Below are 139034 nucleotides of genomic sequence, written 5' to 3'. Positions count from 1 at the left end.
TAGTATATTTTATTTTAATCCTCTATTTTTCCTAGTTTGAATCCATTGTGTGTACACTATGAGTGTACATTATGAATTTTCTTAATTCCTTTTCTGTCTAAATGTAAAGTTTCCTTGTTTTTGAAATGTGCTATAGAAATACATGAACTACAGAAAGTAGGTTTAGTCTTTAAATGGACACCAGCCAACCATGAGATACACAATACATGAATCAATTTACATGAATCTGCTCTTGTGCCCCCCCCCCCCCCACTAGGCGGTCTGTTTGGGTCCAGTACGTTCAGCCAGCCGGCCACCTCCTCCACCAGCACCGGCTTCGGCTTCGGCGCGGCGAGCGGCACAACCACCAGCCTGTTTGGAAACACAGGGACGGGCACCAGCGGCGGACTCTTCTCCCAGCAGAACAATGCCTTCGGCGCCAACAAACCCACGTCCTTTGGAAGTGAGAACCTTTTCCTACTTCACTGTTTTTCCTCCTTTATGGGTTGTGTTTATTCCATCTGATCCTGGAATGCGTCCGGGAGGAGAAGTCTGTGAAAAAGTGATTCTGATTCGGGTGTTGTTGTTTTTTTTGCCCCTTCTAGGCTTCGGGACGAGCACCAGCACTGGCGGGTTGTTCGGGGCGACCAACACCACCGCCAACCCGTTCGGCGGAACAAACTCCCTGTTCGGAGGCGCGGGGTTCTCGGCCACACAGCAGCCAGGAACAACCGTCAAATTCAACGTGGGTACAGCAGCCAACTTCACCCCAACATTTTACACACTGTTCACTCTGAAAATATAGACTAAAGTTTAGAGCTGCAGCAGTGAATCAAAACCGGTTCATCATGTTGGACTGTGGGAACATTTCCTGACATTTTATAAACAAAACTACAAAACAACAGCAGCGTTATTGTCAAACCTCAACACTGCATGTTTTTACACTTATATTCTCCTCTTTCCCCCCTGCAGCCGCCAACAGGAAGTGACACGATGGTGAAAGCCGGCGTGACTACGAGCATCAACACCAAGCACCAGTGCATCACAGCCATGAAGGAGTACGAGAACAAGTCTCTGGAGGTGAGTTTGTAGCTTCACACACAGGCCACATGTTCTGTTGTCAGGGTTCCAGACAGAACCAGCAGCACAGAACCCGCTGCTCACCTCCATTAATCACCATAACTCTATTAAAGGGATAGTTCACCCTAGAATGATATTTCGCTCATTATCTACTCACCCTCATGTTGACTAAGGGCTGGAAGAATTTTCAGAGTCCACCGTCCCTTCTCTGAGTTACAGGGGGTCTTGGCGTAGCAGTGCATTTTCATTTGCATCTTCGTAAAAAAACACACACAAAAAAACATCCAAATACCTCCATGATGCTCGTATGTAATGTCCGTCTTGTGCTGAAGCCCCAAATTGCGTAATTGTCCCGAAAAAAAATTAAATAAGTCTATATTTTAAGCTTGTTTGTAGCGGAAGCTTCTCGAAGCTCCTCTTCCTGGTCCGTCCAAATCTCGCGTGATTCGCAGTAACCGCACTGACGCCGGCGCAAATCACGAGAGAGGAGCTTCGAGAAGCTTCCGCTACAAACAAGCTTAAAATATAGACTTATTTAATTTTTTTCGGGACAATTACGCAATTTGGGGCTTCAGCACAAGACGGACATTACATACGAGCATCATGGAGGTATTTGGATGTTTTTTGGTGTGTGTTTTTTTACGAAGAGCTCTGGTGTCCCTTTGCAACCGTTATATGGACATGCACTGCTACTCCAAGACCCCCTGTAACTCAGAGAAGGGACGGTGGACTCTGAAACTTCTTCCAGCCCTTAGTCAACATGAGGGTGAGTAGATAATGAGCGAAATATCATTCTAGGGTGAACTATCCCTTTAAAGAGTTTTTCCTCAGACTCTGAGCTAGAAATCTCCACTTCAGCAGCGCCTACAGACACCAAACCTTCCAGTCTGATCCCTGTCTATATTCTGAAGGTTTTTACAGAGGGGGCTGTTGATATATCATTCACAGCCTGATTTATACAATATTTTATTCCTAAAAACATGAAGAAATCTGTTTTTTTTTTAAAGGGCTGGTGACAGTATTTTCTCATTTACAGAGTGATAAAAAGAGATATGCAAATTCCCTCTGTAAAAACTTCTGACTCTAATATGACAACAAAATAAAACAAGAATTTTGAAAGCAGCTTTATCCATTGTTCAGATTTCTGTTCTGGAAATGTATGCAAATTAGTCCATATTTCATTAGATATTGCCTCATTTACATAATTGAGAAAACTTGTAATACAAAAAAACATTTGTCTGAATGTAAGTGATAAACTTGGGAAGTTTCATGCTTATATGTGTTAGTTTAAACACTATTGACCTGTAGTGTCTGGTCTGGATCAAATATTGATAGAAATGATGATGTCACAGTGTCAGTCAGTCATGTCTGGTTGCCAGGACTGAAGTAGATATTCAGTTACATCATCTTCTCAAGATTGTGTTTTGTGTTTTCCTTCCTCCTCTGTGCAGGAGCTGAGACTGGAGGACTACCAGGCGGGCAGGAAGGGTCCGACCAATCAGATGGCTGCAGGGACCGGCGGCCTGTTTGGTCCGGCCACCGCCACATCCAGCGCCGCCACGGGTCTGTTTGGCTCCACGGCCCCCAACACCAGCTTCTCCTTCGGACAGAACAAGAGCACGTTCGGAGCAGGTAACGGAGACTGAGCTCGCCGTCTTAGCGCAGATCCTGAGTCAGTTTAAACGCTTGAGACCGAACTTCCCCCAGATGTGGAAGAAATGATTTCTGAAGCCGCGTGTCGGTCTTTTCACAGCAGCGCCGACCACTGGTTTCGGTGCGGCCACCGGCGGGCTGTTCGGCGCGCAGACCCAGCCGCAGGCCGGCAGCCTCTTCAAGCCGTTCGGCCAGACCACCACCACACAGAACACGGGCTTCTCCTTCGGCAACACCAACACCATGGGCCAGGCCAACACCAGCAGCATGGTGAGTGTGTGGCTAACCTGGAGCGTTCAGGTCTCATTGTTCAGCTTCAGTGTCTGGTAGTGGAGAGATGAAATGTTTCCTCCATGGGGTTAACTCTGACCTTTTTTTTTTAAAATGATGATGATTGACTGGGTTCCTCCGTCTTTCAGGGTTTGTTTGGGAACACAGCGGCGCCCCAGACGGTCGGGTTGTTCGGTGCCGCTCAGACCAGCACGGCCACCGGCTTCGGGACGACCACAGGACTGTTCGGCCAAACTAACACCGGATTTGGAAACGTTGGAACACAGGTAGTAACTTTATTAGTCTCAGTCACAGTTACACCACAATAACTCCACTGCTGGCTCATCCAGGTTGAATATGTTGTCACAGCATCAACATTCACCACCTGTTTCTGCTGATTATGATAATCAATAAGAACAACAGAAATAAGAGGAAGTGAGTCTGTCAGACGCTGATAAAAAGCAAAAAGCAAAGTGAAATAGGAGCAGGAGTTGTAGTAATAATGAAGAGTAAAAGCAGACATAAAAGTTTTCATATTAAGAATGGAGTCAAACTGAGACATAACAGTAAAGATTAAATAATAAAATACTAAAGAAGAATGTTTGATGGTGAGTTAAACCAGAAGTAAAAGGAGTAATGTAGACAAAAATAAAAGTGGTGTAAATAAAGCAAGTCAAATGTGAGTGGAGGTGTGAGGGCTGGACGAAGCTGTAGTGAGCGTTGGTGTTGTGTCTCACAGCAGAGTTTGTTTGGCAACAAGACGGCCGGGTTCGGCACCACCACCACCAGCGCCCCCTCCTTCGGCACCGGCACCGGCCTCTTCGGCAACAAGCCCGCCCTCACGCTGGGAACCGGAACCAACACCTCCACCTTCGGTAAGTCAAAGGTTTTTAAAGGAACTCTCAAGGTCACAGTGACGACGGCACCGACACTTCAAGTGTTGGCGCGGTTTTAGTTCATCACTAATCTGTGTTGTGGTCTGGTTGGAAAGGTTTCGGAGCCAATCCGGCGGCAGGGAGCCTGTTTGGGAACAAGCCGGCCACCGGCGGACTGGGGACGGGACTGGGAACCAGCTTTGGAGCAGGTAACACGGGAACAGTAACATGTCATCTCTCCTGAGTGGAGCACACACAATTCGTTAACCGTGGAAAAATTCAGTTAGTAATTAATGACTGCTGGTTGGACAGAACTAGTCTTGTGTTGGCGGCCTGTTTTAAAGGGATAGTTGACCCAAAATTCAAATTTCACTCATTATCTACTCACTCTCATGTCGACTAAGGGCTGGGAGAAGTTTCAGAGTCCTCCGTGCCTTCTCTGAGTTACAGCGGGGCTCCGTGCAGCACTGCATGTCCATATGACGGTTGCGAACGGGGCTCACTTTTCTTCGTCCAAAAAGACACACCAAAAAACCATCCAAATAGCTCCATACTGCTCGTCTGTAATGTCCCTCTTGTATTGAAGCCCCGACATGAGAAATTCAGCTTGTTTGTAGTGGAAGCTCCCAGTGACATTACAGATGTTGATTGTTTAGCATCAGAAAAGAAGCTGAATAAAGCTTCAGTTATTTAGGGGGGAAAAAAAACAACTGAAAAGCTACAAGGGTCGGGATCAACAAGCAAACGTCTGTAAAATATTGATTGATAGGTTTTGAGTTGAAATGTTGGGACAGTAGTGGTTGCTCCCTGACTTCCTGTGTGGCCAGAATATGAACTCTTGAGCTGTGTGTGTTCAGCAGTGGGCACAGGACAACCGTCTCTGTTCGGCAACAACCAGAACAAACTGGGCACCACGCTGGGAACCATGGGAACGTTTGGAGCCACCGGGTTCAGCAGCGGAGCCAGCACCCTGGGCTTCGGAGCACCGCAGCAGCCTGTCGGTGAGACTGACCGCGACCTAGAGGAGGGAGGGTTACTGCCGATCTGTCGCCGCTGTAGCATCTATGGGATGTTTGACATGCTCTGGTCTTTCCCTGTCCCCCACAGCCCTCGCTGATCCCAGCGCGGCGGCCGCCCAGCAGGCCATGCTCCAGCAGCAGCTCAGCGTCCTGGCGTACTCGCCGTACGGAGACTCGCCACTGTTCAGGAACCCGCTGTCCGACCCCAAGAAGAAGGAGGAGGTGAAGCCACGTCGCCAAAACTCACCACTCAACTCTTTATTTACATAAAACTCTGGAAAAAAATAAGAGACCACTTTCATAAATGTTTCTTAAAAGCATCTCTACATGTATGACAGTCATTCTTTTCTTTTCTTTTTTAAATACCAACACAAACACAATTCATTCTACTTAATGAGACACTGATGAGGTCATCACCTGAACCACATCTGGTTTTATAGGAAAATTATAAAAACCACTGCTGGGATTAAACATTGACATTATCCCACAAAAACTGATTTATAAACTCTTCCTGAGTTAAAATATTCTTGCTGTGTTGTTTAGGAATAAATATGAACATGTTTTCTTTGCATTATTATTATTCAAGGTCTGAAAAGACAAGTCATTTTCAGCCAATAAAAGCTCTAAATGACAATATTATCATCTCAATTTTGGGAGTAATGTTGTCGGTAGGTGATAGAATAAAAGTACATTTTTTAAATTTAATTTTACTCAAACACATACCTATAAATAGTAAAACCAGAGAAACGGATCATTTTGGGAGTGGTCTCCTTAATTTTTTCCAAAACTGGATGGATGGATAGATGGTATGATTATGCAATGACAATACTTATTTTATCTATCCAAGTATAACAATACAACGAAATTGGACCACAGTCCCCCTTCGATGCAGAACAATGCCAACAATAAATTACACACAATTTTCGAATATTTTAAAGAATTCATAACAGCAATATGTCAATCAATAAATAGATGAAATAAGATTAAAAACAATATAAAAAAAGATATAGATAGATGGATAGATAGAGGCATATGTCAGCAGTCAGACACTGACAACTTCTCTTATTCCGACAGCGTCTGAAACCGACCAATCCGACGGCCCAGAAGGCTCTGACCACGCCCACCCACTACAAGCTGACCCCTCGCCCCGCCACCAGGGTCCGCCCCAAAGCGCTGACGTCATCCGGCTCCTCCAAGTCGCAGCTGTTCGACGGCCTGGACGACGACGAGCCCTCGCTGACCAGCGGAGCCTTCATACCCAGGTAACCCTCAGCCTCTACTGTTGCCGTGGTAACAGGGAAGAATCATAGGTCCAGGATGTACAGGCTCAGGTATCAGCAGTGGTGTTTCTCCATCACGCTTTTGAAAGTTCTGATGTTAAGGTCTGTGTGTGTGTTGTGTGTGTTGCATCCACAGGAAGAGCATAAAGAAACTGGTGCTGAAGAACCTGAACAACAGTCAGTACAGCAGCCAGACGGAGCCGGACGACCTGGCCTCACCCTCAGAGTACCCACAGAACGGACACAGGTGAGTTTGGTTCCAGTTGAGTTACACAGAAGTAGTCAGTATGAAAACAGACACAGCCTCTGGTCTTCTGTCACTGTCCAGGACAGATTTTCCTGAATCGTCCCAGAGATTGAGATCAGATCGATTTATTCACCCACTCACCTTTAGGCTGCAGCTTGTGTTTATATCAACACTACAATGAAACTACAGGGCTGCGTCTCAATTCAAATACTTCCATACTTACACTTACTGTCTTGAGTGTGTAAGTGCCTTCACACTGAAACAGGCAGATCAACAGATCAGCACCAAGTTGTTTTCCTACTGCTCCTCCGGATTAAATGAAGTGTTGTTGGTTTTGTGGTTCTACATCCGTCTATAATGCGTGATTATGCGTGAATTCACAAGATTCTGTCAGTCCCTGTGATTTCCTGTGACACGCAGCGCAGCCGTTCCGCAACAAAAAGACGTTCATTATCGCTAATTGGAATTACAAACAAAACAAGCCAGTAGATGTGTTGATGGGCGACAATAGTGGTTGAAGGAAAAAAAAAGAAAACATTGGCAACCGTTGCGATTGTTAAATGTTCTAGTAGCTCAGCAGTCAGAAGGCGGTGCAGCTGTTGGATAGGGGTGGGAATCTTCTACCATCTCACGATTCGATTCGATTCCGATTTTTGGGGCTACGATTCGATTTAAAATCGATTTTCGATTCAAATCGATTTTCGATTCAAAACTATTTGATTCATAATGATTTCTGCTTCAATCTATAGGTGTGCAAAGGATCCTCATGATCTACTCCAGTCTGCTTTGCGAGAGAATGACAAATGGAGACATTAAACTGTCTGTTTCACATTTATTATGTTTTAAACATGTATCTCTGCTCAGATGGATTTATTACAACTGTTAAAGGTTGACTATGTAGAAATACAAGAAAAACAACAGAAAAAGAATTCCAGCAGTCGATTGCCAGACCGTTGCTAGGTAAAACGGGCCGTTGCTAGGGACTCCGCTCTGATCAGAGGACAGCAGAGGAGGAGAGCTAAGCAGGATATTTACCTTATGTTTCATTTTTACCGTCATTAACAGCATAATAAATGACTTGTAGCTTGTTACAGGGACAGTGGAGGCTCTCTGCCTTCATACCGCTGCTGCTCAGAGCCTCAGAGCCTCAGAGCCTCCGCTGTCACTGCTCTCGTCAAGTTGGAAAAAAAAAAAAAAAGGAGCTCCGTGGCACCGAAAGTCCGCGACGATAAACGTGTTTATGACAGATAAGACTACACAAATACACCCATCCTAACAAGTATATGATAATCCATTGATCCACCGATTGATTATTAAAAAGGCTTGGTTGAAAACATGACCGGGAGGAGGCAGGAAAACAGCGGAGAACTGAGCCACGTGTCGGCTACAGGCAGGTACGAATGTAAACAGAACGTTGAGAGAAAGTCATTGTCGAGCCCGTCAAAAAAATTAAAAATAATAATTCAGACTAAAAAAAATGTTTTTATGGAAAAGCAATACTTTCATTCTGTACCCCTCTAAAGGCCCCATGGATGTATTATTTTTGAAAAAATATAGCTTTTAATAAATATTCTACATATTCAACCTTTAAGTAACAAAAATAAGAAATGCCTCTTTATAAAAAAAAAAGAAACAGTGCAGTTAAAGATGCTGCCTTTTTAAATTCGAAGGAAAGTGCCTTTTCCAAAAACAGTGTGTGGACCTGCACAACTGCTACTCTAAGTAGCTAGTTATAAAATAAGTTGGGACAAAAATAAAGTGCCGCTGTATAATATATATAATAATTTCTTTTTACATGGAACACAACTGTTGTACAAATGAAAAACATAAATATTTCTCAGTAGCTTTAAGAAAAACAAGTTATGAAAATAAAAGTGCTTTTTTTGTGAAAAATAGTAGCCATAAGTTAGCTGCCTCTGCATTTTTCATTAAAGTGCCTCTTGCAACAATAGAACTGTCCACAACAGTGCAACTAATTGTATGATTGTCAACAAATCATGAAAGACAGGACATAAGACAGAACTTGACATGACCTGTGTCCAAGATTACTGTCCATTTGCAGGTGCAACATCCAGGTTCTTTTGTAGGAAAAGAAGCTGGTCCACATGTGCTGGTGTAAGACTACTTCGCTGAGCTGTCACTATATCCCCAGCAGTGGAGAATACTCGTTCAGCTGCAACGCTAGTGCCAGGCACACACAAGTAGCGTTTAGCTTGTCTAGCCAAGAGAGGGAAACCTGTCTCATGGGTGCTCCACCAGCTGAGGGGGTCCTCTGACAGAGACAGTGGAGGGGCTTCCAGGTATTTCTTCAGCTCCTCTTCAGCTCTGGTGCTGGCAGATTTACGGACAGCACTGGCCGCAACAAATGTCTTGCCCAATAGAGTAACTAGTGCAGAAGGCCTTCTTTTTGGAGCAGGGCCTTCTTCTGGGTCTGGCTGTGGTGTCCCAGGCATGACCTCAGCCTCCTCCAAGTTCACATGCCGCTACAGAGGAAAAATCAACAATCATATTAGTCATTATGTACAATATATTATTAACTATAACATATTATATCACACCACCAGTCCCTCATTTTATGGTAAAATAAAATAAGAATACAATACAACCATGCAAGATGGGTGTATGAGATGGCATCATTTAACTTTGACCTACATTTAATACATATGTGTTATGCAGTTTACAAAAATATATATTGTTTAAGAACAGTTATTACCTCAAATGCTGCAGCATCTCCAACTATATTTGCATGGACTTCCAGCTGGTCCTCCTGGGTGAGGAAAGGCAAGGCTTTGAATCTCGGGTCCAAAAGCGAAGCAGCGTAAAGCATGCGTTTATCCCGCGCACTACTGTATCTTTTTGCCATATCTTCATGGATTGCATGTTTGATTTCACGAATAACTGGAGCGTCAGCAACAGTGCCAGCTGGCCCTGTGTCATGCAGCAACTGAGCATGCAGAGGAGCAATAACAGAGAGCGTAGGTGTAGAATCCTCCGACATGATGTGCGTTGCTTCTTTCATTGGTTTCAGCGCGGATGCTATTTCCTCGGCAGTGGAGACGTCCGTCTCGCTGAGTGTGCAGATGTCGCTTCCACATCTTCTCACATTTGGGGATAGGAGCGCGGCACAAATAGCAGGCTGCTGTTCGAGGAATCGCTCGATCATGTCCAGTGCGCTGTTCCATCGTGTAGGGACATCGGTTTTCAGTTTATGCACCGGCAACTGTAGAAGTTTCTGTTTCTCTTGCAGTTCATGATTTGCGATGGTGCTGCGGTGAAAGAAACCAGTTATTCGTCTGATCCTCCCAAGCAGTCTTGACACAGCAGTTAGCTTCAGTGCTCTTTGAGCAGCCAGGTTGAGAGTATGGGCAAAACATGTTATGTGTGCCAAGTTATCAATCTGTGTAGCGGCGAGCATATTGGCTGCATTATCAGTCACTATGACGAGATCCGAGACAGTCGGTCCCCATTCTTCAGCAACGGAGTGAAACATGGCATTAACATTTACAGCAGTGTGGCTTTCGTGCATTACGCGAGTTTGCAAAACTCGGGACTCGAGCAGCCACGTATCAGTTATATAGTGAGCGGTGAAAGTCACAAAAGACTGAGTTGCTCTCGATGTCCATGCATCACATGTTAGTGCCACTCTGGCGGTTTTGGTCAAGGCACTGGCGACCTTTCTTTTAGTCTCTTGGTAAAGCTGCGGCACAGCTGTCTCAGTGAAAAACTTGCGTGATGGTATAGCGTACCTGGGCTCCGCTGCCTGCAACATGCAAATAAACCCCTCGTTCTCCACCACACTGTAAGGTCGTAAGTCTTTGGCGATGAAGCAGGCGATAGACCTGGTTATTTTTTTTGCCCGCTCGGAGTTGGCAGAGAGTTTGGTGAAGCAATGCAGTGTGCGTTGGTCTGCCGCTGGTGGCTGACTCTGTGCCGTGTCCATTAACTCTGGGTGATGCCTGGTGATGTGAGCCCGCGCATTTGTGGTGTTCCCGAAGTGTTTAATCTTACTTTTGCAAGTCCTGCAAACTATGAAGCTCATGTCAAGCTCGGTCTTTCCAGGCATTCGGTAAAAACCAAAATGAGTCCAAATCTTTGCCTTCAACGAGGACGGGGCCGGTTGAATCTCTCTTTCCTCCTCCATTAGTGTAGTTTTCTCCTTGTTTTGGTGGTTTCCGCGCATGCATGTGTTCAGAACAGGCTGCGTGGTGATGTCATGACGCCCCGACTCCCGCGTCGTTTCAAAATAAAAGTCGACAGCCAGCGGATTTTTATTATTATATTTTTTTTTTTTTTAAATCGATTTTGGGACATTTTAAATCGATTCTGAATCGGAGTAAATGAGAATCGCGATTCTTATGAGAATCGATTTTTTTGCACACCCCTACTGTTGGATGATGTGTGACTTTGTGATGTGTGCAGCCTGGGGGGGGAGGAGGAGGAGCTGAGGGAGCTGGCCGGTCCCAGCGGCCGGACGGACGACGACCCCGAGGTCACCCAGTTCTACGTCAACCCCATCGCCAAGCCCATCCCACAGGGACGCAACCACAGCAGCCTGCAGGACACCATCAGTGACCTCAACATGCACAAAGCGTCCAGGAACGGCCTGGAGGTCAGCCCCCCCCCCATGTCTCACCCACACCTTCACAGTCCCTTCACCGCTTGTCTTCGTTCTTAAGTTTTGTCTCTCTGTCCTCAGCTGAGCAGCGACGACGTGTCCACCTCTCTGGGGGAGGAGTCTCTGCAGGAGGAGAGAGAGGACGAGCCGCAGGAAGTCCAACAGTCTCCTCACCCGGCAGGTGATGCAGCCGTCCGTCCATGGGACTGAAGTCCAGCTGTGATTAACGTCTGGACTTTTGTTGTTAAGGTGAACCGATCACTCAGATTGTGCTTTGTGTCTTCCAGGCATCGTCCTGAACCGCGTCGGGTACTACACCATCCCCTCCATGGACGATCTGGCCGAGATGGTGGATGAGAACGGAGACTGTGTGGTGGAGAACTTCACCGTCGGCAGGAAAGGTGACGTCAGACACTGGACTCCCAGCAGCCACCTCTTCCATCAGTTCCTGCCTCTTTATTACACATCCATGTTAAAAACCAACAGCCAGGGTTATTATAGAGAACTAGAACTAAAACTAGCAGTGTAAAAACAACTTGGTAAGCTGAAATAAAAATAAAAATGACTACGGCATTTTTCCAAAAAGGAGAACTAACTCCAACCTCCAGTGAACAATGTAAAACTAACTCAAACTAGAGTCAGATAACATCGGCTTAGTTGTAGTTTTCTTAGAGATGTCTGAAGCTGCAGGAAGAAAAGGCCACAGCTCAGTATATAGGACGACTTGGAGTACGACCCACAGGGAGATAAGAGTGAATGGAACCTGATGAGGACTGATGGGAACATTATGGGATGCAACTAAAGGGGAATAAGTTGATCTTCAGAGGTCTGACAGAGGCTTTCTCCTAAAACCTGAACAACTGAAAAACTAGTCAATTCCTCCAAATCAAAACTGAACTCAAACTGCTTCATCACTTGTTGAACAAACTAAAATTAAACTGAAATAGAAAAACTTAATAAAAATAAAAACAAATGAACATTTTAAATTGGATTGGACTAAGTGTCAGTGCTCTGCTGTGATTGGTCCTTGCAGGCTACGGCTCCATCTTCTTCCCCGGCGAGGTGAACGTGGCGGGGCTGAACCTGGACGACACCGTCCACTTCAGACGCAAGGAGGTCATCGTGTACCCGGACGACAAGAACAAGCCGCCGGAGGGGGAGGGGCTTAACAGGCAGGTGGAGGCGGGGGCAGAGAAGTCTTCAGTGTTGTTGGTCTGATGCTGACTGCGTGTGTGTGTGCGTGTGTAGACGGGCCGAGGTGACCTTGGACGGAGTTTGGCCCAACGACAAAACGACGTGCACTCAGATCAGGAGCCCCGAGCGCCTGACGGACATGAACTACGAGGGTCGCCTGGAGAAGGCCTCGCGGAAACAAGGAGCACGTTTCCTGGAGTACAGACCTGAGACTGGATCCTGGGTGTTCGAGGTCAGTCCCTCTCACAGTTCAGTCTGGACCTGGTCTTCAGGACCCGCTTTACCTGTTATTAACCATGAGCTTCATGTGTTAAGCATGTTACTTTTATGAAGTAATTCGTTGGGGTGCCAAGTGGACAGAGGCTACGGTCCTCGCTGCAGGCAGCCCCAGTTCAAATCCTGCATCGGGCGTCTTCCTGCATGCCTCTCTCTGCCTCCCCATTTCCTGTCTCTCTAAACTGTTCTATCTAATAAAGGTGTGAAAAGCCAAAAAATACACTACAATTAGTTATAGTTACTAGTTACTTTCCCTCACAAGTAACTGAATAATCCGTGTATCATTCGTTCATTCGTTTTTCAAAATAAAACCAAAAATAAGAAAACGAAAAAACAACTCTTTTTCTCAGTATTCGTTTCCAAAACTAAAATGAAAAACGGATAACGACTCGTTTTTTCAGTTTTCGATTTTATGCTCAAATGAATAATGGAAAAAAACGGATAACGAGCGTTTCTCGTTTCATGTTTCATGCAATTTTGATCTGAAGTGCAATGAGCCGGAAATGACCGTGATCCGGAAGTGACAGTCTCTGCCTTTACTGCTAGAGCCCGCAAAGTAAAGGATAATGTATAGTTCGGAACCTGAAGGGGTTTATTTCTCCATAACAACCGACCAACTTTATCCTACACGGTTTACGAGTGAAATTAATTTGAAACATATGTTGATCAAAATACATGTCAGCCCGAGTCAAAACGTAACCTGTACTGACGTAATTGACTATATTCATGGAGACCACTGACACCTGTGTGATTGAGTGGCTCACAGAGGTAGACAGGTTGTTTCTGATACATGGACTTTTGCTGAAGCAGGATCGAGTCCGGCTCCACGCGAATATGTGAAGATTATTTTTTCTTCACTTTATTTTTTTTCATGTGGCTGGTACGTAGTGCTCACTCACAGCAGCATATTCGCTGCAGTAGATGTGAACTGTGGCTTGAAACTCGCTGTTACTGTAATATGTTGTGTTGTGACGGAAGCGCAAAACAGCTGCAGCTGTTCCGTACGGTAACCAGTTAAATCAGAAACCAGTTGGGCCATAACACCGGCCAGATGCTGCTCTCTGATTGGTCCATCGCTGCGACCGTCGTCAAGTATAACAGACCGCTGCTAGGGACGCTGCTCTGATCAGCGCAGCTAGGAAAAGAGAAACTATGCAGGATATTTACCTTTTACCGTCATTAAACAGCTTCGGACTAATTGTGATTTTAGATGTGTGATGAAATGACTTGTAACTTGTTACAAGCAGAGTGGAGGCTGCTTCCACGTCGTGGCTGGAAACCAAACCTGCTGATCAGAGCCTCTGATCCATAGACTGTATAAAAAGCTCTGACCCGGTGTCAGCTCTCCTCTTGTCCCGGTGGCACCGCGAGTCCGCGACACAAACGCACCCCGTAAACAATAAATCTCTTGTTTATGACAGATACCACTACACACATTGTAACACTGTATCAATCAATCGATCCACTGATTGATTATCAAAATTCCATACAACCTGTCGGGGTTTATTTATCGCGAATATGCTGCTGTGAGTGAGCACTACGTACCAGCCACATGAAAAAAAATAAAGTGAAGAAAAAATAATCTTCACATATTTGCGTGGAGCCGGACTCGATCCCGCTTCAGCAAAAGTCCATGCATCAGAAACTACTTGTCAACCTCTGTGAGCCACTCAATCACACAGGTGTCAGTGGTCTCCAAAGTCAATTACGTCAGTACAGGTTACGTTTTGACTCGGGCTGACATGTATTTTGATCAACATATGTTTCAAATTAATTTCACTCGTAAACCGTGTAATAAGCAGGGTAATGTATAGTTGGTCGGTTGTTATGGAGAAATAAACCCCTTCAGGTTCCGAACTATACATTATCCTTTACTTTGCGGGCTCTAGCAGTAAAGGCAGAGACTGTCACTTCCGGATCACGGTCATTTCCGGCTCATTGCACTTCAGATCAAAATTGCATGAAACATGAAACGAGAAACGCTCGTTATCCGTTTTTTTCCATTATTCATTTGAGCATAAAATCGAAAACTGAAAAAACGAGTCGTTATCCGTTTTTCATTTTAGTTTTGGAAACGAATACTGAGAAAAAGAGTTGTTTTTTCGTTTTCTTATTTTTGGTTTTATTTTGAAAAACGAATGAACGAATGATACACGGATTCTGAATTACTACATTATAAAAGTAACTAATTAACAAGAAAAGTAGCTATTGGGTTTCTGTTTTTTAATATGCTCAAATACCATAAGATTCAGAATATAAGTCGTTAAGTCTATTTTTGAGGGTCTCAAACTGGGAAAACAAGGTTTTCTATTGCTATTTGTTCATAAAAACGTTATACAAGTTATTCCACAATGTGAAGTCTCTGTGCTGCAGTTTAGCTCATTCTTGTTATTTTAAATGAAAAAAGAAAAAAAGAGATCACAGGATCATTTGAACACTATTTATTAGTGTTCGAGCGCGACCTGTCCATGTGTGAGAGAGACGGAGTCTGAGAAACATTATATTATTTTGTGTGGCTGCAACCAATCAGCAGCACACCAGACCTGACTCATTTAATCAACTGATCTCAGTCTTCAGAAAGCTGATTGGTCAAACTGTGAGCTCTTGGTTGGTTGGAACAAAAACTTGCGAGGAACATGGACATGCCTGCCTTAACGGGTGTGTTTTACTTGGTGACAGGACTTCTTGGGTCAAGTAACGTTACATGTTATTGTCAGGAACAGTGACGGTGTTATAATGGGGGAAACAGGAACCTTTTGGATTACTAGCGTTGCTAGTAACGCTGTTACTGCCATCACTGATGATGCTGCGTCAGAATCAGTGGTTCTCAGATGTGTCCCCCTCCCTCCCTCATGCTGTCCCTCTCTGTCTCTCTCAGGTGGCCCATTTCTCCAAGTACGGCCTCCAGGACTCTGACGAGGAAGACGAGCTCCCGCCCAAAGCCGACGCCAAGAAGCTGAAGACGGCGGCGCTGCCCGCGCTGAGGCAGCAGCAGCTTCCTCCCTCCCAGCAGCAGGTGGCGCCACAGGCTCAGGTAGAGCAGCCTGCGCCCATCCACACCCCTCATCATCATCATCACCACCACCACACATTGATACATGTGGACGCAGCGGGCCGGTTATTCTGAGTTAGAAACAGAACCAGAGGCACAAGACCAGACTAACTCAGACCACTGTTACCGTGGTAACGGCCAGTCACAGCTGACCAGTAGCACCACCAATAAAAACATAGCTGACGTTGTGGAGAAGGTTGTTGTTTCACTCTTTGAGTTAAACGTCCAGTAAACAAACCTGATGTTCTTCTGCTCGTTTTGAGGCTTCACTGACCACAGTGGAGAGCTGAGCTGCTCTGTGCGGCAGATGCACTCACACTTGGTCACACAGTGTCTCCGTAGTAACAGAGCCCCGTGCCCACCGCCCACAAAGGGCTTCAACATGTCAAACAACCCAATCACAACAGCAGCCGGAGCGACGATGAGCAGGTTGAGCTGCTCTGTGTGAATGTGAGGGATTCAGTCACAGTGTGTGTTTTGATTTCCACATCCCATCATCACAAGGAAACTTAAACCTGAGGTGTTCTGTTGTTTTATTTGCCTTTTTTTTTTTTAAATCGAGGGTGAAGTTTTATTAACCCTCTCTAAAAGACTTTTAGTTAGTCTTCACTTTGATCTGTCTGGTTTGTTTCCCTTTTGTAGTGATTTTGTTAGTGTTTTGGGGAAAGATCTGAAATATTTAACAATACAACTTGTTTTATTTGTATAGTATATTATACTTCTAGTCCACGGTCGTAGTGGAGTAGCAGATCAAAGTCAAAAGTCAAAGGTTAGGTCTATCTCTATCTCTCTGTCTCAAATATCTAACAATACAAGTTGTTTTAATGTGTAGAGTATAATTATATTCCAGTGCTGTTTGTGTGGGTTTGAAGCTTTGGTGTTTATCAGAAGGATCAACAGCTGCTGAAGTGGGATTTTAGCCTCAAACTCATGTGGCTCATGTGGTTGTATGGATTTATTTTTCTTAAATCAAAGAAATAAACTTAATGAAGATGAAACAGTTTGTTTGTTGTCATGACAATTATGACCAGCTGAGTGATGTCACTGACTGTTCTAGTGTTTCAATGTTTTCTGTTCCAGTTAAAAAAAAAAAAAAAAATCAATAAAAAGTTTTACTGTAATTTTGGAAGAACCACGATTTCTAAAGGAGCTGCTGACCACAGATCAGTGGTTCATCATGGCAAACAGACTTTTATTTTGGCAGGTGACAGTTGGTTCCATAGTTGAGCGGTTTTCCCTCTGTGTGTTTTCAGTCCACGGTGGTGGTGGATCCTCCCAGCAGCGTGGCCGAGCTGGACAGCGACATGGCCGACATCACTCAGAGCGTCCTGACAGAGAGCATGCTGGGAGGAGAGGAGGACGGGGACCAGCTGGGGATGGACATGGACACCACGGGCGGGAAGCTGGGAGGTTTGATCTCGGCGGAGCACGACGGCTTCTTGGCGTCCAACCACATGGCCTCCACGTTTGGGCTCAACCCGCACACCCTGCAGGTAAGAGTCTCACCACCCCCCCCACCCCACCCCACCGTGCCACACAGACAGGAAGTGACCTCATCAGACCGCCGCCAGAATAATAACCAAGTCTTCTCTGGTTGTGTGACAGATAATGAAGGCGTCTCTGTTTGCTGAGGATGAAGAGGAGGGCGACATGTTTCAGGATCAGGCGCTGATGAAGGTCTCAGCCGACGTCTCGTCTCCTCGCCTCGTCCTGCCTGGAGCACAGAAGACATCAGGTACTCACATGACCTGCTCCATGTTCCACAAAGAATGAAGCTCTGGCAGGAAGGAGAAACCGAGGCTGAGATAGCTCATTAGCTGATTGTTGATGAGGAGATAGTAGATCTACGTATATACAGTGATGGGAATAACAGCATTAGAAAATAATGATACGCTGATGATGATAATGATACTGAGTGAGTTGGTTAGTTCCAGATAAACGGGAGGTTAGAGGGGGGAGTCGCAGTAATTTGACATATTGGAGTATTTTATAAAAATAAAATGGTTACTTTTTTGGTAATCAGTTAAATTTATAATGTAATTCAGTTACTAAACAAGTTACTTTTTGGGGAAATTAACTGGTAACTATAACTAATCACTTTTTAAAAGTAACATTGCCTACAGTATATGTCAACACTGTCTATATATCAGCTGCAAAGCTAATTGGTCAATTTGTATCTCTCTTTCTGTCTATTTTTATCACCATCTCTATATATCTCTATCTCTACATCTATATATATCTCTATATCTCTATCTTCATCTCTATAACTATATCTTCATCTCTATCTCTCCATATCTCCATCTCTCTCCCTCTAGGTGGTCTCCTTCAGGCTCGTTTCACCTCCGGCCTCCTCTCTCAGCTGTCAGACTCCCCCCGCCCGTCCTTCCCTCCCCCTCTGTCTCGAGCTTCACCGTCGTTGGCCGACTCCCCCCGCTCTCTGCACTGGGCAGCTCCGGTTCCAGGCCCCTCCTCTTTCCTGCTGCCCCCCCGCACCCAGGAGCCTGCCATCAGGACGGTGGGCGTCCGGCGGCTGGGCGGCCCCGTCCCCCTCAAAGAGTCGGTCACTCAGGGGAAGGTCAGTCCAAAGTGGCAGTAAACATACCAAGAGTCAGCTCAGATGGACGATTAAAACGCATATTAAACGTGTGTGTGTGTGTGGTTCCACAGGGGGGTTTGCTGATGGATGCCGGGCTGTTTGTGGGCCGGTCCTTCCGGGTGGGGTGGGGTCCCCGCTGGACGTTGGCGCACTGCGGCCACCAGCTGAGCTCACCGCCGTCCAAACAGCTCGACCACCAAGAACTGACCAAGACCGACTTCAGCTTCCTGCCCAAACCTGCCAGGAACAAGCCGTAAGACACACACACACACACCGCTAGGGCTGTCAGAACCAACTTCACTATTAACAGAATTCAAATTATTTTAAAAATTAAAATATTCGAAGGTGAAAACTGACGTTCCAATGTGTGCCTTCCACAACGACACAAATTAGCGTCATGCATAGTGACGTTCGAGGTAGTAAACATGTTGATAAAACAAAACAATTGAGTTGTTGTTGTGTGCGTTGTAGAGCTGCAGCTTCAAATTTAAAATTTAAAATTTGTTTTTTTAATTACACCTGTGCCGCAGACCACTTGGTTCAACTGTGATCCGTTGCACCACTACTTGTAATATTTAGATTTCCCTTCTTGAAGTTTTATATTGAGTTGGTAAAACTTAAGTGTGTTGCAAATGTTACATAACAGATTTGGTTGGAATGCCCTTTAGTGGACGTGCAATGTAATAATAAACTGGTTTATGAGCTAAAAAAAAACCATTAAAAATTTGAATATTTAACATAAGAAGTGTTAGTAATTGGAATCTGATTTGGGGAGAAAAAAATTGACAGTCCTACTACACACACAGAGCAGTGGTGTGTAACGGAGCTGTGTTCCTGCAGACTTGCTGAGTCCCCCTACAAGGTGGTGCTGGAGCAGCTGGTGGGTCTGGAACCTCCAGAGGTGAAGTGGAGGGAGGAGGAGGAGGAGGATGAAGAGAGCCAGGCGGCGCTGCACCGCCCCCTGGAGATCTGTCTGGAGCACAGCACGGTCAGCACCGAGGCCTCGTCCTGCCCCCTGGTGCAGCCGCAGCTCGGCGTGGAGGCGCTACACGAATACGCCAAGTGGATCACCGAGCTGAACAAGAGCCGCGGAGACACGGACTGTGAGTAACGCGGAGCTGGAGGGGGCGGGGCTTAACAGCACCTGCCCCCCCCCCCCCCCCAGAACCAGCAGTTTAAAGTAGAGTCCTGTTTGTTATCTGATGGTTCTAACAGCTCATGACACAGTATGAATACCGAACCTGTTGCTAGGACGATGAATGTGTCTCACAGTCTTCCTCCCCCTCCCTCCCCCCCAGCCCTCCTGGGCCACTGGGCCGAGGTCTGGACCCTGTGTGAGGCCCTGTGGGGCCGTCTGGGCCCCGTCGACCAGGAGCCCGACGCCGAGGCTCCCAGCGACTACGAGCAGCAGCTGGAGCGCCGCCGCACCTTCTCGGCCTGGCTGTCCAGCGGCGCCACCTCCAGGGTGGAGGAGGAGGTGGCGCTGGCGGGGAAGGGTCGCCACACGGACGCCATCTTCAGCTACCTGACAGGAAACCGCATCAGCGAGGCGTGTCGGCTCGCACAGAAGGAAGGTGAGGAGGAGAGAGAGCAGGAGCAGCTGATTGGATCAGAGGAGTGTTCACTGGAACCAGTGATGGGAGGAATGACATTATGAAATAACGGCACTACTGTTTTCAGTAACGAGTAGACAAAAAAGTTACTGTTTCCCCCGTTATTAATGTGTATTGTCCCTTTCAAATAAATAAGTAAATGAAAATAAGTTATAACACCATTACGACGGGGCGTCGTGGAGCCTGCCTGTGTGGAAGGATACTGAGTGAGTTGGTTAGTTGCAGATAAACAGGAGGTTAGGGGGGCGAGTCCAAGTAATTTGACATTTTGACATTTATTTTTTTTAAAGTAACGCAATAATTACGTTTCCTAGTGACTGGTTACTTTTATAATGTAGTAGCTCAGTTACTAACTAAGTTACTTAAGTAACTTACCTCGGTGCGTTAATCGACACGAGGCTGAAGTGTTCCATGTGTCCGTGGTAACCAATGTAGCAGCGCTGACGACCAGCCGTCTGTCCCCCAGGAGACCACCGTCTGTCCCTGCTGCTGTCCCAGGCCATGGGCTCCCAGTACAGCCGGGACCTGCTGAGTCTGCAGCTGGCCGACTGGAACCGGCTGCAGACGGACTGCTACCTGCCTGAGGAGAGGCTGCGCATCTTCACACTGCTGGCAGGGAAACCGGTACGACCCCGTCTGAAGAACTCACTGAGGCCTTCAACAACTCTTTAAAGGGATAGTTCAACATTTTGGCAAATTGGCCTATTGCCATAATTCCTATATTTTTATGAGTAGTCTCATTACCTTTAATCGTCGGTGCAAGCTATTTTTAGATCGGTGGAGCAGAGACGTGAGCTGCTCAGAGCTACGCTACGGAGGCTCATGGTGGAGGCTCATGGTACTTTCGCTTTTCCCTCATCAAACTAAATACACAATCCAACAACTCCAAAACACTCTGGTGGACAAGTTGTGACCTGCACATTCACCACATTAGGAAATAAAAATGTAACATTACGAGACAGTTGTTTTCGAGGCAAATGCGTAGCTGGAACTACATCCCAGACACGGCTGCTGGGTAGAGTATTTGCTTCATGTGTCGTAATGTTACATAATTCTACGTTATTATCTCATAGCGTGGTGAATGTGCAGGTCACAACTTGTCCATGAGAGCGTTTTGGAGTTGTTGGATTGTGTATTTGATGAGTTTGATGAGGGAAAAAGTACCATTAGCCTCCGTTGCGTTAGCTGGGCAGCTCACATCTCTGCCCCACCGATCTAAAAAGCTTGCACCGACAATTAAAGTTAATTAACCTACTCCTAAAACTATAGGGATTTTGACAATGGGCCTATTTGCCAAAATGTTGAACTATCCCTTTAAACTCAGTCAACCACTGGGGAGTGTGTGTGGGTCACAGGTTGCTCAGGTGTGTCCTGTCTGTGCAGGTGTGGCAGTCGTCGGACTCGGTGGTGAACGTGTGCTCTCAGCTGGACTGGAAACGCTGCGTGGCGGTCCACCTGTGGTTCATGCTGCCGCCCACCGCCTCGGTGGCCGACGCCCTCCACAAGTACCAGGCTGCCTTCCAGGTCAGACGTATAGATATGTATCTACGGCGCTAACACCTGCTCAGTGTTTTTCTAAGTTGACTCCGGTGACTGGTCCTGTCCGTCCTGCAGGGTTCGTGTGAGGGGGGGAAGTACGCCTGTCCCCCCACGCCTCCGTACCTGGAGATGGAGCAGCCGGACCTGGAGGAGGAGGAGGAGGAGGGGGAGGAGTCTAAACGGCCGCTGTACGACCTGTGTTTCCACCTGCTCAAACTCTACAGTGACAGGTGAGGCAGCCTCGCCAGCTTCACTCTGTTTACAAATCAAACTGCTTAATTAACCAGTGGAGCAGCTCATCAATGCAGAGAGCCAGGAACTCATGGAAACCTGCATGGAGCCCTGGGTCAGATGTCCAAACCCAGTACTAATCCTCCTTAAACGCCTCAATTGTTTATTGTTTCTTTTGGATCCCCATATTCTTCCTGGGGTCCACATTAAATCAAACAGAGACAATTACAACATTACAGCATTTTCATAAAAGAATTACATTAAGTCATTCAATATAAATGTTTTAACATGATTATAAAAGAGTAACATGATGCATTCAAAGAAGTTATTCAACATATTAACATGATAATAGAGAGTTCAACGTAATGAATCACACCTTCCTTCAGTTTCATTTTAAAACTGAACATCCCAGCAGTTGTGATCAAGTGTGTGTGGGGGGGGCGCTGTTCCATTGCTACAGCTCTATACATGACTGACTTGTTAAAGCAGAACAATGCAAGTCGGCCGGAAATAGCTCGCTCCTTCGTTGGTTTCTCTTTTTTTCCCTCTCCGGAGCTCCCCCACAGTTCTGGGAGGCACATGTCACTGTCGTAAAAAAAAAAAAACTCTCCGCCGCCACCTCCTCCACCCCCCCTACACGTGCTTGTGTTTACTGCTGTTTGCTAAGCCCTGCTAACACCGAGCTAACGCTAACGCTATGCTAACACGGAGCTAACGCTAACACGGAGCTAACGCTAATACAGCCACACACAGGCACAAAGACACAAAGACACAGACATACACACACAGGAATAAAGGTTCCAAAACGCGAAGGTGTGTGTGTGTGTGTGTCATGATGTATTACATTATCTTATAAAGACCCATGGTGTGTGTATCTGTGTTAGCATTAGCTCCCCGTTAGCCACAAGCTGAACTTCATCAGTAAACATTTCATGTTTCCATGGTTTCCTCCGACTTTCCGAACTCAAACCAATCACGATTCGTGACATGCATGACGTCATGTGCGTTCTTATCTCGTACTGCCGTAAGGCAGTTTCTCGCGATACTTCTATCCATTGACGAGATTTGTAACACCGAGACGGACGACTGATCTTGCAAGTGCGGTTTTCAGCCAGTGGGGGGGGTGAGCGCATTGGCCTAGACCCCATTCACTTCATAACAGGTCACTCAACCATCACAGTGACTCTGAGCCACAATAATTACAGCCCAAATCCTGCATAGTTCCGCTTTAAGTGCATTGGTTGTGGGTAAAGGCAGAGTGGCCTGTCCTAGTGCTAGAACTGTTTGACATGACCTCAGTCAGAATCACAGAGGTAGAACCAAACTCATCAGCAGTAAAACCACATCATGTCAACGCTGCTACTGAATGTTGACTGGTTGACAACTCAGTGTGTGTGTCACACAGCTGTACAATGTTGAGAATAAATGCAGTGGTAAGCACCAGGTGACCTTGCATATGACCAGTTGAGTCTGCATGTGAATCAGGCTCCGTTCACACTGACCTGTCCCTCTGTCCCCGTCCTGCAGACACTACAGCCTGCAGCAGCTGCTGGACCCTCTGACCGTCACCTGGCAGCGTCTGGACTACCGTCTGAGCTGGCACCTGTGGGGCGTCCTGCAGGCGCTGCACTACAGCCACCTGAGCAGCTCGCGCCAGGGCCTGCTGCACAGCAGCTACGCCGCTCAGCTGGAGAGCGCCGGCCTGTGGCACATGGCCGTCTTCATCCTGCTGCACATCCCAGACCACACGTACGTCTCCTCATGGCCTGCTTCCTCTGCACTGCAAAAATATCTTTCCAAGAATATTTGTCCTTTTTCTTGTCAAAATGTCTCATTTCTAGTCAGAACTAATCTCTTTCCACTTAAAATAAGACTCATCACCTAAAAAAGAACTTGTGTTCACTTGTTTCAAACAAATTTCCACTTGAAATAAGTAGAAAAATCTGCCAGTGAAAGCAAGTTTTTTGTGCTTGTAATAAGGAAGAAAAACTTGCTCCACTATCAGATTTTTATTAATTAGTTTGAAACAAGTGAAAATGATCTAAAAACAAGTTCATTTTTAGGTGATGAGTCTTATTCTAAGTGGAAAGAGATTAGTTTTGACTAGAAATGAGACAAATATTCTTGGTAAGATATTTGAGTTTCTTCTGCCCAGTCTCCGATCCATGGTTAACCCCCTGTCCCTCTCTGTCCCTCTCTGTCCCTCTCTGTCCCTCTCTGTCCCTCTCTGTCCTCAGTCAGCGGGAGCGCGCCGTGCGGGACATGTTGACCCTCCACTGTCCCCTGCAGGAGACGGACGAGTCGGTCCGGAGGGAGCGCTTCCTGACCCAGAGGCTTCAGATCCCGGAGCGCTGGATCCACGAGGCCAAGGCCACGCGGGCCCGTCGGGACGCCGACAGACACCAGGAGGCCCTGCACCTGTACCGGGCCGGCTACTGGAGCCAGTGCCACCGGCTGCTGATCCAGCATCTGGCCTCGGGTCAGTCCCCCTCGCCGGTTCGGTCTGCGACGGTCCGAGTCGGCGCCGTGGTTCTAACGGCGTTCTGTCCTCTGCTCCTCCCCCAGACTGCATCATCAACGACAACCACGACTACCTGCTGGAGTTCCTGGAGGGCCTGGCCGTTCCCGAGCGCAGCACCACCATCCAGGACTGGGACACGGCGGGGCGGGTCTACCTGGACTACATCAGAGTCATCAAGACCTTGCAGGACATCCAGCAGGTACCGTCTCTCCCACGGCCCTTAAACGCAGCAGCTGGGTGTGTGTAGCTAGTGGGTGTGTAGTGTGTGACGCGTCTCCTCCTCGTCCTCAGATGGAGAACGCCGGCTACGAGCTGGAGTGTCTCTACACCGACGTCACGTCTCTCTGCAGCAGGATCGAGCTGCTGCCCTGCAGCACGGCCAGAGACCGGCTCGCCCAATCAGGTGAGAGCGTTAGGTCGGGTAGTCAGGTAACGCTGACGACAGAGGCAGAGTTTAATAACTTAATATTATCCAATGACTGATGGAAACAGGTTGGAGGTCAGAGTGAGAGGATCAGCTCCACTGATCGAGGACTGCAACTAACAAATAATTTCATTATCTACTAATCTGTCCATTATTTAAACAATTAATGGATTAGTTGTTTGTAGAGCTGCAACAATAGACAAAACAAGACATTTGAGGACGACATGTTGTGGTTTGAGAAACACTGATTGACATTTTTCAACATTTTTTAATAGGGATGCATCCCTATTTTTTAACATTATTTTAAGTTGCAGCTTTAGTTGTTTGGTCAGTAAAATGTTGAAAAATGTCAATCAGTGTTTCCCAAACGTCCTCAAATATCTTGTTTTGTCCACAAACCAAGAGAGAGAGAGACTCAGTCATAAAGGAAAGAAACCAGAAATATTCACATTGAAGAAGCTGAAATCAGAGAATTTTGACTTTTTTTGTTAAAAATCTACTCAAACCGATTATTTAATTATCAGAATAGTTGATGATTGATATAATAATTGATTATTGTTCAATTAATCGATTAATTGTTGCATCTTGGGGCGGTGTTTAGAGCACCAGCCCCATGTGTTGAGGCTGTAGTCCTCACTTCAGGTGACCCCGGTTTGAATCCCACGTCGAGCGGCCTTGTCCTGCGTGTCATTCCCCCTCCCTACCTCCCATTTCCTGTCTCTCTCAACTCTCCTGTCCAAGGCAAAAAAGCCCCCAAAAATATACTAGTAATTATGAATAGTTGCAGCTCTACACTGATCTGATCAGGTGGAACTGACCTGAGATCAGCTCCCTTCTTCAGTTGCAGCTGCAAACAGGAATTAGGACACAACAGGACACTTGCATGAGACTGAAGGTGTGGAGTGTAACGGACAGTCATCTGACCACCACACAGTGTGTTGAGTGAAGCTTTAACCCCCTTTCTCCTCCTCCTCCTCCCCCTCCCCATCCTCTCAGAGATGGCGAAGCGCGTGGCCAACATCCTGCGTGCGGTGCTGAGCCTGCAGCAGGGCGACTCCCTCAGCATCCCTCTGGCCCAGCTGGCCCCCCACATCACCCGCCTGCCCATGCCCGAGGACTACACCCTGGAGGAGCTGAGGGGCCTCACGCAGTCCTACCTGCGCCAGCTCATCGTCAGCCAATGAGACGCCTCGCCTGCCGTTTCCGTCAGCCAATGAGTGTGTGTGTGTGTGGTGACGTCGCGACATCATGACGCCGTGATTGAAGAAAGGATCAGAAAAGTCTGGGAGTCTCAGACCGGTCAGAACCTGCAGCTGCTTCACGTCCTGCACGTCGCCTGCTAGAGTCTGCGCTCGCTCATTCCGTGTGTGTGTGTGTCAGTGTGTGTGTCAGTCACAGTTACTCAGAGCGGTCAGCTGCTTCACTTCATCTGTTATTTTAGAGCAGCGATTGTCAGACTGAGGCCCCCAGGGGTCCAAGTGTGTATGTACGTGTGTGTGTGTGTGTGTGTGTGTGTGGGGTCTCAAAATGATGGACAGGAAAACAGAAAAGTTTAGTTTCATCTTAGTTTTTTCTGTTTGAAACCCTGGTTTATTTTACCTAAAATATATATATGTATGTATATTTAAATGAAAGGAGGAGGAGCTCACTGTGTAGAACTGGTTCAAACCGGTTTGAAGGCTTCACCAGCCGAGAAGAGTCGGTCAGTGTTTGACTCATTTTGAATCCACCGATTGTGTTTTGGATAAAACGTTCAGTGGAGCTCCAACCAATGATCAATATGTCGATAGATGAATCCTCCCTGATCAGCTGATGGCAGGACGAGGCTGAGGTCATCTGAACGCAGAAACACTCGACCGACTCCTTTTTAAATGATGCGCTGATCGTCGACGTCCCGTCAGACTCACACTCCCAACGCCCACACATCAAGTCAGTTAGCCGTTAGCTTAGCATCTGTCAATATGTGTATAAAGACGATCTATGTGAATACGAACGAGGGGGTTTGGACGCGCACAACGACGACTCAGAGGAAAACTCAACATGCAAAGTGTAAAATGCCGAATGGTCTATTTTTGTAGATTTGTTGTTTTTCTGTTTGGTTTGAATGTAAATCGAACGTGTGTCTAAACTGAGATCAACAACAACAAACAAGTGTTTTGTTTTTGTTTTTTGTTGCACTTCATCAGTGTGTCAGGTTTTCTAAAGCAAAGTGTTTCCTTCCACATGAACACGTGGTTACAGAAATCTATTTTTGAAAGTTGGACATGGGGTCACTTTTATCCTCCACCTTTAATTATTAAATTGGATGCAACGTCCCTGAAATGAAACACTTCACTTATTGATCAGTCATTGATTTTGATTAGTTACTTCTGCTCTTTGTCATCAGCTGCCACATTTTTTTTCCTTTTTCTTTTTTTTTTGGTTTGTTTTTTTCAAAGTAAATTCAGTTTCACTGTTCCTCGCTCCACATGACGTCTGTTAAACACAAACTTTGTGTGTGTGTGTGCGTGCGCGTGTTTACTGATGATTTTGTTGATAATATTTTTTAATAAAATCTAGTAGAAATAAAAATTAAATCTTGTTTTTGCTCTTTGTTCCCATTTAAAACTGAGCTTACTCACTTAGTACATACTATTTCTAACCCATAATGCATTGTGTTGACGATTATTATTATCAACTCCTCTGGTCTTTAATAGAGGAAATAAAATGTTTCTTTAACTTAGTTTGACCTCACTCTGATAGAACTTCACACGCTCTCACTTCTGACCGCTGTTTCTTCTAAATGTGTGACTAATTATTCTAAGACTTTGTGCAGTACCTTCTTATCCCCCCAGGGGGCGACAGCTCACTGGTCCATCCTGTTTAATCTTTACTAACAGTCACTGCAGCCTCCATGTGCTGAGTGTTAGTGTAGCACATCCAGTTTAAATACATCAGTGTGTTTTCCAAGTGAGACTGTACTAAGGTGAAATTAGCATGAGCAAGAGTCTTTTCTTTATGTGGAATAAAATATGACACTGATTTTACACTAAATACAACATTTACAACACCTATAACATACCTTGATATATTTTTAATTAAAATGTGAAATCACAGTTTCAGAGAATCTGGAGCACACCATGTGTCGACTGTTTAGAAAATCAGTTTGTTGTCGGGGATGAAGCACCTGGCGATGATGTCTCTACAAAAAGACTGAAAGACGTCTCTACACAGTGTTGGAGCTGGAGGCATCATGATACAACTGTGATCACTAGTATTTGTATTTTTCATGATTCTGTCTCTAAACTGAGACATTAAACTGTCGATTTGGTCACGAGTTGAACTGAAGCTGTTGATCTGTAGCACCTTGTTTACTCGACAACATACAGTACTGTGTAAAGGTTTTAGGCGCTATAAGAGAAGGCAAGGCAAGGCATCTTTATTTATATAGCGCATTTTATACCAAGGCAACTCAATGTGCTTTACATAAAGACAAAACATTTTTAAAAAAAAGAAGAAGCATAAAACAGAGAAAAAGCATAAAACAGAATAAAAACAAACTAACACTAAAAACAGAGTTAAAAGCAAGAGCAAATAAAAGAAAATAGATAAAGTTTAAAGTTCTTAAAACTTTTTAGAGAAGATGTTTTCAGAAATATTACCATGAATAGTCTTTACTTATGGACTAATGTCATCAACAATTAAGTCAACAGAAGAAACCTAAATCAGATCATCTGGTGTGACCACAGCTCCAGTTCTCCACACACACACACACACACACAGTTCTTCCAGGTTCTGGACTGGCAGCATGTTGAAAGTGCCATAGTTCTTACGTGGATTGAGTCTCTTCACGTAGTCCCAGACTGAGGACTCTGTTGGGGGGCTGGACCATCTGTTGCAGGACTCAGTCTTATGTAGTTATGTTTGGGTCATTATGGTGCTGCAGAATAAAAGTGGGATGGATCAGAGGCGTCGTGGATGGTGTTGCAAAATGGAGAATGTAAACGCCTGATGTGCCTAAAACAAAAAGGGGCGGAGCTCCTCTGGGATTTTGGGGCATCAGCTACTTCAGAACCAGAACCATCAGACCCACAGTTGTTGGCGCTTCTGTTTTTATGTTTGTTGTTGTTGTTGTTCTTCTCCTTCTTCCCTTTCTTCTTTGCTTGGATACATATTCTATTATCTAATTTGTGAAAGGATTTCTTAAAAAAAAGGGCTAGACAACATAAGTTCACTTCTTTCTGCCCCCTTTCATTCAGGAGTTGCATAATGGGTTTTTTTTTGGTGAATGAAACAAATAAATAAACTAAATGTTTTATCTTATGTTTGTATCTGTGTTGCTATGGGAGCAGGAAATTAGATCTTTACAGATTTCCCCATCATATTGTATCTTTGTACTCAATTATTATTTTCGGCCTTCAGACTTTTGGGCATTTTTTTCCCAACACCAGCAGCTTCCTGAGCTGTGGAGGGTTGTGCTCCTCCAGGATGGAGGTCAGTGAGACCAATGTCAATGTCAATGTCAATGTCAATTTATTTATATAGCACATTTCATATGGCAAGCATAAACTCAATGTGCAGACTGATAATAATGTAATGATTAATGATCAGTTATCTCATCAGGATCAATCAACACTCCTCTGAATGATTCAACTGAGACCAAATACAGACGCGTTCAAGTTCAGTTTTCACACTCGCACTTTATTGCAAAGGAAAAAATCCACCAATACAAACAACGATACGTGTTCCCATGGTAACACTGTGTTTCCAGTAAACAGCGGTTTCCTCTGAATCAACAAAACGACACTCTGTTTCATCTCACGTTTCAATTACTCAGTAAACCAGATCAAAGGAATGATGCAACATTTCATCAACAATAAACATCACACACAACAAACAACAACAACAACAAACACATCAAGGTTAGAAAATAAATAAGTCAGGAGAACCGGCCAATCAGCTCCAGTGACCTAGACTGTGTGGAAGGTGACCTGCTCAGGTCAGAGGTCAAAGGTCAGAGGTCGGGCCCGGGTCGCCATGGCAGCGCTCTATGTGACCATGTACTCCTGCCGCTTGTTGAGTCGGACCTGGCAGAGAGAGACGGCGCCGACCGCCACGTAGATGGCCGCCGCGATGAAACAGTTGATGCCGACCTGGTTGTAGAGACTGTAGATGTTCTGAGGAGGGTTTTTACTGTGGAGACAAGACCAGACGTTCAGGAGACACTCAGGAGAGGAGAGACGTTCAGGGGCGTGTCTTCCATGGTAGCACACGGGGCGGCCCTGTGCCCCCCCCCACGGGGATTTTTAGGTTGCTTGGAGTCCAAAACACTCACAAAGCAGCGGCTGATGTGTTTTTTTACATAGTCAAATATTAAAGCAGAAGTAAGTGGTCCGGTCGTTTTCGCTCATGCTGCGTTCCAGGCAGGCTTTTGAAATCGTAAATTACAGCTTCAAGTCACAACTTACGACTTTGTAGCGTTCCAGGCAACCCACTCGTGTTTTTCCGACCTGTTTTACCGGTGAAAGTCACTATAACGGCCACTCGTAACTTCCGACCGGTGAACTCGTACCAGATCGAACTGGTACGACTTCACGGTCGGAAAAATACGAGTTTCCTTGAACGCACCATAACAGTCCTCGTCCCTACGTCGCCACATTCACGGCGTCCCTTGGCTGCACACACAGCCCTGCATGCCGTTCTCTCTCCTCATTGGATAAAAACTGTAGGATACGATAAATGTTTTCTCTTCGGCTCAGAGCAGAGCAGAGGGACTGACAGACCCGTGTTTCAGTCCAAACACTCTATGTAAGTGATTGCTGTCGGAAGATATAACTATTTAAGACTTATATTAACACAAATATATCACTTACTTCTGCTTTAATTTTCACAATCGAATCTCAATTTAAAAAAAATTTTTTAATATATATTTGAATTTAGAATATTTGTTGACAGCCCTATTCTGTATACTGACAAAATGTTTGTACAGAGCTGAGCCATAGACTGTATAAAAGATGGACGTAGCACCCGTGACGTCACCCACTGGTTTGGGGGAGTCTGTTCTGTGCCTCTGCTACGGGCATTTGACCTGCGCCATCTTGGATTTTAGTGGGAGTCTACTTTACGGCAGTTAACGGCCAGTAGCTGTGAACCTGTCACTCAACGTAACCATGCCCCCATTTATGTACGAATTTGAAGCCTAAACAACACTAAAACGGCTGGTACAAAAAAATTCCCTTGTAGAACCCACAACTCCTCCCTTGAGCTGAGCTCTAACTACTGGGTAAGAGTATAAGATATTGATGTTCACTGTTAGAATTTATTGTGTTGCTTATTCTAAGACTTCTTATTTACAAGACAGAGTTGATTATTTTTTGACTATAATTTTAATATTGACAAGTGGAAAATGAAAAGGTCACAGGCATCTTCCTTACAATGTGGCCAATAAAAGCAAGATGAAGACATGTGAAACTGTACAATATAAACATTCAAGAGAGTGATCAGTGGCAGGCTTCATTTTTGTTACTTTTGGGCTGCCCCCCCCAGATTCACTGTTGCTACCCCCTGTGCCCCCCGCCAGAGAATACTCTGGACCCGCCCCTGGAGACACTGCATGTTATCTGCTGGGGACTCACTCGTTGCGGATGTCCTCCTCGGTGAACGGGACGTCTTCAATCAGCACGGCAGACTTAGCGCTGAAGAAAATCCCGAGCATCGCCTGAAACACACACAACACAGAGGGTCACTGTGAGGTCAAGAGCCACGACGTCACCGTCACAACTCTGGAGATTCCCAATAAAAAATCAAAGTGTCTGTGATTAGGCTGATTATTGATTGATCATTGATATGATGGCTCCTATTTAGTTCTTGCTATTTGTTTATACAGTATTGAAGCCGTTGGGTTCATTTTCCTCCTTTTTGTTTCACTCACTTCCCTCTTGTTTAACATTATTTGAACATTATTTCATATTTTCTGTTTTGTCTCAGTTTCGCTTGATTTTTATTTCCAACCATTTATTTCAGGGTTTTTTTTTCCTCATTTCACCTCAATGCATGTAATTCAGCATTTTATTATTCTGAAACCATGATCATCCTCAGTTAAAGTTACATTTCATGTGTAAGTTAGTCATGTGCTGCTCACTGGAGTTTTTCTGGAGTTTTATTGTGGAAGTGGAAAAACTGACTTCCTGCTCTGAAACATCACATGAGGGTGAAAATAAAGAGTCACATGACTGAGGGGCGGGGCTTAGTTCCTGTTTTAAAAACCTTCATCAAATCTGTTCTCACACAGGATAATTTTTTTTTTTATCTTGTCACCTGTCAGAGGCTGAAGGATCTCAGAGTCCATCACTGTCCATCATGTCACAGAGCTGTGACACCTGGACAGGGACAACACCATTCCTTTGACTGGAGCCCCAGGCATTAGCTGGGTCCATGGTGTTAATTACACAGACACAGATGTTAACTACCAGCATCATCCATTAATCTGAGGTTCGATCATTAGTTTATCAATAATTTAATATAGGCTATAGTAAATTACAGAGTGTTCTAACAGTCTGAAACCAAACACATTCACCTTTCTTCTTAAATGACAAATAATCGATTATTCGACTGATGGCTTCGGCTCTTCACTAGTGCATTGCTGAGCCGTAGGCAGCCTATACCCTGTTTGGCCTACTTGGGCCCCGTCTATTATCTGGAGCCAGCTTCAAAATCTACGTGCAGTTGTGTGACAGCTGGTTTGTGTTTCTTTATCTTCTGAATCTCACGAGTTTTAAACCCTCGATGTAAAAGCTTAAAGATGGCAACGTGCTCTAGAATATTATGCTCACTAAACAGTGCCCCTCCAGGAAATAGTCGGCCCCAGAGATCCATATGTCTTACCAGCATGATGACCCCCCAGATGCTGATCACTATCCCGCAGGCGGCCATCTTCGGCCCACAGAACAGTAGTGACGGCATGTCGGTGTCCGCGGCTCCGACTTCTGATCCTTTAACACAGAAACGTTGTTTTATTCAAACCGGAGGACGACAGCCCGACAGATCCTCCCGGTCAGCTGATCCGCATCACTCGGGTCTACTCGGGAGAATTCGTCGATCTCCGTCGTGACCGTGACGCCGCAGCAAAGCGGACCAATGAAAACGACGTACACGTCACGCCTTTTCCGCCGGCGCCGACCAATCGTGTTCGACTTTCAAACTCGCGCAACATTCTCTTCGCTCCGGCGGCTTCCTTTGTTGTTGGATACTTTCTATATTAATCATGTTTCACTGTGCATGTGATTTATTAAACATTTAAAATACAACAAGGGACAGAGTCGCAGGTGCATCTAACAGCTCTTGGTGTTTTAATAGATTTTCTCGGAGCTCTAATGGAAGCCCGCTGAGGATAGCACGCTAGCTAACGTTACAGGAGCTAACTGTAGCTAGCAGCTAGCCGTGGACGTCCGTTGTTATTGTTTTGACCCAAGAACCAGTTCACAGAGAAAAGGTCTCAGTTCCTCCACCGACATGACGTCAGCATCTGCTAAGGTGAGTGTCCAGATGAGGCTGGAGCCTCTGAACCCGGCGGCCTTTACTTTTTGTTACTCTCGTGTAACATTGAAAAACTTACTATGGAATTAGCAAATTTCCATAAACAGATGCTTCTTTTCCAGTCTTTGGTTCATCTGGAACAACAGGGACTATACAAGCACATAAAAATTTGAATTTCCCTCCTAGGGATGAATAAAGTATTCTCTACTCTACTCTACTCTACTCTACTCTAACACCATGGAATCCTTCTAGTCAGTCAGTTTTCCAAATCCATTGGCATGTTATTGTCTCATTCAGAATTTTCCAATAAGTAAAGACTTTCTATTCCACTAAAATAATGTGCAGTAGTTTTCCTTCAGGTGTGATTATGCTGTGTAATGTTCCATTTCCTGACTCTGAGCCTGTACAGACTGAGGTTGGTACAGTCTGCTGTGCTGTTTTCAAAATGAAAACATGTGTATTCCTAATGCAGTATCATACTGGAACAATATATTTCCAAACTGAAAAGGAACTGTCCCCCGTGATGCTAATTAGGCAAAACTTCAACTAACTATTTGAAGTTTTGCCTATAAACTAAAGATAAACTGTTTATTTTTAGTTCATAAAGAATTCCATCTTCTCTGCACATCAGAGTGCAAACTGTGAGTGAGTGGAGAAGCTGCTGACCGTTGGGCCTGTAGACCAGTACACAGACCAGACCAAACTCCCATCACACCACTCAGGATGACATCATCATGTGTCCTCCCGTCCAATCAGCAGCAGACATTCATTACTCTGATCTGTGACAGAGAAGTTGAGCTCATTAACATAAAACATTTATTAACGAATGAGTTCTGCAAACAAGTCTGCAGCCCCAGGACTGATGATGTCACTAATGTCCTCTTCATCATCATCCTCTTCTCTTTTCCTCCTCCTCCTCTCCATCCTCCTCCTCCTCCTCCTCCCTGCAGGTTGGGGAGATCTTCTCAGCAGCTGGAGCTGCCTTCACCAAACTGGGAGAGTTGACCATGCAGCTGCACCCGGTGTCTGACTCCAGCCCTGCAGGGTGAGACATACACACACACACACACACACACACACACACACACACACCTACACACACACACACAGCCAGCCGTGTGTGTGTGCTCGGTATCAGCTGACTGTGTTTCCGTCCTCAGAGCCAAATGGACGGAGACGGAGATCGAGATGCTTCGACTGGCCGTCCGTCGCTTCGGAGACGACCTCAACAACATCAGCACCGTGATCAAAGAGCGGACTGTGTGAGTGTGAGATCAGCTGATCGGTAGGTCGGTAGTGACGTGGTTCGGGTGGCGCGGGTGTGTGAGGTGAACAGGTGTTTCCTCCCTGCAGGGCTCAGATAAAGAGCACGGTGAAGAGGAAGCTGTACGAGGACAGCAGAGTCCCCATTTCCTCCGAGTCCCCGAAGAAGACCGTCAAGAAGTCCGCCGTCGCCATGGCGCCCGCTCCGGCTCCCCCCGCACCCGCCATGATCGCCGTGTCGACCTCGCAGGTCGTCGTGGCGACCGGCATGCAGAACAGCCCCTCCCTGGCCCCGCCCATTAAGAAGCAGAAGACGGCAGGTGAGAAATGACAGGAAGTGACACACACACACACACACACACACACACCCTCCCTCCTCCTCACCCTCCTCCCCCCTCCCCCCTACAGACGTGACCCTCAGCGCTCTCAACGACTCGGACGTGAACAGTGACCTGGTGGACATCGAGGGACTCGGCGACGGCTCGTCCAGCAAGAAGCTCAACTTTGACCAAGGTCGGTGTCTCGCAGCTCGTTACCAGGCACTGGCTTCTTACTTGCTTCCAAGGTTGTCGCTAGGTAACAGTCACATGATGATTTCATCTCTGGCTGTTTTCGAAACCACATACACTGCTAGTACGTATTGATTTGGCCATAATACACTATGTAGTATACAGTATGCAAACAAAAGCAAAATTTGCAGTTTGAGAAAACAAATTCCCGGATGTCGTACTGAATCAGAAAATATCTCCAGTATGCATCTGACCAGTCTACAATAGTACTGTATCCCACAATGCAATGCGCCCCCGACCTCTAACCTTAACCAAAGACGGTTTAGAGTAGTGAAATATCTTTGCGGTGTACTGTAACCATGTTATAATATAACTTAACTAAATAAAATATAATAAATAATAAAAATTTCATGTAGACTGATCGGTTTGTCGTAAAACATTTATTTATTGATGTAAATGTGGTGATTTCTGTACAGAGCCCCGAGGTAGTGCTGCTCTGTTCAATACACACAAGAAGCTTCACTTTACATTCAAACAAACTAATGCTACTGCCACAATTGTTAGATTTCATCAATGAGACCAACATTTATCTCCTAAAAAGAATTTGTGACCTGATCCAGCAAAATGAGTCACAGTGACCCAAATTTCAAAATTGAGATTTTGGTATCAATGTAAAGAGGAGAAAATAAGCTTTAAAACGATACCCTGGTCAAAGTCATACATTGGATATGGCCATTTGAATTATGGTCTTCCACTCTCGCCAGACCCGCGTCAACCCGCTAATTTACGTGATGACACTGAACGTTACGTGACGCTACGTCATCGCGCCGGTCGCGTCTCATATCACGTACCAAAACAAAGCTCTGCTCTCATCCGAGACTGGGATCAAAACATCAGAGAACACTGACCAAAAACGATAGAAAAAAAGAAAAGAAGCGACAGTCTGTTTAACTGACGTGTTGTGCCGCGGACGTCCGTCATCCGGCCGCAGCAGACTCTCTGTCCTCCGCGGTCCTGGTGCTCCAGGTCAGCCAGCCAGAGAGTCTGCCTCGGCGGATGGACACTCCGCGGCGAGCGGCTGTGGCATGACTGTGTGTGTCTCTTGCACCGCGGATGAGAGCGGGGCGACTGGTTTATGCTCTGTCTGATCCCTCAGCGGGGGGTCAGACTCGGCTCATTTTGGTCAATGGGGAAGGGGCCAAATGCCGATTGTTAGCGGGTCGACCCGCGTTTAAAAAACCCGCGTCGACCCGCTAATTTTAGTGGGAAAATGGCTTATGATAAACGGCTCAGAAGTTGTTTCAGGTTGTGCTCGTCTTCAGAGGGTTAAAAGTTGCAAGTCAACTTTAATCTAAATTTCTCAATGATCTGGACTGTGAAACTTTGGGAGATTGTTTTTGAATGTCATTTCTTTGGAATGAGCTGAAACATTGTTTCTTGGTTTCCCTGCTCACTGTGACCTGTGTTTTCCTCAGAGAGCCTCAACCTGGACTCCAGCCTCATCATGAACTCCAGTGACCTCCCGCTCCTCTCCCGCTGACCTTTGACCTCCCCCGGAGAAAAGAGAGGGAGCTGTAGGGGTCGTCACGACGACCGCATCTTTTATCCTTTTCTACATTCGCCGCTGCAACGTTTTCCTTTTAGAGCCCTAGGTTGAAAAACATGTCGAGTGTCTGGATCCAGAGAAGTTAATTTATTTTATTTTAGGTTTTTTTTTTTTTTTATCAACCACAAGCTCCAGGTGTTTTTGTTTCCATCAGTTTTAAGTTTTAGTTTCTGTTGAGATTTTTTTTTAAACTCAAAAGAGAAGGAGGGTTTTTACATCATGAAGAATGAAGTGAAGCGACAGATGGATCAGTGACAAAGGAGGGTGATGAATTGTTTCATTCCCTCAAAATGACTCCGCCTCAGTTTGTTGTGTCGTTAAAGTTGAGTCTTCAAAACAAAAACAAACTTCTGAAGGTTTTTCCCAGAACCTTAAAGATTCTTCAAAGCATCAGGATCAAAGGTGGAACATGTTTTTTTTTGTTTTGAACTCTATAATAAAGTTCTGGACGAAGCCGTCACATCACTGGCCCTGGTTTTATTCTGAAACTACGGTGGGGCCCGAGGGTCAGTTTAAAAACACACACAGACATAAACATGCCACACGTTTAGAAAACAATTAGCAGAAACCCACAATGAAGTGTTTTTGGGGCACAAACAAGTGACAGCCCAGCTAAAGACTGATGCTAAGCTAACAATGAAGCTAAATCATGAGACATCGACTGTGAAGTTTTCTTAAACTGCACACTCCAAGGGCCAGTCAACAACTGTTGAAAGATCTGTTTTGTTTTGTTTTTCTAATGAGAAAAGTCTTTGAGGTTCATGAAAACACCGTTACCGGGGCGACAACATCAAACCTGCCTCTGAAACCACTCTGCAACGTCTCCACAGCCTGAAGTCAATCTGTGTAAATCCAACCCATCTTCTGCAGTCGCATGTTTTTTAAGAAAAACAAAAAAAAAAGCCAAACAAACAACAACAACCTGACTTTAACCTCTGGGTTCATTCATCTGGAAACTTCAAGTGTTACTAAAACTCAGGCTCTGGATTCACTCACAGTTGTTTCTGTGCAGGTTTGTTACAGGATTTGTTAACTGTTGTTGATCATGATGTGAGTTAGAAAAAAACAGCTGTTTGACCTTTTATCAATCAGTGATTTAAAAATGTTTTATTAATGGAGATTAAAAAAATGTCTAGAATGTGCTATTGCCTCCTCTTTTTCTGATCCTGGTCTTTGACATGTTTTAGTTCATTCACACCTTCATCTGCTGTTATTTTTATCTAACATACGTAAGGATTTATACTGATATTTGGTTCATTGTTCATGAACAGTCATTCCTCACATCAGGCCCTGAAAACAAAAACAGTTTTCATCATTAATTCTCACTTTAACGTGTGTTGATTAACTGAACAGTGGGGTTTTAAATAGATGCATATGTTGATTTTTTTGCAAATGAATTCATCAACACTGATTTAGCAGGAAACAATAAATGTAGTTGGTTTCCAACAAAACACATCGGACAAACGTATTCAACTCTGACAACACATTTTCTGGTTTGGTACAGATTTTCTTTTATTGATGGTTTTCATATACAATATAATATATATTTATATATATTTATAGTGTGTACATGAATTGCTTCCACTAAAAACTAAAGAGTCTTTTCTGCGTGGTTTTTACAGCCATAAGCTCGTCAGGACGGAATGAACACTGAATATAGACTTATTTTTCAGTTCATAAAAATACATTGTCTCATTTGTCTCATGAAGAGAATTTGTCCAAAAGAAAAAGAAAAAAAAACTATTTACACTTTGAAAACACTCAAATGAATGTGCTTTAATTTCCCTTTTGTCACCGTGAATAAACATCTAGCAGCCCTTAGTCAAGTCCCGTCTCGCTGCGGCGGCTCGCCGTCACTGCTCAGCACTTGTCATTTGGCTTAACACCGGAAGAGACGGAAGCAGGAAGAAACATCTGGAACCCATCCTATTGGTTGACTTTGGTTTTCACAATTTGGGAAACTAAGAAGTGCTGCTGACGACTGTTTTCATTATTGATCAATCTTGACCTGTGTTTTGGATTAAACGTCATTAAAAGCGAAAGAAGCCGAGTCAACGTGACGTCATTGAACGCCTCATTTTCTCTCTGAACACAGCGTCCAAAACCAAATATGTTCACAGAGGCAGGAGACTCAATCAGTCAGAAACCTCTGATTTGACTCCACGTCGTCACCGTCGAGGTTATTGATCAGTGATTAGTGATTATCGGTGCTGAGGAGCGACTGCTCTGCCGGAGCGACATGTTGCTTTAATACTGAACCAACGTGGACGACAGGAACACGAACAGGAAGGACGACCACGCACAAGCTTCCACCTTCACTGACTCACATCAACTGACACATCACTATGGAAACGCAACAACCTTCTTGATTCAGAAAAACAGTAGGCTATTTTTTTTTGTTGAGAAAATATATATTTTTAAATAAAAATTAAAATTCCTGCTGTTTGTCTGAATTAATTCAGCGATATGATGATAAGCTTGTTTTTTCTGACATGAAACTCTCTAAAATCATTTGCTCTTCACCACAGTTAAGTCTCATGTTATTTTCTTGTTATTTCATCTGCTCACCAGGTTTGTCCTGGTCATAAATAAAACTTTGTCTGATCGCTGCTGGTAAAGCTGAAGTTCGTTCAGATGTTTCGCTCGTCAGAAAACTGAAGGTTTGTTTAACGTGATGTTGAAAACCAGTGTTCAGGTGTGTGTGTGGGAGGGGAGGGGGGGGATGTCATCATCTGATTGGATCTCATTTAGATCTGCAGCTTCAATAAAACAAACTGGTGTTTAATAGCAAACAGGAAGAAGATGGGGGATGTGTGTTGTTGGCAGGTCAGGACAACACACACACAGACACACACACAGACAGACACATTGATCTTCATCATCACACTTCTATAGAATCTTTGCGTTGTGCTGATTTTTGGCTTTGAAACATTCTTTTGAGCACGAGAGTGAAAACTGGTCCATCCACCTGGAGCAGCTTCTGTCTCAGCCTCTGTGCAAACTCAACATGCACACAGACTGACTGACTGACAGCTGCAGTCTGTGATTTGGTGGCTCCTTGTTACGTCCCACTGACTCACTGACCCTCAGCTCACTGACAGATCAGTCTGTCTCTGCTGCTTTAAAGTGGAACTATGCAAGTCTGGTTGCTTTTCCGCTGTTTTGCTAAGGCCGGGTTCAGACTACACGATTTTTTTTTATCTTTCACAATGGTCACCATGTCAGAATAAAGGGATATTTTGCCGTAATCCCTATAGTCATAGGAGTAGATTTATTACCTTTAATTGTTGGTGCAAGCTGTTTTGAGATCGGTGGGGCAGAGACGTGAGCTCTGCACGGCGCGCTGTATTTTCGCCTTTCCCTCATCAAACGCATCAAATACACAATCCAACAACTCCAAAACACTCTTGAGGACAAGTTGTGACCTGCACATTCACCACGCTATGAGATGATAACAGAACGTTACCAGACAGAGTTGTTTTAGAGGGAAATGCGTAGCCGGAACTACATTCCAGACACGGCTGCTGGGCGGAGTGACTGTGCGTTCACACTGAAAGCGTCAGTAGCATCAGCAGAAGCTCTCAACGCTCTGCTCACTGACTTCTCACCACCTGCCAGCTCCAGCGGCCGGCGGCTAAAGGGGCGGGACTTTCAAGCAGCGTGGAAGATGGTGCTCTCAATTTCTCCCACTGTGAGACTCCCGGTCTGTAACTGGCTGCCGCCGCGGCGACGCTCCTCATTTACATAAAGTTGAACTTCTCTCAACTTCTGTTTGACACTCTCGACGCGACGGACGCCCGTCGACACCAGTCCCCATTGAAAATGAATGACTTCCGGCCGCTGCAACGCTCCTGACGATCTCGTTGTGACTTCAAAAGCGCAAGTAGTTCTGAGTATTTGCTTAATGTGTCATAATGTCATAACTATACCTTATCTCATAGCGTGGTGAATGTGCAGGTCACAACTTGTCCATGAGAGCGTTTTGGAGTTGTTGGATTGTGTTTCGATTTATGAGGGAAACATGGAAATACTGTGTGCCTCCGTTGCGTTAGCTGAGCAGCTCACATCTCTACCCCGCCGATCTAAAAACAGCACCGACAATTAAAGGTAATGAACCTACTGCTAAAACTACAGGGGTTATGGCAATAGGCTAATTTGCCAAAATGTTGAACTATCCCTTTAAATGATCCCAGTGGTATAATTCTTGCTGTGTCTTGGTCGGGAGACTGGCAACACTACGAGTACCACCCCGACCAATCATCGATCACGACCCTGCGTGAGGTCATCAGGGAGGCGTCACAACAAAGTGTCCATCGTGGCTACTGACTGTAGCGCTGTGTGATGCTCGTGGTGTTTTGATCAGACACGAAAAACAAAAGGAAAAGAAATAAAAAAGGATGGTGGAGCTGTTCCTGGGTCTGGTGAAGAGGACAGTGACCGACACTGAGACGTAACAAGTCAGAAGTGAAGCAGCAGAACGTGTTTCCACTCACGTGACGGAGTGACGAGTCCATACCATAAAAACATGACGTCACGTCACTGGGAACGACCTTGCCCCCCCCCGCCCCCGGCCTCGTCACTGGGAGGGGTCACGATCATAAAAACAGCTTATTACAGATTCTATGTACAAACATGTCACAGGTGACGGGTCAGGTGATTGAAGTCGTTTAGTCTAGCCTACTGTGGCTCCGCCCCCCCCCCCCCCGCGTGACAACATCTGTAGGCACGGCGACAAAGATCGATAGGACGCGACTGTACAAACACTGAGAGCTGAGGAGCGGCTGGACTCGACGGAGCTGATCCCATCTGCCCCGGGGTCACCACCGCCTCAGTTTGGAATGAAACCATTAAAACGTTGACCTACCATGACAACATCCGGGAGATACGTGCAAAAGTCACATCAACGGAACTGATTTCCGAAGCGTGTGTTCGTCACCGTTGTGCAATTTTAACTTGAACTCGCTTCACGACTGTCCAGAGAGAGTCCCGTTGCGATTAAAGCAGAAGTTAATCGATGGTGTTGAGGCCACGCCCCTTCAAGTGACCGCTGACACCGAGCGTGTGCAGTAAACAGGAAGTAGACCGTGACGACAAGGTCAGGAAACACTGAGATCATCAAGTCAGTCACAGCTGAGGAGAGCCAATCAGGAGCCACCTTGTAAGCTGTGACATCATTGTTTCCAAAGGTCTCAGTGTGTGTCCGTCCACACTGCTACACAACCCTAGTCTCAGGTTGTTGTTTTTTTAAAACATCTCCAGCTGTATTTCTGAGAGTCTCCATTTCTGTGGCGCAAAAACGCAAAAAGTAAATTGGTTTCAAAGCAAAAGCAAATGTCATGGGGGCGGAGCCTCAGATTACCACTGACTGTAACGGGCAAATTCTTACATAAAAAGGGAAGTGGAGCTGCTAACATCCGTTTTGAGAGCAGGTGGGAGCTGTTTTTAACCAATCAGAAGACATTCAAGAAGAGTAGAAAGGAAGGAAGGAAGGAAGGAAGGAAGGTAGCAGGAGAGCGATAGAGCGATAGAGCCGAGAGAGCGTGGCTGCTTCAGGTTCAATCTGTACAATCAAAATGCTGCAGGCCGTGGAGGAGCGAGCGCCAACCAGCCGCTCCCACCGTCATTATTCACATTCTTCGTTCTGCTGCCGACCAGGAGTCAGGACGTCACAGTCTCGTCGGAACCGGAACAAGCCGACACCTGAGTCTGTCAGGTTTCCTCGAGAGAATCCAACGACGATTCCTTAAAATACAAAAAACTCCAGCCTCGGTATCTGAAGCCGACGTCCACGTGTGAACATCTGGTTTGGACTCAAACGATCGGTGACTTTGGGTTCGGACAAAGACTTTTTGCAGTTTCACTGGATTCTCACGTTTCTTTGTTTTGTTTTCATTTTTACACCGAGAGTCCAAGATGGTGTCTGAAGGTGGAAGTGATATGATGTGGAGAAGTCCAGATGTTCCTCCTGACTCCGGCTTCAGGACCTCGACTGATGGTCCTGGAGAAGGAGCAGAGTCCAGGCTCCGCCCACAGGACTACGTCTTCATTTTTAAAACAAAAGTGATCTGGATCCACATGAACACACACACGGACAACCACGAAGTGTGTGTAAACAGGAAGAAGTTTAGGAGCCATCTTGGATGTCTAAGTCTTCCTTTATGAAAAGGTGTCGGTTTTTCGACAACACACCCCCAGCGTTTTTAAAAACAAGGTCGAAATGAAGTGTTTTTGAAGCTTGGGGGTGGACAGAGAAAAACGCAGCAGGTAGCAAGTTTAAAGGGATACACCAACATTTTTTTTTCCGTCTCTTGCCTCACTCCCGAGTCCATGACAAGCAGATAGACACCATCCTTTCGACTGTGCGTGCAGTAACAAGGGAGATACAGGCAGAGCTGGCGCACTGCTAATTAGCTTAGCACAAACGCTGGAACGCTAGCTTCCTATTTCAAAGTAAAAGCACAAATTCTATCGTCATGGTTTTCTGTATGTAAAGGGCAACAGGTGTTTTACTTTGTGAAAGTAACCGGAAGTGCGTTGGTGACAACGGCTAGCTTGAGTAGCGCTGAATTCGTCCGAACAAAATTGTAAACAGCTGGTATTTAGACAAATTAACGACACACTGCTGATCTCAACGGCTACTTTCTCGCCTATAAATGTTTGAAATGTTGATAAAGTGATATATTTACAGAGTTTAGAGCTAAAATGAAATCGGCTTCTGACTGCTGATTTCGGCTCGGGTAGGAGGCAGGCTAACGCTACCTATACACTTCCAGCGTTTGAGCTAAGCTAATTAGCGGTGCGCCAGCTCTGCCCGTATCTCCCTTGTTACTGCACGCACAGTCGAAATAATGGTGTCTGTCTGCTGGTCATGGACTCGGGAGTGAGGCAAGACATGAAAAAAAAAATGTTGGCGTATCCCTTTAAAACACAGGAAGTAGTCATGTGGGCGGAGCCTCCATTCCTCCAGGTGCTTTGACTCATTGGAGACAGTTCAGATTCATTGTCTTGATTACAACACAAGACCTAACACGGAACATCCAAAGAGCTGGAGCTGACTCCACCTGGTCCCAGGCTGGTCGTCCCGTCCTGACGCAGCAGAGGAATCAGACGTATGAACGTTAAGAGGTCACGCTTTGTTCGTTTGTCCTCATTCGCTGTGACAGTCACCGTGGAAACAACTTTTACTCTCAAGTCTGATTCGAGTTTCCCTCCGTGCGGAAGCTCGACGACACAACCAGCGTGTCTTCAGCTTCTCTATAGGTTCTTCCAAAACTCGCAATGTCGCTGCTTTAAGTGCGATTGGGGTGGGGTGGGGGGGTGGGGGGGCATCCTGAAGCCTCTGACGGCTGAGCTGGGATTAACTGAGGAGCGACTGGTGTGGAAGAGTCCATTAGGGCCGCAAACAAACTGTCCAAGTGTCCAAAACCTGTCAATCACCCGTCCATCACACGGCCACAGGAAGTGAAGGCGGGTCAAACAGAAATAAGGTGCAATGTGGGGGGAGAGGGGGGGGGGGGTCGAGGTTCATCCAGGCTCCGCTGGGCCTCTGGAGACGCTGGCCTGCTCACACAGTGACAGGGTCCGGAGTCTGAGGGAGGGGTTAGTGTCCAGGGTGCTGATGGGAGCTGAAGGGGGTGAAGGAGGGGGGAGGGGAGAGGGAGAGGGGGCTGGACTGAGGACTGACACCTCCTGCTGGTGGAGAGTCGGCTGTAGACTGGGAGACACTGGGGAGGGAGGGGAGGGGGGGGCGAGCGTCAATCATTGATTCATTGGTTTTTGATTTATTCTTTGACACGACTGAGTGTGTGCATCTGAGCTGATCCTCACCTGACTGTGTAGCTGCTGCGGTGGGCGGGGTCTGTTACCCCGGCAACAAAAAGCTTCTTTGGGGGTCCATCAGACTCCACTCCCCCTGAGACCAAGGTACACAGATTCAGACGTTTACTCAGATTCAGACAGAAATCTGGTCAAACTTCAGTTTTAACAAATGGTGCAACATGAAGACGTGACGACTGTTGAGACTTTGGAGGCGGAGCCAGCAGCTGATGCTTTGATTGGTCAACACCCAGCCATAACATCAACAAAGAAGAGGACAGAGAAGGAGAGGGATACAGAGGAAAAGAAGAGGAAGACAGAGGAGAAGACAACACAGGAAAAGAAGAAGGGAGCAGAGAAGAAGAAGACAGAGGAGGAAGATAAGAAAAAGAATACAGAGGAGAAAAAGACAGGAGAAGAAAAAGAAAACAGAGGAGAAAAAGACAAGAGAAGAAAAAGAATACAGAGGAAAAGAAGAAGAGAAGAGAGGAGAAGAAGACAGTGTAGGATAAGGAGGAGAAGAAAAATAATACAGATGAAAAGAAGAAAAGAACTGAGGAAAAGAAGACAGAGGAGGGGGGGAAGAAAAAGAATACGGAGGAAAAGAAGAGAATAGAGGAGAAGAAGACAGAGGAGGAGGAAGATAAGAAATACAGAAGAGAATACAGAGGAGAAAAAGACAGGAGAAGAAAAAGAATACAGAGGAAAAGAAGAAGAAGAGAAGAGAGGAGAAGAAGACATGAGGAAAAGAAAAATAATACAGAGGAAAAAAGAAGACAAAGGAAGAGGGGAAGAAAAAGAATACAGAGGAAAGGAAGAAGAACAGAAGATGAGGGGGAGACTGGTAAGTGACCAATGAAATGAGGCGTCAGCCACTGGCCCCGCCTCCAAGGTCGACATGATGAGTGAGTGTTGAAACAGCGTCTGACAGCTCGTCACTGTCAACATGGCCGTTCTTACCTTTCCTCTTGAGCGGCGTGAGTGCCGGCCACCGGACCGTGCTGCTGACCGCTGGTCTGTGGGTCAGAGAACAGGTGTGAGAAAACAAGCGGCTGAACCCAGATCAGAACCAGGTGGTCTGTACCAGTACCTGAACCTCCGCGTGGGACTGGGGGAGGAGTTTGGTGTGACGCCGCTGTCCTGCGACTGAAACCACTGAGGAAGAAGAAAAGGAGGAGGGGGGGAGGGGGGGGGGCAGAGTCCATCAGTATGAACCGAAGACCCCACAGGAAGTGCAAGAGCAAACATTCACAATAAGAGCGCAGCAGTAGACGCTTACCACTGATGTGTGGTCGTGCCAATGGCTGACTGGAGGAACTGGGATCAGACTGGAAGCACTGGGGGAGAGAGAGAGAGAGAGACAGAGTTAGTGAGACTGGTTGTGAAGTGTGTGTGTGTGTGTGTGTGGGGGGGGGGGGGTACCTGAGCCTCTGCAGACTCCCTCTGAGGGTCATCTCCATGTTCTCCTCCTGTTTCCAACACAAAGACATAAACCGCTGTTATCAGTTGCCATGACGACACACAATAAAATATAAACTCACCTGGTGAAATTAACGGAGTGGTTTAAAGCAGAGTGAACACAGAACATAAAATTGGATCTGGACCTTTGATCCCATATAATGGTATCATATAATAGACAGTCTTCCCTTTCAAAATACTAATTAATTCAGGTTGACAACATCTACTAACGAACTAATTAATAATTAAAAACTTTCACAAATGATGTTTTCTAATTAATCAACAGAGAAATGAGAAACTTGAGATGTTTTTAGATTAATCTAGAGTGTGAACTTCATGTTTCTTTCTGATTGTGACTTAACACACCTCTTGATTGTGACTTCTTAACTCATTGAGTGCCAACCACGTAATTTCTCGTTTTTCGTTCCCATGCGTTGAGTGCCAAAAACGAAATTTTTCGTTTTTTGCTTTTTTTTAAAATTATGAAAATAGACACTTTAATACACATTATATGTAAATTTGGGGACTCTACGACGAGGAGAACTGAAATAGATGACGATCAAAGTCACATGACAGCTCATGATCTGGAAGTTTTTATCATAACTCAGCTTCTGCAAACGGAGTTCTGCATGCAGATGCAGCGCAGCTGCTCCGCTGCTGCTCCGCTCTCACCCGCGAGGCTGCAGCAGCTGGGAGCTGAACCAGGAAGCTCTCAGCCCACTGTCCCGCCCGGTCTTCATCTGGAGCAACACCGTGTCCTCCCCAAAGTCCTCCCGCGGTAAAATCTGATGGTCTCTGGACCAAAGCAGACCGGCACCACCAACCCGTACCACAGAAGGACCACGACCACCGGCGGGACCGGTGTTCGCGAGCCGCTGTGGCCGGCAGAGCCTCACGTTCCGCGGCGAGAGGCTGTGACACGGCACGGTGCGTCTGTGTTATTGCTGTTTAGTGGCGCCCCCCCCGCCCCCGATGGTGGTTTTGTGAATAGAACAACAATTGTTGTGTATATTTATCTTATACGAGCCCTTTGATCCAGAAATGCGAGTGTCTGAAGAGCGACAGACACAAACAGAGCAGCTTTCATAAAAGACGCTCTATCTCCTTTTCTAGAAAAAAAGGAGGGATTTTGGTGAAACCCAGCCATGTTTAGCTTGACTTTTCTCAGGAACGGAGGCACGTAGAAACAAACGGTTTGTGGCCATTTGAAGGATAAAGTTAAACCTTTCAAATGAGCTACAGTATGTGTTGGTGGCAATAATATAGAATACACTATGGCTCTAAAATAAAAAGTCAAATATGGTCTAATTTGCCGGTACACTTGACTAAAACTTTGGAAAGGAGCGCGGCACTCAATGAGTTAATAGACAAAGAAGTGGATGAATGTTAAAACTCAAATGCAATGCACATCATTTTAGATAAAAAAAAAAAAATCAGATGAATTAACTCCAGTATGTTGGAGGACACCCTCCTTAATATTTCATTATGCTTCTTTTATTAAATAGTTTTTTTTTAAATTATTATTATTATATATTATCTATTTACTTTATTTTCTGCTCTGTTTTCAGTGTGTTGCTGGGTTAATTGAATATTCAATATATTGAATATTGAAGGTTAAAGAACATTATATTGAAATTTAAGCATCACTCTGACACAACATTTTAAAATCAAAATCAAAATCAACTGGTGTGTGTGGAAGAAAAACTGTGTGACAATAACAACAATATGAGATTAAATGAATGAGTGAACATGAGACCGTGGAGCTGAGTGAGACTGTGAGTCATGCACTGTTCAGATGAAGACGTTCCTGTGACGGTGTGAATGAACAGAGGAGAGAAATATTTGGAGGGGGAGGAATAGGAGGACGCCTGTCCGTCTATCCTCCGTCCTCTGTCTGTCCTCACCTGCCTCTTCTGGTCCAGTCGGTCTCCGGTCAGAGAGAAGGGAGAGAGAGGGACGAGCTGGGAGACAGGAAGAGAGACAAGTGACGGTCAGCACGACGACAGGAACCAGAGGGAGGAGCTAAAGCAGATATGATGATAACTGATGTGGGGACCAGGAGGTGGTCCTGTCTCTCTGCCACTCAGATCAATTCCAGTTACTTCATAGAAAACAATGCCATGTTTGCTGTGTTGAGTTGATCCTCATTAAATGGAAGTTGCACTAGGAGCTACACACACTGACCTGTGATGGACAGCTGGGGTTGATGGACACACTGCTGCGTCTGTATCGAGCCGAGGACACGGGGCTGAAGACAGTCATCCCATCACTGAGAGAGGGACATGGATGCGTTCACAGACAGACGGAGAAAGAGAGCAGAGACAACACAGACCTGAGTTGTGCTGGACACAGCTCATTTTCATTACCCCGAGTATTTTCTCCCATCAGCAATGTTTTCATCCATGTAATCTCAAAATTACTCAAACTATTAACTCATTATAAAATATTAGCAGATAATTCCTCTAATGAAAACATGATCAATCATTTGATTGTTGCAGCTCTTAATCAGTCAGACACAGACTGGTTTGTGGACAAACATCTGAGTTCAAAAGCACAACAACATAATCCATTGTGATCACAACTCATTATGTTCCAAATCTCAAAAACATGCACTACACAATTAATTGTGAGAAACAAAAGAATTAAACAGCAAACATTTTAATAATCTAAATTTTAAAAAAGCATTAACAAAAACAAGCCTTCCTTCAAATGTTACTCTTTACTCAGAAGTTTTGGTTTATTTCATTGATCACTGCTTGGTGTATTCAAACGGTGCCGAATTACAGAGTGGCCCTTGTGTATTAATAATATGCCTGTAATGAGATGTGTTGAGTTTCCTGTAGACAAGGAAAATATGTTATGAATGTTATACTGGAATTCGGTGGTGCACATTTAGGTGTAGTGCCACTGACCTGACACCAGTGATCATGGGGGCGCTGTTCGACCTGCGGAGAGCCCCGCCTCCTGTCCCGCCAGCTGCGCCTGCGCACTGGTCCACCTCCATCCGTTCCATACCTTGGTTCACAGCCCCGGCAGCAGCGGCGTAGGTAGCCGGCCTCCGACCGTCTGACGGCGGCGTCCGGTTCTACTCGAGCCCGGTGGAAGCCCGACCCGCAGGCCTCACAACCAGCGAACCCAGAGTCGCCTAGTCAGCGGGCTGAACACCGAGGCTGCCCACCCTCTACCGCATCTCCCCTCGATAAAAGACCTTATCTGAGTTTGGCCGCGGATCTGAGCGACATTTAAGGGCCGCAGCTGGGCTCCACTCGTCACGTCTCGAACCCGAATTTAACGGCTCCGTGAAAGCGACTTAAAACACGACCCCCGCGCAAAAACACTCGACACAAAGTTTGGTAACTACAAACTATTAAAACTCACTCGGCGGTTCCCGCTCAGCGAAGAAACTTTTAATTGAAGTCCGCACAGGTGACGTGACTTTTGGGATTAGCTGTTGAGCTAACTTGGTTTGCAGTAAAACCTCCAGTCAAGAGATCAGAAAACCGCTGAGCAGCTGCTCTGGCTCGGTCCAAGCCGGACCGGCCCCCGTCCTCAAGGAGACTCGGTTCGTCACAAGGTCCCGAAACTATCCGAGCGGGCTCAGTGGGAGGCTTGGACTCCCCGAAACTTAACAGTTTGAAAGATTTTTTACAACATAGTCCTTCACCAAATAGAGGTAGTTCACCAACTGTGAAAACAGCGCCACCGTCTGGCCAAAGAGATAACTGCAGCCCACAGACTGGGTAGAGACAGTCAAGTCAACTTTTATACAGTTTAAATCGTGGTTCTCACAGTGTCCATAACGTGGATTAGATGTTATGGTGCGGAATTTTATCACCAATATTTACATCATGTTTTTTTTTTCTTATTGAATCCTAGTTGTATTATTATTATTATTATTATTATTATTATTATTATTATTATTATTATTTTAATATAAAGCATATAAAGCCACTCAAAACACCTACTGAATGAGTCTGTCAGGCAGAAAGTCAGTTGAGAAGCTACAGTGAACTAACCTGGAAGAGACACAGAGATACAACAGAAAATGACACAAAACAACCACACAAAAAACACAACATCAATGGTTTGCACAACAACTGCAACAATAGACATAGAGAGGGCAGTTCAAACATATTTGTCATTCAGTTACATTTTCCATAAATTAAATGTAATCAAAACAAAAGATGAAAAATAAGATGGAAAAATTAAAACAATTGTTAAAATAATAATTGTATTTTAATTTTCTATCAATCGATGCCACTCCCCCTTTCCCCACTGTAATAGCAAATACCTTAACAATAAAGTTACAACACCAAGATGACTCTTCATGTTCTGCAGCTGAGAAATTACAAGTAGCCTAAAAATAAAAATATGAACCACACCACAATGAGAACATCATGGAAGACAGAAGTGACAGTGATCAGCCAACACTACATTATGGGAACAATGTTGGAATGATGTCGGAATGCTGTGGTGCTTCCTTTGTTGTTGTGAATCCCCCAAATCCTCCATCTGCTTTTAGTAGTCTCCAAAAAGTGGTGAAACAGGACACCAGAAGGCTCGGCCTTTAACCCCTTCACTACCTCCACACAGACCTGAAGCACGCACACAGATTTTAACACACTCTGTTTCTGAAAGACGTTTGTTTATGTTCTCTGTCACAGTCACTGACTTCAGACTTTAGATCCCCGTTCTAAACTATAATCAACTGTAGCCTACCTGTAGAAAACAAACAATTAGAGCGTATTCACTGAAATAAAATAAATAAATAAAAACACTGATAAGCAACATTACCTATTCTAATATGAAAAAATCTTAGTGAAAAGTAAACACAACAGCCCAGGACAGACACAGACCCCCTGGACAGACATATAAAAGGCCCCCACCTTCCTGAGGAGGACCCCCCCACCCCTCACCCCCCACCCCTCTAAGTCAAGACTGAGGCACTGTGGTTTGGTATCTTTTTGTTATCATGTTGTGTCTGTAGGGACGCTCATGTCTCTGTGTTTGCTGATGGTATCCATATGCAATAATGCACACAAAATGAGAGTAGCTGTGACAGTGTGTGTGTGTGTGTGTGTTTTTTTTTTTTGTTTTGTTTTTTTTGGGGGGGGGGGGGGTAATTATGCTTATTGGTAGTGTTTAGCCTATGCCATTTACTTATTTATAAATATTTGCATATGTTAAAAATTGGACAGTTCTATTAGTGTGGGGGCACGACCTCGTTATAACGCACAACTTGAACTTTAGAAAAGTCACAGGAAGTGAAGCAGCTTTATTGTAGGTCTTTAAATATAGTCTGACTCTAAAAGAAAAAAAAAAAGTGTTACTAGGCTATCTTAGTTTACGTTACGCACTGGGATCCGGCCCAGTGTCGCCGCCGTTCCAGCGGACGATCCTCCGTCGGTCCGCCGCAGCCAAGAGGTTAAAGTGGGAGCGGAGGAAGAAGGGGTGAGGAGGAAGAGGAAGGTCCTGCCTTCCTTCAGGCGCCGTCAAACTAGTTTTAGGCCACTTTTGTTTTTCCACCAACTTTCCGTTAATGTCGCCGTGAAAACGTCCGCAGCTCTCCGACTCAGGCCGGTCAGCGGAGCCGAGGGGGAGCCGCGGCGGGACGGGGGGCGACATGTCGACGAGCCGAGCCGTCTGGATGTGACTGGTAGGTGGGTAAAACCCTCCGAGATTTCCCCGCTGCTAGTAAACAACTGTGGGCAGGGAGGGAGGGCTGCCCGCGGCCAGGACTACGCGGCTCTACAGACCGGGGACACCGTTCAAAGTCGATTTGAGATAGATAGATAGATAGATAGATAGATAGTTAGATAGATAGATAGATAGATAGATAGATAGATAGATAGATAGATAGATAGATAGATAGATAGATAGTGAACATTCCATATTCCATACCTCTTACTTGTTTTAACATTCTTACATTTAGAACTAGAATTAACCTATTAATAAATAAGCAAAGAGATAGATACAGTAGATACTAACTAACTAACTAACATACAGGAGGAAGAATAGAAGAAAAATATTTTAAATGTGTAATAAACCATATCAGCTGTTTGTTTTGTATGCAAACCATACAAACTGTTACAATGTCAAGTTATGATGCATAAATATACAAAACTTAAGCCATATACGTACTGAAGTATAGTATTAGTGAATACTTGCACTTACGTGCTAATATCAAGATACAACAATTGTGTTAAATACATCAGCACAGCTTTACAACAGCAGTTGTTATTTGTGTCATGATGAGTTGATTGACAGGTTTTTGTTTGTTTGCTCATTGTTGTCGTTGTGTTGATGTGCAGAGAGGAGGATGGAAAGAGAGAAAGAGACAGCGGAGGAGAAGGAGGAGGAGGAAGAGGAAGAGAAAGAGAAAAAACTTAATCATCATAATGTAGCAGCGTCCTCTGTGGACTACCAGGAACTTCCCATCATGCACTGGGAGGACCTGAGCCAGCGGATAGCCGAGCTGGAGAAACAGGAGCAGGAGAGGAGGGAAAGGTCAAAGGTCAGTGCTCTTTACTTGAGAATGTGAACTTCAGGTAGTGGTTATTGTTGTAAAAGATGGACTACATTTCCCATAGGTCTCTGTGTCTTTTTCCCCTCCTGTTTGTTGACAGTGAAAAGTTTTTTGTTTTCGTCTCTCTTGTGTTTTTTCTGATCACTGGTTTTCATGAGCAGGAGCCTCAAGGTCACGTTCATGTTAGAAGGTCATAGTCTGATGACCATGAGATTAAGGACAAAGACAAAGACACAAAACAGCCTCAAAGAGACAAAACAACCACACAGACAGAAAACAACCACAAAGAAGCACAAAGATAGACAAAAAGAGACACAAAAAATGGAAATAAGGAACAAATTAATCAATAGTGCAATGAACACAGCACACATCTCAGCATTTATGTCTATTCCCTTATATCTGTGGGACTCAGACTAGTCCTGGTCTTTATCTCGTCCAGATCTTCCGCAGGAGGACGAGGATGTGTGTTTGTGGTGTAGATCTGGTGGGCGGAGCTAAAGAAAGACGACCGTCAAAGTTCAGCCTCCTTGATGATTTGGAGACACTGTTTATTCTACATCCTCCAGCCACATAATGATTCGTCTCAGATGATGTGATGTGATGTGTCTGCAGTAATGTTGTCATAACTGTGCTATCTTGTCTCCCTGCAGAGGGGGGCGGGGGGGAGGATCAAGGAGAGTCAGGGGGAAGCGTGGGGGGACATCTGGGAGGAGCAAGAGGAGGAGGGGGCGGATGACTTCAGGAGGTGTCGAGCAGCTGCTATCACGTCACGGTAACGCAGAGTTTCTATAATGTTTATTACAGTGTGTGTAATGAGTCAGGGTCAGTGGAGGTTAGGCTGCTGAGACATAATGGTTCTATATTATTGAAATCAACACAATCAGGATCCTGTTCTTGATTAGTTGGTCTTCACAAAATAATGCTGCTATTTAAGAAATCTGACAAACCTTTGCTTCTTTTTTTGAATTATTAGTATTTAAAAAATACTAAATATTTTCAGATATTTGCTGCTTTTTGGGAGTTTGGGGACATTTGGTTAAATCAAGTAAGATGTTATCAAGATTCAGCACATTCTGATGTCTCGTTGACTCAATGATTCATTAGAAATTATAAAATGGAAAGGTGAAACCCGACGATCTGATTGGTTGTTAACCGTGGTATAATGAGCGTACCCTTAGCAAAAAGTAGTATACTTGAAGTTCATTTTATTAAGTATGCTTGAGTATAAGTATAAGTAGGCTATAGCAAGTATACTATGGACCATGTACTTGGAGCATACTAGAAAGTATACTTGTTTAATACTCCTTTGGACTAAATTGGAACATTTTAAGTTTATAAAAGTATACTTTATAGGTCATTTTAAAGGGATAGTAGCATTTTTTTTAAAGTGGGGTTGTATGATCTACAAATAGCCCCTAAGTACTTTAATTGCAGTAGAAGACTCTCTGCACTCCTCCCGTTAGCAACTCCAGCCCATAGCCCTGCTGATCGGCGGGCGCTAACCCTGGGTGGAGGGATACGTGAGTTGGTTGGGTCCAAATAAAAACTGCGTTTTTCCTGCACTTTGAAGGGCTGGAAAAAATTATATTATAGCGAACAATGGAACTGTGTATTTTTTTTCAGGTAAAACCTCTTTTAAGCCGTGAAAATAGGCTGTTTCTTTGGGTCTGTTCACAACACTGTATGTTGTAAATCTCTGGGCAGGGCTATTATGGGCTGGTGTTGCTAACGGGAGGAGTGCAGAGAGTCTTCTCCTGCAATTAAAGTACTAGGGGCTATTTGTAGATCATACAACCCCCCTTAGCAATGGTATAATGAGCATACACCACGGCCTGTTGTGATATATTGCTTAAAGGTGTACAGAAATGGCCGTTTGTCCTGTTTGTCGCGCCGAGTTGTCCCGAGCTGCAACACGAGTTTACCCGAGTAAGGAAAACGAATTTGATTGGTCGTTATCGAGCGGACGGGATATTCAAAGCTTCGGGCGAGACCGAGCTCCGTGTGTGTGCGTGTCTCAGACGTTTGAATGACGGATTACGGATCCAATATCAGTGGCTGATGAATCGTTTACAGGCTGACGTATAATCCGTGCGCCTGCATTATCCACTGCGGAAAAAAAAATACACACTTTCATCCCGGATTTACTCAAAAATAGAATTTTGCACAAAGTTTGGCCTACATCGTCTGAAAGATGAGTTATCACATTAATTTTATGATCCAGAGTGGGCTCAAATTCAGTTTTCTTTTCTGTACACCTTTAAATAACAGTTAGAACTGATAATGAACGTGGTTTCTGAAGAAGAATGTGAATCTGGATAGACCAGAGAGAGCGGAGTGTTGTTTGAAGACTGTGATGATGTTCAGCGTCCCTGAGGCTTCAGGATGTTTATTATCTGTTAACAGATTTCAGAACCACAGAAACCTGCAGCTGTGTTTTATCAACAACAGCGACAGCGAGGACGAAGAGGAGGGAGGAGCCAACACAAAGGTCGCTGTCTTGGTCACTGCTGAGAGGGCCGGGGCCGGGGCCTCAATGATACAACTATGTTGATCTTTAGAAATTCGCCTCCGCCTGACCTCTGACCTTACATCTCCGTCAGGTATCCATGGGAACAGAGCGCAACGGTTGCCATGCCTCTGGGTTGAAACAGGAAGTGGCCACAGCTCTGAGGACGCTGAGGGACAAACTGCTGGCTGAGCAGAAGGAGAAGCAGGTGAAGAGACAGAGGGTGGATTTAAAGAATTAATTCACTTTTCTGAAAATCTTCAACGCAATGACTGTGTGTGTGTGTGTGTGTGTGTTTCAGTGTCTGTCCGGCAGCAGCTGTGTTGCCAAGCGGAAACATCTGGAGCGTTGGGAGCTGCAGGAACGTTCAGAGCAACAGCTCAGCAGCTTGAGAGCATCACTTCAGCAGGATGTCCACGGTGCACACACACACACACACACACACACACACTTTTGCCACGTGAAAACTAAATCTGTTTGTAGCTGGTGTGAAAGAATGTAAAAGGAGCGGGGCTTTGTTTCTGTCATTCAAGCTGCAGTTCCACCTTCCACCACAAAGTGTGTTTCAGTGGCAGAGTGGTGCTGTCTGTTCAGGGCCGTTGCTAGGAATTATGGGCCCCCTGAAAGAATACTAAAATGGGCCCCTTGTTTTTCCACTGTTTTTCTTAGACTACGTATGTATTATCATTTGTTATTTGGCCTACTTTGTTTTTTTTTTAAAGCAGATATCATCGGCACGGCCGTTTCGGCTAATGCTGTGTTCAAGGCAGGCTTTTGAAACCGTAAGTTACAGCTTCAAGTCACAACTACGACTTGGTAGCGTTCCAGGTAATCCGTAGCTCGTGTTTTTACCGTCCTGTTGTCTGTGAAAGTTCCCTATAACGGCCACTCGTAACTTCCGACCCGTGAACTCGTACCAGATCGAACTGGTATGACTTCACAGGAAGGAAAAACACAAAGTACGAGTTTCCTTGAACGCACCATGAGTTAGCAGCCCCCGCCCTTGTCAGGCATCAATTGGTCCTCGTGCTACGTCACCACATTCACGCGCATCCCTTGGCTGCACACACAGCCCTTCATGCCGTTCTCTCCCCTCATTGGATAACACTTGTATCCCACAAGGAAAATTTTCTCCTCGGGTTACAGCAGAGCAGAGTGACGGAGAGACTCGTGTTTAGGCTGAAATACTTCATGTAAGTGATTGCTGACGGAAAATAGGACTATTTAGGACTTATATTAACAAAAACATTCCACTGATATCTGCTTTAAGTATATATTTTGGCTTTTTGCCTTTATTTGATAGCACACAGTAGAGATAGACAGGAAAGGGTCTTATGCAGAATAATTCAGTCATACAAAGATTAGACTACTGGGGTTTTTTGTGGGCCCTACTGGGTGCTGGGCCTCTAAAATTATCATCACCTTTCTCCCCTATACAACTGCCCTGTGTCTGTTTACTGGTCAACTCCAAGGCCAGACAAAGAAGCAACAGCAGAAAAAAACTAAAATCAGTACTCTTCTAAATTAATAGCCAACCACAAAGGAGGAGAAAACATACTTCTTGAACTTCTCTGAGAGTTTTGTTGTTGTTTGCATGTGTTACAGGTGTACTTTCTAAAAATGCTGAAAAACGGTAAATGTGATCATCAGTTAGAGATGGTATAATTTGTTTATAAGCCTCTATTTTCTGTTAGTTAAATGTATTTTTTAGTAAGATTTAAAATTATGATGTATTGTGAAACTCTGGCTTTCATATTCTATGTCCATTTCATTCTTGGTGTCATTCAATTGAGAACTGGACTGAGGCACAGTTTGTCCAAATAACTCTTAACGGGGAACTATGTAAGTCCGGTCACTTTTCCTCTGTTTTGCTAACCCTCGTCTCGGCCATTTGCATTTGATTTTCATAAACAAGAGATTACTGGTTACTGGGCGCGTTTGTGTCGCAGTACCGCAGAGACGAGAGCTGGGACACCGGGTCGGAGGCTCTGATCTTACAAGGTTGGTTTTCAGCCAAGAGACGCTAGGTGGACGGCAGAGAGCCTCCATTCTCCCTGGAAGTTACAAGTCATTTATTTAACCAGCACAATTACTCTGAAGCTGTTTAATTAAAAATGTAGCAGAGTCAAGGTAAAAATCTTGCTTAGTTCCTCTTTAATGTTGGCTAACTGTATTTGAATTGCTGGCTTCTATGACGAGGACAGCAAAGTAAGAATTTCATTGTCAGGGAAACTCACCTTTCCACTGTGCAAATGACAATAAACACTTTGAACTTGAACTTGAACACAGTCAGCCTCTTTTTCACTTGACATTAGGTGAATCTTGACTTATATTCTGGCAGAGCTCAGGGATCTTTGGCTGGAGAAGGTTGATGAAGGGTTTAGACCCTGGTGCCACCGTGATGACGCTCATTTTTCTTTTTTTCTGATTGGTTTTCTTCCAGCTCTGAGTTCCGAGCTGGTCGCCCACCTGTTGGTACGAGATCAGCTGAGAACGAAGCAGGACGCCATGCTGCTGGATGTCCAGGACCTGACCTAACCTGGACAGTCCACGCCATCTCAACCAAGCCTTTGTGCTTTCTCCACATCCAACAAGGAGCCACAGTGGGACCAGGTTGGGCTGCTGGTCAACATCAGCCAGGGAGTCATCGGCTTTAACAAGACCTTTGCTGACCTGCTAGTTCATGGAATATGACGAATCACTGGTGTGTGGAGGAACAGGATAAAGCGGTGGAACAGGATAAAGCGATTGATGGGAGTTTTCAACAAACATCTAAAGGGAAGTTCACAAGAGTTGGAGTAGAGAGTGTATACATTACAGCAGGCTGACATGAAGGTGACAAGAGGAACCAACCACAAACCAGAACCAATACAGTTCGACAGGAAGCTAAATCCACCATCAGCATTCAGCTTCTAGCCATGGGACCTACCGGGACATCAAGGTCCACGAGACAAACACAGAGTCTGTCATAATATCTTCTTAACTGCACTCAGCCATTTAATTCAGTGTTGCAGTATCATTGCTTTGGACTATTAAAACTACTCAGGATCTGTGTTTTCAGGTGTTTGGTAGTTGTCTCCAGAAAATATATGCAAGAGTCTTTCTGGGTTAGAGTGAAGAAAACCAGATGTAGTTTTCATCATCAGGCAACGCTACGATTGCTAATGACGTCAGAGGAGGGTGGGTTTTTATTGCCATGAGTTTACTTTACGGAGGAAACACTCATAGTTGTTTCCCTAAAATATCCACCTGTTTCAATCATGACACTGGTGTAGATCACAAGACAGAAGAGTGACAGTGTTGGTCCACCAGGATGGATTTCAGACAGACTTAGTTATGATTTTATTATGCTTTCATGGTTCCAGTGGTGTTTACATCCAGGTCCATCCATCCATCCATCCATCCATCCATCCATCCATCCATCCATCCATCCATTCAGGGCTGTCCCTGCCCCCCCAGGGAGTTTGGAGTCAGTCCCAGGATCTTCTACCGGTTGTACATGCCCTGAGGAGCGGCTCCAGATGACGTCCTCATCAGATGACAAAACCATTGGCTCCTTTTGGAGCTTGTGGAGTAAAGACATTCCAACCACTTACATCTACAATTGGATTAATTCGTCATGAACCAAAGCTCTACACCATAGGTGAAGTTTGGAATGAAGATCGACTGACAAATCAAGAGCTTTGCCTTCCTCACCACAATGGCCCGTTCGGTAACCGGACTGAGCCAGATAAACATGAATTGCAGGGAACCGATTTGACAGGGAGTGTGTTTCGACTTGGTCTGGTTTGGTGTAAACATGGAAATGGAGACATCCACAGTGTACACACCTCTCAGAGAGGCCGAGGCGTTTACATAAAGTGGTTTGGATTTCAGCCTCTCATGTGAAGTGGTTCTCGATCAGCTTCGATCAGCTTCCCAAGTTTTCACGTGTTAGGGACCCGAACAGAAACATTAACATCATTAAAGGAGAAGCTGCTCGGACAATGCGGACAATGAAGTAACAATCATCAAAGAACAATCCAGTCTAAAAAGTTGAGGGTGTGGTCAAGGGGTGAATCTTAAAGGTTTCGAAAAACCTTAATCAGTTTTCTAGTACGAACAACAGGATCATTGATGGCTCTTGTCAATCAAATGTGATAAACTGGACTCCCACAGTCCTGATGAAGCAGATTAGCTCAGGTGTTTTTGTCTTGAACTTAGTAGAGGTTGAAATAGAAGAGAAAATATTTATGTTTTTCCAAATTTAAACTTAAACGCGGTTTCTTCAGTCATAAATATTTAATGTATAAGAAGAAAAAAAGTGGTTTTCAAGGCCTTTAAGATGCACTCAAGAAGTAAACGGACAACTCTTTATGGTAGCAGGAGAAATGTGGAATTTATCACGTCGATGGCATCAGTGTATTTGAAATTTGTGATTTTTCTCAGGAAATAAGTCCATGAACAAGTTTCATCATTTGTTTCCATCAGCAGCACTTTGACGTTCAGAGAACGTTTGAGGGAACCAGGACTGAATGAAACGTTTTCAGGATCAAATTCGAGCTAATATTCAGAAATTATTTGCTACTTTTTTTTTTTCAAATGTAAGTCTGATCACAAAATAGGAGCATCCATATTCTCGTACCTTCTTAGCAAGTTTTCTGAAAATCAGTGTATTTTTGGAGAAAAGAAGTTCAAGGCTCTACCGATGGGGACTGGGGGGGGGGGGGGGTTTTATTTATAACTTATGTTATTTAAATTTTATTGCATTTTTTACTTTCTTACTTTTGCCTGATGTTACAAAAAGGGAACGGCACACTCATACAGCATTTGTAGCAAGACAACTGAAACCTTTTTGTTTTGTGTTCATAGATTTTGTTATTTGTCCTAAAAACAAACAAACATAAAGAGGAATTTCACCAAATGTTAAGGTGTCCTTATTGAACAAGATGTCTCCCTCTTAGACAGTTATAGTACCTCAGATTAAAAAAGAAAGAAAGAAATCTAACAATATTTGATTTTAGGCTGTCCATTTCTGTCCAAGTTTAAATGCAACTACTGTCTGAGCTGCCTTTTGAAGTTAATTAATTACAATTGGTGAAACTAATATTACACCAATATGTTTAATATTTAAAGAGTTTAGAAATGTTGGTGCCATTCCTCTTCAACTGAAGCTAAACACTTAAGGTACAGGTAGGAACTATGCTTTTGTTTACTTGTAAGGGATGCAAGGGATTAATCCACTTCATATTGTGTGTGATGATGTTCATCAGATATTGCTGCAGTGGTTGAGAGTTTTTCTCTCCAACCTGATGTTGATGTCACCACATATCCAACTAAAGACCATGCTGCTTCTGTCAACTCCCGATCTGCAGCGTTTAACCTGTGGTTTATTTAAACTGTGGCTTTTCTAGACCACCTCTATCTGTGTCCTCTGGTGCCTTACAGAGAAATTATATTTTCATACTGATTATTTCTACATTTTCTCACATTGATCTGTGATAAGAAGCTGAATGTCATATTAATAGAGGGCAACGTACTGTAAAGGGACAATGTCTTTGTTAACTTTTTTTTTTACATACATATATTTAAAGTCACACTGAAATGTTATCATGAGAGTGTCGGAGTAATGAAGCTTAATGTGATGTCTCCTCTTGTTGGTGTTGGTGTGGGATGTGGCATTGAAGGGCAATTCAGAAGTGCTGAATAATAAGAGAAATATTTTGACCCGAAAACGATGGTTAACAGAACAGATTGTTTTTCGTTTCACTGTGACTTTAAGAGTATTTAGAGATGTATTTTGAAAATGTAAATAAAAATTAATTACGTGAATGTAAACATTAATTATTAAATATATTTTGAGGCAAAATATCCACAGCACTTTTATGTTTTTGTGTTGCCAATGTGTTCTAAGTAAAATGAAACCTGGTTATTATTTCTATTTCTTATTATCTGTGTTTTTATTAAGCCTTTTTAAATTATTAGTTTAATTTAAACTCTATTTACTGTCCTGCTGCTGGTAGTAGAGAAACATGTCAGTTACAGTATGAGGAAGTCAGGGAGCTTCTAGCAGTTGTGCCAGCTATGTAGCTAATGTAGAAACTTCACTTAAGCAGATATTGGTTAATATTACTGTAGCTATTGTGACTAGCCTCAAAAAGAAAAAAGGGTTTAAGATAGTTTTACACGGATAGATATAGACTTTATTGTTGTCAGTGCGCAAGCACAATGAAATTGGTTGCAATCATAAGGATAAGATAGATCAATATATTAGCTCACATAGCTTCACTTTTAAAAATTCCTTGCAATATTACAGTTTTTCTCCATCAGCAGAAATTAAATTCTCAAAACTTGGCATTTGGCAAAACAGTGCTGACTTGCAAAAGCTCATATCTCTCCCAAAACAGTTCACTCATACGTCAAAACTAAATTCCTTTCTCATATACGTAAATAGTCAGTGCACCCAAAATGCATCGTCCCTGTGAGCACTGCAAGTCAAAATGTGTGTAGATGTTTTGTCACTATGGCAGAAGAGTATTGAAATATTCCTCATGTCCTCCTCTCAGTCTTAGCCCAGTCCTTCATTGATAATTATTACTGTACTAGTTTTTTTGTCTAGCTTACAGAATACAATTGTATATAAAACTGAACAAAAAAAAAAGATTTTAAGGTAAGAGTAGCCTCCATGACATCACACATTGCACTCGTACTGCCAAGGAAATTATAACCATTTTTATTCACACATATAAAGTACATAGAGCATACATCAGAGTGAAAAGAAAATGTATACAGCACAATACAATGTAATGTAACCATATCAACAAAAACAAAGAAAATTATGTGGCCAAATCAAATTAAATCAATCAAATGTTCTAAAGAGATTCATATCTGGTATTCATGGTATTATGTTCTAATCTAGACGCTGTTCATGATACTGACATGTTTTGGAAAGAGCAACCATTAGACTGAGAATCAACAATCAGTTTAGATCAACAATATGTATTCACTTGGACATTGTGCTAACTGTAGGCTACCTGTACTTAATCATTTGCAAAGATGTAGGCCTACAAAGACATTTGTAATTTAATTAAATGAATGAGAAATTCAATTCTATTGTGAACAATTGTCAAGTGGTTTGGAGGTTTGTTTGTTCATGCTGTTTTGAGAATGTAATTTCTGTTTCAAGAAATGAGCCAAACCAATGGAGAAAAACTGAAAAGTAAATACATGTAAGTGCAATACACAAATACATAACATACAAATGAAGAGGAAATGGCTTAAAAACAAAGCATCTGTGAGCATGAGGATGACAAATGAGCTGGAAAGCAAATAATTGAAAGCTAGCAGGCTAACTAAGCTAACCCCTTAGGACAGATGTTTTCTTGACAGAAAGTTGACCTGAAACAAGTCGTTTTAGGGAAATCAAAATGACATATTCATGGTTACCAGATTTTAAAACATGAATACTTGCTAATTTCCACAGTATCTTTGTACTTGTGACAGCTGAACGTACAGCAAATTAATTCTGGACATTTTTCACAATTTAAAGAGGAACAAAAGGCTATTCCCAGAAGTTATTTTGAATATAATGTCCTCCTAACCATCTTCATGTTGATTAATACCTCTGCTACCTGTGCTGTTTGAACACCAATTGTGTTGCTGTGTTTGATCACACTCAACACTGCTGCGCGTTCAAACACACACACTGTTGTGTCATGTGTCTCTGTGACGTTCGTGTTTCCTGTCAGAGGATCAAATCAGTGTTTACTGTATGAATCGCAGTTGATGATGATGATGATGGTTGAACAGAGCAGCAGGGCCGGGGGCAGAGGGGGGGGGGGCAGAGGGGGAGGGGCCGCTGTGTTTACTGTATTCACTTTGCTTGCTAATTAAAGCCACAGATAACGAAAGGTAGGACGAGGAGGAGAGTGCCAGACACGGAGAGCTTCAGTAGTTTCTCTGGAAGAAAAGGTGAGTGCTTTAATGAATTTTTAATCTCAATCTGCCTATTGATCAGCTATTGATTGGGGGTTTGTGCATATCAGTCTACTTGCTTATTAAAAATGTAATAATTCCAGTTCTCCTCTTTCATGAGCTGTGACTCAACCAGCTTCAGTCCTTCTTGTTCTTTATATCAGCATGGGTTCAGCTAGATGAAACATTTTCTTGGGAGTTTGGGAACATGAACCTGGATTTTAGTTGCATATTAACATTTTGCATGATGACTTTGTTAGGACAGAGGTTAAGTGGTTTAGTTTACTGTCTTTGTGGTAGGAACCAAATACGACACAGTTGTAATAGTTTGCATCAAGCTCCAAACAGTGTAAAATCACAACATAATAATAATGAAGTAAATGTAAAGAAGAAGTGAAAATTTGAGACAACTGTGTGGTTTTGAGCCCTAATAGATGAGCATCTGGGAAAAGAATTTAATCCTGAAAATGATTATTTTTCTTCATTTAAAACCTCAGCTGCTGTAAAGAGCCGGTGTAAAGTCTGGGCTGGGAGCTGCAGCCGCGAGCCGCCTCCTCCTGCTCTGCAGTCCCTGGATTGAGTTTCATTCCTGCAGTTCTGACTGAATGAACGCTTATTAATTATTTACAGAGAAGCTGAAGGTCAGGGGAGAAGCCCCGAGAGACCCTTCGGCCTCCGAAACAGGCACTTCTCTCTGCAGAGGAGGCTGGACAAGACGAGACAAGACTCAGAGGACGGCGGTGGACGAGGAGGACGAGTTGAAGGTAGGATGTCAGTGGAACTGATCCAGATCACAGTGACATTCTGAACCTGAACCAGGACAGTTCCTCGTGACCAGACACAGTTTTTGTCTGGTCTGACTGGGTATGGATCCATGTTTCGTACAAGTGAAGCTGAAACAGACGAGGTGTGGCGCAGTCTGTTTCTCATGAGCTGAAACCACTAAATAAACAATGGCATGACTATTGGTTCCATTTAAAATGTGTATTTATGGTTATGGTGGAACTGAATACAAAGCTGATTGTAAAGCAATAATTGCAAGAAGTAATTATAATAATCATAATTACGATTTAATATTTGTTGAAATGATATCAGTGTTATTGTTTTGAACCTTTCCAGATGTTTTCAGTCACTAAGTAAACTAAAGCAAATATCGATAGGAAATATGATTCAACTGAATCACATATAAGATGATCTGGGAGCAGTAAAACTGATGTGTGCAGCAAAACACAGATAAGCTGAACTCTATGCATGCTGCATCTGATTTCATGTCATTTGACCATTCATTCATTCATTCATTCATTCATTAGCAACAATACGCTGGGTTTGCTCATTATTCAAAGCACTGAACAGATGAACTGTGTCAAAACAAAAGTCAGATAATCATCAAAGTTATGACAATTTATCTGGACATTCATGGCAGTTCATGTCCAGATTCTGGTTTGTTGTGGTTGAATAAATAAAACTCTTCACTGGGCGACAGAGTTAGATTCTAAAAATTTAAACTGCACTTCAGATCCCCAACAACCAAACTCTGTCCCCTCTGTCCACAGAGAAGCTCTTTCTCATGACTCATGTGTGTGCTCCTATCCTGTCCTGAACAGTCATTTACACCATGTACCAATGTATGTCGTCGACGCACCTGACACATGTGTTGTGACATTAGTTGACTCGTTGTTGTTTAAAAAACACAGGCTTGAATTTAAACCCTGACCTGAACGCTTCAACAGCTGGAACACGGCCGGTGCCCCCACCCCCCCACACACAGTTGACATGAATGGGGCGAGAGGTTTCCGGAAAGCTTTGTTAATGATTGAGGGGCTAATTGAGCGAGACATAGTCTTCATCAGCAAAACTGCAGAGGTACAACGTGAATGAGCTTTTCCAAACTAATGACTGTGTTTTCTTTCCCCAAAGGAAGTCTCCTCACCAGAGATATGGACCACCAGAGGACAACAGATAGATAGATAGATAGATAGATAGATAGATAGATAGATAGATAGATAGATAGATAGATAGATAGATAGATAGATAGATAGATAGATAGATAGATAGATAGATAGATAGATAGATAGATAGATAGATAGATAGATAGATAGAGGAAAGACAAATGAAGGAAGCCTCAGTGAATGAGAAGACTTGAGCTGGGTTAAGGAGCTGAGATGTTGCCAGAGGAACCTGAACCCATCAAGCTCTGCCACAAATAACCTTCAGAGGTTGATCATGAGACTGAGCCGAGGCTCCAGCGTCGCTCCAGACATCAGTTTGATGGCAGCACCAGTGGCGGTGAGCAGCCACCCCAACACCTCGTCTCTCCCACCGTCGTCCTGCAGCATTGACGAATCCTACAAGTACGTCTTCCTGCCTGTCTGCTACTCGCTGACCTTCCTCTTCAGCCTGACCCTCAACTCCGTGGTGCTGCTGCGGTCCTGCCGCCACCATGGTGGCTGCTGCAGCGGTGGAGGGGGCAGTGGAGGTGCTGGGCGGCGCTGGAACACTTCACTGATCTACATGGTGAACCTGGCCACCACCGACCTGATGTACGGACTGTCGCTGCCCTTCCTGGTGGCCAGCTATGTGCTGAGGGACAGCTGGGTGTTTGGGGACTTCATGTGCCGCCTCGTACGCTTCCTCTTCTATTTCAACCTCTACTGCTCCATCTTCTTCCTCACCTGCATCTCTGTGCACAGGTAAGATGCCATGGAAACACACCAGACCAGTGAGAAATGAAGTTAAAAACTACCAAGGTTTTCAGCAGGTGTAAGCAGTAATTACAACCAGTAAAGTGCCAGAAAACACATAACAAGGTGAATATGTCACTTCAGATGCTCAAAGTAAACACAAAGACAAACACACATACAAATCATCAAATCAAATAAAGATATGGAAATTGGAAATCAATTTGTTTATTTCAGGCATATGGCCGAAAGGGAAAGCGGGAGAAGCAAAAGCTTATCTAGTCCCGCCCAAAACATCTCAGACAAACTTACAGGCCTGATTGGAGAGTCAAATCGGCAATCCGTGCTTTGGGTTGTGCCAACGGGATGTGCTTCCCCAATGACTCATCCTTGAGGATGTCCCTAATTTTGCATGCAACAAGATTGTCTCTGTCTCTCAAGTCCCTCCCCCAAAATATAAATCATCCAAATTGTTACAAGCTAGTTGTGCTAACACAGTTCTTGTGCTGACTCTGGGGAGGGGGACAGCTCTCCACTCCGACACACCTCCACTTCGACACCCCGCTGTTCCGAAATACCCCCACTTCGAAACACCGCTACTCCGATACCCCCCCCTCGCAGCTGTCCAATGTCCAAGGTGCTGAACCGCGTGACGTTGTTTACATTCTGCTTTGTGGCTTGTCTGTGAAACGTGCGCTGCCCAGGGACTGGGCAGATCTGTCCCACTTGCTTTCTCCCCGACTCCGTTGTTGGAGATCTCCCACACAGTAATAGAAATACACTTTTTTTCTCCCCCCCCTGCTCCGCTCGAGCGCGGTTGAAGCCGGCTTGAGCTCACAGGGGCACGAGGCTGCTGCAGCCGCCGCTCGTGCTGACAGCTGACTGAGGGAGATGCTTTGGTTGGGTTTAGGCAATGAAGAAAGGAGTTGGTTAAGTTTAGTAAAAAGACCAGGTAGAGGCTAGACAGGCTAGAAGCAGAATGAACATTATATGTCATTAATATGAAGTATTTGCTTGTTTTGCAGTTAATTATGCACATGATCCGACCCCAAAAAGGAAAAAAGGATCAATGCGCACTGCGCACTGGGGGTTTCCCCCAATAGCCTTTTTGGAATAGCGGGTCTTTAGAAAAAATAGAAAACCCCGCTATTACGATGAATGGAAGTATATTGTCGGAAAGACGGGGCTTCGGAAAGGCGGGGTGTAACCTCTGGGGAGCATGAGCTCTGTTGCAAGAATGAGCCTGCTAGCATAACTGCTACCAGTGGCTCTAGGCCTATACGGTCTCAGTCCGATCTCAGGGTCCACAGGGGAAAGTGAAGGTGAGGGAGACAGGGACAACAGCAGGTGAAGGTTTCACTTATTAACAACCCTGTGGGCAGTGCTTACACTATAGTCTACCATAGACAGTAGTCAATTTCTGTGAGAAATCCCTCCCTGACTTTGTGTTTTTGAGCATGTGGAACTGAATGCTACTCCGAGAACTGTTTCAGGACGTCTTAAATTGATATAGCTAGCTAGTGCTAGTGATACTTAAATATGAGGACCTTTGGTTTCCTATTTGAACTTTTACTAGCACTGTAGCAAGTGGTTGTACATTATTCCAATTGACCTCTGAGCCAATTAGAAGCTGCAATGTTTGGAAAAGGACCAAGGTCACCAACAGGTTTGACCTCAAAGATGAGACTCAACCTTTTACCAGAGTAGAGCTTGGCTCTAGTCATACTAAACTACAACCGACCTGAAAGTTTGTTATGACCCGAGGAAGAGGAATCAGACTGATAAACAAGTGTGATTGATGATTTCACACTGGAGGTGAAAATTCATCATCTCCACTTCAGTCTAGGGAAAAAAACATTTTTTGTACTTTGCTAATTTTGAAATTTGGTTCAACTCTTTTTGAATCTGCACACTGGTTCAAAATGTACAGAACAGGTTGAACATGGTTGTACCAAGATTGATTTCCATTAGTCATTATGTTTCTTCACCTCAGACAGAGGTAGAAATAAACAGACTGTCAGTTTGTGACTGTGGTTTTTGCTCGAGTCTCCTACTCAAGAGATATTTTATGAGCAACCTGAAGCAACATTCATCCAGAGCGTCTGTTGATGACTTTTTAAAGCTCAAAGATGAATGAGATTAAAATGATGGATGGATGGATGGATTTGAACCCACCCTGGTTGTCCTCTACAGGTACTTGGGGATCTGCCATCCGATGAGGACCATCACCCTGGAGAGCAAGCGGGTGGTGAAGGGGACCTGTGCCTTGGTGTGGGTAGTGGTCTTCATTCTCACATGCCCCATCTTCAGGTTTGCCCAGACTGGATACGTCAGGCGAGGAGGCGGTGGTGTTGCTGGGCCTGAGGGGCCAAAGGACGGTGGGAACAGAACTGGAGAACAGGACGGGGAGGAATATATGAACTGCTGGGACGACGCCATTGATAAGGAGTTTGCTGACTACGTCCCATATGGCATCGTCCTCCACCTGCTGGGTTTCTTTGTGCCCTTTGTCATCATTGCCTGGTGCTACTCTCAGGTGGTCAGGACGATATTTCAGACCCTGCGCTCCCCTCCAAGCTCAGTAGGGGGCGGTGAGGACGGTCAGGTGGGGGAGGGGGCGTCAACGGAAAGTAGAGAACGGGAAAGAACCTCAGTGTCTATCTCTGGCTCACAGTACTCCCACTACATCCGGCGGCGGCGGAAATCTATCAAAACCATCGTCACCATCACGCTCCTGTTTGCGCTCTGTTTCCTGCCCTTCCACGTGACTCGGACGCTCTTCCTGCTCCTGCGGCGGGGGCAGCTCGGCGGGTGCAATGCCATGAAGGCCGTATCTATCTGCTACAAGGTCACCCGGCCACTAGCCTCCTGCAACGCCTGGCTCAACGCCCTCCTCTACTTCCTGACGGGAGATAAGGGCGCCCCCTGCTGCTGGCCGGCAGAACACACCGTCCGCCGAGAGCGCCACAACGGCTCCCTCTGGTGGCCGCTGAAACTTCTCAAAAAGGATGGGGTAGGAGAAGACGACCAGGAGGTGGCAGAGAGGGTTGAGAGGGAGGTGCACATGGAGAATGAGTCCAAGTCTTCAAGGGTCATCTTTTAGGACATTCTAGTATTTTTTTTTATTCTTAATAAAATATATGAAACTACACTTATTGTAAATTTACGACTTTTTTCTCGTAAATTTACAACTTTATTCTTGTAATGTTATGACTTTTTTCTCGTATGAAATGTACGACTTTATTCTCGTAAATTTACGACTTTATTCTCGTAAATGTACGACTTTTTTCTCGTAAAGTTATGACTTTTTTCTCGTATGAAATGTACGACTTTATTCTCGTAAATTTACGACTTTATTCTCGTAATGTTATGACTTTTTTCTTGTAAATTTCCGACTTTATTCTCATAATGTTATGACTTTTCTCATATGAAATTTACGACTTTATTCTCGTAAATTTACGACTTAATTCTCGTAATATTATGACTTTTTTCTCGTATGAAATTTACGACTTTATTCTCGTAATGTTATAACTTTTTTCTCGTAGGAAATGTACGACTTTTTTCGCTTAAATTTACGACTTTGTTCTCGTAAATTGATGACTTTATTCTCGAAGTCTGTGTGTTTTTTTTTCTCTCAATGTGGCCCTAATACTCCGTCGTATGAATCAGGTTGAAAATCAAGCAGTTAAACTGAGTTTCCATCTAAATTTAGGACATATCTCAAACTTACTTCTAATTAGCAAACAAATCCAGATTAATTAGCACCCACCGCTGTTATAAAGAGCTGATCCAACAGGATAAGGCTGTCAAATGAGAGAGATGTGTGAGTGTTGTTTGTGGCTCCATTCTTGTCATTGCTCCACAGATCTGATGATCTTAATGCTTCAGGAAATATAATGGATTTTATGGTCAGTTCTCTGTTTCCACTGGACTGTCACATTTTGTTTTTGCTGAAACACAAACCTTTCCACCTCCGCTCCGCCTGTTGTTATTTTTTTTAATTATGTTTCCAACATCTATTAAAAATACATTTAAATGTAAGAACTCAACTTCCCATAATGTAAAATTAGCTGAAATTCAGAAATGAGCTAAATTTATGTTTACATTTGAAAGTTCATCAAGGAATAAATAAATAAATAAATATTTAAAATGTTCTGTTTTTCAGTCAGTACTAAAAATAACTATAAATACTATAAAACTATGAAAAGAACTCAATGTGAAGCCTCAGACAGGAGACGGTTTGATTTCAGACTAAAGGAAAAAAATGTCTCAAAGACCTTTAATTTGGAGTGTTCACACTAAACACAAACAATGGAAGAGCAGCTCCTTGAGCCTCATGTAGGAGGAACAGATCGTCACTGCAACCAAGAATCACAAAACCTCTAAAATTAAATTGAATCATATATTTTTATGTCTAAAATAAAATACAAACCTGAAGTAAACATTGCATAATCTTTTTTACTATGTTGTCATCATTAGTAACTTTTCAAGTTCATGTAGCTCTGCACAGTTTTATCCTGTGGGTCCACAGTGGTCCAGAAGATTCAGAAACAGAAATACAAAACACAGTGGAAACAAGCTGCTCCTGTATGAAACAACTCCACACATTCACCTTCATGAATAATACATCTCTACTCCTCAGCATAAAGATTTGCAACACAGTGAAGTGAAACATATTGATTATTTTTATTAACTCTGCTGATTAGTTTTTGTTTATGGTCTGAAAAGAGAAAGACCAAAAAAATTAAAAATGAATCTGCAAAAAAGAAAAACAAAATTTAACAGTTTTGTCTTTTGAATTTGGTTTTCTCTCTTTTTGTCTGAAAGGAAACAACATATCGACTGTGAGGATTAAGAGATTTAAAAAAAAAAAAAAAAAATCAAGATTTTGGTTTTGGAACAAAAACAGATTTACGGAATTTTCAGTTTTAAATGAGAAATGAATGCGAATAACTGATGATATCCAGTCCAGACTGATGTCTTCAAATGTCTTGATTTGTCCAGAGAGTTTACACCAACATGAAACAGAAAAGCAGGTAAATGATTGATATAATTAACATGTTAACCAATCCTTTCAGTCAGTACTCATGTTAGCCAGGAACTAGAGGTGACCTTTGACCTGTGACTGTGTTGAGGGCCCACAGGCTGCTGAGGTCGTCATTTTTATGGAATGTGTCACTGCGTGACCGTGACACTGACCTGGAGTCTGAATGCATCACTGAGTGTGACGGATACTGCTGCTTCATGTGACCTTGTTGTTGTTGTTGTTGTTGTTGTTGTTGTTGTTGTTGTTGTTGTAGATTTCAGGCTCAGGTCAGTCCCTGATATCAAACCTCATTTTTCACTCGTGTATTTTGATGTTTTTTTGTTGTTGTTACAGTAATCTGGATTAAAGTGTGATGTTGACATCAGCTGTCTGTGTCCTCGGGCTAGTTCATGGTTAACATGGGTCAGAAATCATTAATAAGCCCAACAACCACATCCGTTTGTCTGGACCAGACACATCCGCTGCGTCTGACTGCAGGTCAAAGTGCTCAAACACAGAGAAACTACTGGATATATAACTACTGAATAATCAGAAATGACATACTCAACGGATGTTTCCAAACTTCAGTTATGCACCAAATCTGAAGTATCTATGTTTATAAATCCTGTTAATACTATACAGTGGCTCTGAGAGCCCAACACACAGCAACTTAAAGCTCCATACAATACAAAGGTAGATGTTTGTATTAAAGGATAATTACAGTTTTTTACAATCTGGACCTTATTTCTAGCATAAAATATGATCATCATCCAGGTCAGAGGTCAGTAGGTCAACCTACAGACCCCGGATGTTGATAACAGCTAACCCCGGACTCAGAGTGGAATAGCACTAGCCTATCATAACAAAATATTGGTGAAACGAACAAGTTTCGCAGCAGATAATGTGTTATTTAGAGGCTGCATTCTGCTGCCCTGTAGATATATGGATATACAGGGCTCTCGGCGGGATCTAAATTCGTCGGAACGACTTGTAATGACACCAAAGTTATCTGGGTGAGTAAATGATCGTATTTTATTCTAGAAATAAGGTCCAGATTGTAAAAAATGGTAATTATCCTTTAAAGCTCCATACAGTATAAAGGTCGATGTTTGTGTTAAAGCTCCATACAGTATAAAGGTAGATGTTTGTATTAAAGCTCTATACAGTATAAAGGTAGATGTCCACGTGTAGTGTGATGTGGGTTGTAATGTCACACTAAACCCATCATCCAACACTTGCAGGATTTGGTTTTTCTTAGTGTTTTACCTGAGATCTAACCTATTTTTACTGGATCAGAAGACAGTCAGCCAATCATGATTGTTGTCTGTAGCCAGGAGTTACAGTCTGTTGAATTAATTGCTGAGATCAGAGGTGGTAAAAAAAAAAAGCAAAGTGGCGCTTTGAGCTAACTACAACCATGCTGCTGATTAGCAGGTGTAGATATTTACACTGTTGATCTTTTCAATGAGTTCATTAAGAGTTCACAAAACCTGATGGTGGCGCTAGAGGAGAGAAGTTCAGAGGAACATAAATGTCTGAATCAAAGTTCATTATGATCATCCGGATCAACAAACTCAATGATTTGTCCTCTGGGAAGCAGAATTGTTTGCAGAAAATGTCATGACAGTTCATCCTGTAGATGGTGAGATGATTCAGTGGTGGAGTGATTTCCTGATGGAGCTCAGGCAAGATCCAAGATGGCGGACAGACCTTCAGAAACATCCCTGTCCGGTTTCAAGTCATTGCGACTTGTTACATTTTAATCTGTTTAGTTTTTGTGTAAAACTGTTGTTCATTCAGTTTTAAAGTAAAGATCACTAATATTTCTCCATTGATCAGTTGATCAGTTCCCACTCGGTGTCACTGATTAGCTTGTAGTTAAGACTGCGGTAGTCCTGGGGGTGGATCTGTCTCTGCCGCCACACCTCCTCGTACAGGCTGCGTACGACCGGGGGCAGCGGCGTGAAGCCGGCGGCGTTGGCCAGCTTCTGGCAGTACTCCCACTGATCCTTATCCATGACCAGCAGGTGGTGCCACTGGACCCCACGCTGCAGCTTCTCTCGCAGCTGCTGGTGGACCTCTTCCTCCATCTCAGCTCGAGATGGTAAAGAAACAGAGCCGTCGAGCACGGAGAGAGCGAACTGAACCTTCAGAGACAAAATGATGTGAGAATCGGAGCAGAGATCTGGTCGCAAAACTTGTCAACAACCTTCTCATCTACATCCAACACAACATCTCTGCCTGAGACCAGGGGGAAACCCCTAACTTCTAAAAGGAACAATTGAAGGAATCTTAAAGAGAAACCCTAGGTGTGCCAACAGTTTCTATTGGAGTTTGAGGAAAATCTGAACTTTGTGCAACTGGACCCTGACGCTCAAGATCAACCATCACATGGTTTAACCATACTGAACTCCAGGAGGTAGTGTTGTAGGACTCAAGGCCAATCTTGGACTGAAGACTGGCCTTGAGTTGAGCTGGACTCGGGATTGTGTCCAAACCAGTCAAGACCACAGCTGCAGTGACGTCTTTTTTTTAACCACAAATGTCACTCTGTCACTGGCTCACTTTGGTTTATGCAACGTAATTCAACAACTTTATGATAATTAAATTGTTCTTCTAAAGTATCTGCTCGTGTAACCATCTGAACAACTTGGTGTCACCAGTGTCAACAGTGGGAGGAGACCTCAACAGGTTCTGTGCTGTGTTCTTCTGTTCAATCCAAACTTTGTTTGTATTAAATATGGTTTAGATCACATCATCTTTTCTTTGTAGCTGAGGAGGAATAATGTAAATATCAAGCCACATGATTATTATGAGGACTGGTATTGAATACAGTAATGGTAGGTGGTCTACCAGGGAGCCTTGCAGTTTGATGACTCTTTAATTTCATCTTTCCCTTTGCTTGATTCTCTTTCTTTCTCTCTCTCTCTCTCTCTCTCTCTCTTTCTCTCTCTCTCTCTCTCTCTCTCCAAAATCACCTTGTTTCCTTGTTTGAAAAGTTCGAAGTATATACATTTTTTTTCTGACTGGATCTGGGCCATGTATCACAGAGCGTTTCCTTGAGGAGTTCCTCACCTGGCAGTTGAAGTGGGGGAAGGGGCAGATGATCTTGCAGATGCCGATGAGGAACAGCGAGGGGAAGGCGGGGGGCATCAGGAAGCGGTACAGCGGTGACACCATGTGGTCCTCGATCTCCAGACCCAGCTGCTCCGCGTCCAGGAACGGATACCTGAAGTTGTACCCGGTGCAGAAGATGAGGACGTCGGCCCGGGTCACGGAGCCGTCCTGCCACAGGACAGAAAATGTGTCACTAAGTGAGGGACGATCTGGGTGTGACAGTTTTAAAGGAGAATTCTGGCCATTTTTGACCCCTAAATCGTTGTCCTGATGGTCGCCCAGTGTTGGTTGGAGCAAAAAACGCGACTAAAATTGATGCAGGCAAACTGGAGTTACACCATGGCTAGACGGCGCTAGCGCTAGCGACAACGCTAACCTATGGGGGCAATTCTTTCAACCACAACAAACACTCAGAAAACAATCAAATATCTATGGTACATGCCTGGAATCCTTATGACACACCACTGAACTCATATAGTGTACAGTATAGAGAATGTGATGCTGACGTCACGCCGCTTTGTGTTGTGGGACGTCGGCGCCATCTTTGGAGGAACGCAAACGTAAACAGAGAGTGAGGAAAACGGAGGAAAACGAGCAAGAAGAAAAAGAGAAAGAAAAAGAGATGAGGAAGACGGACAAAAAGAAAAAAGAAATGGAGAAGGGGAATGGAAATGAAGGAGGAACGTATCGTGATAAACTCAAATTTAACAAGAAACAAAGGTACACAGAAAAACTACAACTTATTAACGGTGTCGAGGGACTGGATTCAAGACCCAGATTTACTCCCTCCACTGACTTATCCAGACATCTCGTTTTTGGTATTAGTGCATATACTACTGTGGCTTTTTTTTTTACGCAGCAATACTGTCCCACCATGATTACTTTTAAGCGACTTTGGGGAACTTTTTTTTAGGGAGACGGGCAAGTGTTTACATCCGTGATCCTCCAAAGATGGCGCCCAACGTCCCACAATGCAAAGCGACGTGACGTAACTTCACATTCTCTATAAACAGTATAAACTTTGTGTTTTTGCATGTAGTCCCTCACCTCAGACAGCCGAACTCTGAAACATCCTGGAAAGACATTACTATCCAATCACAGAGCGCCTGCTCTCCCCGCCACAGAAACAAACACTTTTTCCTTGTTGTGATGATTTCTTTATTAAAATAAACGGTTGGAGATATTTTGGACATTACCACTGCACTGCTCCACCGTTTATTTTTGTTAGGTTAGCTTTGTCGCTATCCCTAGCGCTGTCTAGCCATGGTGTAACTCTGGTTTGCCTGCATCAATTTTAGTTGCATTTTTTGCTCCCCCCAACACTGGGTGACCATCAGGAAAACGATTTAGGGGTCAAAAATGACCAGAATTCTCCTTTAACATCAACATGGACGGATCAGCAGCGGCAGAACTGAGTCACCTGGAAGCGAATGCTGCCGTCACCCTGGACTGCCTCCACCGGACTGGACTGTCTGATCCCAGAGGGGAGAGGGAAGGTGAGAGAAGGACGTCTGTGACTCAGAGTCACCTGGGGAGAGAAACACACAAACTGGTTGTGGCTTTTATCCTGGGAACGTCCTGGCAGTGCTGCATCACTGTTCGTTACCTGGGCACCGACTTTGGCCAGTTCGATGGAAATGTCCAGCCCTGAAGCTTTGGCCCCCAGAACCACCACAGTCTGACCTGAGAAGCGCTCAGCGTACCTATATGAGTGGCTGTGGAGGACCTCCCCTGCAGACACACCCAGGACATGTGTAGCTTAGCATCTTCCAAATTAGTCAGAATCCAAATCAAATCCTGGATTCGGTACATCCATAGTTATAATTAAATTAATGCAAACAGACAAATGAAGGTCGACTGCACCTTTAAAGTTCTCCACCCCTGGAATGTCTGGGATGTGTGGGTCAGAGTAGTGCCTGAAAAAGAAACACAGTCATCTTAACAGACAAATGCAGCAGTCTGGCAACAGCAGGTAAAATGTCATAATTAACTAGGATTAAAAGAAGAAAAACAAGGTGTGGCTTCTCACCCTGAGCAGACAAACACTGAGTCAAAGATCTCTGTTTTCTGAAGACCTGATGCATCACATGATGTCACCTCCCATGTGGTCGTCATCTCCTCAACAACGGGCGTCACGCTCTCCACCACCGTGTTGAACTGAAGGAGTCATAGTGAAGAACAAAGCTCGAGTCTTTCAGTTCGTCAAATGTCAGAAAATTAGTGTCAAATAATAAAAAAATCCTGATCCTGATCCTTAGACTGATTAGCATGCTAACTGGTTATGCTGCTTAAAATGCTGGTTAGGAGGCGTAAGTCCTCGCTGCAGGCCCATATTGCCAACATTGGGTTGTGAAAAATATGGAGATTCTTTTCATCGGTGTACCAGGGTTCATTCTCCAGGTGTGCGTATAAATTGTCGTCATTTCTTGCCTTGTATTTTAAACCTGATGAAGGAACCTTGTTCTGAAACTGTTGTTTCTTTGATATTCAATAAATGATTCTGTTTACCATTGAGGACGAATGAAAAACTTAGCAGTTTTAATTGTTGAAATGAGTACCAGAAGGCTGACCATAGGTGACCTGGTAGGCGTGCATACCTGAAGATGCATCTGTAAACTCAGAAGGGGTGAAGAAGGTGAGTCACTAGACCCCTGTTGGGGGGTCTGGGTGCATTCCCCCCCAGAAAGATTTTGTGATTTTAACACATAAATGAAGCATTCTTGTGTACTCTGAGAAGAACATAAAGGGAACAGACAACATTTGCTTCAGATTAAAAGTATCAACACTACTTGGCGTATCACTGCCTCTAGTAAGTGACTGAGTCATGTCACCGGCACAAATGTCCCCCACAATCTACTTGTTTCCTTCACTGTAAAATCAGGAGATTAGCAGAAGAAATTACTGACCGGGAGATTAAAAAAAAGGGTTAAATATCGGGAGTCTCCCGTGTGAGAGTTGGCAAGTATGCAAGCCTGGTTCGAATCCCGCATTGGGCGGCCCTTTCCTACATGTCATTGCCCCTCTCTCTGCCTCCCCATGCTGTCTCTCTCAACTGTACTATCTAATAAAGGCATGAAAAAGCCCCCAATAATATTTCTTAATACTTACTTTAAAAAAAAAAATGCTGGTTAAAATGGTCAGCATGCCAACTGGTTAGACTGATTAGAATACTAGTATTAGCATACTAGCTGGTTAGCACACAAATTTCAGTAGTAGAAATGAGGCAAAGCAATATAAGCAAGGTCAAAACTGGGCCATGTTTAGAAACAGCCGCTGATGAGTAAAGACAGGATTTGACACTGCATTCACAACGTTTCCTCGACAAACTAGCGATTAAACAGCTGCTGATGCAAATGCTGGCTACGTAGTAAAGCTATACAGATTATATTCTGTATCGTTATATTTTTCAAAAAGCTTGCTATTGGTCAAACTCTACCTGTGAGGTTCTCAACACCAGCTTCAACTCTGCATCTTCATATTTGACAGAAGGAAAAGGTCACAGATGAGTACAGATTTAGAGGGTTAGTAGACGTGTGGTGTGGTCACATGAGAACTCACCCTGATGTGAGGCTGGATGTGGTGGCCGTGGCAGTACCTCTCCAGGTACCTCTGGACCTCCTGGTGGGGCAGGAAGCTGTTCAGCTGAGGGTCAAAGGGGAAGTCAGGGAACATCATCACCTCTTTGGGCAGGTTGGTCCTGTTGGGGGGGCAGGAGGTCAAACAGTCATCGCCTTGTGTTTTGGTTCATCAGTTCACATTTACAATAAGACACCTGAGTGCAGATGTAGCTACCTGAGGTCTCGGTACATGCTGCTGAGAACCGGCCGGCCGTTGTCGTAGGTGCCGACGCGCTCCTCGTAACACCAGGTGCCGCCGATGTTGGCGGTGAGCTCGAACACCACCGGAGGGGCAAACGTGTTTGGGCGGGACAGGATGTGTCTGGCTGCACAGAGTCCTGCTGCCCCGGCCCCAACCACCGCCACCCGCCGCAACGCCATCCCAGAATCAAGACCAGGTCAGAGTACGGTGGCCCTGAGGGGTCAACGAACTGCAGCTTCAGAAAAGTCTTGCAACATGTGCTGCAAAAACATATAGTCTACTTGCCAGCCATAGGGCCCCATTGTGAACCCGGAAATGTTGAGTACCCCAAAGTTTTATGTTAGAAATAGATAGTATGGATCCCCAGTATTCAGAAACTGCCGGATGCTAACTTATATATATTGGGCAATTAGCATAACTGACATCATTAGCATAAATTAGCATAATTGCCTATATGGGCAATATTTCAACAAAATTGACTTGGCTGATCTGGGCATTGGAGTGGTTATAGATGTTATTGATGATGCTGAATCCATTTCTGACATTTTCAAAATTCAAAATGGCTGTCTAAACCGGAAGTGACCAGATTTTAACCGCCAGTGGGCCGATTTTGATGGATTTCAAAATCTGGTCACTTCCGGTTTAGACAGCCATTTTGAATTTTGATATGTCAGAAATGGATTCAGCATCATCAATAACCCCTAAAACCACACTAATATTGCCCAGATCAGCCAAGTCAATTTTGTTGAAATATTGCCCATATAGGCAATTATGCTAATTTATGCTAATTATGTCGGTTATGCTAATTGCCCAATATATATAAGTTAGCATCCGGCAGTTTCTGAATACTGGGGACCCATACTATCTATTTCTAACATAAAACTTTGGGGTACTCAATATTTCCGGGTACTCATTGTTGGCAAGCAGACTAATAATGTTTGTAGGGACACAAAAAACTAGAGTAAAGGCCTGTACATACTCCACAAGAACAAAGACATTTGTGGGGCGCCGTAAAGCTCAGAGGGGTGAGCAGGCGCCCCATATGAGGCTATAACCTCGCTGCAGCTGGCCCCAGTAGAATCCCAAATGTGGTGGCCCTTTGCTGCATATCGTTCCCCCTCTCTTTACCTCCCCATTTCCTGTCTCTCTCAACTGTCCTATCAAGTAAAGGCAAAAAGCCCCCAAAATATACTTAAAATGTATTCATTTTCTCAAGGTGGCAAGAACAAGAACAAAGTTAGTTCTGACCAGGACATTTTATACTTCATGAGAAACTCAAGTGCAGAACTCCTAGGAAGTCCTCATAGGGCCCTGCCCCTGCAGAACACGTCAAACGCTTTACCAGTTTCTCACACAATAGCTGTCAGACTGTCAGACACCATACAAGAAAAAAGTTCTGCCCAGATGATTTGTCAGAAACAAGCTGTGAGAACTCCCAAAACAGGGCCGCAAGAAAAGAATGACATGATTCTCTTCTTGCAGCCGTGGGAGAGAGAACTCATTTCTCTTTTCTTGTGGAGGATGTACAGGCCTTAATGCAGCTAACAGGTAGCAGGGTCACTTTTAAAGTCATCATGGAAAATCATGGGGACCATTGATTCTACCAGAGATCAGTACCATCTACACCTCCCTGCTGCCCTCAGGTAGAAGGTACAGGGCCTTATCTGCCAGAACCACCAGAATGGCCCACAGCCTGTACCCTCAGGCAGTGAGGCTGCTGAACAGTACCCCCCCCCCCCACACACATGGACAGTAACCACACCCCACCTTACAAAAATTGTGAACTGGTCTCTGCATTGTTGCAACACACACAACACTACCTCTGACCATGTCTCTGTTTCTCTGTTTCTGATGCCCCTGTTTTTGTCTTTTTTTGTTTACATTCCATCCCTCCCCCCCCTCCCCTCTCTCCCCTCATATGGACAGTAACCACACCCCACCTTACAATAACCGTGAACTGGCATTTCACAGGCTACACACTACACTACCTCTGACCATGTCTCTGCCCCTGTTTTGTCCTTGTTTTTTGTGTACATGTCATGCCCGTGGGATTCTGCACCACTGCACATTTTGCACTATGCACTTTTTACACTGTGTCAGTTGTATGCTCCAACAGAATTTTGTTGTTATTTATGACAATGACAAATAAACGATTGATTGATTGATTGATTGATTGCCCCAGCCCGGTCAGTCACTTGTGTTTCTAGGATCAGTGTCTCAAGGCCTGCAAAGATGAACTTAATTCCAACTTTTGGTTGTTATTTTAATGAAATAACCACAGGAAACAGAGCAGTAACAATACAGATGGAGTCACTTTAGCAAGTTAGACTTTACTTTAAAATAAATAAACAATAATGTCAGTTTATTAAATGTTATAATAATAATAATAATAATGAATTTTGTTATGCACTTTATATTGAGCAAACAATCTCAAAGTCAATGGTTAAATACTGCCTCAACGTCATCCAACAGTTAGCCTGCCCTACTGCTTATGAATGAGCCATTATGATAAAGTAGCCTATATAAAGTAAATAAATACATAACGGAGTTATAATTTAGATAATACTTTACTATTTCTCTGACTTATCTCTTACCTTGAGACTACAGGTGCAGCTTCACCTGTGCGACAGGTCACAGACCAGGTTCAGTCCGGATCCCGGTGTGGACTCTGGACCCAGACACCGCAGCAGCGAGGGTAACAACTGTTCAGTAAAACACGGAATAGTTCAACTGCTTCACTTTGAGCCAGTAGGTTCATTGTGTAACGCCGTCATACTCATTGAGTCTAACTCTTCGATATTATTTGATTAAATCACCCCCCGAGTCGAACAGTTAACTGAACCGCGCATGCGCAGAAACAATGGAAACAAACTTTAGAAGCAGAGCAGTGCAGCAGCTGTGTAGTAGCTCCAGCTGTTCTCAGAGCGGCTCTCACCAGGAAACACCGCGGGAGCCGCTCGGTCAGGACCGGACCATTCGCACCGTAACACCGAGACAGTCAGCCTCCAGCCCAGAGATGTATCCGCAAGAAATGTTTCCCTCCGCAATGTCCGCACCCACTTCCGGCACTGCTCCTTCAAAATAAAACCCCCATCCCCTCAACACTCAAAAAATATAATAAAAAAAATTACATTAGTAAAGTAAAAAAGTATATTAGGCTACTGTGCTTTGAGTGCTTTTACAGGTATTTCCACTTCATGCAACCTTACAGCAACACTATACTGATCTTTTATTATTGATCTTACAGCGTCACAGAATAAGATTCGATTGAACTCCGTTGGCTCCAGTTGTTCCAGCTAAAACATTAAAGTAATGCATAGATGAGTCCATCAATAATCATTCATAAATTATATATTGCTGTGCATAATTGTACATTTACTTTAGTAAATGTATTAATACATGACTGACTTATAACTGCTGCTGGAGCTTGTCAGCACAGGAAGACATGGAAGACCAAACCTACATTGTGCATGTACACATTCTGTACAATGAACACGTGTTAAAGAGAGAAAAAAATCAGAATATAACGCAATAATAAATATAATAGTGACCAGTTTGGACACTGAAACTGAGCAGTTCCTGTTGTACTTCATGTAAGGTGTGTTTTTACCTTATGACATTTACGTATATTTTCAGATTGTTTGTGTGTGGATGAAGATCAAACTAATGATTTTTCACTTAAATGATGAATGAATGATCTTGGACATCAATTATTCTTCCAAAAAGTTTTTACTAATATTTCACTTAAACAGAAACGATAAAAAGTTCATACATCACATGTCACTGATTGAGAAGCAACAGACTTTCTTTTTCAGCAGCTTCATCAAACCCAAACACTGATGCAGCACTGTGTGGTCCTGGTCTAGGTCCTTGTCTAGGTCCTGGATCAGGACTGTGTTTCAGGTGCTGAGGCTCAGAGTCACTGGAAACGTCTCTGTCAGCATCAGAAGCTCAGAGAACTGACAGTTTGATGTCCGCACAGCTCCAAAACCCCCTTCTCATCATATTTATAGGTATGTACAACAAGAAAAAGAAAACTAATGCTGGTCTACTGTTGATGCTCCAGAATCCAGAACCAGCTACAGTCCTCCTCCTCCTCCTCCTCCTCCAATATCATCACTTGGCGGTGGCGTTGCCGTGCGGCGGCTGCTGCGGCTGCTGCTGCTGCTCGGCCAGCGCCTGCTGCAGCCGGGTGCGTTTCCTGGAGTAGTGCTGCCAGTGCAGCAGCTGCTGCTCATCGATGAACTTGGCGCACTGAGCGTTGACCAGCTCCTTCCTGAAGTGTTCGTACTGCAGCAGCTCCAGCATGTGGAGGCAGTGAGGATACCTGCAGAGGACAGAGACACGTCCACCTGTCAGCTGCTGCAGCTCGTCGTCCTCTTTCTTTGGAATTAGATTTCTTTCGTCATACTTTATTGTTATTTTACTCCACATCAGAACACAGGACGATGATTAAAATGTCTTTGTAAAAGGAACATCTTCAGAAATCAACAGATAAAGACGTCTTACTTGAGGAACTTGGCGTACTCCGGCTCCTTCCAGTACAGCAGGTACTTGAGGTAGTTGATGAAGGGTCTCTCTCTCAGGAAACCTCTCTGAGCCAAAACTGAAACACAAACAGACCCAGGTCAGTTCCATGTGATGAAGCTGCTTCTCTCCTGGATCTGTCGGCTCTGCATTTTAAAGGACAATTCCAGGCAAATTTAACCTGGGGCTGTAGTTTCCTAATATTTTTAGGTCTAAAAGAATCTGAAGATTTTCTTTTTAATGTCTCCTGTTCTGCAGTAGTTCTGTCTGTCCCTGCATCTGTCTGAAGAAGAGCAGTATGCTCGAAACGTTACTGTCTTTTTGTTGTTGGATGTGCTAAATAAAACAGCACATAAGGCAGCTGAAGTGTGCGGTCTCCTCTTTTCTCTTTTCTGTCTGTCCCTGCATCGCCACAGCTGCATATAACAGGAGAGGACTGATCTGTTTAGGCTGTTTACATCCCACAAAACTGATTTTCTTTTTCAAAGGCAACGTCAGATGCTATGGGCTCTATGCACAGCTCCACTACTTCCTGAATTTAAGGCAGTTCCTTTATTTCCTGTCTTACATTATTGGACAAACTGATCAATCCAGGTGTGTGACCATTGTGACCACTCAGACACACCTGGATTAATCAGTTTGTCCAATAATGTAAGACAGGAAATAAAGGAGCTGCCTTAAATTCAGGAAGTAGTGGAGCTGTGCATAGAGCCCATTGTTCACTTCAAGAAAGCCGACATGTTGGTAAACTGAGATGTGCTTGCAAAGTCTTGCGCCGCTGTGGTGATGTGGGGACAGACAGAACTACTGCAGAACAGGAGACATTACAAAGAAAATCTTCAGATCCATTCTTTTAGACGTAAAATATTAAGAAACTAGAGCCCCAGGTTGAATTTGCCTGCAATTGTCCTTTAACTGTACAGTTATTCAACAGAGTTATTCCATTATTTCCACTGAACCTCCCTTTAGTGCCAACGAAGTAAGTAGCTGTGAGAATTACAGTGTCATGCAAAAGTTTGGGCACCCCTGGTCCAAATGTCTGTTAATGTGAACAATTCATCAGGTGGAAGATGAAATGATCTCCAAAATACATCAAGTTAAACATGAAATACTCTTTTTCAATATTTGAATCAATATCAGTGTATTATTTTAGTTTTCTAAAAAAAGTGAAAAGGGGTATACAAAGCAGCAGCCTGCCAAAGAATGGGAAACCCAGGAAACTTGAGCTCTCAGACAACTTTGACCAAGGTATCAGACAAGATATTTACTGTTTACACTGTGAGTTTAATCATTACGTTGAATTTGGGTCTGTACTAATTCAATCAATCAATCAATTTGTTTATTTCGGGCATGTCAATTTAAATCATCATCATCACACTTCATCATCAAATACATGGCCGAAAGGGATTACTAATAGCAGTCTCTCCTCTCCTTTCCTCTTGTTGTTAACATTTCCATGTTCTTCACATTCTATGGTATGTAACAACATCTATTGCTCGTCTGTCCGTCCTGGGTGAGGGATCCCTCCTCTGTTGCTCACCCTGAGGTTTCTCAGATTTTTCCCTGTTAAAAGGGTTTTCTATGGAGTTTTTCCTCAGTCGATGTGAGGGTCTAAGGACAGAGGATGTTGTTGTGATGCCATGTGAAGCCCTTTGAGACAAACTGTTTGTAAAAACGGGCTATACAAATAAAATTGCCTTGCCTTGCCTAATTGAAAGGAAAACAGACAGTGGTGTTACTCAGAGGACAGTCAACTGATGCACACGCAACACAACGAGTGAATCTGGAGATGCAGCTGGGTAACCATGGACACGGCGCAGCTGTCACTCACAGTTCAGGTAGTTGGGGTTGGCCAGACACTGCACGAACTCCAGCTCCGACTGGAAGCGGTTCCTGGCCTGCTCCTCTGCACCACACACATACACATACAACAGTAAGGAAAGAGACAACACACATGGACAAACTGTTATTGTAGGACTTTGAGTTCAGTTGTTTATTTGAGTCTATTCGTTTTAATGTACGTCACACACAGGTCCTCTCAAATTAGACGGCCCAGTAGACTAAAGTCGAGTGAGAACAATGTAATGCTGCTTGTTTAAAAGCTACACACAGCAACCAAGGTACGACTCTGCTAAACTACCAGAAAGTGTCTCAGATGTGACTAACTCGGTGACTGTGTTTACGGTATCCTCTTCTCATAGTATTAGCTAGCGAGTGGCTAAAAACAATAGCTACTAACCTGTTTCCATGACGACCGCTGTGGAAAGACACTACGGAGCTGAAGTGAAATTAAAGATAACGCTGGTGATCGTTAACGTGGAAGTCAAACGACAAATGTAAGATTGCTGCTCTTTGTTTTGTTTCTGGTCTAATCGCCGCCATCAAAGCTACGGTGCTATGTTCACCGGAAGTCAACTCCTGTCTTTTTCTCTGGTGTTTCTAATTGGTCGGAGAACCAGCATAAAGACGCACTACCGCCCCCTACTGGACCGACCGCCAGGTGACGAGGAATGCATAAAATGAAATAAAATGAAATAGTAGTGAAACTGTAAGTCTAAATATGATTTTAAAAAGTTATCAATAGTTTTTCAGCCTTTTGAAATAAATATTAATAATAAAAAGCCTGCATGGCTTACTCTAAGCTAGGTGGTGTAATTTTCTTCCCTTTGTTACCAACAAATATCAAGATCTTTGAAATTTGATATAAAGACTGAGTCTGGACTGTGCACCTCCCTGGAAGTTGTTGTTCTGGCTCATCTCTCTTATCCAGCTGTTTACTGAGGTCAACATGTGGTGGAGTAATCCAGATGTTGCTGTTATTGGTGTAACACTGGGTTTTTTCCCATCCTTGCATCACCTTTCAACCTTATGACATGTGCCTTGTTGTGTTCCCATCAGTGGTTGAAAACACTTCAGGCAGGATGTTTATCACACCGACCCTGGACATTGACCCAGTGTGTCAACATTAAAGGGACAACGAGGAGTTTTGGAAAAGCGAAGCGTTTTCACACTACATTTATGAGCCTCCGCGCGCACCGTAAAATTCTTTGACCGGCGCAAGACAGACTCATGTTTTCATTCATCAATAATTAAAGTCAGAGGTTCAAAGAGGTTCAGTTACCGTCGTAGTTCCGACCATAAACGGCGATTCAGCTGCGTTATTCTCATTAAGGAAATGCTGGTCGGCTCCACCAGCATTTCCGCCACCACTAATAATAACAAAATAACGATAGAGACAGAACGATATATTTATCGAAAATGGGCCCATTAACAAGTGTGGGTAGCGGAGATTCATCCACATTAACGTGAGACTTTTTTATAACCGAATAGAAACTCCTCGTTGTCCCTTTAACTTCACTCCTCTGGTCCTTAAAGGCATTTCTCCCATTTCCACCTGCATCACTGACACTCATCCGCTATGCGCTGCACACTACTCATGCATCAATATTTTAACTAACAGATGTCTGACTGTAACACAGGACAGTGTTAATACTGCAGCTGCTGTGCAGGTGGAGCTCTGTGACCACAAATGGAGTGACTTTTTCCCATAGTAACTTGTGAGTCTAGCTATGACACAAAGGAGAAGACAGCTTAATACTCCACTTTCTGTTCTCTTCATGCATTTTGATGACATTTAAAAACATAACCAGTTAAATAGGAGGCTTCATGCTTCTGTAGAAAATGTACAAATTAAAATAAATATCTATAGAACAATGACATGTCTGCATTTGGATTCTATCTACCTCTGACAAATACTGGTCAATAATGAAACTAAAATTTAATCATGAACCCTTTTGTATTTTTAATAAAGTCTAACTACCAAAAGTCATCTTTAAGTCAACATGTAACATGATTGATAAATGTTATCACCAGATGTTATGTTACTACAACTGTAACAGAAAATGAAAGTATTTAATCACTAACACTCAAAGGACCTTTGACACACATTTCTTCAAAGATCAACTTTAATAAAACTGTTAGCAACATGATGATACAAAACTATGACCTACAGTATGTACAGCACATGTTCACTCACTTACATAGGAACTATGTTATTCAATAAAACTCAAAGGTTTAAATAGAAAACAATATAAAACAGAATCTACACTGTTTACTAATCACAACAAATAATTTCAATACAAAAGGATGAAGAGTTGTTTGGTTTCCCAGCCGGAGTCACTGATGCGGAGTCAGTTTTACCAAGTAACAACAGTGAATAAAAACACCACTTAAGAAGAAAAGGATTAAAGAGGGTCCCACCTGTTTGAGGTTTAAACTAAACGTTAATTCTATGACATAAGATTTTATTTTTCTCTGCTGAAGAGAATTATATTTTTATTTAATAACATTTTGATCATAATGCAGCCTCAAGTTTCTGACCAGCTCTGGTTTTCATTTTGTCTCTTAATTTGATCCGTTTTTTTTTTTCTTTTTTGATTAATGGGAGGTTGTTCTTAGTTTAATGCTTCCTGCAAACGTTTCAAATTAAAAGCCACTGAATGAGAGGATCATGGCCTTCGAACTTCTGGCAATGGATTAATCAGTCAGTGAATAAATCTGTCAAACATTTGGCAATCTTTAGAAATATGAACTAATTAGCAGCTTTTGCTAAAATGTTAGCCACCGTTACTTAATAAAGCCATAATATATGAAACAAAGACAAATGAACAAATAAAATAATCAATTATTGCATATTGAAATTGAATAAATTAATGTGACAACAGAATTAAAATAGAAATTGGAAAATGGAAACAACAACAACAACAACAACAAAACTGTATGTTTTTCAGAGTTTTCAAATGAAAAGCTTTCTGGTGGTTCAAAGGACAGAATCCCTCCATTCCCTGGGAGAGCTTAAAAACAAGAAACTCCTGTAAATTAAAGGCTGATTGGAATTAAAGTGACTCTTCTGGACAACAGTTTGACAAAGGCATAAAAAGAAACTGCAAAGTAGCAAGTGGAAATACTGGGTGATTAAAAACAGCCTCGGAATATGACAATATTCAGTCACACTGAATCTACCTTGTGAGCTGGTAGAAGATGTAGCTCCACCCCCTCCACGTTCTTACCCAGTGGTCACTGATGTGTTTGTTTGGTGTTAATACTGGCTTTGAGTGAAGAATCCACACGTCTACCTGCAGTGAGAGGTTTGTAATAACCCTGAGTTTAAACTCCTGGGAAACAGGCTCTGGATCAGTGCCAAGGTCCCAACAAAGCCTCTGTTGGAGCAGACCCGGTCGTCACAGCTGCAAGTGAGAATATAAGAAGCATCCTAAGCAGGGAGGCATCCTACACCGGCGTGGTGCCGTTGGCCCATGCAGGGAACGTGTCCAGAGAAAACATGACACGACCCCAACTGTTGATGGCCAAACTGATGCAGCCAATCCCGATGATGTTCATCACCACGCCTGTCTTAGCCTTGGAGGAGGAGGAGGAGGAGGAGGAGGAGGAGGTTAGTCAGTCTTCATCAGCCAAAATCGTCTTTTTCTGTCCAAACACAACCAGTACTCACCATGTCGGACACTTTGAGGAAACCGTAGGAGAAGACGATGGCGTTGGGGGGCGTGGCCACTGGGAGCATGAAGGCGAAGGAGGCGCTGAGGGTGCAGGGGATCATCACGTACAGCGGGTTCAAGCTCATCGACTGGGACTGGGACAAAAAAAACAAAACAATTCATGTTTGTAATGTCCACCTCAAAAATATCCAGTTTAATCCTTTGGTAACATATGAGTGGCCACCAGGGGGCGGTGGCTGCAGATCTATGTTCACACACTGACTTCATGCTCAACTTAAAGCAACTACACAGAACTCTTTACTGGATTATGCAAAAGTCTCTTGTTTCTGCTGATGTCTCTGTATGATCTACAACAGTAAAACACTACCACTTTTGTCCACAGGGGTCGCCAAAATCAACACAAAATGAAAGTTCTTTGTAGGTGCTTTCAAGTGTCACTACAGTTTTCTCTTTATTGCTGCTTTTTTCTGTTGTTCTGTTTAACTTCCTGTAAAGATATTCCACATTAAAACTCTCCTCTCTCATCCCTCACATTCTAAGTGGACTTTTATTGTAAAGCTTTTGCAGGAAGTGCAATGAAACTAACTTTGATTCTAACTGTAATGCCCTAGTGGTTCTCAACATGGGGTCCGGGGACCCCCAGGGGTCCTTGAGAGGGTTCAAGGGGGTCCCCAACTTTTTCTTGAAATTCTATTCTTTTTTGTTGAGAATTTTTATTATCATTATTTATTTATTTATTTGAGAATTTTACCACTTTTTTGGAGAAAATATTTAACTTTTTTAGCCTTTAGGGTTTTATTTGGTTTCTCCTGCACCATTTGCTTTATCTACTGTATACTTTGTATGTTTTTTGTTGTTGTTGTAAAATACAATACAATACAATTTTTCTTTTTTGAGATAATTTTTTTAACCACTTCTTCCTAAAAATGTTTAAACATTTTTTGAGAAATTGTACCACTTTTTTCCAGAAATTTCTCTATAATATTTTTAAAAATTCACCCCATTGGCCCTAATTTGAATGTACAAAAAAAGTAACGTTGTTCAGTTTCAGAACAAATATTTGTGTATTTCTGGTGTTTGCTTGAAAATTTCATCCAATGGGGGTCCATGGTCTAATTTGTGTCAATTTAGGGTCCTTGATGTAAAAAAGGTTGAGAACCACTGCCCTACATGATGCTACATGTATGTATTGGTGTGAGTGTGTGTATGTGTGTGAGTGTGAGAACACTTGTATGTTACCATGGAGGCCAGGATGGGCAGGAAGAGTGTTGCTGTGGCAACGTTGCTAGCACACTCGGTGAAGGTGGCGACCAGCAGGCAAAGGACGATAGCGATGGCCCAGGGGGGGATGGAGTGGAGCGGTGTCATCTGAGCGCCAAGCCAGCGGGACAGACCAGACTCCTGAACACACACAGGGTTCCCACTCTTTTCTTCAAATCATTTTCCAGGACATTTTCAGTTGCTACAGTCTGACCAACATGTACGTCACGTATACACTAACACATCCCCTGTCCCATTCATGCTTTGAAGAAGTCCTCTTTTCAACAGTTGTACATTATTTTGTACATTTAACTACCCCAGAAGTCTGATTTAAAGGGAACGTTCAACATTTTGGCAAATTGGCCCATTGCCATAATCCCTATAGTTTTAGGAGTAGGTTTGTTACCTTTATTTGTCGGTGTAAACTATTTTTAGAATGGTGGAGCAGAGCCGTGAGCTGCTCAGAGCTACACTACGGAGGCTAATGGGATTTCTTGGTTTCCCTCATCAAACTCATCAAATACACAATCCAACAACTCCAAAACGCTCTGGTGGACAAGTTGTGACCTGCACATTCACCACGCTATGAGATAATAACAGAACGTTACCAGACAGAGTTGTTTTAGAGGGAAATTCATGCAAAATCGCTGATGTGCGTTGCCTTCAGGGGCAGTTTTTCAGCAAGCAGTCTCTGCATTTCCCTCGAAAACAACGAGTAATGTTCCATGATTATCTCATAGCATGGTGAATGTGCAGGTCACAACTTGTCCACCAGAGCGTTTTGGAGTTGTTGGATTGTGTATTTAATGAGTTTGATGAGGGAAACCAAGAAATCCCATTAGCCTCCGTAGTGTAGCTCTGAGCAGCTCACGGCTCTGCTCCGCCGTTCTAAAAATAGCTTGCACCGACAATTAAGGGTAACGAACCCACACGCACCAACACACACACACACACACAGTCGTCAGGTGTGGGGTCACATGGCCTCTCTCTCTCTCTCTGAGACGATGACCCACCTCGCTGCCCTTGGCCAGAGCGAAGCCTCCTCCCAGCAGCAGGACGATGTTCCAGGGCATCTTCTTCTGAGTCACCTGCCAGGTGAGTAAGGGAGGGGCGGGGCCACGCGGCGCCTGAGACTCTGATTGATGAAAAGTAAATAAATAAATAAACAAATACAGTGTGTATTTGTGTGTGTTACCTGTGTGTGTGTGTTTGTGTGTGTTACCTGAGCTTCTCCAGCAGCAGAGGTATCTTGGCGGCTCAGAGGGAAGAACGAACAACAGAACGGCAACAAAGAGAGAGACGGTCGCATCAGTGACAAACCTGCAGAGAGACAGAGAGAGAGAAGACCAAATGGAGTTTTATTTTCTGGATCTTCCACAGGCTGGATGAGGTTGGTTTAATTTAATTAATTCTTCTATTTAAGTTTTTGAAACTATGAGCCACACATTTCATACAATTATTGCAGCTCAAAGTGCTTCACAATAAAAGAAAGAACATTAAAAGAACATAAGAACATTAAAAAAAAAAAGGAGGAAGCATTTAAAGAACGTTGAACTTATACAATGGCTGCTTTTTAAGATGGATCGACCAGAATTGAGGCGGAGGGGCCCCCTCTCTGACCCTGCTCCTGGTCCAGACGTCAGACTTAGTGGATCAGAATCAGAACCAGAAACTTTGAGGATCAGCGGGGGGACATTAGGCAAATTTACAGTGGAGAAAATATGAAGCGGTTAAATCAATACGTCAAACAAATATTTCCTTGGACTATAATACATAGGACATAAATAGGATATGTATTGAATTTAGAGATTGTAATAAAGTTTTTAAAAAAAAAAGTAAAAAAAGGTGTGCCATCTGCTCAGTCTGAGTATTGCTGGAGACGAGTGGCTCAGATGCTGACTCTGCCACTTCCTGTTCCTCGGCCGTCAAGAGATTTCACCACAGACTGTTGGTGTTTGCTTTCATGCAGAAAACCAGCGGGTCCAGAGAGATTTCACCATCCAGACACTATTTGTCTGACCTCGGATAACTTCTAAAAAACTAAAAAACCCACTCAGCTCAGGAAGGAGTTTCCAAAATTAAACATTTCATCGTAACTATACGCTATTATCAAACATTAGCTATCATTATGTAATACTTCATCACTGATAAAGCGTTCTTCTTAAACTTATACCAACTCCTCTGTAATTTATAAATAGTTAATAATGTAATCTAATGTAATAATAAGACACTCACCTACCATTAGTATAAATCAATGAATGTATAAGTGCAGCATAAATGTTGTTATTCATCCAAAGTTACACATTTATAACTGTGTTTATAAATTACAAATTAATTAGTATGAATTTGGGAAGACTTGATGATTAATTAATGTTTAATAGTGATTATAATAATAGTTATTATCAAGTGTTAAACATTTCCCCAAAGTGGATTCAATGTGGTCTAATCAAGAGTCAAAGAGACTTTACTGTCATATGGATCATATTAAGTTAATTAAAGGCACCTTCTCTGGATCAACATTAAATAAACCACATAACATCTGGTTCTATTCAACTGGCAGAATTTCAGTACAATCAGAATAAATAATAAGTCCTGTGATTCTTGTCTTTGAGCTCAGTGTTTGGTTTTCTGCGTGGTCATTTCATACATTAATGTTATAAACACTGAGTAGACAGACAGACACAGGACGGGTTCAGGACGTCAGAGTCTCTCGCCTTCGACCTGTGTCATCATGAGACATGTTGAAATCCTTAATTTGCACAAAGTACAGGTGCGAGGTGAACGACCCCCGATCCAGATCCTTCAGATCCAGGTCAGGAGACCCCCCCACCCCCCCCCCACCCCCTGTAATGCTGAAGTTGTTTTCTGCTTCTCTTTCTGACTTGTGCTCAAGAGCGTACGTCTGCTTGTCATGTGACCCAGCTCAGAGTTTGTGAATGAGTGTGTGTGGACAGGAAAGCAGGTGAGAGGTCGGGGGGACAGGTTGTCTACTTATGTGTATTTACAGACTGAAATAAAACAAAACAGATGGCGTCACTTTGACGTCATGTCCCTCCTTCCTGTTGTCACAACACATGCTCCGTCTGAGTGGAGCAGATGAGCTCAGGTGGCTGGATCAGCAGCTGGATCAGCAGCTGGATCAGCAGCTGGACGACCATCACAGGATGGACGTGGTTGTGACAGAAGCAGGAGTCTGTGTGGAGTCTGAAGCGGAGCTTTATTCTGGAGGGACAGCGCTCGTGGAACAGGAGCAGCTCAGCCTCTGTGACCTGCAGCCTGATAAATGGTCCATCTGATCTGAGTTCAGTCCAGTTGACGTGACAGGACAGCGGTGTTTGTACCCAGGACACGTTTCCTCTGTTTGCTCTTCGCCTCTGATTCCTGTTGCTTCACGAGGTTTTTGTCCCGAGGCAACGTCCCAGCCTCAATTCAGAGTTCATTCAGCTTTTTCCACCGTACATTAATGCGCATACACACACACGCAGGGTTGGAGAGTAATGGATTACAAATTACGGAGTTACGTATTTAAAATACAAAATAAGAGTAACCGTATTCCATTACAGTTCCAGTTTAAATTGGTGTATTCTGAATACAGATACCAGGGCTCCAGTCTCCCCCGAAATTTTGCAAGTAAATTTGTCTACTTGCGCATGTCAAACCAGTAAAAGTTGCTGTTTTTAAAAAAAATATTATATTAGTATTCATCAGCATTAGGGTGAGTCACTAATGACTGAATTTCATTTTTTGGTGAACTATTCCTTTAAGGTGGGGAGGGGGACTGACAAAACAGTGGCTTGTTTCCAAAATGACACCGACTTCAGCAGAGAAGTAAGTTTGAGTTAGTCTTTTACAAAATATCATCCGTGTTGCTTGTCCTACACTCACAAACAAAACCTATTTTAAATTGTGCATTTTTACAAGGGACTACAAGGACTGGACTACTGGTATTGGACTACAGGGACTGGACTACAGGAACTGGACTAAAAGGACTAGAGTACAAGGACTGGACTACAAATACTGGACTACAGGGACTGGACTACAGGAACTGGACTAAAAGGACTAGAGTACAAGGACTGGACTACAAATACTGGACTACAAGGACTGGACAACAGGGACTGGACTACAATAACTGGACTAAAAGGACTAGAGTACAAGGACTACAGGGACTGGACTACGAGGACTGGACTACAAGGCCTGGACTACAGGGACTGGACTACGAGGACTGGACTACAAGGCCTGGACTACAGGGACTGGACTACAAGGCCTGGACTACAGGGACTGGACTACAAGGCCTGGACAAAAGGAACTGGACTACGAGGACTGGACAACAGGTACTGGACTACAAGGACTGGACTAAAAGAACTGGACTACAAGGACTGGACAACAGGGACTGGACTACAAGAACTGGACTAAAAGGACTAGAGTACAAGGACTACAGGTCCTGGACTACAAAGACTGGACTACAGATACTGGACTACAAGGACTGGACTACAGATACTGGACTACAAGGACTGGACTAAAAGAACTGGACTTCATGGACTGGACTACAGAGACTGGACTAAAGGAACTGGTCTACGAGGACTGGACTACAAGGACTGGACTACAGGGACTGGATTGGAAAGACTTGACCACAGAAACTGGACTCCAAGAATGGACTATAAGGACTGGACAACAGGTACTGGACTACAAGGACTGGACTAAAAGAACTGGACTACAAGGACTGGACAACAGGGACTGGACTACAAGAACTGGACTAAAAGGACTAGAGTGCAAGGACTACAGGTCCTGGACTACAAAGACTGGACTACAGATACTGGACTACAAGGACTGGACTAAAAGAACTGGACTTCAAGGACTGGACTACAGGGACTGGACTAAAGGAACTGGTCTACGAGGACTGGACTACAAGGACTGGACTACAGGGACTGGATTGGAAAGACTTGACCACAGAAACTGGACTCCAAGAATGGACTATAAGGACTGGACCACAGGGACTGGACTACAAGAACTGGACTAAAAGGACTAGAGTACAAGGACTGGACTACAGGTCCTGGACTACAAAGACTGGACCACAGGGACTGAACTAGAGAGACTTAACCACAGGAATTGGACCAAAACGACTTGACTACAGGAACCTACAAGACCTAAACCACATAAGACAAGAACTGGACCACAGGGCCTGGACTCACTCTGCCTTGGCGTTGAAGACGTGCGTGGCCCAGCCGTCCATGAAGCGGGGGTCTCTGGTGAACCACAGCACCACCATGAGGCTGAAGAGCGCCAGGACACTGAACTCCCCGTAGCTCATGGGGCCCAGGCGGCGGTGCTCCTCCCGGATCACCTCGTACGCCGCTCGCTCCTTCTCCGACTGGACCGCCCCGCAGCCCCACGACCTCCGCAGGCTGCAACACAACAGGCCGTCAGCGCCTCCACCCCGCCCCCCGCAGACAGGAAGTGGTTTTGTTGCGACTTACTTGCAGCCGATGTAGAGGAACTGCAGCCAGAACCAGGCGAAGGTCAGCATCAGCACCATGGTGGGGAAGGCGAAGGCGAACCAGGACGCAAAGTTGATCACGTCCCCGTTGTCAGGGAAGAGTCTGGGAGAGAAGTGTCATTTCACAGTAAGGCATCCGGCTTTCATGAAAAACAGACAGCGGAGGTCGCATGAGAACTTACTGGCTCATTTGTCCGATCAGGACCAGGTTTGGCCCAGTTCCGGTCAGAGTGGCGATGCCTCCGATGCTGGCGGCGTAGCACACACACAGCAGAAGGCCTTTACTCAGCCTCCTCCTCTCCTCATCCTCATCGCTCAGCTCCTCCAGCTCAATCTGACAGGAAACGTCCACCACAGACAGGACCTCTGCATAGGGATGGGAATCGAAAACCGGTTCCTCTTCGGAACCGGTTCCAACTTGGATCAGTTCTTGGAATCGTGTGCGTGTCTGCTTAACGATTCCCTTATCGATTCCATTTGGGTCAGAACAAAGCAAACACGGCGTGGAGGCGTGTAACCCGGCCGACACTGTGTTGTGTGGACATGTGGGCTGCTCTCACGTCAAGAGTTGATGTCACTGTTTACTGGATTGTTATTTTTGCGAGCCTCTCCCCGCCGCGAGCCGACGGTCGTGCCGGTGTGTTCCTGGCTTTAGTTTACCAGCTCCAGGTGTTTTACAGTTGTTCTACCAGGAGCCGATCGCTAGGTTACACAGCGCCCACAAAGACCCGTTATTCTACCGGACTGAACAAGAGATTAATGACGTTACGTTACGTTAAAATCAATCTTCATTATAAATGAAGGTGCTTAGTGTTTATATCCACATGTCACCATTTGTTCTCACAAAATAAAGTAAGTAATAATGTAAGGACCACCCACTCTACTGATGTCAACTAAAGGACCGCCCAATCTACTGATGTCCTCTGAAGGACCACTACTGACATCCTCTGAAGGACCACCCACTTTCCTGCACTGCACATAAAAAGTAAAACTTTATTTCACTGTAGGAGCTGCACATGCTCCTCCTTGTCAGGTGTGAGGAGGACACTGGTTCCTCATTGTTGTCCTCTGTCATCAGTGTTTGACTGAAATCTCCTAAATGAAACTTGGACTGTGCACTCACCAGGTTCAGTGCTGGTCAGGTCTGAGGGAGGTTTGTCCTGTGGTGTTGGTATAACACCATCCCCCCCAGACAGAGGGACGGATGGATGCTGGTCTATCTGTCCCTCTGTCTGCTCAGGAGACGAGGGGTTGTCCTGCAGGCTGCTGGTCTTCTCTGAGCTGTCTTGTGACCCGTTCAGTCCTGAAATTAACCAGGTGAAATACTCATTAAGTTCCGAGTCAGACAAACCTCTCAGGTGATTCCACCCGTCGTCATACCTTTCTCGGGGACGCTCGGAGCAGCGCTTTGCAGGACGGCTTTCTCCTGGTGCAGAACCACAGTACTGCACTGGCTCTTGGAGGAGGGCTCAGGGTCCACTTTGCTGTGGAGCTGGTCCAGGACAGCCTGGACGATGGGCACCATCATGGCGGTGGTGGCCGTGTTGCTGATCCACATGGACAGGAAGGCCGTCACTCCCATGAAGCCCAGCATCAACCTGGGGACAAGAGGAAGAGGAGACACTCTTCAGTCTGTGGTACAGTAACACGTGGTTTTGTGCTTTTATTCTGAAAGGTTAGCTGAGCTCACAGGGCGGGCCGGACCCCGACCAGCAGCAGAACTCGGAGGGCGATCCGCTTGTGCAGGTTCCAGTGCTCGATGGCCACGGCCACCATCAGCCCCCCCACAAACAGCATGTTGGTGTCCTTCAGGTACTGCATACACACCTGCACAACAACAACAACAACAACAACAACAACACACACACATGGTTTAAAGAGCTCCTGAGACATTTTTAGTCATTCGGTGGTTTCAGTCCCTTCAGAATACAACTGTGTTTTTCATATTTATAGTATCTGTTTATCTGTTCTTTACATATGTCTGTACTACTGAATTATTCTAAGTCACAGTCAGTGATCAGTTCATCACACTGTAAAATGTAATTTTGATCCTTACTGAGTGATATTAACTGGTGTCTGCTTAATTTGTTGACTCTCCTATAGCTTACACTTAGTTAATACAACTTCCTGGTGATGAAAGTAATTCAAGTCATCAGGCTGAAGTACCCTTTACTGAAAATGAGTGAGGATTAACCATCCTCAAAGAAAGGTGGTGGTAATGTGCATTTAAAGCTGGTTGCCACCATTGATCTATGGCTGCAAAAAACAGAAAAAAGGAGAAGAAAGAGGAGAATAAGAAGAACCATCCTCCGGAGAAACTCGACAGAAACAGAATTCCACTCTGCAGCATTTGGTGAGTGCACTTTCTACATATGATGGTGCAATACGGGGTATTGGACAAAATGGGATACCCTTAATTATTCTTAATTCTGTAAGTATGTGTGCAAATGTGACTGAGTATTGTTTCTGGAGGCTGCACAAGTTCATTTTGTTGTACTGCACAATGACAATAAAGTTTTTGAAGAATTTGAATTTAAACTAAATTTAAAGCAGAAGTAAGCGATATTTTTGTCTTAATATAAGTCTTAAATAGTTATATCTTCCGACAGCAATCACTTACATAGAGTGTTTGGACCGAAACACGGGTCTGTCAGTCCCTCTGCTCTGCTCTGAGCCGAGGAGAAAACTTTTCTCGTATCCTACAGTTTTTATCCAATGAGGAGAGAGAACGGCATGCAGGGCTGTGTGTGCAGCCAAGGCATGCGCGTGAATGTGGTGACGTAGGGACGAGGACTGTTATGGTGCGTTCAGGGCAGCCCGTAACTCGTGTTTTTCCGACCTGTGAAGTCGTACCAGTTCGATGTGGTACGACTTCACGGGCCCGAAGTTACGAGTGGCCGTTATAGTGACTTTCACAGGTAAAACTGGTCGGAAAAACACGAGTGGGTTGCCTGGAACGCTACAAAGTCGTAAATTGTGACTTGAAGCTGTAATTTACGGTTTCAAAAGCCTGCCTGGAACGCAGCATTAGCCAAAACGACCGGATCGCTTACTTCTGCTTTAACTGGCTGACATGAGTTTTCTAATCACAGTTTTTTCAGCTTAAACAACTCAGATTTAATGATCTTACTTTACTTGGAAACTTTGAGGCAATCGGTTTCCTTATGTTAAGTAAAGCCAACCATTTACAATTTATCAGTGCAGAGACATCTGTGTAGAGCAGAACAGAATAGAAATGAATTGAACAAGTGTGTGTGTGTGTGCTTACGTCTTTAGACTCCATGATGCCGAGGATGGGGAACAGGATGGTCGGCAGCAGAGCTGTCACTGCCAGCGGCAGCACTTCAGTGCACCAGTACACCGCCATGAGGGCGATGACGTAGGCGCAGGCTGCCTCCTGTGTCACACACACACACACACATACACACAGGTTTAAGTTGAACCTGTATTTTCACCTTATGTAACACTGATCTATATGTAACAATATAAAGAGTGAAAACAGAAGGTATTTGCAGAGGAACAGGAGACGTGTTGACTCAGACTCACACTGAGAGACACCACAGAGCTTCACACAGACTTTACTACCTGACCACTATATAATGTCTTTGGTAGATTTTATTCTTTATATCTCTTTTACTTATTTTTTCTTTTTCTTCAGACATTTTCCCACTTTAGAAAATCAATATCAATCATGTCTTATACTTTATAATCAATACTTCTAGGATCACTGTTTCTACTAGCACTGGGTTTATAAGAATAAACAACTTACAGTATAACATACAGTACAATACAGTTTCTCTTTTTTTCTTTCTAACCTCAGCCTGTAAACAGAGATGATGTAACGTGTGAATTCGCACTTTACAAATGAAAGTGAACTGATGACTTCACTCTTCTAAAAAAAAACACAGAATTTCATTTTAATATTGATGAGAACATTTTCAGACCTTTTCCTATAAAAGCAGACAATCATCACTTTACATTAAAGGGATAGTAGCATTTTTTTAAAGTGGGGTTGTATGATCTACAAATAGCCCCTAAGTACTTTAATTGCAGTAGAAGACTCTCTGCACTCCTCCCGTTAGCAACACCAGCCCATAGCCCTGCCTAGAGATTTACAACATACAGTGCTGTGAACAGACCCAAAGAAACGGCCTATTTTCACGGCCTAAAAGAGGTTTTACCTGAAAAAAAAAATACACAGTTCCATTGTTTGCTATAATAAAATTTTTTCCAGCCCTTCAAAGTGCAGGAAAAACACAGTTTTTATTTGGACCTAACCAACTGCTGATCGGCCGGCGCTAAGCCTGGGTGGAGGGATACGTGAGTTGGTTAGCTCCAAATAAAAACTGTGTTTTTCCTGCACTTTGGAGGGCTGTCATTCAGTAGATGAACGACGTGTTTATTAACATATCAGTGGTAGAAGCTGCTGTGGAAACTAGGGCTGACCCAAAAAATTCGAAGCTTCATTCGTTGCCATGGTAATCGATCATGAAGTCCGTGATCAATTGTTTTTTTCTTTTTTTCTTTTTTCCTTTTCAAAATATGATAATCGGGTCAGCCCTAGTCGAAACACAATAAAACACTTGAAAAGACTTGAAGCTGTCTAGCACTTTCATATTCTGTTTGGATTTGTCCACACTAGGGATGGAGTGATTTTCGATCGGATCGTCTATCGGCGATCGAAGGGAAGATCGTGATTTTCTTTTCAAATGGTGATCTTTAAGGCGATCTTTAATTAATTTACTGCCATAAAATGTTAAAGAAATAATCTCTAGAACCTGCGCTCTACTGTGTAGCTACTTGAAAAAAGTTTCGTGGAGCAACATGTCTGCATACAGAGCCCTTGGATCTGTGCAACAGAGGAGTGAATATTAAACTCTTAATTACACACCCTGTTGCATCTTTTTTTTTTCTTCTCACTTTTTTTCGGAGGTGCATGCCGCGGACGCAGGCTGTGCGGGGTGGGGCGGGTCATTAAAAAAAACTGATGATGAAGTCCAGAGTGTGTTATCAGGGGCGCGCTGATGTTGAGGGGAAAGCCGGCGCAGGTGTGAAGGAACCGGTGAGACGGCGGCTGGGCGCATCAGCAGAGCGGGGTTGAAGCAGAGAGCAGAGCGGGGAGAGGGAGAGGCGGCGGCCGCCGCGGCTGCTGCACTCGCGCTGCACTGTGACTCTCCCACTCCTCACGAGCGCCACACTGACAAGCTACCGGCAACACAGCGCCTCTGTCTGCCCTTTCAAAGTAAAAAGCCGCTGTCTGACGTTAAATAGCAGCGGGGCGGGTTGTGAAAATAGATGCGGTGGTGCGGGGCGGGACCCGTGAGTTGGAAAAAAACCCCGAGCCGCGCGTCATGCATTCGCGCTTGTCTGTGTGTGTGGACGACAATAACGGAGAGTGAGCTCTATGCGGAGATGAATGAACGGAACTATATAGCAAGTTTTTTTTTTTTAACTGACGTAATTGCCCCCCCCCCCCCGGCGATTGGATCGCCTATCGGCGATCGACAGTGTCCACGATCGAATGATCTGAATATAGGGCCGATTTCCCATCCGTAGTCCACACAGACCCCGACCCTGGTGACCTTTATTAAGTTCTAGGGTTGCAAAGGGGCAGACAATTTCCAGTAAATTTCCATGGGAAGTTAAGTTGGGGAATTTTGGAAATATTCAAAATAGGAATTTGGGAATTATTGGGAATTTATGAGAAGTAACTGGAAATTGGGGTAATTTCATAGACTGTAAAAAGAATGGACGTAGCGTCCGTGACATCACCCATTGGTTTTGGTGAGTCTGTTTTGTGCCGCTACTACGGGGGCTTGAACCGCGCCATGTTGGATTCTACTTGCCATATTTGGAGCGGTGCGGCCGTTGGCCGGCCGAGAGCCCGCCCACTGGCCTCGTAGCAGCGGTCTCCGGACCTGTCACTCAACGGTTCTGCGCCCTAATTGGCCAGAACTTTAAACCTAATAACAGTAAAACGGTAGAGTTTTAAAAAAATTCACCCCCCTCAGAGTGTGTGCGGGGGTAGAAACTATCGGTTGAGACCAAAAAAATAAAATGTACCAGGCTGTAAATATGTTTTTTTAAGCTGTAAAATCGGCTATTTTAACATGGGGCTCAATTGGAGTTGCTCCCTTCTGGAGCCAGCCCCCAGCGACAGCCGGGGGGATTGCAGTTTTTTGAACGCGGAAGTGAGCTTCACTTCTCAGACCCACAACTGCCCCTTTGGGTAATTTAAAGGAGCATTAGCACAAATCCAAATTCTTAATTCGGCCACTAGATGGAGCCAGGCGGAGCATATCAGATATAAACAAGTGGGCAGCTGTCAGAGAGAGAGAGCAGCCTCGTTTAGTCCCCCCCCCCCCTCCTCCCTCCTCCCCCCTCCTCCCTCCTCCTCCTCCTCCTCCCTCCTCCCTCCTCCTCCTCCCTCACCAGGCTGAATGAACGTGCAATCGCGGGAAAGGAAAAAGAAAACTCGCTAGTGGAAGAGGCAGCTCTACTCGCGCACAACCACAACAACGGCAACAACAGCAACTGCAACTTCCTCCTACAAATGTATGATCGTTGGTGTGACGTGCAGACCGCAGTGGGACGATTCAGTGACTGTAAGCAGCCTAACACTGCTACATTACAATTTACTGTTGCATTTTTCCGGTTCGGGGGTCAGATTTGCGAGTTCCGAGTGCAATCGAACGCAGCAAGCGCCGGGCCGGCTTGGATCATAACAAAGACAAATGCTGCATTTGCCCCACGGACACTATACTGTTACTTTTTTGTAAATTTAGTTATGGCTCCCCCCGACCTATCTTTTGCATATTTCAGCTTGTTTTATGCTATTACTGCTGTATTTGCGATAATGCTCCTTTAAACAAACTGTATCATACCCAAATATAATTGTAAATGTTTTGTTTTGTCATAAGCAGACATCCATGCAAATTAATACAATTAAAACACATGACATTTCAATAGATTTATTTGTGAGTAGAACTTATCAAGTTTTAATTCTTGTATGAACAATCAATTCTTTTACTGAACAACAAAAACATGAATGTTGAGTAAAATATTACCCCCCCATAGATATCTAGCATAGATATTCAAGTGTACTTGCATTGAATCTGGTTGTCCATATATTCCTGTTAATTCCCATGGAAAGTTTCCAACTTTGAAAATTCCTGGAATTTTGCAACCCTATAATAAGTTCTGAGACGTGTCTCATTGTTTCCACTGTCAGAGCAGGTCTGAAGTCAGAGGTCGGGTACAGGTCACCTCGTCTACCACAGTCTGTTGTGTTTTCAGTAACACGTGAAGCTGCATGAGACTGTTGGACAATGAGCTGAAATGAGCCGTTTAAGAATTCACACACACAAACACACAGTGCAGGATTCTGGGAAAATTACTGGAGCCTTTTAGGAATCAGGTCTCTGCATCAAAATAGTGTGTGAAATGATAAAACCACACATGTCAACAACAAATGTCTAACACACGCACACACATACACACATGTAGGCGGTAAATCAAGCTGTTTATACTAAATTAACTTCGACTGTCAATCTTCAAACTGCCTCAACTCAGTTTGTCAATGACTGACAGCAGACTGTGGCCTGCTCCGCTGACAGCCACAGAGAACAACAGAGACCTACAGAGAAGATCAGGTTGGTCAGTCTGAGGGCAGGTGAACTGGTCAGAGATCAGTGGACTGGTCTCACCGTGGTGCTGAAGGCCAGCGGCAGCAGGAGGAAGGGGCTGCAGACCAGGACCAGGACGCCCTTCAGCCTCCAGACCTGCCGCAACATCTTCACCCGCAGAGGAAGAACCGACATGACCGAGGATGATGATGGTGATGCTGATGAAGAAGAAGAAGAAGACGATGAAGATGAAGATCGGAGAACGGCTGTGTCGATGAGACTGCTCTCTCTCACACTCTGGTCCGCTCTCTCTCTCTTACACACACTTGTGAAGTGTTTCACAGTCGAGACTACATATTAACCTTACACACGCATGCACGCTCACACACACACACACACACACACACACACACACACACACACACACACACACACACACACACACACACACACACACACACACACACACAAATGTCCCTGCAGACTTTATCTAAACCCTCACCAGAGCAAACAGAGAAGAGGAAATCAGATCAGTTTACGTCAGTTCTGCTGCTCTTTCACCCCGCCCTCCTCTGACTGAACATCAGTCAGGTGCAGAAAAAATACTGTCACAACTCATAAACACTCGTTTAAAGTCTGCTTCTGATCTTCTTTTTTTTAATGAACAGGTCGTCGCTTCTTTTCCATCTTCTTTTATGAGTGTGAATCAGGGTTGCCAGATGTGCGATAATTTAGCCCTTTGTACGATCAATAATTCTAATGTGCGATCATTTCGACCTTCCTGTGAAATTTGCCGTAGTGCCGTATTTCAGTACCTCAACATAAACACGCACACGCCAGGGTTAGCGGTTAAAAAATAATTCAGTAAACCAAAATAAAAATGAAAATGACCATTTTTACAAAAATTTATAAAATCTACAATGAACAATGCAAAACTAACTAAAAACCAATTGCAGATTGCTGATAAAATTAGATTAGCTTTAATTTTCTTAGAGTGGCTAAAGTTGCAGGTAGAAAACAGCACAGCTCAGTATGGAACTATGTATCATGGGAGTATGACCCCAAGGAAAATGATGAGGACTGATGGGAACATGTGTGTGATGCAACTAAAAAGGAAAATCTCACAAATTTGAAAGTTCATCTTGGAAGCTGTCACATAGAAGCTTCTACAAATTAAGGCCTTCCTCCATATATCTGTAAACTAAAACTAAGACTAAAACTAAATAAAATAAACTAAAACTAGTCAAGTCCACAAAATAAAAACTGAACTAAAACTGCTTAAGGGGCTGACTGACAGAGATCAGAGACGGTGAAACGCTGTTTAAAAAAAACACATTTATACAGTATATACTATTTTTATTTTTTTTTTCTGTGAGAGACTATGGTGGGCCCAAACAAGACTGTGGCGGCCGCCAAAGTCTCGTTATTTAATGGGAAACACTGGTTAATGTGATTAAATCATTTCTGCCTTTCCTGGAAATGTCAAGCAGACTTGACCTTAATGTAGATACCAACCAGTTTATTACATTGTACTGTATATTTACAATGTGGTTGTGAAGAACTCTTTGTGTATGTGTCCATTAAAGTTTAAACAGACACATCCACAGGCTGGGTGTTTTTCCCCTCTTGTGGTTCACTGTATTAACAACTTCTATCACTACACAAAAGACCACACACAACCAAACAATCTATGTAGCCAACTACTGCACACTTAATCTGGCTGCTTCATGGTTGGATTGAATCTACAATAGTTTGGGCTGAAATACGATGATTTTGGGATGTCTGTACGATTACTGGTATTTCATTTTCAGCATTTGGCAACGCTGGTGTGAACGAATAGCGTCAATGACAGAAACCCAGTGATAACCTTGTCCTACAATCACAGTCCGTAGGTTAACATCCTATTATGACAAATTTTATAATGATTTCAATTATAAAAACTTTAGTTTATATAGTGACTTTCAAAAAACCCAAGGTCACCAAACAGTGAGCAAAACAAACAAAGGTGGAGAAAACTAAAGAACTAATTAGGAAAGGCCAAGGAAAAAACTATAGCTAATTATAAACATGATTAACCACTGCAGTGTCTGATCTGATTAGCTGCCTACTTGTTTTTTACATTTTCTGGGTTTGCACCAAACTTCTGTGTAAGTGAAAATCTGTGTGTAATAAACCAGATTCTGATTCTGATGTTGTTATCTCTCCTCCTCCTCCTCCTCCTCATTCTTCCCCTCATGTTGTTCTTTCCTCTCTCTTACCTCGGCTCACACTCTTCTCCACGTTTGTACTCGTCCTCCCACTGTGTCTGGACACAACAGCATCTTGCTGCTCCCAGCTGAGTCTGGCAAAGACGCTCTGTCAGAGAGAGAAGCTGCCCGTCTTCATCTGCTGATCCTGCATTTTAAAAACCAACAACAATAACAAGTCAGTTTACTGTGTGCCCAGTGTTTAATAAAAAAAAAAAAGATAAGATAAAGAGATAAGAGAGAATATCTGTGCCCAAAATGCCTGGTATCCTGAAATGAAAATATAGATACAGACAGTACACTTCTATATCTGAATAAATTAAAGTAAATGGAATTAAATATAATTAGTATTTATTTATTAGTTGTTTATAATTAAGAAAACAAAGGTGCCTCTGCTTCACCTTGTGACAGAAAATACAAATTAAAAAGCATCAAAGTAGAAAGAATGGGTTGGATGCATGTGATCAATCAAAGCAGATCAGTGATCAGAGAGAGAGAAAAAAGCATAACAAAGTGGACCAGTAACAGTGGATGAGTTTGACTTTGATTATTGATCATGATAATTGTCCTAGAGCAGTAACGTTATGTATCCAATAAGACAAGCAATGGGAGTAAGTTAGGAGGTTTAACTGGTCGTTTCTAGAGAAATAAAGTTTATTTCTTGAGCTTCTCCTCCGCCGCCCTCCTGGCAGCGCCGAGCTCCGCCTCGGCTTTCAAGGATAAAGAGGTGAAGAGGAAACACACAAAGTCCGTGTTAGCATCGTTAGCACCGCTACACGAATGGGCTAAACGACGGCCACTTAATTTCCGGGCTAATTAGCTAGTAAGCAGCTAAGATACACAGCCAGCAAAGAGCCAAGACATACCTGCACACTTTGAACAACACAGGATTCACCTACCTCAAAGACACAGGAGCCAGACCTTCTCACATCCGACCAGAGCTAGCAACCTGTCATTCAGAACTCTCCATAACGCAAGGCTGCCAGTGCGAAAAGGTGAGTTTTGTAACCAGTCTCAGGAGGAAATTAGCTGACCAGATCAAACTTGGGAAATTGGACTTGGTTCAGACCAAAACTGTTTGTGTATCAGCCTGTAAACATTTTTACCTCGGACTTTACAGGTCGAGGACTGAGCTGACTCACTTACACACTCTGGTGGTCAAGAGAGGAATTGCAGCTTTACGCCTCTTCCGGTTTTATTGTTTATTAGAATTAGAAATATTTTACTTTGTGAAATTTATTCTGTTGTTAATTTTATTCTGTTAATGAACCTGCCTTGGCAACATATTTTCTGGTTTAACCACCAGACTGATAACCCATCACACTTGTTGGAAATGTACAGTAAATTCGGGCAATACAGCACACAAAACCAGAACTGAAATTAGTAGCCTACAACAGGCAACGTTAAAATAATGGAAAAAGTTGAGAGTGAAAAGATAAGTTAACACACAAATAAAATAGCCTACTTATTTTTTCTATTTTTTTTTAACTGAGTCACTTGACAAGATAATTCAGTTCTTCAACAAAAGGTGAACATTTAGGAGTTATCTATTGTTGATGTGTCAGTGGTCAGCTAGGCTCTGACCTGCTGGTTCCTCAGTGAGACTTCCCTTTATCCTCTGCTGCCACCTGTTTGTCACACCCTCACCCTCTTGCTCAGAGGGAGGGATGGGAAACTGCAGTTTGCAGTTGATGAAATGCAACAACAGAAGTAGTGAGACTGACAACAGGGACACTGAAAGTTAGGGTCAAACGTTTTAGAATTAGATGTAGTTGTATCTAAGACAGCAGAAGGGTGACATCTGCTGGCCAGTCAGCGGTATTGCATTGATATCTATCCTCATGATATTACTGAGGTGTATGCCCCCATTTTTAGATTGTTCCTAAAGTTTGAGTGAAGATTGGGAACTGGTTTTACATCAAATATCTGACCTGCAGTCAGCTCATGATTTGTCAGAGTGTTTCCTGTTGGACTCTTTGTTTTCCTGACTGCCCTGCTTGATTTTGTCTCAAATGCTCTCTCTGGTCATAGTAGGCTACTAGTCAGAATGTTTCATGTCCTCAGATTGCCACAGTCAGCGTCCTCCACTGAAATAATAGAATGTAAAATCTCTTAAACTGCTGCAAAGGCTTTTAATGTTATTTTTATTTAACCTTTATCTAACCTTTATCTAACCAGATAAAAGACCCACTGAGATCAAGACCTCTTTCACAAGGGTGACCTGGCCAAGGAAGGCAGCAGCACATGTCATAGTTTAAGTTTTAAACCCTTTAAGCGTGTCTATAACATTCTTCAAAATCAAAAATAAATTGGAAGGCCACCTGGGCTGCCTTCAATGCATCTTTAGCTTCTGATATCTCTACTACATTTAGTTGATTATGCAGATCTCTGTGTATACTTCCTCTTTTTCATATATGTAGGTGGTTAAATGTGCGTTGGCTCACTGAAAGATGACTGAACTGAACTGTCTGCTGCCTCAACACTGGATTACAGTGTGAGGCCAATTGCGTGTGTATGTGTGCGAGAGAGAGAGAGAGGGTGTGTGCAGAGTTGGCAAAATGTGACTGTTTTTCCTGGAAGTCAGCAGCAGTGTGTGGGAGGAGCTGGATGGTTCTTTCTTCCATTGACACACTTTGAGAGCACAACAATTCCTGCTTTTAGCTTTAACTTAAACCATTATAAAAAAAAAAACACTTCATATTATATTCTGGTGCAACAAAAATTCCTGACTAGAAGTCGAGCAAGCGTTCTGTCAGAAACTCTGAGCTCATGTCTGTTTAGGTTTGGGTCTGTTGAATGTGTATTTGGGCTGCGCTTGAGTAAATAAACAGATTCCCCATAGTGTGGAGCCTGACATGCTTCACAGGGCATCGCAGTGACTGTTATGGTTCTGTAGTGGAACCTGTAGGATCAAAGTGAACGGAGGTGGAGGAGGGACCCTGTTTGTGCATTGTGGGGGCGTAAAGCTGGAGCCAGGCGGTCCAAAAGGACAAATACACGCCCACTCTTTCCCCTGGACGTATGTGCAAAGCGCCATGAAGGCACTGAGCTAAAGGACAGATCAGTGCACAAAACATGTTGAAATCCTGAGACTCACTGCTGTCAACTGTCTTTTTTACATCAGTTTAGCTTTTGTTTTGTTTAACTGATTTATTTTCAATTTTACATAAATAGTTAATCCAAGTTTAGTATGGAAGCCCATGATTACCGGTCGAACTAATGAAAAAGAAGCACTTAGATTGCAATTTTTTATACATAATTTGTTGCTTTTTGCTGGGTCATTACTATAAGGTAACTCAGCAAATGCGTGTCATAATATACCTATATATTTAAATTATTAATTTATGATTGTTACAATCAATGTGGCTGAGATACATAGCTTCCATAGCTTAACATTAGTGTGTTTGTTTTCCAGAGTGAAGGGGGCCTCTGGGTATTTGAGTAACAAGAAGTGTCCAAGTGATTGGACTGAGTGCGATTTGGCTAAAGACAGTTTATTGAGTCATCATATTTGACCCACAACTAGAGGTTGGGTCAGTAAAGGGATTCTGCTGTTGTTACTTCTTTGATGGGGCTTCACGACCAGATATATAGATTAGTGAAACCAAAGTGATGGCTCATTGCACTGGTCAAACAAACACCCTGTCTCTTTATTTTTACATTGTGTAGTGACCACAGACACAGCCATGATCCATCCAGGGTGGATTATTAACCAGCCAACAGGGGGGCGGCAGTGGTTGAGTCCAGGCACTACGTGGTCCAGCCTAGAGAGGACTGGCCATATCTGTCTTTACTCTTATTATATTCATTTCCTCTTTTAATCCCCTTTGTTCCTCATCTGTCTGTCGTCACCACATCAGTCCCAGGTCAGGTGAGTTTGGACCATCTTTGATTTCACCAAAACCCTACTCAACTGTGTTCTGAGTCTGTGCAGAGAAAACCTGCTGCTATTCTTTTGCAGCACTGCTAAAATAATCTGTAATTTACAAAATTGCAATCAGTCATAGAGAAGGTTAAGAGCTGCACTCAGACATTGATGATGCAATTTGTTCAATTCATAGGTGTACTTTGAATATATCTGTGTATACGAGCTTGACGCTTATCTAGCGTATACAGTGGTGGTTCATGTAGTTCAGTGAATTGTGTGCTCTGTGTATTCAGTGTATTACAGCTCAGCCAAAAAAAGGTTCTGAAACAGTAACCTTTAGTCTCCTGGTAAACACAGCAGCCATATCTGAAACCTCAAGTGACTCTAAAGCTACTGATCCACCATTACCAAAGAAAATATTTGATTATACATCAAATATAATCATATAATCATCAGTAGTCCAGAGCAGTGTTAAACACTTTGATTCAGACCAAAATATTTTGACAATGATTGGATGGCTATTTGGTATAGACATTCCTGACCCCTAGAGGAGGAATCCTACTAACTGGTGATCCATTGACTTTTCCTACAGTAGTACCATCATTAAAGTTAATGACAGGAAACCTACTGTGAGATTAATGCTAGCATACCAAAAATGCTAATCTGGTCCGGTGTACACGTAGTATTGTTTCTTGTTGCACTGTTGGACTAAATATGGGTGATTCAATCCCCATGTCCCCCAAACTTGGCATTTGGGAAATCTAAGTGCACTTGTCATCATGGGGGACTTGTATCCAGGAGGCTGAAAAAGAAAGATTTTCGGTTTTATATTTGAGGATATATTGCCTGAGTTGCACCGAGGCCTCAGGTGCATCCAACAAAATTCTTTGCAGGGTGAAGGTAACTGAAATTTGATTACAATTAAGCCTCAAATTCGCACTTTGGTTACTGGTTCCATCATCAACCATGTGGCCATGTGACAAACATCCAAGCTCAATCTTGCCTCTATGCTACAAAAGTGTTTTCCTCATGGCCAGTAATGTTTCTCTGTTTTTCAGGCTGGTTGTTTGGAAATGAAGCTGCGTCCTCTACTTTTCTTATTTTGTCTCTGCCACCTGGGACTTACTGTAAGGAGAACTTCAGTCTAGTAAACTAACCTCTAAGCACTAAATGGAAATTCTTTATCTGTTCATTCCCTTTGATGTATCGGTATTCTCAAGAAACTGAACCCTGACGTTCCCTCTGATTTCAGGAGGAGCCCACTCCAGTAGCTCCTGATGTTTCTGACCCTGTAGATAAAGAGGAGGAGACAGATGACTTGGTTCAGAGCTGTAGTGGAGGGAAGGTTTTCAGCCATGAAGAACACCAGGCGATCGGGGGTGCCATAGAGCGACTGGGTTTACAGCTCCTGCAAAATCTTCCTATTGGTCCACAGCAGCCAAATGTCATCTTATCACCTCTCAGTGTGGCCTTTGCCCTCGCTCAGCTCACCTTAGGTCCGTCAGTTCCTAATGTGCTCATGTTGGTAGCGCTTGAGAAATTGCTGGGGATCACTAAAGTCATTAAGACTAATGTTACCATAAATGTGTCTACCACATTTCATCACAATCCATTCATTTTTTAAAACATTACTTTCCGGACCAAAGTGGTGGACCAACCAGCATTTTTTCCTCACAGGTGCTCGGAACGAGACAGAGAGACTGCTTCTGAAGACCCTCCATGCCCACAATTTACCATGTTACCATCACATACTGGGAAGCCTTGTACCTCATTTCAGCAAGGCATCATTGGATGTGGCAACACGGATGTACCTTAGACCAGGTGTGTGATGATGAGTCTTGAACTGATGGCTTTAGATTTTCTGATCTTACTTAACTTGTTGATCTTCTCTATCTTCTTATGTCTACTCAGGATTTGAAGTGAAGGTTTCCTTTGTTGAGGACTCCCTGGCCAGGTATCAATTACAATCAAGTGCTGAATGGAGAAGTAGATATTTATGTTGACATTTTGAGCTTGAATGTCTCAGTGAATTTTAATGAGAAACGTTCATCACAGAGTTTGGACTAAACTATCTTTTGTCTGTCAGATTACAAGCAAAAGTTGGGCACTACAAATCAGAACCAAAATGGTAAAGCATTAGTTGTAAAGGCTAAGGGCAGGCAGTTGGTCAAACATATTGATGGATTCATCATAATTGATAAGCAGTAACAAACTAGTGAGTGAAAAAGGTCTGAGCTGTTTATACAGGGGAATTCATTTGCTAAATGGGCAACAGCTATGGAGACTTGAGTGAAAAAGCTCTGCAGTGACACCTGCTGGTCATGTTAAAAAATTCCATGACTTGAAAAGATAACAGGTAGTAAGAATGGCAGTGGACAATGGAGAAGCTATGACATTGTGAGATAATATATTTTTAAGAATTTTTCATTCGTCAGTGTTTTTCTTGGATCAATACCACATGACGGGTTCTGTCTTTTGTGCTGTCAAAAAGTTTATATATATCATAATTACTACAGAAGTAAAGGGGTTGTGTTTTTTTTCAGGTATCGATCACGACCTGTCCCATTGGTCTCTGTGGAAGAGGTCAACCAGTGGGTGGAGAATGCCACCAATGGTCACATCCCCAACTTCCTGGAAAGTATCCCACATGATGTGGTACTTATGCTCATGAATGCGGTGTACTTCAAAGGTGATCCCTTCCACCAAAAGACATCACTGTATGTTGATTTACATTCTGTGAATACCCAGAATTCCAAGGGGAGGATATTTAAGTAAGACTGGTTCTGTTACAAAAAACATGCAACAGTTCTGGCATCCTTTGTGGGATTTGTGGGATCATCTATCCCCAGAACTCTATCGATTGCTGAGCATTCATTGTGTTGCCTTGTGTATTTAGTGTGACTGTGTAGGATGGTTTACACAATTGGATTGGACTGCTTAGTCTTTGCAGGTATCAGCTACAGTTTGTGTTTGTCCCAAGCTTTAGTGGATCAGTCACCTCCAATGTCTTTGTACCCTCAAAAACAGCTGTTTTTTTTACTTAGGCCAGTTGGTACCTGGATATTGTCCTTTAACAGGAAAGCAAGCCAGGTACCTAGTCCAATTCATCTCCCATGTGCAGCTGCTCAATACCAAGATGTTCTTGAATTACTAACCCTAACTTGTGTGTTGGGGAGCAATGTCCCAGGCTGTCACAATGAATTACGTGCCAACTTCCATAAAACTAAAACCACAGTCAAAGCTTGCCAGTCATATGTGCTGGGCACTGGGGATAGAATCTTCATCTCAGACTTGGGAGTAATCTTCATGATTGCTACAAAGTTTTTAATTGCACCTTCCCACTTTACTGTAACCACACCAGACACTCCCCAGACCAGTGCAATGCTGTGTTCTCCATTAACATTGCAAACAGCAAAGATGGTGAGGTGCACCATGAGCAGTCTAATGTTCATCCATTGAGGGGCTACTTTAATTATACAAATGCAAACTCAGAAGCAGGTGATCCATGAATTCACCTTGTTCAAAGCAAACTTTTACTTTAAGTTACTAATGACTCCCTTGTGTTCGTCTTTATGTTCATCAGGTGAATGGCAAACTCGATTTGACCCCCAAGTGACCTCCAAGGGAGCGTTCTACCTGGACAGCAAGAACTCAGTGTCGGTGGACATGATGAAGTCTGCCCATCACCCTCTACGCCTGCTGGATGATCCAGAACTGGATGCACAAGTAACACTGACAATCTTGGGCTCATCATGAATGCATGAATTTATTACTGTGCGTTCACACCAAAAGCTTCCAAAGCATCAAAAACGCTCAAGGGTGGGCTTCAGACAAGACAGCTCCCAAAACGGCAAATATTTTCAGCCGCTTTGGTCGCTCGTCACATGACTGACGTCAAAGTTCGATTGCGCTGGTCATTGGGGAGCCGAAATACAAAAAAAAGAAGAAAAAAAGGCAGCCGAAGGACATCTCTATTCTGACAGGTTGCCACCGAACCACGTCATAGCTAATTACCCTAAAGTTAACAGGTGCCTCAGCTTCTCGTCTGGTGAAGCTTTGGACGCTTTGGACGCTTTGGAAGCACGGTGACGCCAGTTGACGCTTTGGTCACTCAGTGTCGCCAGGCTCTCATTGAAAATGAATTGACTTCCGGCATTTTGACGCTTTGGAAGCTTTTGGTGTGAACGCGCAGTTAGGCTTTCTCTTTCCCCACTAAAAACATTTTGGGGATTTTGGTAAACAAGTTAATTGGCATTCTGGATTTCATCTTTTTGGACATCTCAGAATATTTTGTATCTTAAACTGTGGTCACTTAAAATGGCTAAAAATAGAAGCTATGTTGAAATTGTTGGTTACCCTTCCAAGGCTCTACCCTGCTGGGGTTTAAATTCAGGTGCTGCTTCTGCACCTTAAAAGGTTATGAGCTGCTGTGGGCATCTGATCAGAGTCAAATCCCTCAAGAGGATTTTTCAGTCCTTTTCAGCTAAGAGTTTCCCTCATTCTAACTTCAGATACCATCTTAGAATCCCCCAGGAAGAGCAGAACAACATAACAGGGCACAAGGATGACTGGGTCTCCTGAGTCTGCTGTCCATGCTAAATAGAACTATTTTTGGCTGCTTTGTTATAGTCAATCATAAACAAAGGTTTTCAGTGGCCATGGTTTAAGAAAAGTTTGTGTCTAATTCATGCCTTATACAATATTTTTTTTCTTTCCTTCTTTTCTCCTTCACTCTTTAACCACCTCATGTTCCTCTTGTCTTTGTGTTCAGAGTTCATTCATATGAAAGATCAAAGCAAGTCTTTTTCTCTTGTCCAGGTTGCCAGTTTTCCCTTCAAAGGAAACACCAGTTTCTTAATTGTCCTGCCCTTGCCAGGCAGGGAAAACGTGTCATCATTGCTTCCCAAACTGAACATCTCCGACCTATATAGACGTCTACCTCAGGAGAAAACAATGCAGGTCAACTTACCGAAGGTGAAGCTGCAGTACCGGCAGGAGCTCCAGGAGGCGCTGAGCAGCATGGGTGAGAGGATTATCTTCTCTGAGTCAGGGTGGATGTGCGCAAGAAGCAATATAAACACTTTGGTGATGATGGCAACACTTCATTTTCTATCAAACGTCCCATCATTCCTACAATTTTTGCTTCATATGGTCGGAATGATGGTATTTTTTTCTTTTTTTAAACATCCTGCCTTTCCGACAATTCCTTTCATAGCGTATTTGTTTCCCCAAAAGATTTTGCACTGGTTGGGCTTAGGCAAAGGAGTTGGTTAAGTTTAGTAAAAAGACCAGGTAGAGGCTAGACAGGCAGACTAGTCCCTGTCTGCGCTATGCTGCGTAATTACGCACAACCATGTGGGTATTCCTCTATTAGCATGTCTTAAAGAAGGGAGTCACCTGTTGAGTAACGCACATTTCCTTACATTGAAAGCCTTGTCGGAATGGTGGGACGTTCGTATGTCGGAATGGTGGTATGTCGGAATGACAGCATGTAACCCTTCATACGTCCATCATGTTGTGTAGTGTCACATGGTTTGTACATGGGCTTCAGTTGTTAATCTCACCTCTCTCTCATCAGGGCTCAGCTCTCTGTTCACGGGTCCCAACCTCTCTGGGATTTCTGACCAGCCTTTGAGGGTGTCGAGTGTCCGCCACGCCAGCACTGTAGAACTCAGTGAGGAAGGCGTGGAGGCATCCGCCACCACCGTTGTAACCTCCATGCGCTCCGTCTCCCTCTTCTCAGTCAACTCCCCATTTGTCTTTGCCCTTGTCGATGACGCCTCCTTGACTCCCCTCTTCATGGGCGTTGTCACCAACCCTGCCCCCGACAACAACCCCATGCTAAATGACGACCCCCACGGCAACAGCACCATGAGCGACCAACCAGTTATGGACATTGAGAGAGACATAAACAGCAAACAAAGCAAGACGGAGCCAGAAGAAGGCGTCGGCAGCAGTGTGCGGGCATACAGCGCCTCCTCTGGTGAGAAAGAGCAGCCATAGTGTTAATGAACTTGAGGGAAATGGGCAGAAGAAAACACAAGAAGAAAAACCCAGCTCCAATCCAGATGACTCTGTTCCTGTCTGAAGAGCAACATCTTAGTCATTAAAGGAAGCATTTGACATTGTGAGGGAAAAACTGTTTGTTGTCTTTCTCACTTAAGCAGCGACTGATTCGCTTAGCTAATCATAAAGACAGATATCAAATAGCCTGGCTCAATCCGAGGTAACAACACTCACAAGTTACGAGTTTTATCTCATCTGTTTAGTCTCTAAGCTAATTTCCCAAAAAGTCAAATGTTTCCTTTAAAGTAACATCCAGACAACCGACAGGATGCCGTCCCAGTTTCATGTTAAACAGCAGTGACCAGTTTCAGTTCAGTTTTATGTGATGGACTTAACAATTTAAAATAGTAGAACCTCTGGTTTGCTGATGTTGTACTATGAGCTTATCATCGGATGTAACAATAGTATTAAAATACAGTGACTGTGCTTTTGGTTTATGCTGATAAAAGAGCTGCATTGTTCACTCACTGAGGAAACATGATACTGGTTCATAAACAAAGTGTTACGATTCTACGCTGTTGTCTTTTTTTTTTCTTTAAAAAAAAGATTTTTTTAGTAGCAATGTGATGAGTTTAATTTCATATACAGGTGGGAAAAATAAAGAGTGTGTTTGTGTTGTGGGAAAAAAAGTTACAGTAATTACTCTGGATTTGTTTAAGCTTCATTGGGAGAAAAAAATCCAACTCTTCTCTGAAATTATAGTCCCTTTGCTGAAATTATAGTATAGTATAGTGTTTTTCAAAAACAACTATTCTGATCAACTTGCTCTGACCTTCTGCGGTAATTATGTCGTTCCATCCGTCGCGGCTTGTTGCTACCGCTAATACTATGGTTCGTTTCTGCGTGTTTCCGACTTGCCAGAACAAAATGAGCAGCTGGATGAAGTTCAACTTCCATATGCTTCCTCTCCACAACCTGGACTTACTAAAGCTCTGGCTAGTTGCACTAAAATAATAACAGTTTTTTAAAAAAAATGTTTTTATTTGAAGCATCATCAAATTACAAACAGTTAAAGTACATTTTGTGATACAAAGATTGAAAATGTTGGACCAGCTTACAAAACAAAGGAAAAGAAAAAGAAAAGAGAATAACAATGTGAGGGTCTTATTCTAGGAGGGTAAATAAGTCTAATAAAGAAAAGAGTCTCTGGGCATTTTTGTCTGTCATGTAATACAAGGATTTTTTGTATATTTTGAGTTCATTCTTCCATCCGTTGATGTGGGGAGTTGATAACAGGTAACCCCAGACTAGGAGGGTAATAGCACTAGCATATCATAACAAAATATTGGTGAAATGAACGAGTTTCGCGGCAGATAATGTGTTATTTAGAGGCTGCATTGCGCTGCCCTGTAGACTCACATTATATGGATATACTACATGGCTCTCGGGTGGATCTAATTTCATCTGAGCGACTTGTAATGACACCAAAGTTATCTGGGTGAGTAAATGGTCGTATTTATGCACCAGAAGCTCCCTCCATCAACTCCTGTTAACATTTCCATGTTTTCCACATTCTCTGTTATAAACTGTTTTCTTGTCTGTAACAACATCTATTGCACGTCCGTCCTGGGTGAGGGATCCCTCCTCTGTTGCTCACCCTGAGGTTTCTCCAATTTTTCCCTGTTAAAAGGGTTTTCCATGGAGTTTTTCCTCAGTGGATGTGAGGGTCTAAGGGCAGAGGATGTTGTTATGATGCCATGTAAAGCCTTTTGAGACAAACTGTTTGTAAAAACGGGCTATACAAACAAAATTGCCTTGCCTTGCCTAGCAATAAGGTCCAGATTGTAAAAAAAAACAAAAAAAACCGGCATTCCCCTTTAAGTGTTTGTGATTGTGATTCTGATCAACACAGTTACTTCTCAACTGGACTTGCTGAATCCTACTATTTATTCTAGGTCCCTGATTGCTTACATTAGATGTCTGTCTACCTGTAAATCACAATAGCCTCTAAGTGCAACTTGTTAAATAATTTAGTAAGTGCCATGTTCAGTCAACAAAACAGAACAAAACCAAGCAGAGGTTGGTGAAGCCTTATAGAAAACATGAAAATGTGTGTGACAAGTTGTTATATTTACTGTCTGAAGTCTTATCACTAAAAAGTATTTCATGTTTGAGTTCCAGTGAACACTTGTGCCAAATGTGAAGAGATTCGAATGAACTCTGTTTTGAGAGTTTAACCTTTGAACCACTAAAGTCTAATTAGCTTAGCTTGGTTAGCCTAATGGCAAAACTGCCAGATACCAAAAAGGAACAAAATGTATAAGAGTCTCAGATGATGATCCCTGATCTCAGGTTTAATGTTTAATCTATGAACCTCAGTATTGACACATGGGATTAAAAATTATCAAATGGGGGACATGAGAGCACATTATGCCCTAATGGTAAAAAAGTATTAAAATACATCTGTAGATATTCAATTACGTCTCAAACATACAGATTATCACTGTTGATCGAATCCAGATCAGATCAGGTTCTGGTTTCTTCTTGTAAAGTTCACTCATATGGTTTCAGCAGTTTTTGTCCTAGTTGCGCGCTCCCGCCGCCCTGCTGGCAGCAGGCGGACGCGCGCTGCGCCGTTGCGGGAGCGGAGCCAGGAGGCGTCGGCGGGGCGAAGTCTCTTCTCATCTGCAGACAGAGACAGAGACAGAGACACTGAGAGACGTGGAAGGTCCCGGAGCAGACGGACGGAGGTGAGTTCGCTCTGCGCAACTTCAACTTTTAACTTTTATTTCATTTTATTTTATTTTAGATATTTGAATCATGAATTCATGGAGCGTCTCTGCAGCAGCTGCTTCAGAGCCGCAGCTTCTGGTCTCATCAGCCCGATGAGTCGATAGTAAAACCCTCACAGCTGTCGGTAGAGACAGACTGATCCTGGAGCTGCAGCTTCTTCAGTTTCCTCTCAGAGTCCTGCTCTTCACACTCATACAGCAGTAGCTCATCAGGGGTTCTAGGTGACCTGGGGACCAGGTGTAGTCACCCTCAGTTCTCTGGGGTCATGTGAGGCTGTGGAGACTCTGGAGCCAAGATCAACATGTCTGCAGGACTGTGAACATCTCAAGGTCGTGACCCCGGTTATAAAAAACAAAAACCCATATGAAATCAGAGCTGATAGCAGCCAATGAGAAACATTCCTTAAGTTCTGAGACAAGTTGGTGCAGGACCCTGCAGGTCCTCCACCAGACCTCTGAGATGAAGAGACATTTCATCATGATCATCATCACATTTTTGTCTTTTAAACTTTGGTCTTCATCTCTTAGAAATCTCTCGTCTCTTGCTGTGGTTTGGTTGGCTCCTTCATCGTTGTAGCTCCCATCATGCTTTGCTGCAACCCTGGACTTTTACCATAGACTGTATGACTTTTACATAACCTGTAGCTGAGTGTTTACAGTGCCGCCCTCTCTCAGGCCGATGATCCTCTGTGTTTCAGCCACAGAGGAGAAGATAATGAGCAGCAGATCTCACTGCTCTTCATTCCACTCTGACCTCAGATCAGTAAAGAAACTGGAGAGTTCAGGAGCAAAAAAAACAAAAAACAGAAGCTGTAGTTTCACAGAGGTTTCTGTGTTTCCCATCAGGCATGTGGTGTGTGTGTTAGTGTGTGTGGTCTGAGACTTTTGTTCCTCTGAAACCACAACAACCAGTTCCAGATGTGAACAGAAAAACAAAGGAAACTTTGTGTGGTTGTGTGTGTGTGAGAGGAATATTTAGCTTATGTGCGTGCGTGTGTGTGTGTGCATGCACGCATGTCTGTGTTTAGGTTTTTCAAAAACTTCCACCTCTCTTTATTTCCAGTGGGTCACTTGTATCTGGCTGGGGCGGTAGCCACTGATTGGACCAAACCACTATGAAACAGAACGGGGGTGTAATCATTACAATCTAAAAAAAACAAAACATAGTTGAATTTATACTTTTCACAAGAGTGTGGCTGATTATTAGCTACATACAGTGTACACATTCACAAACTCACACAACAGCAAGGAAGTGTTTCGGAGGACACTATTTGAAGTTTAAGGCATTCAATATGGATACTCCTTCATGGTACCACCCAGCCTACTGACACCCCATCTGTCAAAACACTGACCTCTTGTTTAGCCCCAATTTAGCCTGATGTTCACTGCTGTCAATCATCTTCTCAGGTTCTCAACCAGCAGCTTCACTTACTCAGGAAACTTTACTTTACTTTATGTTATTTGTTTATTTGAATGGGACAGTGCACATTAATGGACATAACATGTAAATATGCTGGATTATAGCAAGATGCTCATTTCCGTCCGTATAGTCCCAATAACAATAACATTACACATTATGTGACATAATATAAAAGAAAAAAAGAAAGAAAAAAAAGTAGACAACACAAAAATGCAACAATAACAATGAAAAACACCCACATGTTGACCATCATCTTCACGTTTGTCTCTGTGTTTGTCTTCCAGGATGAAGCAAACTACTTTCCTACTGGTGTTTGGATTCTTGCTGAGCTTCTGTTGGGCTCAGGTAAACACCTCACCTGTTTATTGAATGGTTCAGTAGCAACCACATGGCTGCACGGTGTCTGGATGCTTCTTAAGATTTGTGGAGTCAAAACTGAAATTTGCTTCTCCGGGTTAATCTTCAACTCCGGGGACAGTAAAGACAGCTGAGGTCTGAATGGTTGAGGATGTAGCAGCAGGTCACACTGACTCGTCAGTAGCCTCCAGTTGGACTTTATGCAGCTGCGCTCAGATCAGATCTGCTCACTGTCGTCTCTGTTCATGTCTTACAGTCGGACACCGGTGGTGACGAGGCCGGCGCTGAGGAGGAATATGTGGAGCTCTTCACCACGCCGACGACTAAGATGGCCGCCGGCACCTCAGATTTCGGCTACAACCTGTTCCGTGCCCTGGGGAGCCGCGAGACCTCCAGTAACATCTTCCTGGCCCCCATCAGTGTGTCCGCCGCGCTGACGCAGCTGTCCATGGGTGAAAACACAAACACACTGCAAATTAAAGCCAAACTGGTGCTTTGGCTTTAGCCACCACGGTGTACATGGGCCCACAGACCACAGGCAGAGCCTGGAGGTGGAGGATTTTGTGCATCCCCCAAATCGTCCACCTTCATGTGGTTGGTAGAGTCTGTTGCCTTTACCACAGCTTGGCAGTTTAACTGCCTTGATCCTGCAACAGGACAGAAGGTGTTGAAAACAGATCATTGAAGAACAGACCTTCTTATTTGACGTTAAACATATCTAGTAGCAGTAAACAGAGAAAAGGGAAATAAACAAGGCGGTCGTACGGGGGATGGGTACTTTTATTGGTACCGACAGAATTCCCACCAAATTACCTAGTATCGATTCACGTTAAGTTGAACGGTCCACATTTCAGTACCTACAATATATGCAACGATATCGCGGAAAGCCGCGTTGCTCATATTGACTATACTGTACATTGGCGATACCTTTGCTGTGCTAAGCATACTGACCCAATGTTATCTCAATGTGAGCGACACGGCATAAAATGCTGTTAAAGGGATAGTTCAACATTTTGGCAAATTGGCCCATTGCCATAATCCCTATAGTCATAGCAGTAGGTTTGTTACCTTTATTTGTCAGTGCAAGCTGTTTTTAGAACGGTGGAGCAGAGCCGTGAGCTACTTAGAGCTACGCTACGGAAGCTAATGGGATTTCTTGGTTTCCCTCATCAAATTCATCAAATACACAATCCAACAACTCCAAAAAACTCTGGTGAACAAGTTGTGACCTGCACATTCATCATGCTATGAGATAATAACAGAACGTTACCAGACAGAGTTGTTTTAGAGGTAAATGCAGAGTCTACTTGCTGAAAAAATGTCCCTGACAGGAACACGCATCAGCGGTTTTGCATTTTTACCTCTAAAACAACTCTGTCTGGGTAACGTTCTGTTATTATCTCATAGCGTGGTGAATGTGCAGGTCACAACTTGTCCACCAGAGCGTTTTGGAGTTGTTGGATTGTGTATTTGATGAGTTTGATGAGGGAAACCAAGAAATCCCATTAGCCTCCGTAATAATAATAATTTCGATTTATATAGCGCCTCTCAAGACACCCAAGGACGCTTAACAATAACACAAGACACAAGAAGGACGCTTAACAGTAACACAAGACAGGACAACAAATTAGCAGGCGAAGACCTGAGAGAACAGGTGCCTCTTCAACAGTGATGTGAAGGATTCCAGGATAGCGTAGCTCTGAGCAGCTCGCCGCTCGGCTTGGTCGATCTAAAAATAGCTCGCACCAACAATTAAAGGTAACGAACCTACTGCAATGACTATAGGGATTATGGCAATGGGCCAATTTGCCAAAATGTTGAACTATCCCTTTAAAGGCTGAGGAGTTGTGATGTTGTTGAGAAATAAATATTCAAAATTTAGAAGTTTTGACCATTTTTCTATAGACGAAATGACTGTAATTACCACATATACACACAAAAAGTACTGAAAACAGGTACCATTGTATACCGGTACTGGTTCCCAGGAACCAAGTATCGGTACCATATCGATTCAAATGTGAAAGGTACCCATCCCTAGTCGCACAGTACGTGATGACGTCATACCTTAAGATAATATTTTGATAGTTAACTCATTAGACATGATTCTACATTATGTCTCAGTCAGGACACTGATGTTGAAGAGAGAAACATTCAGCAGTAAGATGCCGCCTTGTGTAACAAAGCTGCTCCTGTCTTGCAGGGGCGTCTGAGCGTGCTGAGAGACAGCTGTTCAGGGCTCTGAGGTACCACAACCTGCAGGACCCTCAGCTGCACACAACCCTGAAAAACATGCTGGCTTCAGTCAAGACGCCGGGAAAAGGCCTGAGCACGGCCGCACGCATCTACCTGGCACGACGTGAGTTCATGTGTGTCCGCCTCCAGTCGCTGTGTCTCTTTTCTATTAGTGACGACTTTGTTCACATTACTACAAACGTGGCTGACTTTCACTGTTTTCTTCCAGGAGAGTTCTAGTGAAAAACAAACAAAACTATCTCTAACATCGTCTGGGAGGTTATTCCAGGTTTGTGCCGCATGACAACAAAACGCTGCCTCACCATGTTTTGTTGGAATCCTTTGGACAGTCAGTAGGTCCAATCAGACATCACAAGCATGTCAGAGATGTATTTGGGAACTGAGCTGCAGAGTGACTTACCGTAACCTCTCAAATAAAAGCTGAGTCTCAAAGAAAGGCCGGTCTCCTATACTGTCCCGGTCAGGCTACAGGTTTGAGCAAATAAAAGCTGGTCTCAATTAGAAGCAGGATCTAGTTTCTATTTTCTGCAAGTTCTTGTGAATGTACAAAATCTCTCAAAGCCGATGATCACCTGTTTGATCAGTTTCTAAGTTGTTTAATTTATGCTAGAGTTCTCAATGGGCCTGAAAATTAATACCCGACCGGGTCCGACCCACGGGTGTTGCATCTCAGACCGGATGCACCCAGACTCATGAACATCAATTCTCGGCACAAGCCCGTGGTCCGGTCTGACCTGAGTTATGAAATGTTTTGTTGTTCGGTCGTGTTGTTCGGTCCGACCTGTTGAAAACTGGGACTGAGCCAAGGAAAGAGCTGGAGAACGCAATTACAGTATTCCACTGCATGACAACAGTAGGAGGAGGGGCGCACGGACGCATGTGAGGTGTGCTCCTGCAGGTGTGGGTGAAGGAGAGAGAAAAAAGTGATTTTTTGGCAAAAATCAACGAGAAATAAAACGGAGAAAGGAGATGGTGTAAACTGTCATAAAGATGCCACCAAAGACAAGAAGTCTTGGAATTGAGGAGGAGTTGGAGGAGATCAGAAAATCGCTGGATTTTATGTCGGGTGAACTCAGCAGAGTGGCCAAACAAAACGACATGCTACGGGACCTGACGGATGAGATAAAGCAACTGAAAAACTTGGTGAAGGAGAAAGACAAGAAAATAAACAACTTGGAACGGCGAATTGAAGATTTAGAACAATACACAAGGATGGATGATTTAATCATAAACGGACTGGAGACGACGCACCGATCATATGCCAGGGCTACGGCTAGAGACAATGACGGTGAAGACGCCCCAGCAGGGGAGCTTCAAACGCTGGAGCAACAAGTGATAAAATTCCTCCTCGCTAAGAATGTGAGTATTGAGAGTTTGTGAGTCGTAAGACCAAGATTGAGCTGCTAAGGCAGACAAAGAAATTAAAGGGGAGCGGTGTGTACTTAAATGAACACTTGACGAAAAAAAATGCTGAAATTGCGAGAGAGGCACGCTACCTGAGAAAACAAAACAAGATACAAGCGACGTGGACGAGAAACTGCAAAGTAATGATACGATTGAACGGTACACCGGAGGAAGCAAAAGTTGTGATGATAAGAGAACTCAAAGACTTAGAGCAATATACATAAGATGCGGAATAAATGTGGCAGCCGTAGAGAAGCCCACATGTGAAAATGCGTGAAGGCTGGATGTACAGTTCATCATGGACTTCGTTTTATTTTGTTTTGTTAACTTTTGTTTTTGATTTGTTTCGCTTTTGTGTTTGCTTTTCTTTTTTGCTTTCCCTTTTGTTTTTGCTTTGTTTCTTTTTTTGTTTTTGTGGGGAATGGCTTTGGCCACTTCCATGGACAATGAAAATAACTAAACAGACAAATGACAAGCCTGGATAGAGACTATATTTTTCCATTCGATGACTTTGAGGAGGAAGATTTCGGGAATTGTGCAAATGACTGTCAACTTGGGCAGTTACCCAACACAAGCACGGAAAAAATGAACTTCAAAACCTTTGACTATGTAGAACATAAGATGTTTGATCCTGAATGCAACTTTGACCCAGACAACAATTTTTATAATAACAACAACAACAATACTTGCGAATACTATACAGATGATCAACTAAACACAAGTATCAACATGGACAATGCACTATCAATCATACATTTCAACAGTAGAAGTCTTTATAGAAATATTTCAAAAATTAAAGAGTGTTTGAGTAAACATGGTAAATTTAATATAATTGCAGCATCAGAAACATGGCTTGATAAAGAGAAAGTTAAGGAAATGGAACTGGAAGGATATGAACTATTTACAATGAACAGGGTGAATAAAAAAGGAGGTGGGGTTGCTTTATACGTGGATAGAACTTTGCGATGCAGCCAGATTGAATGTATGACAAATACTATAGACAATGTACTTGAATGTTTAACCATTGAGATTCATAATGAAAAAGCAAAGAATGTAATTGTTAGTTGTATCTATCGGACGCCAGGTTCATGTCTTGATATATTCAATGAACAACTAGCTGCTATGTTTAACAATTTAAATGATAACAAAGTGCAAGTAATCTGTGGTGATTTCAATATAAATTTGCTAAATCCAAACAGACACCAAAAAACAATTGACTTTATTAACACAATGTATAGCAACTACCTTTTCCCTGTAATACTAAAACCAAGTAGAATAACCATTGATACAGCCACACTGATAGATAATATATTCACAAATCAAATGGACTATGAAATAGTAAGTGGACTTCTAATAAATGACATTAATGATCATCTTCCTATTTTTGCAGTTATTCAAAATTTTTTTGGGAAGAAAGTTAAACAAAAGACTCATACACACGAAATGATAAGACATAAAACACCTAAAGCCATTGCTGCCCTCAAGATGGACCTAGAGGGACAACGCTGGAATGAAGTCTATGCCAGTGAAGACCCAAATTGTGCATATGATAAATTTATGTCTACTTTAATTTCACTATATGAGAAACATTGTCCCCTAAAAAAAGTAAACAGAAAACATAATGATAAATATAAACCATGGATCACAAAGGGGATAGAGGATGCATGTAAAAAGAAAAATAGATTGTACAAGAAATTCTTAAAATTGAGAACTAAAGAGGCTGAATTAAAGTATAAGGTATATAAAAATAAACTTGTAAACATCATAAGAACAAATAAGAAAGAGTATTATCACACATTATTGGAGCAGAATAGGTGTAACACACAAGGAACGTGGAGAGTATTAAATTGTATAATTAAAAAGAGCTTTAAAAAAAAGGATTATCCAGTATACTTTGTAAAAGATAATGACATTATTACAGATAAAATTGAAGAAATAGTAAATGAATTTAATAACTTCTTTGTTCAGGTTGGTTGCAACCTATCAAAAGATATTCCGAAGCCAAAAAGTAATAATGAGATAGATAAGTATATTAGTAAAAATTCCTCCTCCATGTTTTCTAGTGCTACGAATGATAGAGAGATACTCGAGATTGTTAATAAATTCAAAAATAAAAAATCCTCTGATTGTTTTGATATGGACATGGTATTAATTAAAAGTATCATTGAATATGTAGTTCAGCCATTTACGTATATTTGTAATTTATCCTTTCAAACAGGTATTTTTCCTTCAAAAATGAAAACAGCAAAAGTTATCCCTATTTATAAAACTGCTGAAAGAAATCTATTTATCAACTATAGACCAATATCATTACTCCCGCAGTTCTCAAAAATTTTAGAAAAGTTATTTGTAAATAGACTTGATAATTTCATTGAAAGAAATAATCTATTGAGTGATAGCCAGTATGGCTTTAGAGAAAAAAGGTCCACCTCGATGGCGGTAATGGAACTTGTGGAAGGGATATCAAATGCAATAGACAATAAGGAATACACAATAGGTGTCTTTATTGATTTAAAAAAGGCATTTGATACTATTGACCACCGAATATTAATGAATAAATTAGAGAGATATGGCATCAGGGGGATTGTTTATAAGTGGATGGAGAGTTATTTGGAGGACAGATATCAGTATGTGCAATTAAATAATGTAAAATCTAAATACTTGAAGGTCACCTGTGGGGTTCCCCAAGGGTCCGTTTTGGGCCCTAAATTATTTTTGTTATATGTTAATGATATTTGCAATGTCTCCGATTTATTGAAATGTGTTTTATTTGCTGATGACACCACTCTCTACTGCTCTGGTAAAAATCTTGAACAGCTTCTGAGTATAGTTGAAAATGAATTGAACAAACTTAAAGACTGGTTTGATTTGAATAAGTTATCATTGAATCTAAATAAAACAAAGTTTATAATTTTTGGTACCAAACAAATTAAAACTCAGGTTAAAATTATAGTAAATAGTATTGAAATAGAAAGAGTGTATGAAAACAAATTTCTGGGTGTTACAATTGACGACAAACTGTGTTGGAAGCCACATATAAACAATGTGATAACCAAAATGTCAAAAATCATCGCAATATTTTATAAAACAAGAAATTATCTCAACCAAAAGTCATTATACACACTCTACTGTTCGCTGTTACTTCCATATATGACCTATTGTGCCGAGATATGGGGTAATGCGTACAAAACTAACACTCAACCTATCTTCAAATTACAGAAGAAAGCTATAAGAATTATAAATCATTTAAATATTACAGAGTCAATAAACGCTTATTTTGTACAGTCAAAGACTCTTAAATTTTACGACTTAGTTAATTTCAAAATGGCTCTAATTATGTTTAAAGTGCATAACCATATGTTTTGTTGCAGTACTCAGAGGCTGTTTGAAACTCGAGAGAGTCGTTATGAATTGAGAGGATTAGGTGTCTATAAAAGACCAAAAATACGAACTAATATAAAACAGCGTTGTGTTTCCGTCAGAGGTGTCAATTTGTGGAACAGTTATGATGAGGAATTAAGAATGTGTAGCTCGATTTCTATTTTCAAGAAAATGTTTAAATCCAAGGTACTTAAAGAATATATAGATTTGTTATGAGCGCCAAATGCTTGTTTGATTTAAACTCTAATGTAAAAGTTGCCTTGTTGAAATAGTTTCTGGATTGATTGTTGTTTTTTTTGTTTTTGTTTTTTCTCTCTCTTTACCTCTTTTTTTGTTTTGGTAAAAAGGGTAGGCATAATAAGCCTAGGCTTCAGCCTACACCTTTTCGATCAGCACCCCTCATCACATGTACAGTAAGCACTTGTGTACATTTAGTAAATTTTACCTGTGGAGAAGGGGGGGGGGGGGGGGGGGGGGTAAAATGCTGATCGAATAAACTGAACTGAACTGAACTATTTAATCGGTGTTGATTAAACTTGTAAATCAATGCTGCTCTGGGTGCGACTATTTCCTTCTACTCTTACGATCTAAATCCTTTTCCGTCTTAGCTGAAATACTAAATAATAGCCTGTCCCTGTCCCTGTCTCTAATATAAGCCAGGGTCAGTTTGACAGTTGAAGCAAAGCTCAGGCTTCTATTGGAGAATTTACGGTATACACAAGCAGCAACTTTTTGTTCTCTGAGAAACAGGAAGCCAGTGCAGGGATTTTAAAACAGGAGCAACGTGATCATATTCCCTAGTATTTGCCAGGAGCCTGGCAGTAAACTGCTCAACAGCTTGTTCTGAAACGCTTACAAACAGACCACTGCAGCGACTTCATCTACTGTAAAATAAGACCTTGGTTAGGTTGTCAAGGTCTTGCTTTGACGTTCCTCTGATCATGTTCCTCCTCTGTTTTATATATCATCATGTCATTGGCAGTTGGCAGTTTGTTTGATATGTCATCCAACCACATCGAGATGTCAAAGTATTTCCACTCATTCTTGAGGTTGGAATGGGAAAAACAGCTCTCTCACGTCTCTTTCCTCAAAGATGTTCAAACGCTCTCCTCAAAGTCCAGTCACAGTGTAAGACTGGCTCTGGACACAGAAACTCTGTGTCATTTCAGTTCTTAGTTTGAAGCACAGTGAGACTGTAAGACACTGGCTGAGTTTAATTCTTTGTGAGGATCTATTGGGTATAACACATGATTTTTTTCCTGGTATTCCTTAAAGGGATAGTTCAACATTTTGGCAAATTGGCCCATTGCTATAATCCCTATAGTCATAGCAGTAGGTTCGTTACCTTTAATTGTCGGTGCAAGCTATTTTTAGAACTGCAGAGCAGAGTGGCGAGCTGCTCAGAGCTACACTACGGAGGCTCATGGGATTTCTTGGTTTCCCTCATCAAACTCATCAAATACACAATCCAACAACTCCAAAATGCTCTCGTGGACAAGTTGTGACCTGCACATTCACCACGCTATGAGATAATAACGTTACCAGACAGAGTTGTTTTAGAGGTAAATACAGAGACTGCTTGCTGAAAAACTGTCCCTGAAGGCAACACGGATCAGCTGTTTTGCATGTATTTACCTCTAAAACAACTCTGTCTCGTAACATTGTGTTATTATCTCATAGCGTGGTGAATGTGCAGGTCACAGCTTGTCCACGAGAGCGTTTTGGAGTTGTTGGATTGTGTATTTGATGAGTTTGATGAGGGAAACGGCTCTGCATTCTAAAAAATAGCTCACACTGACAATTAAAGGTAACGAACCTACTGCTGTGACTATAGGGATTATGGTAATGGGCCAATTTGCCAAAATGTTGAACTATCCCCTTTATATGGCAAAAGACAACTGAAACAGTAAACATCTGATGTTTCCATGATGCTCCAGTGACCGACAAAAAAAACGGTGTCTTTTTTTTGATGTGACTCCTGTCGGTTCTTAGTCTTTCCCCAGTGAAGTCTTGGAACAAGACATCCTGTGCCAAATACAACGTCTGTGAGTCAAATCTTTATAGGCTTTTGATTTCCCTGTTAAACATACTCATGAAACCTTGTCTCGGTGCGGCTGTCGTCAGGACTGCGTCTGAAGCAGGAGTTCTTTGGGCTGGTGGAGCAGCAGTATGGCGTTCGTCCCAAGGCGCTGCAGGGAGGGACCAAAGATATGAAAGAAATCAACGACTGGGTGAGTCAGGAGACGGGCGGGAAGGTGCAGCGCCTTCTGGCCAAAGCTCTGCCCCGAAACGCTGGAGTGCACACTGTGAGCGGGGCCTACTTCAAAGGTACGTCAGCCTGTGGCTCCAACGGTTTGAAGTGGGTTCTTGGCCTAAAGCTGGGCTGACAATGAACACCAGTGCTTACTCACACACTTTTGTCCGTGTACAGGGAAGTGGGTGACTCGGTTCAGTCAGAATGGAGTCATGGAGAACTTCCAGCTGGATGGCAGCGCACCCGTCCGCGTCTCAATGATGAAACAGGATAACTACCCAGTGAAGATGGGAGTCGACTCAGATCTGAGCTGCACTGTAAGTCTTTCAGGCAGGTACAGGTACAGATTCGGCCTTGGTTCTCAGGTCTTTCCTCAACAATGACGGTTTGGGCTCTCTCCACCACCAGATCGCTCAGATCCAGATGCAGAACGATGTCAGCATGTTCATCTTCCTTCCGGATGCAGTGACCTCCAACATGACCCTGCTGGAGGAGAGTCTGACTGCCGAGTTTGTCCAGGACCTTTCCATGACGCTCCTCCCTGCCCAGGTGTCCCTCACTCTGCCCAGCCTGAGGCTCAGCTACTCCCTGGACCTGCTGCCACTGCTTGGTGATCTGGGTGAGTCAACAACCCGAATCCGATCAATGGCCTCAACACCTGAACAGACAGAAATGCGATGTGTTCAAATGCCACGTAACCTTTTGAGGTATAAATTGAAGTCGAGTCCTGGTGCTTAAACCTATTATTAAAGGACAATTTCGGGCAAATTCAACTGAGGGCTGTATTTTCTAAAAGAAGGAATCTGAAGATTTTCAGTTTAATTGCTCCTGTTTTGCGGTGGTTGTGTCTGTCCCCGTTTGTGTCATAAACATAAGAATATCAACTCTTGACTTGCTTTAAGTAAAAACTTCTCGGTGCATGTTTGAGTAGCCATCTAACGCTGTCTGTGGTAAAAATTGCGACTTTGAGGGATGTAAACAGCCTAATCAGCGGAACTTCCATCCACTCCCATTCATCGCTGCCGTAGCGATGCGGGGACAGACACAACTAGCGCAAAACAGGAGCAATTAAACTGAAAATCTTCAGATTCCTTCTTTTAGACCTAAAATGTTAGGAAAATACAGCCCAGAGGTGAATTTGCCCGGAATTGTCCTTCAACGGTTTGGCAATCATCTGCCAGTCATCATTGAAAACCAATAGAAGCAGGTCGTCCAGTCTAGTGGTCAGAGCATGTCCCATATGGGCATAGTCTGTGAGGCAAGACAAGTTTATTTGTATCACCAATTTTTACAAACAGTTTGTCTCAAAGGTCTTTACACAGCGTCATAACAACATCCTCTGCCCTTAGACCCTCACATCCACTGAGGAAAAAGTCTGAAAAAACATAGAGTATGTGAGCACCGTCCTACAGGAATTCCTCTTTCAGCAGCTGCTGCTCATTTCCCATAATTTAACCCAGGTCAGAGCGCTGCCAGCTCAGTCAAAAGGATTGTAGTCGTAACCTTTTGTTAACTTGCTGTTTGCTCAGTGTTGCAGTGTCTTAATATCTGTAGCTGCTCTACAGTAGGCTCAGTCTTGGCCTCTAGTTTTCAACAATCTGTTGATTTACAACCACATACAGTAATCTGGCATCTGGTCCAGATGTCCAACATTTCTAACTTCTCTAGCGGGATCCCGAGGCATTCCCAGGCCAGATCAGATGTTTTCCATCCACTCAGTTTGGGATCTACCCTGCCAGTTAGAAGACCTCCACTGGGGGCGCACAGGAAGCAATAGATGTGTGTGAAACGTTGTTTAACTTTTAAAACGTCACATAACATCATCATGCAGTCAAAATCTCAAAATCTTACCCAGAATATTTGTCTTATTTCTAGTCAAAATGTCACTTCTAGTCAAAACAAATTATCATTATACTTAAAATAATACTCATCACATTAAAAAGTAACTTGTTTTTAAAACTTCTTTCAAGCATATTTTCACTTAAAATAAGTAGGAAAAAAAATCTGATAGTGGAGTAAATTTTTCTTCTGTGTGTGTTTGTATGTGTCTGGTGAAACGAAATGTAAATGGTCATGTGAAAAAGAATTTCCCTAGAGGGACAATAAATGTCTAAAGTCTTTCTTATTACAAGCACAAAAAACTTGCTTTCACTGGCAGATTTTTCTACTTATTTTAAGTCAAAATTAGTTTTGAAACAAGTGAAAATGAAATAAAAAGTACATTTTTAGGTGATGATTCATATCTTAAATGGAAAGAGATTAGTTTTGACTAGAAATGAGACATTTTGATAAGAAATAAGACAAATATTCTGGGAAAGATTTTGAGTTTTTGCAGTGTGAAATTAGCTCCTGAGCTAAATCTGGCATATTAACAACAAATGATTTTTGTATGTTCATGAATATGCAGAGTCCCCTTACAAATTAATGAATAAATGAAAAAAGAAAATAAATTAGACGTCTGTAGCACAGAAGAGACCAACCAACAGTCTGCACAAGCTGATCTCTATATCCGTTGGTTGAGGTTTCTTCATGCGCTGCCCCCTGCAGGTCTCTCTGAGTGGCTGGACAACCCAGACCTGGAGAAGATCTCAGCTCAGCCCGCCAAGCTCATCAGCTCCTACCACAAGGTTGTCATGGAGACAGCACCTGAGGGGAATCTGTACCCCAGCGCCTCCTCGACGGTCAGCCACCTGTCGTACCGAGTGGACCGGCCCTTCATCTACCTGATCCGTGACGAGGCGTCGGGGGCGCTGCTCTTCATCGGCAGAGTGCTCAACCCCAAGGACCTGAGGATATAACCAGCTCACAGGCACGGTGTCAGCTGGTCCTGGAACAGCAGGTACCTGCTCTGTGTTTGTGGGGCAGACGTCCACGAGGATATTTAGATCTGATTTTGATTTGATTTGATTTGATTTGACATGATTTTCACCTTTTTTGTTGGAACACCTCGGCGTCATGTGATTATATTAAAGCAGAAGTAAGTGATATATTTGTGTTAATATAAGTCTGAAATAGTTATATCTTCCGACAGCAATCACTTACATAGAGTGTTTGGTCTGAAACACGGGTCTCTCAGTCCCTCTGCTCTGCTCTGAGTCGAGGAGAAAACATTTATCGTATCCTACAGTTTTTATCCAATGAGGAGAGAGAACGGCATGCAGGGCTGTGTGTGCAGCCAAGGGACGCCGTGAATGTGGCGACGTAGGGACGAGGACTGTTATGGTGCGTTCAAGGAAACTCGTATTTTTCCGACCGTGAAGTGGTACCAGTTGGATCTGGTACGAGTTCACGGGTCGGAAGTTACGAGTGGCCGTTATAGTGACTTTCACCGGTAAAACAGGTCGGAAAAACACGAGTGGGTTGCCTGGAACGCTACAAAGTCGTAAGTTGTGACTTGAAGCTGTAATTTACGATTTCAAAAGCCTGCCTGGAACGCAGCATTAGCGAAAACGACCGGACCACTTACTTCTGCTTTAATCTGACAGGAAACTCAAACACACTGATGATATTCACCAAATGAGCTCACCAAAGGACAGTTTTTTAAAGAAATCCAAATATTGTCATCTGTGTTCAAAGAAATAAACACGACAATGAAACCAGACGAATGACCTGTTGTTTTCTTCTTTCTTCTAGAGTTCATATAAAGGCTATACTTTTTGTAATGTACTTTACTGACAGTTTTGACTGCTGCTGCAATCTACCTAAGAATCATCATGTGATGTTCTTGTTCCTTGTTTTCTTCCTGCCAGATGTTCAGAGCCAGAGCTACGATGACTTTTTAGATTATCTGTGAATTGTCCTGCTTCCATTTAAGATGATCTTGTTTCATTTGATGTAAAACAAACTTCACATTTTTAGCTCTTTGTTGGAACCAGACCAGTTTCTTTTGACAGTGGAAGCCCAGAAAATATTTTTCAAGTTGACAAAGCTCATTATTCAGAGATAAGAAAATGAGTAGATTATAAATAGAGAATGACTTATGCTCTGTCCCCAATGCTACATCTTCCTTTCCAACCTCTGCTACACTACCTCCTCCATCTACATGACTATTGAGATTTTGGGCCTGAAAGTGGAGCGTTGTGGAAACCACTGACCACTTTTATTTTGAAAACTCCAGGGGCATGTTGTCATATTGACGATGAAAACGGAGACATTTAGAAATGACAGTGTAGATGCCCTCTGTGACTCCAAATCCAGCATGGTTCCTCTTTAAAGGTATAATGTGTAGGAATTCCCCCCATCTAGCGGTGCTGTTGCATATCAGAACGTATTCTTGATGTTGCATTCACGTGAAATCGGGCAGAAGTCAGACAGACAACAGACGCTGCATGTAACAGGATAAACAAGCGTCTATGTAAACAAGTGGTCCGCCAGCACGAGGCAAAACAATACAGGCGTGACAATATGTTGTGAGTTTCTGTGGTTACTTACGGTCACGCTGCCACTGAACATAAAAAATGGCGATGCATCATGGCAGCCTCGGTTCGGTGCGTCGCCCACTTATGACTTGTAACATTCTAAGGAACGAGAAAGCTTTCATTTGTATGCGGGTGTGATTCGACTTCAGTGAAATACATATTTATGAAAGCAATATTTGATTTTTCTAATAAAAAGCCAAATAAGGACCAAGGTACGTTTTATCAGTCTGTTTTCTGGGAATAATTGACATAAGGAGAAACCAGAAACAAGCCGTTTTTTCGTTTTGGAAAAAAAAACGGAAATCAAAATTTCAGTTTGTTTTCTCGTTTTTGGTTCTCATTTAACAAAACAAATTTACCACTCAATATTTTGTTTCCGTGGGTGGGCGGGTCCTAGTGTGCTTCCTTGCCCTGTGCCCTTCAAAATAAAAGTTCCTCAATTTAATAATGTCGACAAAAATATTACTGTAGGCTAGTAGGCTACAGACACTAGCAGACATAGATGACCCCATCACCCACAGTTAAGACTGACACGGCTTCAAATAACAATAATAGTAGGCTATTCATAATGAAAATGAGAACTTATGAAGTTATGATGACTTCAGTGTAGATGTTTAGCCACAAGGTGGCGCAGTTATTACACGAAGAGTAGATCTGAGGGCTTTACTACGACGGAGGCTCACAACATATCGTGTGTATTATTGAAAGCGAGGGGTGTGCCTATAGGCTATAGGCTAGTGAGTACAGAGTGTCTACTCTGTACAGTGACTGTACAGTAACTTCGTTCAATATAGATACTACTTCAAAGTGGCCATTTCACTCGTGGGGAGCGAGATTCACGCAACGCGTGGAGTGACAGTGATCACAAACGAGAGCATTATGACTGATAGCTCTCCTGGTAGAACAGCTCACTCACTAAGCTGATTCATCCACTAGTGTGGGTTCAAGTCTCAGTTTAGGTTGTACCATTAATTAATGTGTTTTCTTTTCTCATCATCATTATGATCACATAAGGCTTAAGTTTGAGCAAATAAATGAGCAAATGAGCATTAATTCTCCGCCGGGCCGAGGCACCAACTTCCCTGCTTGTGTACATGTTTATAGGGATGTGAACGTGTACTTAAATATGTACACGTGTACACTGTGCATTTTCCTGGCCAGCACAGGTACCAGGAGACCAAGACCCCCTGTCATGTCGGTCCTCCACCCTTCCTGATCCGCCGCAAGTTGCAAGAGCCCCGCGGAGCCCAGTCTCTCCCTCCTCTCCCACACTTCAGCACCTGTCCTGGGCTGTCACTCTGCAGGGAAGGCGCGTGTCATAAGCCGTTGCAGACAAATACGTACACAAGCAGGGAAGTTGGTGCCTCAGCCCGGCGGAGAATTAATGCTCATTTGCTCATTTATTTGCTCAAACTTAAGCCTTATGTGATCATAATGATGAAAAGAAAACACATTAATTAATGGTACAACCTAAACTGAGACTCAAACCCACACTAGCGGATTATTCAGCTTACTGAGTGAGCTGTTCTACCAGGGGAGCTATCAGTCATAATGCTCTCGTGTGTGATCACTTTGTCACTCACATTTCACGCGTTGCGTGAATCTCGCTCCCCGCGAGTGAAATGGCCACTTTGAAGTAGTATCTACTGTATATTGAACGAAGTTACTGTAGCCTACAGTCTTTGTCACTGTACAGAGTAGACACTCTGTACTCACTAGCCTATAGCCTATAGGCACACCCCTCGCTTTCAATAATACACACGATATGTTGTGAGCCTCCGTCGTAGTAAAGCCCTCAGATCTACTCTTCATGTAATAACTGCGCCACCTTGTGGCTAAACATCTACACTGAAGTCATCATAACTTCATAAGTTCTCATTTTCATTATGAATAGCCTACTATTATTGTTATTTGAAGCCGTGTCAGTCTTGACTGTGGGTGATGGGGTCCTCTATGTCTGCTAGTGTCTGTAGCCTACTAGCCTACAGTAATATTTTTGTCGACATTATTAAATTGAGGAACTTTTATTTTGAAGGGCACGGGGCAAGGAAGCACACTAGGACCCGCCCACCCACGGAAACAAAATATTGAGTGGTAAATTTGTTTTGTTAAATAAGAACCAAAAACGAGAAAACAAACTGAAATTTTGATTTCCGGTTTTTTTTCCAAAACGAAAAAACGAAAAAACGGCTTGTATCTGGTTTCTCCTTATGTCAATTATTCCCAGAAAACAGACTGATAAAACGTACCTTGGTCAATAAGTTACATACTGGGGCTTTAATGCATGAAAATAGATGTTTTGGACCAAATGACCTTTCATAGTCATTAAACCAGGTGGGACCATGAAGCGTCAAGAGGAAAGTGCCACAGAAAAAAAGTGTGTTACCACCAGCAGAGGGCGATGCATCAAAGAAATGATGCAGTCTGAGGGGAACAGTGAGCACAGTGAAGTTCAGGTTTTGGCTCGTCTGATGTGAAGCTGATCGTCTCCCCACATGTTCAGCTCTGATCACATGACTCCTCCTCCTGCTGGAGAGGAGAATGTGGAACACGGTCTGTTTTCCAAGTTCACACTTGCACCAAAGTGATTTTCCATGTGTGTGTTTCTGACCTGAGTCTCGACTGAAAGTCAACCACACAAAACTGAGTCAACAGAATAGTGGTTCTAAGGCCTGGCAGCAATTAGATGGCACAGGTCACAGGTTACGGCGTCATTACATGTTCCTGCAACAGGAACACACACTTACACTGCAAAAACTCAAAATCTTTCCCAGAATATTTGTCTTATTTCTTGTCAAAATGTCTCATTTCTAGTCAAAAGTCTTTTTCCATTCAAAATATGAATCATCACCTAAAAATAAAAATTGACTTGTTTTTATTTAATTTTCACTTGTTTCAAACTAATTTTGACTTAAAATAAGTAGAAAAATCTGCCAGTGAAAGCAAATTTTTTGTGCTTGTAATAAGAAAGAAAAACTTGCCCCACTATCAGATTTTTCAATTTATTTCAAGTGAAAATATGCTTGAAAGAAGTTTCAAAAACAAGTTACTGTTTGTTGTTGTTTTGACTAGACATAAGACAAATATTCTTGGTAAGATTTTGAGTTTTTGCAGTGTCTGGTCCTGCAGTCAGAAGTGGAGCAGATCGATCATCTGATGGAGCTCCTGCATCACCTCACCTGTATGTAATTGATGACACTAATGATCCACTATTGATGATCAGCTGGAAAAAATATTTTTTAGTGTGTTAAAGTATCACATCTTCAACTGAATGTCAGGTTTTTCATATTAGCCTGATGGTCTGAGTCAATTTCCATGTTAATGGAGAGAGTTTGTGTCGTGCACACATGTGGTTTTCATTTTCCACACTGGCAGATTCCTGAGGTTTCTGAACTTCCCAGAATTCAGTGGGCTGACAGAGTCTGTTGTAACATGAAACCTCTCTCTCTCTGTGTCTCACTGTCTGGATTAAAGAGGCAGCTTCAGTGTGAGTTAAAACTTGGCTGAGCCAGAACCAGAACCTCTCAGAAGGGTGTGGAACGTTCTGGAGAATTTTACGGGTTCAGCTACCTCACATTTCCGAACACGCACGCACACGCACACATAGACTCAAGAGATTTGAAATGCCAAACAATGAAACAAGAAATTTACCTGCATCTCCTCTCCATCTCCAGCAGAGTGCGACACATGCTCAGGAAAAACCTCACAGGTCACAGACTGCAGCTGAACAAAAAACACCACCATAACCATAAAAATAATAAGAACATAGCACAGTGGTATGTTATAATACTAGCATACTAGTACACTATCCTCATTGTGACTAACCAACAGTATATAAATTAATACAATATTGTGAATACTACATCGGACCTGAGGATAGTTCAACATTTTGGCAAATTGGCCCATTGCCATAATAGTCGCATAGCCGCTATAGTCATAGCAGTAGGTTCGTTACCTTTATTTTTAGAACGGCGGAGCAGAGCCGCGAGCTGCTCAGAGCTACGCTACGGAGGCTAATGGGATTTCTTGGTTTCCCTCATCAAACTCATCAAATACACAATCCAACAACTCCACAACACTCTGGTGGACAAGTTGTGACCTGCACATTCACCACGCTATGGGAGCCGTTTTCGAGGGAAATGCAGAGACTGCTTGCTGAAAAACTGTCCCTGAAGGCAACGCGCAACAGTGGTTTTGAATGAATTTACCTCTAAAACAACTCTGTCTGGTAACGTTGTGTTATTATCTCATAGCGTGGTGAATGTGCAGGTCACAACTTGTCCACCAGAGCGTTGTGGAGTTGTTGGATTGTGTATGTGATGAGTTTGATGAGGGAAACCAAGAAATCCCATGAGCCTCCACAGTGTAGCTCTGAGCAGCTCGCGGCTCTGCTCTGCCGTTCTAAAAACAGCACCTACTGCTATGACTATAGGGATTATGGCAATGGGCCAATTTGCCAAAAATGTTGAATTATCCCTTTAACATCCACCTGATCTCACTGTAAGTAACTTAAACCAGTTTGAGGGAAGTTGTCCCGCCAGGCTGCCGTCGGTGCAGTAACAGAGGACATTCCCACACATGAGACAAGATGAGAGATAACTGACATTCAGTTGTTTATGAGACGACCTTACAGCCTCCTGTGCTGCTGCTGAAAATAACATCATGTCAACTGGAGACAAAAACCAGCTGAGGTCAGAGGTCAGAGGGAGAGACAGATATGCACTTGGACACACGTACATTAAGGAAACAGACCAGATACTGGGGGCCCCCAGACAGGAAGAGGGGCTCCTGATAGACCATGTCTCAGTGCTGCATACTGGGTTCACAGGAACATCTGTGAAATACATCACTCAGTTGATCTGCAGGAAAGACTGACATATTTAAACATGGAGATACATACTATACTAGTATTTTACTCAACACGCACGCACGCACGCACGCACGCACGCACGCACGCACGCACACACGCACACACACAGATCAGCTGATTGGCAGACACACAGTCCCTTCACTTCCTCTTCCTCAGCAGACGTCTCCTGGTGATGATGAAAGAGACCTTTGCACTGTTTCCTGTCTCTTCCAATGTCATGAGATGACAACGTCTGTGATTGTCAGGGTCGGAGGAAAACAGCCGATCAAACCCATTGATCAATGATCAGTCCTCCAGCGGCAGGCGGAAGAACACACACTGGCCCTCCAGCAGAAACCAGAGATGTGACTGTTCACGTGAGGCCTCACTGATGCATTTTGGCCCCACAGCTCTCATCACAATTACATTACATTATGCAAACGTATGCGTATTAGGTTTAAAACTGTTTTTTTCTGTATTGATCTATTTTATTATTAATAATTCCATTCTGCTAAATATTAGTTCTGACTCACAACACACACTGTGGCAACTGATTCAGACTATGGGTCAAGGTCAATATGACAGAGTCCATTCTGTTGTCATTATTGGTGCATATTGTTTTATGCCTTTGAGGGTTTCTGGAGAATATCTGTAATTATTTTTCATTCATGTAATCAAAGTTACATTTTCATACAGCAGCATCCTTTATTAAACACTGGGAAAACATCCTTTTCAAATGTGATTCTTTGTAATTTATCCTACCAATTGAGTACTATTCATCAATTTATTAATTAGTTGCCCCCCTTTGGCCCCACTCTAAGGCCGAATTCCGATTCTCCCCTTAGCCCTAGCCCTTGGCCCTAACCCTTCGTTTTGCGCGTTCACGTGAAGTGGTAGGGGTGTCCCAATTCTGGTTCAGACGAGGGTTAGGGGGAAGTGGTAGGGCTATCTCGCCCTCGAAACGGAGATTTTTCAGGGGCACACTACGGACCGAGGGCTATGGCAAGTTTCCCAGAATGCATCTTGCGGCAACCGGCAGCTGATTTATTTCTCACTGTAGCGCTGTTATTACGTCATTTTGTTAAGTTTTAATATTTTTTCATGTGAGAAAGTAGCTGTTTAGATCCCAATGTGCGGTCGGTTTATCCACATGAGGCTGTTTAGACGTTTGCTCCGATGTTTTTCGGAAGCTCCACGGTGGAGCCTCCACCTGTGGAGCAGATCAGCGGCTCGTCACGGAGACACCACCCCGTCCGGAGAGCTTGTCAGCCGGCCAACCTCCCGACCTCGTCCCGGTAGAAAAGACGACCGCTTATTAACTTACCCGCAGGGTTTTAAAGGTTTACCGCCGCGTAGTTACATTCTTTTTAGAAGATAAATGCTCGTCTCATTGATGAAATGTAACAATTGTCGCATTAATTTGTTTGAATTAAAAGTGAAGCTTCATGTGTTTTGGACACAGGAGCAGCACTGCCTGGGGGATCTGTAGCCTATACAGAAATCACCACATTTACATCAATAAATAAATGTTTTACAATGAACCGATCATTTTTCATTACATTTTATTTTATTTTATTAAGTTAACGTGGTTCTGAATAAAGGATTTGTGGCAAAAGCTTGTCACGTCTGCTTATATGAAAGCCAGCAGAGACGACTGATGACGCATGCGATTGTTGAAGTGGTGTCCCAATTCGTAGGGGTTCCCTACTCCTTGTAGCTCCGTTTCAAGGGCAAGGGTAAGGGCTAGGGGTAGGGATGAAAAATAGAATCGGAATTGGGCCTTAAGTCTGGTTTCTTCCTGTTAGGGGAGGTTTGCCCCCTTACCCCTGTAAAGAGACTTCAGATAACGTTGTGTTGTGATGTGGTTCTATGCAATTAAACTGAACTGAGCTGACTCGTCTGCTTAATAAGTGGAGTAAACGTGTTTGAAGTGATTGACAGTTGTACAATACCATCAACAAGTCTGAACCTGTAACCATGACGATGTCGAGCTGCTGCCCTGACTTGTCTCCAGGAATGTTTGGCACAAACACTGGATGAAGATGTTCAGTTATGAAATCATCATCATCGTCATCTGGAAAACATCTGTCAGGAAGACGTGTTGCAGTGA

The 139034-nt window shown here is 43.4% G+C and overlaps 12 protein-coding genes across 19 annotated transcripts in view; 6 read left to right on the top strand and 6 right to left on the bottom strand.

The window, feature by feature from the left end:
• nup98 (nucleoporin 98 and 96 precursor) overlaps positions 1-26112 on the top strand; it is a 28730-nt gene extending 2618 nt beyond the window's left edge. Inside the window, exons 4-35 of one of the 5 annotated variants that reach the window (XM_085798807.1) lie at positions 257-442; positions 585-724; positions 952-1059; positions 2511-2691; positions 2816-2982; positions 3132-3269; positions 3722-3857; positions 3974-4066; positions 4715-4858; positions 4965-5098; positions 5951-6138; positions 6293-6403; positions 10823-11012; positions 11100-11199; positions 11306-11419; positions 12052-12190; positions 12267-12444; positions 15367-15522; positions 16794-17033; positions 17146-17275; positions 17856-18115; positions 18208-18389; positions 18977-19239; positions 19435-19710; positions 20216-20373; positions 21133-21273; positions 21364-21518; positions 23047-23268; positions 23757-23998; positions 24085-24239; positions 24332-24443; positions 25461-26112. In XM_085798807.1, coding sequence (XP_085654933.1) covers positions 257-442; positions 585-724; positions 952-1059; positions 2511-2691; positions 2816-2982; positions 3132-3269; positions 3722-3857; positions 3974-4066; positions 4715-4858; positions 4965-5098; positions 5951-6138; positions 6293-6403; positions 10823-11012; positions 11100-11199; positions 11306-11419; positions 12052-12190; positions 12267-12444; positions 15367-15522; positions 16794-17033; positions 17146-17275; positions 17856-18115; positions 18208-18389; positions 18977-19239; positions 19435-19710; positions 20216-20373; positions 21133-21273; positions 21364-21518; positions 23047-23268; positions 23757-23998; positions 24085-24239; positions 24332-24443; positions 25461-25648 — 5327 coding nt within the window. In that variant the 3' untranslated portion in view covers positions 25649-26112. Of the gene's footprint in view, positions 1-256; positions 443-584; positions 725-951; positions 1060-2510; positions 2692-2812; positions 2983-3131; positions 3270-3721; positions 3858-3973; positions 4067-4714; positions 4859-4964; positions 5099-5950; positions 6139-6292; positions 6404-10822; positions 11013-11099; positions 11200-11305; positions 11420-12051; positions 12191-12266; positions 12445-15366; positions 15523-16793; positions 17034-17145; positions 17276-17855; positions 18116-18207; positions 18390-18976; positions 19240-19434; positions 19711-20215; positions 20374-21132; positions 21274-21363; positions 21519-23046; positions 23269-23756; positions 23999-24084; positions 24240-24331; positions 24444-25460 lie in introns of all 5 variants that reach the window. The other 4 variants (XM_085798806.1, XM_085798811.1, XM_085798810.1 and 1 more) reach the window with 4 other exon arrangements.
• Positions 8449-9818, bottom strand: LOC146975088 (E3 SUMO-protein ligase ZBED1-like). The gene is made up of 2 exons (XM_085798891.1): positions 9156-9818; positions 8449-8868 (listed from the first exon to the last, which is right to left on the bottom strand). Exons 1-2 carry the CDS (start codon positions 9816-9818, stop codon positions 8449-8451), a joined length of 1083 nt encoding a protein of 360 aa, XP_085655017.1.
• A 3011-nt stretch (positions 26113-29123) lies between the features above and the next one.
• Positions 29124-32522, bottom strand: rnasekb (ribonuclease, RNase K b). Its single transcript, XM_085798804.1, has 3 exons — positions 32328-32522; positions 31079-31161; positions 29124-29636 (listed from the first exon to the last, which is right to left on the bottom strand). Exons 1-3 carry the CDS (start codon positions 32403-32405, stop codon positions 29492-29494), a joined length of 306 nt encoding a protein of 101 aa, XP_085654930.1. The 5' UTR covers positions 32406-32522; the 3' UTR covers positions 29124-29491.
• Positions 32523-32667: 145 nt separating this feature from the next.
• On the top strand, positions 32668-36522 carry bacc1 (BPTF associated chromatin complex component 1). The gene is made up of 6 exons (XM_085798803.1): positions 32668-32975; positions 33929-34023; positions 34139-34240; positions 34332-34561; positions 34650-34754; positions 36226-36522. The coding sequence occupies exons 1-6, from the start codon at positions 32955-32957 to the stop codon at positions 36288-36290; spliced, it is 618 nt and encodes a 205-aa protein (XP_085654929.1). The 5' UTR covers positions 32668-32954; the 3' UTR covers positions 36291-36522.
• Positions 36523-40331: 3809 nt separating this feature from the next.
• Positions 40332-49344, bottom strand: LOC146975084 (P2R1A-PPP2R2A-interacting phosphatase regulator 1). Its single transcript, XM_085798802.1, has 9 exons — positions 48542-49344; positions 47814-47898; positions 47534-47590; positions 45594-45640; positions 45451-45508; positions 45262-45326; positions 45132-45187; positions 44184-44268; positions 40332-44080 (listed from the first exon to the last, which is right to left on the bottom strand). Exons 1-9 carry the CDS (start codon positions 48640-48642, stop codon positions 43957-43959), a joined length of 678 nt encoding a protein of 225 aa, XP_085654928.1. The 5' UTR covers positions 48643-49344; the 3' UTR covers positions 40332-43956.
• A 1656-nt stretch (positions 49345-51000) lies between these two features.
• Positions 51001-59010, top strand: LOC146975083 (schwannomin-interacting protein 1-like). Of its 2 annotated transcripts, none has more exons than XM_085798800.1 (7): positions 51001-51285; positions 51941-52143; positions 52806-52927; positions 54559-54643; positions 54756-54869; positions 54963-55080; positions 57105-59010. In XM_085798800.1, the coding sequence occupies exons 2-7, from the start codon at positions 51949-51951 to the stop codon at positions 57197-57199; spliced, it is 729 nt and encodes a 242-aa protein (XP_085654926.1). In that variant the 5' UTR covers positions 51001-51285; positions 51941-51948; the 3' UTR covers positions 57200-59010. The 2 variants fall into 2 exon arrangements, with proteins under 2 accessions (XP_085654926.1, XP_085654925.1); XM_085798799.1 differs by having other exon boundaries at positions 51215-51289; positions 51943-52143.
• A 5534-nt stretch (positions 59011-64544) lies between these two features.
• LOC146975082 (P2Y purinoceptor 3) lies at positions 64545-68422 on the top strand. Its single transcript, XM_085796934.1, has 2 exons — positions 64545-65304; positions 67486-68422. Exons 1-2 carry the CDS (start codon positions 64838-64840, stop codon positions 68393-68395), a joined length of 1377 nt encoding a protein of 458 aa, XP_085653060.1. The 5' UTR covers positions 64545-64837; the 3' UTR covers positions 68396-68422.
• Positions 68423-71699: 3277 nt separating this feature from the next.
• On the bottom strand, positions 71700-77485 carry LOC146975081 (uncharacterized). 2 transcript variants are annotated; one of them, XM_085798798.1, is made up of 8 exons: positions 77228-77481; positions 76994-77132; positions 75465-75592; positions 75299-75351; positions 75042-75166; positions 74856-74963; positions 73394-73603; positions 71700-72465 (listed from the first exon to the last, which is right to left on the bottom strand). In XM_085798798.1, the coding sequence occupies exons 1-8, from the start codon at positions 77431-77433 to the stop codon at positions 72154-72156; spliced, it is 1281 nt and encodes a 426-aa protein (XP_085654924.1). In that variant the 5' UTR covers positions 77434-77481; the 3' UTR covers positions 71700-72153. The 2 variants fall into 2 exon arrangements, with proteins under 2 accessions (XP_085654924.1, XP_085654923.1); XM_085798797.1 differs by having other exon boundaries at positions 74856-75166; positions 77228-77485.
• A 3818-nt stretch (positions 77486-81303) lies between these two features.
• med31 (mediator complex subunit 31) lies at positions 81304-84197 on the bottom strand. The gene is made up of 4 exons (XM_085798796.1): positions 84021-84197; positions 83613-83687; positions 81764-81860; positions 81304-81581 (listed from the first exon to the last, which is right to left on the bottom strand). Exons 1-4 carry the CDS (start codon positions 84028-84030, stop codon positions 81371-81373), a joined length of 393 nt encoding a protein of 130 aa, XP_085654922.1. The 5' UTR covers positions 84031-84197; the 3' UTR covers positions 81304-81370.
• A 1537-nt stretch (positions 84198-85734) lies between these two features.
• LOC146975079 (Na(+)/citrate cotransporter-like) lies at positions 85735-102055 on the bottom strand. 2 transcript variants are annotated; one of them, XM_085798794.1, is made up of 13 exons: positions 101758-102055; positions 97320-97448; positions 95742-95878; positions 95432-95649; positions 95175-95354; positions 94234-94417; positions 94032-94154; positions 93747-93959; positions 89780-89877; positions 89571-89692; positions 88537-88698; positions 87294-87431; positions 85735-87199 (listed from the first exon to the last, which is right to left on the bottom strand). In XM_085798794.1, the coding sequence occupies exons 1-13, from the start codon at positions 101869-101871 to the stop codon at positions 87071-87073; spliced, it is 1947 nt and encodes a 648-aa protein (XP_085654920.1). In that variant the 5' UTR covers positions 101872-102055; the 3' UTR covers positions 85735-87070. The 2 variants fall into 2 exon arrangements, with proteins under 2 accessions (XP_085654920.1, XP_085654921.1); XM_085798795.1 differs by having other exon boundaries at positions 86884-87199; positions 89571-89877; positions 101758-102013.
• Positions 102056-107688: 5633 nt separating this feature from the next.
• serpinf2a (serpin peptidase inhibitor, clade F (alpha-2 antiplasmin, pigment epithelium derived factor), member 2a) lies at positions 107689-113906 on the top strand. Its single transcript, XM_085798792.1, is given in 10 exon segments — positions 107689-107793; positions 108849-108917; positions 109043-109286; positions 109468-109611; positions 109702-109744; positions 110334-110479; positions 111374-111516; positions 112609-112813; positions 113369-113786; positions 113788-113906. Coding segments are annotated over 9 exon segments (1488 nt in total). The 5' UTR covers positions 107689-107793; positions 108849-108863; the 3' UTR covers positions 113879-113906.
• Positions 113907-116475: 2569 nt separating this feature from the next.
• serpinf1 (serpin peptidase inhibitor, clade F (alpha-2 antiplasmin, pigment epithelium derived factor), member 1) lies at positions 116476-130456 on the top strand. The gene is made up of 8 exons (XM_085798791.1): positions 116476-116546; positions 118293-118353; positions 118622-118817; positions 120566-120721; positions 127528-127731; positions 127835-127974; positions 128066-128276; positions 130205-130456. The coding sequence occupies exons 2-8, from the start codon at positions 118294-118296 to the stop codon at positions 130453-130455; spliced, it is 1218 nt and encodes a 405-aa protein (XP_085654917.1). The 5' UTR covers positions 116476-116546; position 118293; the 3' UTR covers position 130456.
• Positions 130457-139034: the final 8578 nt, after the last annotated feature.

Source organism: Trachurus japonicus, chromosome 14, assembly GCF_045865225.1.
Source record: "Trachurus japonicus isolate A0001 chromosome 14, Traja_1.0".
NCBI classification, from domain to species: Eukaryota; Metazoa; Chordata; class Actinopteri; order Carangiformes; family Carangidae; genus Trachurus; species Trachurus japonicus.
The sequence above is the reverse complement of the archived record's forward strand: the minus strand, read 5'-3'. Positions and strand labels throughout refer to the sequence as shown.

Bases quoted from the DNA above. Each gene is read 5' to 3' on its own strand.
- LOC146975088 (XM_085798891.1), bottom strand. From the start codon at position 9,818: ATGCTCGCCGCTACACAGATTGATAACTTGGCACACATAACATGTTTT. The intron at 8,869-9,155 runs GTCCATGCAAAT...GTGAACTTGGAG, and splicing joins CCCAGGAGGACCAGCTGGAA to GAGGCTGAGGTCATGCCTGG.
- rnasekb (XM_085798804.1), bottom strand. From the start codon at position 32,405: ATGCCGTCACTACTGTTCTGTGGGCCGAAGATGGCCGCCTGCGGGATA. The intron at 31,162-32,327 runs GTAAGACATATG...TGTGTGTTTCAG, and splicing joins TCTGGGGGGTCATCATGCTG to GCGATGCTCGGGATTTTCTT. The intron at 29,637-31,078 runs GTGAGTCCCCAG...TTGTCTCCACAG, and splicing joins GAGGAGGACATCCGCAACGA to TAAAAACCCTCCTCAGAACA.
- bacc1 (XM_085798803.1), top strand. From the start codon at position 32,955: ATGACGTCAGCATCTGCTAAG. The intron at 32,976-33,928 runs GTGAGTGTCCAG...TCCTCCCTGCAG, and splicing joins TGACGTCAGCATCTGCTAAG to GTTGGGGAGATCTTCTCAGC. The intron at 34,024-34,138 runs GTGAGACATACA...TTCCGTCCTCAG, and splicing joins TCTGACTCCAGCCCTGCAGG to AGCCAAATGGACGGAGACGG.
- LOC146975084 (XM_085798802.1), bottom strand. From the start codon at position 48,642: ATGGAACGGATGGAGGTGGACCAGTGCGCAGGCGCAGCTGGCGGGACA. The intron at 45,188-45,261 runs GTACTGGTACAG...TCTGACCCACAG, and splicing joins AGTCCCACGCGGAGGTTCAG to ACCAGCGGTCAGCAGCACGG. The intron at 44,081-44,183 runs GTGAGGATCAGC...CTCCCTCCCCAG, and splicing joins CGCAGCAGCTACACAGTCAG to TGTCTCCCAGTCTACAGCCG.
- LOC146975083 (XM_085798800.1), top strand. From the start codon at position 51,949: ATGGAAAGAGAGAAAGAGACAGCGGAGGAGAAGGAGGAGGAGGAAGAG. The intron at 52,928-54,558 runs GTAACGCAGAGT...ATCTGTTAACAG, and splicing joins GCAGCTGCTATCACGTCACG to ATTTCAGAACCACAGAAACC. The intron at 54,644-54,755 runs GTCGCTGTCTTG...CATCTCCGTCAG, and splicing joins AGGGAGGAGCCAACACAAAG to GTATCCATGGGAACAGAGCG.
- LOC146975082 (XM_085796934.1), top strand. From the start codon at position 64,838: ATGAGACTGAGCCGAGGCTCCAGCGTCGCTCCAGACATCAGTTTGATG. The intron at 65,305-67,485 runs GTAAGATGCCAT...TGTCCTCTACAG, and splicing joins ACCTGCATCTCTGTGCACAG to GTACTTGGGGATCTGCCATC.
- LOC146975081 (XM_085798797.1), bottom strand. From the start codon at position 77,433: ATGGCGTTGCGGCGGGTGGCGGTGGTTGGGGCCGGGGCAGCAGGACTC. The intron at 73,604-74,855 runs GTGACTCAGTTC...GTCCTGTGGCAG, and splicing joins ACGGCAGCATTCGCTTCCAG to GACGGCTCCGTGACCCGGGC. The intron at 72,466-73,393 runs GTGAGGAACTCC...TTGTCTCTGAAG, and splicing joins TCCCCCACTTCAACTGCCAG to GTTCAGTTCGCTCTCTCCGT.
- med31 (XM_085798796.1), bottom strand. The intron at 81,861-83,612 runs GTGAGTGACAGC...TTTGTGTTTCAG, and splicing joins CAACCCCAACTACCTGAACT to TTTTGGCTCAGAGAGGTTTC. The intron at 81,582-81,763 runs GTAAGACGTCTT...TGTCCTCTGCAG, and splicing joins GAGTACGCCAAGTTCCTCAA to GTATCCTCACTGCCTCCACA.
- LOC146975079 (XM_085798795.1), bottom strand. From the start codon at position 101,871: ATGTCGGTTCTTCCTCTGCGGGTGAAGATGTTGCGGCAGGTCTGGAGG. The intron at 97,449-101,757 runs GTGAGACCAGTC...TGTGTGACACAG, and splicing joins CGCTGGCCTTCAGCACCACG to GAGGCAGCCTGCGCCTACGT. The intron at 94,155-94,233 runs GTAAGTTCTCAT...CTTCTCTCCCAG, and splicing joins CTGATCGGACAAATGAGCCA to ACTCTTCCCTGACAACGGGG.
- serpinf1 (XM_085798791.1), top strand. From the start codon at position 118,294: ATGAAGCAAACTACTTTCCTACTGGTGTTTGGATTCTTGCTGAGCTTC. The intron at 118,354-118,621 runs GTAAACACCTCA...CATGTCTTACAG, and splicing joins TGAGCTTCTGTTGGGCTCAG to TCGGACACCGGTGGTGACGA. The intron at 128,277-130,204 runs GTGAGTCAACAA...TGCCCCCTGCAG, and splicing joins GCCACTGCTTGGTGATCTGG to GTCTCTCTGAGTGGCTGGAC.